Source organism: Delphinus delphis, chromosome 9, assembly GCF_949987515.2.
Source record: "Delphinus delphis chromosome 9, mDelDel1.2, whole genome shotgun sequence".
In the NCBI taxonomy this organism is placed as follows: domain Eukaryota; kingdom Metazoa; phylum Chordata; class Mammalia; order Artiodactyla; family Delphinidae; genus Delphinus; species Delphinus delphis.
The window spans coordinates 80,259,108-80,403,286 of NC_082691.1; the positions used below are offsets into that span (position 1 = coordinate 80,259,108).

General features: G+C 37.5%; 2 protein-coding genes and 2 non-coding genes across 6 annotated transcripts; 1 reads left to right on the top strand and 3 right to left on the bottom strand.

The window, feature by feature from the left end:
- Nucleotides 1-840: 840 nt before the first annotated feature.
- WASL (WASP like actin nucleation promoting factor) lies at nucleotides 841-72,319 on the bottom strand. Of its 3 annotated transcripts, XM_060020816.1 has the most exons (13): nucleotides 71,924-72,319; nucleotides 40,703-40,837; nucleotides 37,984-38,070; nucleotides 36,761-36,857; nucleotides 33,325-33,348; nucleotides 25,829-25,997; nucleotides 24,751-24,793; nucleotides 23,566-23,719; nucleotides 21,697-21,714; nucleotides 18,000-18,520; nucleotides 10,569-10,677; nucleotides 7,934-8,022; nucleotides 841-1,545 (listed from the first exon to the last, which is right to left on the bottom strand). In XM_060020816.1, the coding sequence occupies exons 1-12, from the start codon at nucleotides 72,038-72,040 to the stop codon at nucleotides 7,961-7,963; spliced, it is 1,536 nt and encodes a 511-aa protein (XP_059876799.1). In that variant the 5' UTR covers nucleotides 72,041-72,319; the 3' UTR covers nucleotides 841-1,545; nucleotides 7,934-7,960. The 3 variants fall into 3 exon arrangements, with proteins under 3 accessions (XP_059876799.1, XP_059876798.1, XP_059876800.1); XM_060020815.1 differs by lacking the exon at nucleotides 841-1,545 and having other exon boundaries at nucleotides 5,378-8,022; nucleotides 71,924-72,313; XM_060020817.1 differs by lacking the exons at nucleotides 841-1,545; nucleotides 21,697-21,714 and having other exon boundaries at nucleotides 5,378-8,022; nucleotides 71,924-72,309.
- On the bottom strand, nucleotides 26,935-27,065 carry LOC132431454 (small nucleolar RNA SNORA18). Its single transcript, XR_009520756.1, has one exon. It is a non-coding gene; the product is annotated as a small nucleolar RNA SNORA18 (small nucleolar RNA).
- Nucleotides 72,320-85,542: 13,223 nt separating the features above from the next.
- On the top strand, nucleotides 85,543-142,860 carry LOC132430532 (hyaluronidase-like). The gene is made up of 4 exons (XM_060019792.1): nucleotides 85,543-85,605; nucleotides 132,609-132,644; nucleotides 138,168-138,257; nucleotides 142,359-142,860. Exons 1-4 carry the CDS (start codon nucleotides 85,543-85,545, stop codon nucleotides 142,539-142,541), a joined length of 372 nt encoding a protein of 123 aa, XP_059875775.1. The 3' UTR covers nucleotides 142,542-142,860.
- On the bottom strand, nucleotides 128,406-128,616 carry LOC132431400 (small nucleolar RNA U3). Its single transcript, XR_009520710.1, has one exon. It is a non-coding gene; the product is annotated as a small nucleolar RNA U3 (small nucleolar RNA).
- Nucleotides 142,861-144,179: the final 1,319 nt, after the last annotated feature.

Genomic DNA, 144,179 nt, shown 5'->3' on the forward strand with positions numbered 1-144,179 from the left:
AACTGTGCACTAATTCCTCCTACTTATACCTGGTCAAGTTAGTAATTTCCACAGGCCAGGATAGTTCCATAAATATATTTTCTATACATCAAAATACATAAATGTTCCTGTTCATATACCCTAACACAAAGAAAATTTCTTGAATAACGTCAAGTGTCTCCCCAGTGACCTGCTAGAGGAACCCACACAAGTGTTTCTCCAACATCTAGTGTCGTTTTTTCCAGCCCTTCTTTCTTCTTCACCGTGTGCCTTTTTGCCATTCTTTCATGATCGGTCATGAGCACACCTTCTATTCCTGATTGTGTGAAGGTAACTGAGTAAACTACAAAAACCTGCTAGGGAGCTGGCAGGCGGGGTTGAGAGGGGAGCCTGATTTCTCAATGGGTCTTAGAATTACGTGGTCACATGAATTTCCTCTATTACCCTGATGTAGATATATTAATACATGGAATGAGAGATGTGTTTTATTCTGAAGCCTACTTCCAACTTACAGTAACAATAATCATTTAAAATAGTTTGGTTTAGGATAGGGCATTAGGATAACACTTGCGTTCAAGTGCATTCACCTAGTAGCTCTGAAAATACGATGTCTGGGAATTTGTGACAACTTGGGAACATGATCTAGGAGAACATTTCCTTATGTTTCTGTTTCTTCTTGCTTGATTCACCGGTTCCTATTAATATTTAAGAAACTTGTGTATTTGAAGGCTTTGGGGGCAAGATTCTCCAAAAATGTTAACAGTTTTTACAACGCCCATCCCCATCCTCAGTTTTGTGGAAAATCTTATCAACATAAAGACACAGCAATGGTTTTCATGTGTTGAAAGATACTCCAAAGTTTTATTATAATGTCGGACAGTTCATATGCGGGGTCATTACTGCAATTATAATTTACCATATATCATGAACTGAGACCAAGATATGAAAACAGTGCTACATCTAAGTGTTAACCAGCCATGCAGTGGAAAGAATACCACCACATTTTTTTCCTACAAGTATCCTATCTTTTCCAACAACCATCAAATCCCACTTGAGGAGTAGCTTTACAGAATTACAACTGAACTCAAATGCATAATGTTTCCCCCTATCCATCTTCTCCCACGCAGGCTATTGGAATAGCCAACGTAATGATGATTGGTTTCAGATTTAGCTAGCTGGGAAATGAAGAAACATATAAGAAAAATATAAAGTGGTCCCTCAGTACACACAGAGGATGAACCCCATGGATACCAAAATCCAAGGCTGCTCGAGTCCCTTATATAAAGTGGCAGTCCAGTGGTTAGGACTCTGTGGTCTCTCTGCCAAGGGCCTGGGTTCAATTGCTGGTTGGGGAACTAAAATCCCACAAGCTGCACGTTGAGGCAAAAAATTTAAAATAAAAGTAAATAAATAAAATAATAAAAGTAAAGTAAAATAAAATAAAATAAAATGGAGTAGTACAGGGAATAGAGTTGGCCCTTCGTCTTTAGAGGATGCGACACCTGCGGGAACAGAGAGCTGACTGTAGTGTTCCCCGTCAAACCAGTTTTTCTGTTGTTCTGCGTTCTGGAAAACAAAGTGATGAAAATGGAAAGTAAAAAGGATGCTGAAAGGGCTCGGGTTGTGTGTAGAATTTCTCTTTGCTCGTGGTCTAACTGGCATAAACCTCATCAGGCTGTCCCAGACATGTTGGCTGTAAAACCGTGGGGCACTGGTACAGATCTAAAGCATTCATCGGGCTCAGAATCTACTTGAACTTTCTAAACATCTTGAGGCAACAGGTCCTTATAAACATGTTCCATAGGGGCCAGAGGCATTCATGCATGAACAAAGCAAGACCACTTACAGGAGACAATCCATTTACAGGTGGCTTGGAAAGTGGTTGCAATTCTAGAACTACGCTTATTAAGTTAGACTCTAATAATAATTTTTTAAAGTTGGTTTTATTTTTTTAAAGATTTTTCTGATATGGACCATTTTTAAAGTCCTTATTGAATTTGTTACAATACTGCTTCTGGTTTTATGTTTTTGTTTTTCTGGCCATGAGGCATGTGGGATCTTAGCTCCCCGACCAGGGATAGAACCTGCACCCCCCTGCCTTGGAAGGCGAAGCCTTAACCACTGGACCGCCAGGGAAGTCTTGACTCTCATAATCACTTAACTATTAATGTTAACTACATCACAACCTTCAGCAAATATCCATAGCAAAGTTCACAGGAGTCTTAAAAAGAAAAAAAAATTTTTTAATTTCCATTTGAATGGGCTAGTATGGATTGAGCTTTAGCTGAATATACAACTAAGATGCTGGCCTTACTACGTTTACATCCTTGTGCAATAAACAAAACCCAGATATGCTGAATATTTCATCAGCTTCTCCCAAACTAGTTATCATCCTTCAGAATGGAGATGTGAATATACTTAATTTTACTTGCCGAGTGTTTTCCCAATCCCATTCTGAAAACAAAAATCTGGCAGCAGACACAAATCCCTTCTGTTCTCTGCCTCCTTGGAGTCCCACTCTAGTTAAATAAAAAGAAAGAAAGAAAGAGAAGAAAAAGAAAAGGTTGCTTCTTTTTAGGCCCAGAAACTGATTTAAGAACCAGAATTGTCTTACAGACAACTACAGAATTGAGATATTATGAACAGCTTTGATGATTTGTTTCCCTACAGTTAACTGCACATAATGTCTTTTCCTTTCACTTGTTTCTTTCAACACCACAAATACTAAATATGTTTTATTTTCCTGCCTCTTTTACAATAAGGGTGAAGTACATGCAACCAAATTAGAATCTCCCCTGTCTCACTAATAAGAAAACCAGGAAATTGGATTTAAAGTGTTCAGTTTGTCCTTGTACTCCTTGGAAGAACTCCTGGTCTTTAAATTGACAGTACAGCTGTTGATTGGAAATTATACAGAAAGATTAATACATCCTCAAAGTAATTTTCTGTGAGGCCGTTGACTAAGGTTTTACAAAATACGTATGTTTATATAAAGGCATTGCCCATTTTACATCTATAAGAAACGAATGAAAATAATTTGGATGTAGAATAGAAAGCTCAATTTCATTTCGACCCAGTACTAAATGACAGGAGTGTCCTGTGACGACTGAATGCCTTGACAATGTAGGGTGGCCGCCATCACTGAGCCAGACTACTACCACATGCCTTAGAGTCAGAGGCTGGCTCCTCAAAGTAAGCCAGCTTTCCGGGGCAGATGACAACAGGATGTGCTGGAGGCTTCTATCAACACCCAGCTGACATGGGTGACATTTGTAGCCATAAATCTTTCAGAAACAAAGTAAATCTGCAATTTATCCACAACTTAAGGAAAACAGAGAAAACAAGGATAAAACAGTATTATGGTAATAAATGGAAAAGAGCAACTGACCTAGTAGCCAGATCTGGCTTCTAGTACCTAGCTTTCTAATGGGCTTCAGGCAAGGCCCTCAACGACCCTGGATACCCTCTCACCCAGGAAAGGAGAATAGGCTTGATATAACTCGATTGTCTCCAACTGTCTTTCAATTGTGAAGTTAAATATTTTAGATTTCAGGAGGAAGGGAAGCTGACTGAACTGTTATATTTTACAATACCCATCACATAGTTAATTTTAATAAACAGTTGTTTAAATAAGGTGATATTGATGCTTAAAAATTCTTAGACTTTTGGGCTTCCCTGGTGGCGCAGTGGTTGAGAGTCTGCCTGCCGATGCAGGGGACACGGGTTCGTGCCCCGGTCCAGGAGGATCCCACATGCCGCGGAGCTACTAGGCCTGTGAGCCATGGCCGCTGAGACTGTGCGTCTGGAGCCTGTGCTCCGCAACGGGAGAGGCCACAACAGTGAGAGGCCCGCGTACTGCAAAAACAAAAATCTTAGACTTTAGGCCTTGATGAAAATCCTCACACATCTAGCAATAACTAAGATAAAACTGAATTTAGGTCAGGACACGCCAACCAATTCAAGGTAGAAAATGCCAACATGACACTTGGAACTTCAAGTTCCACAACGCAATTTGATACTGCTAAAGCTGTACTTCTTCTTAAATAAAAAAAATTTTTAAATCCTTAAATTTTTTTGGTTGTTAGAAAATTAAGGGGCTACTTCGATTTACTAGAAATTCCCCAACACACAAACATCTAAGCCAGAAACCACCCATAAGCGACTGTTACATTTTACTCAAAATAATTGTTATTCATATCTTGACTTGTCAATCGTGATGGTGGTACACATGACCAGTTTAGATATACACGGGACTTGTGTAAAAAGTAATACTATATGTGTATCAATAGTTAGTATGGCCATTGGTATATATTAAAAAATGTTTTTTTAAGCTATGGTTGATTTATCTAGATTTTGTTCTAAAGCCAAAATTTGCAATGGGTTCCCTCATGGCAAGGGAGGATACCATGTATCACATACGGAAGTAAAGGCAGTCTTCGTATTAACTGCAAAGTAAGTTCCCCATCATATTCATAACAGCCAAGTTATTACACCTTTTTCCAGTGGCTTCACTAAAAGCAAAGTTAAAAAAACAATCTATGAATAAAAGAACAAGTGATTACAAAGAGTATGCTGTGTTTTGGAGGTATGATGTGACAATGTCAGTAAGATAGGTGTGCAAAATAAAATGTCTCAACTTTTCCATAAATAATTTTCTATTGTACAATAAACAGGCCTTATCTCTATAGTTGTCCTTTAAGAACTCCCTTTCTAAAGCAGAGTAAGTTGTTTCAGGAATTTCTTCACTGATTAGATTAATATAATGCGACAAGAGCAATTCTGAGGCACTTCCCTCTTTAAAAAAATTTTTAAGAAACAAAATTTGTAATAGGACATATCATTATGGAAATGTTTAAATTTGACTAACACTCTTAGAAGGCATTTTTGTAGCATCCTACACGCTGGATTCCGTAACTCAGTTTAATCTTTAGACACCCACTTGTGCCAGGGCCAGGAGAACAGAAAATTCTATTTATCAAAAACTGAATTTCCTATTTAAAAGGAAGCACCATGTTTGATACCATTTATTAAAAGCTATTTAAGTCCCACATGAACTTTACATTTGGTTTCTACTGCAACTACCAGTAAACTCCACTATTACTCTGATTTAGGAAACTGCAACATTTTCGGTGTGCGAGAGTTCTGGTTTGACCTTGCAATGTGAATGCTCTGTGTACCACAGCAGTGGCTCCCAGGGGAACAGCTGAGCAGCCGTCACGTTTCCCAGAACAGGGTGTAACATTCTTTTGCTCACCATGTTTATTTAACGGCATGCTCCAACTCTCAGGGCATGCAGTCAGCTAAAACTTTCAACCCTATTGTTCACTGCTATGAACCCGTTACTATACAGTTTAAGATTTTTTTACCCATTTTAATCTCTTGACAATAAACAAATAAGAAACACACTATTTTATACTATTTGGGTCAAATTAATTTTATTATGCTCCATGATGAATTGCCACCAGTGCAACATCCTATTCACTATACATTTCAAAAAAATATTTCACATACTAAACAAAATTTCAGTTGATAAATGGAAGTGAATGATTGAGAGTCTTTATGAATCTCATACATACAGCATGTGGCTAGCTGAAACTATCACGCAGCATTCAGATATAAAAAGCCTCATGCTAGTTTGTTAAAGGCGAACGCTGTCAGACAATCATTTAGCTGGAGCACACGTGGGAGGCCCTCAGGCTGTGCACAGGTGTAGTGCTGTCCACAACGCAAGGCAGTGGGGGACTGAAACATGCAACCTTTACGTCTAAAGCGGATTTAGTCTTCGTGGCTGGACGGAGCTCCACAGCTGCTGTGTTTAAACCAATAGCGCCTCAGACTTTGTGCAACAACAAACAACAACAACAAAGTCTTTTACTTTTCCTTTAAGAAGAAAGAATAAACTCGATTATCACTGGCAAATTTTATACCCACCTGACGTATTTCAAATTGCGTTTCCAATTCAAAGAATTGATATCCTCTGCTCAGAGCAGCTCCTGATAAATCTTTATCATAACAAAGTCAGCGGGGAAACCCTGAATTCCTTGCCCCAAAGTTAACAGAGATCTTAGATTGGCATTACTTTAAAGATATTTCTAAGATATTTTAAAAATTCTGTATAATGTCTAAAATAAAAGAAAGGAACACGTTTATTATTACTTAAAATAATTACAATGTTCTATTTACCATTTGCACAAATTTCTAATTTTACTGGTTAGTAGTTGTCCAGCCTCATCCACACCAGACCCACAGAGCTCAAGCCACAATAAAAATGAGAGTAAGCAGAAAAAGGTTTCCAGCAGCAGAGGGCACTGTTTTTGCAAGAAACAAAAAGTCTAGAATCTTTCCCACGTTCTTAAATCATTCCTGCAAGGTAGGTAACATTCTTTGAATAACTTAACTGTTTTACTGCACCACTTACTGCTTTCAGCAACAAAACCTTTTAAATTATTTCTCATGATAACTAGACGCATGATCACTAGAGATTATGTGATAACTGGTTAAAATTCAAGCCACATCTTGCAGGTCCAGCCTGTCAAGATCATGCCAACACCAGATTTTGGTCGGTACAATTATAGACAGCTTAATTTTTAGTTGGATATTGTGACTATAGTAATGAAATACATTTGCAACTACACTCTGAGTATGACTCAATGTGAGAAAAATAGGTGTCTGTATGTAAATCAGATAATTTTTCTACCTAAAATTTAAAGTAGGTAGGTATGATAATTAATGCTATAAATATGAAACAACCACCTTTAGGCAGACTAGTGTATTGTAGAGAGGCATCGTATCATTTAGCATACATAACAAATGTGCAGGTTGTAAAGTTTTATTTGTTTTTTTTTTTTAAACCTGTCATTCAGTTTTGTATTTCAAGAAATTTGACATTGGGACCACCAATCTTTTAAGAAAAATGTAACCCTTCACCTGACATTTGACAAAAATCTTGAGAAATTATCAAACTTTAAAAAAACAGCATAATAGTTTCATCATTACAGTGTATACCTTTGCCAAATAGGTAAGATTTTTATGTCTGGTATTTCTGAATACCTCAATCTATACAGACTGCAAAATAAAAATACTTAATTCCACACCACTTTTATGATGTTCTGATTTTTACAGTATATTTAACCAAATATTGAAGTAACCACAATGTATAGCCTCCTTCAGTTCATGTAGAACGAAATTATCTCTAAGATCCCCAAACCTCAACAACTTTTGTTTCAGAATAGTACCAAAAATATTTTTTAAATTTTTGCCTAAAAGAGCCTGCCACATTTGCTATAGCACAAAAATAACCTCAGTCAAGCATAGGTATGCAAGGGCTCCTTATGATTCCAGCCTCCAAATACCACATCTGTACAGTAACAGGCAATATTGCTGTAAGAGGTGTGTTACCATTTTCCCAATTAGCATCTCTGTAGTGATTTTACATAGCGCATATTGCTAAAATTTGAGAAACTGCATCAGTGTAGTGATGTCTAGAGAACTGTGCAATGTATCAGCTTCAACATTCATGTGGCATGTGTTCGAAATGAAGGGGCTAAATAAACTAAAGTTTGCATCACTTAAAAAAGAATGTAGTGCTATACTAGATTTTAATAAGAAAATTTAGGTACAGAAAAAGTAGGGTATGAAAATAGTGTTTTCCTTCTGGCATTATAACTAAATTACATTAAGGTTTTTGTCAGTCTCACATATAATATTTAAACTCCCTTGTTGATGGAATGAGAAATATTCACAAATTAAGTGAGCATCCTGGTGTAAACGTGCACACAGTAACAGGGAGTAGCTTTGCAGAGGATTATGACAAACCCTTACAGATTAAATGAGGTATTGCACAGATTAATAAAAAAAAGCAAAAAAGGCAACAAAAATATACAGCAAATTGGTAGAACATTTACATGATAATTTTACAGAATCCATAGACAGAAAGTAGTGTTTAGTATTTCACCTTAAAAATATATATATAATATATAGATCAGTCTTCCCATTCATCATCATCCTCAAAATCTTCTTCATCATCTTCATCCTCATCTTCATCTAGAAGAGAATCATTAATACAAACAATTAAAACGTATGTATAAATCAAATGACATTTCATAATTCTTAGGGGACTTCTCTAATTATTCAGTTTCTAAAACACAAACCTGGAGGAATCTAGTTACTAAAATGGTTTAAAATGAATCAGTAAAATACATCTAAAGAGTATTGGATAGTAAGCTCAAGATTAGAACATGACTAAGAAGACTTGGGTTCTAGTCCCTAAGTATCTATGTAACCAGTTTCAACCTGCGTTTCTTTATATGTAAAATCACATTTGAGTTGATCTCTCTGAATTTTAGGCTCACATATCGCAAACCCAACAAAGGCCCCTTCAATGACTGTCTTTAAAGAAAAGTTGTAAAAAATATAACCAGCACATTGTTTGGCTACCAATTTTAATTATAATTCCAGTGACAGGTGGGAACCGCATCAGCACTAAGCCATAAAGGAAACGGAGTAGGCAGTCCCAGTACCTAATCTCCTCTTCTACCCCCTATTCTCCCTTGAACCCACTGACACCGCTCCTTCCGGGTCACCAAGGACCTACCGTCGCTAAAGCTAAAGCTCAATTCTCTGTTCTCATTTTCCTGACCCATCACACCCACCTGACCCAGATGATCACTCCATCCTCCTTCAAACACTTCTTCACCTGACTTCTAAGATACCACACTCTCCAGTGCTCCAAACTCATTAAACTTTCTCTTCTCCATTTATACCCACTTTGATGATCTCATCCAGTTCCATAACTTTAAATACCATGTATATCTTAATGACATGCAAATTTATATTAACCGTTCACATCTCTCCCCTGAATTCCAGACTCATAACCAAATGTCTACTCAATATCTACTTTTAATTTTTTAATAAGTATCTCAAATTTAATTTGTACAGAATCAAATTCCTAATCCTTCCTTTCCAACTTGCTACTCCTAAATCTTTCCCACTCTGTTAAAGAAAATTTCACTCTTTCAGCTGCTCAGTTCAAAAACCTCAGAGTTATCCATCACTCCTTTTTTTCCAAACCTCACTTCCAATCCATCAGCAAACCCAATGACCTCCATATTCAAAGTATAACTGGTATCCAACCACTTCTCAGGTGCTCCCAACCTGATTCAAACCTGCATCATCTCTAGCTTGGATCACTGCCACTCCTCTGCTAAGGACCTTCCAGTGGCTTCCCATCACATTCATGGCTTCCAAAGCCTTACTCCTGACCCGCTGCCACCTCTCAAACTACATTCCTTCTTCTTTCTCCTGCTCTCTTATTCCAGCCCTACTGACCTTGATTGGCACTGTTCCTCAACCTCAGGAACTTTGTACTGGCTGTACACACTTTCCTGTTTTCTACATGGTTTACTCCCTGAACTCCGTCTGGTCTTTCCTCACATGACATCTTAGGTAGGCCTCATTATCCTATTTCAAAATGAACTTCCCTCTCACGGCCTGTTAGTCCTTATATCTCCCTTTTCTGCTTAATTTCTGTCCTTAGTACGTATCACCATTTAATATACATATTTTCTAATTTGTTTTATTTATTGTCTCTCTCTTTCTCACTAGAATGCATGGTCCATGAAGGCAGGAATTTTTGTTGTTTTGTTATTTTATTATTATTCCACAATAAATATTTGTGGACTGAATTAACCTATCCTATCTTTGTAACACGGTACGGAAATAAAAATGCCTATTTAAGAAAAACAAATGTTGCTAAAAGATCTTAGATACCCACATCCTTAAGGAGAAAGAAAGAGAAGGAAAATAACATTTACTGAACACCTACTATGTGCTAGGCAATCTGCTGGTTAGCTGCATATTAGTTTACTTACTGTTCATATCAATCATCTGATTTATGAATTCTCTACATGTAACAAACTGGAGAATTGAGGTCCACCACAGGGAGTAAGTAATAGATTTAATAAGAACAAAGATCTGCTTCTAGTACATCATGCTCTCCAGTAAACCTCAACCATCACATCAGCAAAACCCATATTCTTTCTCTCTTTTAAAAGTGATATTCATTTACGTGGTGGTGTGTATATGTTTAATAACCTCAAATGAGTACTAGTTTATTCAAATAAACCTTTTAGGAAAAAAAAAAGAGGAAACAAAAAACTTTAGGATTCTTTACTAAACCCTAGAAACAGTATAAATTATCTCATTTCTCAGCCCCAACTCTTGCAAATCAGGGAAACCTAAATTTCTTATGTCACAAGAATGTCACAGGAATGAGATTCAGAACTCTCCAGCCTTGTTTACAAGTTGTTTGCCAGGCATTCTATTAGTATTTCTGGTTCAGGAAACAAAATTGTCATTTTGCTAAAGTTGTTCTTCCAATTTATGATTATGACAGTGGTATCTTGACATCCATTAAGCTTCAAATAGACTAGTCACAGTTGCAACAACTTAAAATATATCCTAGAACCTACATCAATAAGTTATTCAATAGCAGGGGAAAATCTAGCAAAGACTGTGTCACAGAATAAAAAGAGAAGCAGAACTTCAAATATTCAAATTTATTAAATATATATATACACATGCAAATATACCTGAAGAATGAATGGCTTTGCTCCTTTTCTGCATCACTTCCATTAATGCACCTACAATTCCTGAAGTGGGTGCAGGTGTCGGTGGTGTAGACTCTGGGCCGTCAGATACCTTGGAAAGGAAAATCAGCAAAATTTAGTAACACATCCTTAGCAACAAATCTCTGTCTCCAGAAAATCTTTCTCTCTTAGAATCACTTTATTATTTTAAAACAAAACAAAACAAAAAAAGCAAACAATCAAGCCTAGAATAGGATTAACAAAATTAAGAAGAAAAAAAACTGCTGCCTTAAAATAATTCTCCAAGATACATTTCCCCTCCTTAATGTATAAGCCATTAATACACTTCCAAATTTAATACAACAGTCAAACTTTTTCCTAAATAATACTTGCCCTTACAGCTGGGTTACTTCTGTTCATTCTAGTACACAAAGCCTTGGCTGATGAGAAACTTTAAAACGATTATCAAAGGACATCACTTTACAAAACTAAGGTAGTATTTAGATGCCTAAAGTTATTAGAGAAGAACATTTTAGGATATCTAAGAGCAATTAAAGAGACTTATGGTTTCCTAGAAAAACTCAGCTTTACTAATAGGCTTTATAACTTTAAATATTATACTTAATATAAAGTTATAATGTAAATATGTACAATATATAATATACTAGAATTCAAAATGAACCTTCCTTCTCATATCATGTAGGAGGAGGAGATCAGATGCGTAGCTTTCAAAATGTACCTCACAAGGCAACTAACTATCCCTAACTAAAGTACTTTACCTAATATAAACTACATTTGGGGGGAAAAAAATCAGTATCAAAGGGTCTCATTAAAATCTAATTTCTATATAAAATAATCCCTGATTCCAACACTCATTAAAAAAGAAACTACAGGAAGTTTGTAGAGATTTAGGAAAAAAAAATACAATTTAGAAACTATTGCTGTATGTGCACTCTGACTTAAATGAGCAGTCGTTTATACAAAACAGTCATTTTGTTAACTTTGTCCCTGGGATGATACTGGTATAATTAAAAATGAAATAGCACAGCTATACTAAATAATTACACACACACACACACACACACACACACACACACAGTTGACCCTTGAACAACACGAGTTTGAACTGCATGGGTCCACTTATATGCAGATTATTTTCAACAAATATATTGGAAAACTTTTTAAAGATTTGCTACATTTGAAAAAACTTACAGATGAATCACACTGCCTAGAAGTATGGAAAAAATTAAGAAAAAGTTAGATATGTCATGATTGCATAAAACATATATACACATCTATTTTATCATTTACTACCATAAAATATACACGAATCTATTATAAAAAGATAGAATTTATTAAAGCTTATACACAGACTGTACACGGCACCATTCCCTGTTGAGAGAAATGTAAACAAACATAAAGATGCAGTTTTAAATCATAACTGCATAGGATTAACTGTAGTGCACATTGTACTACTGTAATAATTTTGTCCCCACCTCCTATTGCTATTTCAGTATGCTCAAGTGTTGTAAGTATATGCTTAAAACTCCCTGTGATGTTATCAGTGTGAGCAGTTTGTCCCTCCAATAAATTGCGTATCACAGTAAAAAGTGATCTCTCGCAGTTCTCATGTATTTTTCATTGTATTTAGTGCAATACTGCAAACCTTGACCAAAACCACGGGACCCATACTAAGCACCACTAGTAATGCTAGAAGTGCTCCCAAGAAGCGGAGAAAAGTCATGACATTACAAGAAAAAGCTGAATTGTGTGATATGTATTGTAGACTGAGGTCTGCAGCTGCAGCTGCCCACTGTTTCAAGACAAATGAATCTGGCATTAAGGACCATAATAAAAAAAAGAACAAGAAATTCATGAAACCATCGCTGCAGCTACATCATCAGGTGCAAAAACCTTGCACTTTTTGTGAAATAACTTTATATCTCATATTGAAATGCAGCTTCCATGTGCATGCAGGATTGCTATAAGAAAGGCATACCTATAGACTCTAATGATTTGAGAAAAAGTGAAGTCATTACATGACAACTTAAATGAAAAGGAAGGTGAACGATCTAAAGCTGGAAAATTTAATGCCAGCAAAGGACGGTTTGATAATTTTAGAAAGAGGTTTGGCTTTAAAAGAAAAGCAGCTTCTGCCGACCAAGAGGCAGCAGAGGAGTTCCCAGATGCCATTAAGAAAATAATAGAGGAGAAAGGATATCTGCTTGAATAGGTTTTAAATGTAGACGAAAGTGTCCTAGAAGTGCCCTGGAAGAAAAATGCCACAAAGGACACTTATAAGTAAGGAAGAGAAGCAAGCACCACGATTGAGGAGGGATAGGTTAACTCTGCTGTTCTGTGCAAATGCAGTCAGGTTTACGATCAGGACTGCTCTTATCTATAAATTTGCTAACCCTTGTTGAAGGGAAAAGATAAACACCAGCTGCCAGTCTTTTTGGTTAGATGACAAAAAGGCCTGGACAAGGAGAACACTTTTTCTGAATTGGTTTCATCAATGCTTTGTCCCTGAAGTTAGGAGGTCCCTTGCCAGTAAGGGACCACCTTATAAAGTTCTTTTGATATTGGAGAGTGCCCAGGCCACCCAGAACCCCATGACTTCAACACCACAGTGGTCTACTTGCCCCCAACACAACATCTCTAATTCAGCCTCTAGATCAGGGGGTCATAAAGACCTTTAAGGCTCATTACACATGGTACTCTATGTGACGAACTGTCAACTATAGAAGAGAACTCCGGGAGAGAGAACATCATGAAAGTCTGGAAGGATTACGTCATTGAAGATGCCATTGTTCTTACAGAAAATGTGGTGAAAGCCATCAAGCCCAAAACAATAAATTCCTGCTGGAGAAACTGTGTCCAGATGTTCTATATGACTTCATAGGATTTACAACAGAGCCAAGCAAGGAAATCATGAAAGAGATCATTGATATGGCAAAAAAGGTGGCGGGAGGTGGTGGCAGTGGTGGTGAAGAGTTTCAAGATATGGATCTTGGAGAAATAAAAGAGCTAACAGATACCACACCAGAAAAATTAACAGAAGATGACTTGATGAAGATGAGTGTTTCCAAACCAGTGCCAGATGATGATGAAGAAAATGTAGAAGAAGCAGTGCCAGGAAAACAAATGGACATGAGACAATCTGGAAGAAAGAAGGGTTCTCGGATTATTCAAGACTGCATTTGACTTCCTTTACAACACGGACCCTTCTATGATATGGGTACTAAAACTAAAACAAGGAATTATTGGGTTGGCCAAAAAGTTCCTTTGGTTTTCAAGTAAAAATAAAAGACACATTTTTCATTTTCACCAAGCACTTTAGTGAACAATGTAGTCACCCTTTTGTTCCACTATCTTCTGCCACTTTTCAGGCAACATCATAATTCCATCTTCTAAAAACTTTTTTTTTTTTTTGGCGGTACGCGGGCCTCTCACCGCTGTGGCCTCTCGTCGCTGTGGCCTCTCCCGTTGCAGAGCACAGGCTCCGGACGCGCAGGCTCAGCGGCCATGGCTCACGGGCCCAGCCGCTCCGCGGCATGTGGGAGCTTCCCGGACTGGGACACGAACCTGTGTCCCCTGCATCAGCAGGCGGACTCTCAACCACTGAGCCACCAGGGAAGCCCTTCTAAAAACTTTTTATCTTTTTGAGCAAAGAACTGTCCCAGGTGCCTTTTATAGTCTTCCAGGGAATTGAAATTTTTTTCATTAAAAAAATTCTGTGAAGACGGAAATAAATGGAAATCCGAAGGTGCAATGTCTGGTGCATATGCAGGATGAATCAGAACTTCCCAGCCAAGCTGTAACAGTTTTTGCCTGGTCATCACAAAACATGCAGTCTTGCATTATCCTGATGGAAGATGATGCGTTTTCTGTTGACTTAATTCCCGATGTTTTCATCAAGGGCTGATTTCAGTTGTTCTAACTGGGAGCAGTACTTGCTGGAATTAATTGTTTGGCTTTCCGGAAGGAGCTCATAATAGAGGACTCCCTTCCAATCCCACCATATACACAACATCACCTTCTCTGGATGAAGACCGGCCTTTGGTGTGGTTGGTGGTCGTCCATTTCGCTTGCCCTACAATCTCCTCCGTTCCACATTATTGTACAGTATCCACTTTTCATTGCCAATCACAATTTGTTTGAAAAACGGAATGTTTTCGTTATGTTTCAGTAGAGAATTGCATGTGGAAATATGGTCAAGAAGGTTTTTTTTCGCTTAACTTATGTTGAACCCAAACATCAAAGCGATGAACATAAATCAAGCTGGTGCAAATGATTTTCACCGCTTGATTTGGATATTTTGAGTATGTCGGCTATCTCCCGCGTGGTATAACACTGATTGTTCCCAATTAATGTCTTGACTTGATCGCTATCAACTTCAATTGGTCTCCCTGACCGTGGAGCATCATCCAGCGTGAAATCTCCGGCACGAAACTTCGCAAACCACTTTTGACACGTTCAACCAGTCACAGCCCCTTCTCCATACGCTATACAAGTCTTTTTTTACGTTTTGCCTGTGTTTTTACCTTTCTTGAAATAATAAAGCATAATATGCTGAAAATGTTTTTCTTCCGTTTTCAATATTAAAACGGCTACACAAAAATTCACCAATTTTTGTAAGTTTTTTTTTTTTAATGCACGCTGATATGACAGCTGTCACAATACAATCTAATAAAATTGTTTCGAATGAAGTTAAAGACAACCTAAGCGCTACTAGAGCCATCTTACGGGAAAAACCGAACAAACTCTTTGGCCAACCCAGTATGATATAGTTCTATAAAATTAGTGTGCCTGCCTCTCCTGCCTCCCCTCACCCCTCCCTCCACATCTTCCATTGAGGCCACTCCTGAGACAGCAAGAAAGACCAACACCTCCTTTTCCTCCTCCTGCTCTTCAGCCTGCTCAACGTGACGACAACAAGGATGAAGCCCTTTACGATGACCTACTTCCACTTAATGAATAGTAATCATCATGCTGTACAGTTAATAAATTTATCTGTTGTGTATGTGTGTCTCTGTGTGAAAATCTAATAACTATATGGCAAGAAGTGTATGAAATATTTTTGTGTCATCATCATCACCTAAGTATTCATCATGTAGAACACTGTGTGTAAGAGTTGAAGTGGATAGCCGCTCCTTACATAGGCGTAAGGTGAGGGATATTTAATATAAAATTAACACTGTGTTAGTTTTCTTACTGTTCTACAACTTTGCTTTTGGAGAACTACCTTACCATACAGTATGCCCCCCCTCTCGTAACTGGAGAAACTGCGTATCTGCCTACCTTCACAGGCAAGTGGTTTTTGAAAAAACATATAACAATGTTCCCAATACAGTATTATGAATATGACTGTACTAACATATGCCATAAAAATTTTATAACGATTCATTCACTAGTATATAGGCTGGCTACTGTGAAGCAACCATATCGAATATGCTAGGCTACCATAAAGCAATCATATGGCTGTCTCTCCGTTAACGCTGCATGAATTATTATACATGTAAATAAATATAAATTTCTCACATTCTTTTCATTTTTGATGTCTACTGTTAGTATTACATATAACATCTACAGTGTTTGTATTATATTAATAAGACAATATTGACCAAATTGATGTAGGTACTAACAGATAGATTATTCATCTTGTAAACAGATGATGTAAACTTACAGCATCAATAAATACAGTTCAGTACTGTAAATGTATTTTCTCTTCCTTATGATTTTCTTTATAACATTTCCCTTCTCTAGCTTACTTTGTTGTAAGAATACAGTATATAATACATATACAAAATATGTGTTAAATTAACTGTTTATGTTATTGGTAAGGCTTCCAGTCAACAGTAGGCCATTAGTAATTAAGTTCTAGGGAGTCAAAAGTTATACACAGATTTGACTGCTCAGGGGGCTGGCACCCCTAACTCCCATTGCTGTCCAAGGGTCAACTTATGTATTTGAAATTCTGAAGTATATGACCCCATTAAAATCTGCTATTCACCTGGGCTGTGGTCATTTTGACAATAATTCCCCCCCCCCAACAACTATTCAAAGTTCTTCAACTGCTCCTGAGAAACCTGTAGTCTGAACTAAATGGGGAGAGGGAGCAGAGGTGATTGTTCACAGGCTGATCTAAGTATCATCCTGAATACATATTAAGAAAAGATGTAGACACATTTTAAAGAAGTTTCTTAAATCTGTGCTAGGTTGATGTTTAAATGCTTTCCTTCGATTAGCTGTGTTCCCTAGCCATCATTCTCTTCCTAGCTAAAGCTTCTGAGATTTAGTAAGTTATCATAATTCTCTACACACTGCAAAATAATTTTCAATTAAAATCTCCTTTCAGCTCCATTTACTTCATAGAAAAATCTACCATCCGTAACCTGCCTGAAGCCCTGCAGAGCAAATGTTCCTCCTGGAACTGAGAGACCACACATAAAGGCCCAGAGGAAGCATGTGAATGTTAGCCAGGTTAGGCTCTAGGTCAGGGGTCAGGAAACTACGGCCATGGACCAAATCTAGCCTGTCCCCTGTTTTTGTATAACTTTTTTAAAGCTAAGAATGATTTTTTACATTTTTAAATGGTTGAAAGAAAACAAAACAAGAATATCTGTGATATGTGCAAATTACATGAAATTCAAATTTCAGTGTCCATAAATAAAGCTTTATAGAACACAATCATGCCCACTGACTTATGTGCTGTCTATGGCTGCTGCTTTTGTGGTATAATAGCAGAGTTGAGCAGCTGTAACAGATACCACATGGCCTGCAAGCCTAAAATGTTTATTATCTGGTCCTTTAAAGAAAAAGTTTGCCAACCTCTGCTCTGGAAGATGAAACGATGACCTCAACCAATTCAGAGAATCCAAAATTATCTGTCACTATAGAAATTCTAATTAGAACTCTTTGAATTTTCTGTGGAGTCTCATTCTCTACTAATCTAAATTTCAGACACATAAACTTTAAAATATGGTTTAGTTTTCATAAAGTTAATGGTTTGACTTTGCCAAAATGATTACAATTGGTTTCAACAGGGCTATTTTTACTTCTGTATAGTTTAATAAAGATTTTTCTTTAAATTAAAATTTATTTAAAAGTGTAGAACGACAGATTGCAAACATAGTGCAATATTCTTTATATGAAGTTCTAGAATAGGCAAACTAAACCTATGGTGATAGAAATCAGGTCAGTGATCCTTTCTGAGAAGGGAGAGGCATGAGGGAACTTTCTGGGGTGATATTTTGATACAGAAGTATGGACCACACAGGTAAAGGTATAAACTTACGCATTTTAGGGTATGTAAGGGTTGGAAAAACACACACCAAGAGAAAAAGTAAAAAAATTTTTTTCAAAGATGTCTTATAATTGCTTTAAAATTCCATTAAGACAGGCAGTCTAAACCGAAAGGAACAGATTACTTACAGATTTCAGCTGAATACCCTGCCGTATCTGGTCTAAAAGCGCATCCCTTCCAGAGCAGGACACCGGTCGACTGTTCTGTTCCACTTTTTTTAGCTGAGCACCCTCTCTGATTTGATCTAAAAGAGCTGCTTTGCTTCCTGCAGAAGTTGGAACCTGATGGTCACCATCGGAAGGGAGGCCGGGGGGAGGTGGCGGCCCCGGCGGCGGGGGAGGTGGAGGCGGCGGGGGCGGTGCCGCCGGCCCCGCCACCGACATTGGCGGAGGAGGTGGCGGCGGCCCGGAAGGCGCTGAGGAGGGAAGGGCCGGAGGAGGGGGAGGGTACATCCTGTTTGGCGGTGGCGGAGGCACCCCGACACCTGGCCTGGACGGAGGCGGCGGTGGCGGCGCAGCCGAGGGAGCTCTTGAAGGGGGCGGGGGAGGAGCCCCTCTTCCCCGGGCAGGAGGGGGAGGAGGGCCCGAACTGTGCGGAGGCGGCGGGGGAGGAGGCGGCCCTCCCCGGGACGGTGGTGGAGGTGGTGGTGCTGCAATGAAAACAGAAAAAAAGAAAACCATGCTTTCCCCCCCCAAAACATGATACTGAAAAAGCGGCTCATTTCAACATGTATTAAAAAAAACCAATATGAGGGGGAAAAAAGAGGCCTCATCTTTGTATGTTACTTTACAAAGATACCTGGGCACAGATGATACCTTACAACTCTGTTTGGGACTACTCGGCCTGAAGATCGCCTTCGTGGTCTATCTTGAAAAAATACTAGCTAAAATAGTAGAATTTAGTTTTTAGGAATCAGCACCACTTATCAAGGTAAGGGAATAAACACATTTTTATGTAATAATAATAAAACTATAACAATGATATCAAACATTTTGGGCAATAAGCGACATTTTACATTTTCATAAAAATGGATACCTTCTCTCTTTAAAGAATCAAGTATATTTAGTTGTTTTATAAAATTAATTTACATTCAGAATTAAATAGCTAATGTAGTATAATCTATTAGAATTTATTCAAGTTAATCTGAGCTAAACTCAAAACTTTTTGACAATGTAAATCTTTGTCACCTAACTTACATTTGTAATTTATATTGTCCTACATTTTTACATGTATAGAACATATAATAACATATAATACAAGTTATGTAATAAATATATATTATAGTGATATATAATACAATATATCATGTATATATTGTATCTGTTGTACTACATTAATAAAAGATGGTCAGCAATTCCAGTGATGGCATTAAGGGAGGCTGGTTGCTCAGCTGAAATGTTCAACTACTTATCCATTAACAAATTAACTGAGAATTTCTAAACACTGTAAAATTAAAGTTATTAATAAAATATTAACATTATCCTGGTAGTAATGACATATACATTCTTATTTTACTTAAGGGAAAATGTAAGCTAAAATAGAGAAACAAATTCAAAGTACAAAATTTATTACATTTCTAGAGACATGATTTTACCAACAGCATACACAAACTTACATAATAATGAACTTCATTACTTCTCCATTTATTTAAAGAGTGACTAGAAAAAATAACTATTTTTAGGAATAAAGAAATCCTAAAACCCATAACAGCTATTTGTATTTACTGGTACCAACTAATATATTATTGATGGATATTTCGACAATCTATATAATAAAAATACCTACCTTAATTTCAAATAATAATAGGCTCAGATGCTCAATAATGCAATGATACCAGAGAAGAAAAGGCCCCCCTCAGTTCAAAGGAAATCAAACATTATCTTCTGATTTTATTTGGGACTATCATGGAAATACACTCTAAAATATGCTATCAAATATAGTCATAAACATTAGATGAAATATACGGAAAGGCCAAAGCTCACAAGGGTACTGTCTCCTGGCATAGAAACTTTTAAAACTGGAAATAATATATAGCTGCAAACAGGACAGTCATCCTACTTGGATACAGGCCATCACTGAGGGAAGTTCCTATGATTTACACTCAAGGCATACTGGAGATCTGGGTGTTGCAGCTAAGGTTCACCCAATTTTCTCACCAGATCCAAGGCAAGGAGGTTTAAACTTGCTAAAACCAAATTCTTTTCCTAACATAATTTGTAATAACAGGGTAAAACCAAGAGGATATGGCATATGTATATTATGTATACTCCCTGAATAAGATAGTACATCAAATCCTTCAAGCAGATACAAAGATTTCATTTTAATCAGCTGAGGTTTACATTTCAAAAATCAATGTTGTCTGAACTAGCATTTTTATGATTTAGTTGTTTGTTAATCAAGAGGAAAAGGACCCACTCTATTCTACTACAAAAGGTATTAGTCCATCATTTCCTGTGGTTTCACCAAGGTCTCTGGAACCATAATCTTTTCTATGTACAATGATGTATCTCTTCAATAGATAGATTTAAAGTTCTTTTGAACTGGGAATAAGCACATTTATTGGAATAATTTGGGACTCAGCTAATACCCATTCAAAGAGACAGTAAATTATTGTTCAGGCAAAGGGAGAGCCTTAATTGATAGTGAATAAATTATCAACTGCACCAAGTTTGGGTACAGCACAAGTTCAGCATTTCTATTATCTGAAAAGTGAGCAGTAACATCTCTGTATTTTCATGAGGAAAACATCTATTACCAACTTTCTATTTTTAAAATCTGTATTATGCCTACATAAAAAAAGGAAAGTATGCAGAAGATATGCCATATCATACCAAGGTAAAAAGGTGAAAGAATTAAAACAGGAGGAGAGGAGAGATAGCACGTTAGGTTCACATGCACAAAAATGTCTGCTGAGCAGATCACACACCACTGTGAGAAAGTCTGGCGGCCTACAGATTTTCAAAACTGAGTCACACGAACACCAGAATCAGAATGACAATGATAGTTCTTAGATATTTAATAAATACATAAAGTAAAAAGCATGAGACAAACGTTACAACAAATAAAACTGCTCTTACTATCAAAGCTTAGTTAGAAAAGAAGAAAGACTGAGGCTTATGGAAAAAACCCCGTCTTGATGCTGCACTATAAAGAAAAGTTGATATACTTAACTTTCAGATATTATTTCAGATCAAATTAATATTAAGAGTAATTGGTAGATAACTCTAGATATTTAAGGGAATTATAAGCAGAAATTGTAAAATAATATAAATATAACTAATATTTAAAAGAAATGTAGTTTTATAGAATTCAGGAAACTACTCTCATGAAGATGAAGTAAACCAGGCAAGTATTATTCAAGACAAATTTAAACTTATGGGAATACTAACAACTCTCTGAGTAGTCATTTATAACTGCATGTTTGCTTATGTTTAGTCCTCCCCACTGCCCCAAATTAATGTAAAAATGTAAGTATATTTTATGTAGGTTATTGAAATAATACCAATTGTGAAAAGCAATCACTAAAAATAAGTATATTAATAATAAAAACAGTGGTGCAGTTAAGAGGTAATCCACAGAATTTCAAAAAAATTATCTAAATTACAGATGAAATATGAGCTCTGACTCATATAGAAATAAACTTCCTTTTTTACTTTAGCATCTATGTAACATTAGTTACATAGCCCCAAACATTAGTTTGAATAGAAGGCAGAAAACCTTACTGGATGTTAGATTTGGAGGCAGGATAAATGAGTTGTAGCTTCTTTGAAAATAAACACATGCATAATTTAGTACACTGGGCCAAATAACATCCCCCATACATACCACTCCACTGTGGTGGACCTAAGAACAGATTATTAGAAATTAATGGACTTCAAACAATTGCAAAGACACACACACAAAAAGATACAGTGGAAATCACAAGGTCTCCTACTTTTTACAAATTTGATTACATGATTTTACAAAATAAATTTCAAGAGATTTAAGTTTTACAAAATATATTTTTATGATAACTTCATAAACTTCTCTGTCTCTAATTTTTTTTCATACTTCTGAACACACTATATGTTTTGCCTAGAAAACATTTCCTTGATAAAAATCATTAATCTGTCTTTTTATTCTTCCTCTAAAAAAATGTACCTTCTATAAAATCAATCTTGGTTGTCTAAAAGGTTTCAAACTGGGAGATAGATTCTTGAGTATATGAATCTTGAGTATAAGTTCCCAAAGCATGTTTTATGTAATGCCTGTGAATTTTTTTTGTTTTAGGTAATTTAATTGAGGAACGACCTTGCCTAATTTGATGTTTTAAAAGCAATTAGAATAAAAAGCAGTAATAATAAGTTTAAAAAACAAACTCAATTAAGTTAATACAGACAACTCTCAGTTACAGATATTCAGGTGAGAGGGCAGCAGTATGGACTAACAAATGTCAAGAGTATTTATAAACTTATAAATTCAGAGAACTCAGAGAGACCCTGAAAATATTTTGGTATAAGGTGAAGGTGAGTGGTAACAGTGGAGAAAAAGAGAGTCAAGGAACAAACTAGAGGTCCACAAGACCTTCCATCATCTGTATACTAACTGTAACTACAACTCATTCTGGCCGCATTAAAAAACAATAATGTTGCTGTGCCCCAGATGTTTTTATTAAAAATCCACAGAATTTGGAAATGTAATCTCTTCATGAAATAAGATAAATTAGCATCATACTAGTTTCAGTGGGACTAGCATTGTGTTTCCACAACAGTAATTATGACTGTATACTTGTTTATATACCTGTTGTCACACCAGACTAAGATTTCTGGGGGCAGAAACCGTACCTTTATATCGAAATATCCTGAGTAGAGACCAGTGCTGACATAACAATGTTTACTGAATATATGAATGAGTGAATGAATGAACATCAGCAGTGAAAAAGATACAGGTAAGTCAAATACCTAATTGAAAATGAGTTAAATTCTTCAGAAGAATGCTATGATTAACTGGAGCTTTTGTTTTGCTACACTATCTATCATGAGTATGCAAAGACTAGGAAGAAGAAAAGTAACCCCAAATGAATAAGGTGGCAAAGAGATAACAGTTATATTAGAAAACTCAGAATTAACTGTATTTGCATTTTACTGTGATAATTATTAAGATATGACCAAAAAACAAGGTGATTTAAATAAAATATCAGCTCTTAAAAGGTTGCAAGTTGTTTGTGCTCTCAGGTACCGAATGACAAATTTTATACTTTAGCCAAGAAAAAAAATGTATTTCAAAATAAATAGATTTTTCATTATTTATATTCTGAAAATGCTTATTATACATTACAGAATTCATGATTATATTTAAATTACTACTTCTGAATTGTAATAAAAACAACATTGATAGTGGTCTCTAAGATTCAGTAAGTGAAATATTATGCAACTATTATTTTTTATTCTAAAACAAATAGCCAGAAGATTTTGTATGAATTTTCATTAATTTAATATAAGACTTTTTAATAATAAGGAAAGCCTTGACAAGTTTTTCAATTATACTGAAATAATGTAAAACACAGTACACTGGGCCAAACTAGTTCTCCATAAATTTGAACATTCTGCTTAAGGAAGGTTCACGTGAATGTATGTAGCTGTCGTCCATGAAACTGGCCTCAAAAGAGTCAAAAGAAAAAATAGATCAGAATGCCTGAATAGAAATAAAAGTTACCTTGCCTTCGTAGTTCATTTTTAACAGCTTCAACACCTCCTGTTTTTTCAATGAAGTCATATATAACTTTTGATGTTTCTCTGTCTTTAAGTTGTGCCTCTGAGATTCCACACAGATCAAAAAGATTCTTCAATTCTGGATCCAAATTATTCAGCTACAACAGACAAAATAACTGCTAACTATAAAACCTATGTCAAATTTTTTACAATAGCAAGTTGAAATATTATTCTCATATCTATGCCCTTTATGAAATTATTTTCTTTTATGTTTATAAATTTTTAATATAGTTAGATTATTTATATGCTAACTAAACTGTCTTACAAAAAATAGAAAAGATAAGAACAAAGAATAGGTTTTATATTTTATCTCATCTCTTTGTTCCCTACCTTTAAAAAGAAGGCATCTCATTTAAAGTTTTACTAATCCTTCCATGACTCAGACACCTCTAATGCTCACCTACTATTCCACCTTGTCCTAAATAAGATTTAGGTATAATCACAAATACCACAAAAAAAGTAAATCATTTGAAAATTTGAGGTCAAGGACCTCTTTATGACCCAAGCACCCTGTACAGTGCCCAACACAAAGAGGCACTCAAAAAAACTGTGGTGTTAACATTGTAGTTCTAACAAAAATAACCAAAATAATTTTTGACCCCAATCACAAATAATATTTCTTTTCAAATAATTTTTCCAAACCCTGATTATCTGCCAAATGTTAAATACGTAACTTAGGTAACCAAGTTTCAACTATTTTGCTCACAATGCTATAAATTAATGAATGATGAAAGTGCCAAAAAGAATAATAGAATAAAAAGACCTAGATAATTTTAACAATTGGATATTCAGAATTTTATTATAGTACTTTCCAGTAATTTGGCATATATTCCCCTCGAATGATCACTTTGCAGAAATAATTTTCTTCTCTTGGCTTTCAAAACATAGAGTTTTTACATTATAGTAGATAAAGCCAAGGAGTTAAAAAAAACTTTCTCTTTAGAGACTTAGCCATCAATGATAGAACAGTCTATGATTTAAAACCTCAGTGGAATATGAACATAAATACAAGCACATTCCAATAAACACTAGAGTTAACAAAAATGAATAAGAATAAAAGTCTAAAGATAGGCCATGACATTCCCACATATTTAGAATAATAATGCTTATGGCTTGAAAAGACACTTACATCAAAGCCAGTATTCGGATCCCAACCAACATGTCCAATGTGCCTAAAGCAGTAGATAGAAAAATATAGAAAAATAAAATGCATAAATGGCATTAAAAACCTAATATATATGAAATCCAATCCACTCAGTGAATTTTTGGCCTGAACTAACAGTTCTCATAGACATAACCATATTCAGGGAAAAACTGTACAAGTAGTCAAGAAACCAGGATTCTAGCCCAGGCTCTGCTACTAATTGGGCCGTAACATTTTTACACAATCTTTCTGAGTATCCATTTCCTTAACTGACAAACTAGCATAAGAACACAAGCATTATATGTATGAGAGGACAGGAGTTTTGTAATGAAGTAATGAAATAATGGATAAGAGAATGCTTGAAATATGTCAAATAAATACCACAGGTATGATGCCTACTATAGACTGAGTATGTCTTCCGAAAATTCCTATCTTGAGACCTAATCCCCAATGTGATAGTTCTTGGAGATGAGGATTTGGGGAGGTCATGAGAGTGGATTCCCCAAGAATGGGATTGGTGCCCTTAAGAAAGAGGTCCTGGAGAGCTCTCTCGCCCTCTTCCAACATGTGAGGACACAGTGAGAAGATGGCTGTCTATGAACCAAGAAGTGGGACCTCACAAGACACCGAATCTTGCCTGCCTCTTCCTTTCTCACAGCCTCCAGAACTGTGAGAAATAAATTTCTGTTGTTTATAAGCTACCCAGTCTATTGTATTCTGTTAGCAGCCCAAACAGATTAGGACAATGCCTTTAGGCAATTTCCAAATAGCATTTATAGGGAAAAGTGAGATTTCCTTTTCATGTCCAACAATTAGTTGAAAAAACAACTCTAATTTTTCTTTTCTCATGGGTGGAAAAGTAAATAAACTAAGATTAATAAAATGTCTATTGAGCAATAGCCTTTAAAAAACTCCAACAAAATTTATAGCTGAAAAGGTATGCAAGTGATAAATATAAGGGTTCTCCCAAAAAGCAAACCAAACTTTCTAACAATTTAAAAAATCAAGAGCAGAAATGAGTAAATCAAAAGTAAAGATAAGAATAATAAAAGAACTGTCCTACTGGAAATTGCTTGGTGTTCCAATATCTGCCTTAGTTAATCTCTTCTTTTTAGCTTTTCCTTTTTTCTTTTCTTTGGTATGGGAGATGTTGTTGACTTGTGGACCATAAAATCTATTTGTTGTAATTTCTGGATTTTTTATGTCAACTGTTGCCATGGGTAGATTAGGACCTGCAAATAAAGTCAAAATAATATAAAAGGGATATAATTTAAGATAACAATTATTACAATCATAATTTATAATTTAAATATTTTTTTCCTGCGGTAGGACCACTTCATTACTATAAATTATTTAAATTTTAAACCTGCATGTTAATTTTTTATAATTTCAAAAATTCCTATATTTCCAAAGTCTATAATAAATTCTTTTTTTTTTTTAAAGTGTCTGTCTTTAATTCCATATAACTTTCTTACAGATTATACCATCAGTTACCCGAAGTGAAAAAGCAGAAGAGAAAGCAAAGCAAGATGCATATGCCCAAAACAGAGCAAGGGCAAAGGAATTTCATAAGGTGAGCAGCCACCGCCCCCCCCAATTTTTTACGTCTAAGGCACATCAGAACTATAACTGATAAATGTTATTATTCCCTCCACAGAAAACATTAGAGACACCTCGAGCCAAAAATATATGCTGACTTTCCGTACAAAGTGTAAAGGGTTTTTTTTTTTATTATGTGTAACACAAAGTTATTTAAGTCAATAAATTTTTAAGGAATTTCACACGTTCTGATTCTTTCCACTGCCAATCACCTTAGTTCCTCCAAACTCATCATCTTCAAGATAAAACAGCCCTTTCAAAAAGAAGTTATCATGTGAGTCAGCCCACAATTCTTTTAGTTAGGCTTCTTTGATCTCCAATGAAATATGGACACACTTCAAAATTCCCCACCTGTAATCTTTGGGATCCAATTTCCTCAAGCAATTTACTTTAGGACCATGTTTAGGGTCAGGAGATGGATCTGCCTGGTTCTGAATTTGACACCCTCTAAAAACGTATTAGGTTCAAATCATAGTCACTCCTAAGCCATCACAACCTAGTACAGATCATTGGGATATGCCAATACCTAAGATAAAAAGTTTGTTAGGTTTTTCACAGTTTACTTGGCAGCTCTGTCTTGTAGTTCTTTCCCACAGATCTAACAGGTAGTTCTATGAGTAAAGGAAACCACGCAGTTAATCTATGAGGCGTTTCCAACGATGTAGGTTTACAGAAAAAGCCCCATCGGGATAGACCTCAACTATAATAAATTCTTAAACAAATTAGCATAGATACATTATTTCAAAGCAAACTCTTTTTATAACATTAAATCTCATGAATATAAATTTTCAACAAGAATTTAAATTTAATTGATCTGATCCATCAAATTTTGACTGTAACAGCCTCACATCCAACACATTACTCATTGGTAAAGTGGCATATATTACATAGGAAGAGTAAAAGAAGCATCGACTTTGTTTTAAATCTAGTAAAGAAGTCTAGTCTTACTTCTTTATTTCAACTTTATTAGTCTATGATGAACAAAAATTTATACAAATATTACTACCATTTTTTTCCAAAACTGTCATACTTAAGTCTAGTAGTATTCTCCCATTATACATACACTTTGGCTAGCAGAAGTACAGAGCTCAAAAATTTAAAATAGAAAAATTCTCAAAACATTCCATCTTCCACAAGGATCAACAGTAAAAAGATCTCAAGCATCTTCAGGTATTATTAATAGCATCATCAGGAATGACACTAAACGTAGCACACAAAAATTTGTTTTGTAATTCACAAAAGTATTTTGGTCTTAAAAGTATGAGAGTCTGAATGAAATATATTCATCTTAAAAATTCCTTAAAAAATTTAACCAAAGGGCAACACATGTTCCTTAGAGATCCCATTTTAACATATGATTCTCTGATATAACTTCCTATTAGACCAAATTCCTCTGAGATGATATTATTGATGACTTTTAAAATACTGTATAAAATATAATCACTACTGTGCAGAGAAACAGTCAACATAGCAGGCCTGAGACTGCTATCTTTAGAAAGGCCTGCTTTGCAAGGTTGGCCCTTAGCTGGCATCTAGGATCTAGGATTTCAAGAGGGTTCCCATTATCCCCTGATAAGATGGGCTCATTGTGTCTCAACTATTTGTGCTAACAATGTGGTTTATGCTGAATACTTGCTTCCCTTCTGGGAGTCTAGAATCTTGGTATGTCCTAGACAGAAGATGCCCACGTGACTAGCCCCCAATAAACCCTAGGCACTGAGCTTCTTTAGACAACAGTTCATGTGTGTTGCAACAATTCATTGCTGGAGACATTAAGCATATCCCCTGTGACCAATGAGAGAATACTCTTGGAAGCTTGTGTGTAGTTTCCCCCAGACTTAACCCCATGTGTCTTTCTCTTTTGTTAATTTTTGTTTTATATCCTTTCACTGTAATAAATCTTTGCCATGAGTACCTCTATGTGCTCAGTCCTGTGAGCCCTAATGAATCACCAACTGGAGGAGTGGTCTGTGGAATCCCCAACGCAAGCATAGAATGGCAGACAGAAATCCCAAGACATTACAGGCTAATGTATATCGAGTGATCACTAAATGCTAACTTGACTATAATTCTTCAATTATGCTGAAAACCTCAAATGCATCCTATTCATAAAAGTTGTCTGCAATAAAATATTTACCTATATGGGAAATTATATATAACTAATTTTCTCTCTCTCAACTCTACTATTAAAGACGAAACAGAGTTAAAATAAAATTATAAATGCCATCTGCCACTTTATCAGACAAACAATTTTGAAAGAGGTGCAAAATTCATCTATTTTCCCTTAATATTCAAAGTCTAATTACATAAGTATAATATGTAAATGTCTAAAGTTCTATTTATAATTTCACACAAAATTCCATGGGAAGTTGCTCATATTGGCAAGAAATAAAAATTCTTCTTGGAAAAAATGGAAGCTAGTGAACAATACGGATAAAACCTTTAAAAGCTGATTCAGTGTCAAGGAATAATCTGAAAATAATTGGATCAAAAGTTAAAGGTTAGTTAAACAATATAGAAGGCTTATTAAATAGTAGATAAAGAACTGGATTTTCAAATTGGTTCAGATTCAAGATTTCAGAAATCACTGTAGTTTCACAAAATAAGGGACTTATTAAAAATATCCAGAATTTGAGCGTTAGAGGGTTGAATTGGGGTGATACTAACATTTTCATAGACTTAATCTAGTAATATGTTTTCACTTCTCATTCTTCCCTTTCTGCTTTCTCTCCTCTTATAGTTTATCATTACCAATCATCATCAGCAACACCGTCCAAATTAAGATGTTGCAAATTATTACTCTCCTATCTTTACACTTAATAACATTTAAGAACTTCCTTGAGACAGATTTAGGTTAAGTCAGAGTTAGGCACTCTCTTTATACATGTCATCCTTCCTGAAATAGGTGTCCAAATAGTAATAATGAAGGAACAACCAGATTCACCATTAAAAAATAACAAAAAATTTGGGAATTCCCTGGCGGTGCAGTGGGTAGGACTCTACGCTTCCACTGCAGGGGGCCGGGGTTCGGTCCCTGGTCAGGGAACTAAGATCCCTCGAGCCATGTGGCATGCCAAAAAAATGAAAACAAAAATTTAAAAATTATAATTAGTTTTTAGGAAAAAAACAAAAATAAAAACATTTTGATGCTACTTTAGTTTACGTAAAAGTAACCAATTATACTATGGATGTCCTAAATGCTATAGAGTTGGTAAGGTTAATAGTTTAAATTATCCAAACCAGTAAATTCTTTTCTGGGAAACAATAAAGTTAAGGTTCTTATAAGCCTGATTTATAACTCACTAGAGAAAATAACTCAGCCATCTCTGAAGAAAGCTCAAGGATGAAGAAGACAGGAATAAAATATAAGTGATCTGCAGAACGAATACCAAAGTTTCCCCTCCTCTCTCTACCCCAAAATCAGGTGTGGATATATTGTATGCATCCACCAAGCAGTTCATAAAGCTGTGGCATTAGCTCCTTAGTGTCCTTACACATGAACTTCATCAGTACTGGTTAAAACATTATTTAATTAACTCTACATAGAAAGTCCAGATTACAGAGATGTACAGAAAATTGATATTAGCTGGGAAATTAAAGAGCTTTTCTAAATCTTTCATTTTATAGATAAAAACTAAGGACAAGAAGAGTCAGGTGACCTGTCTAAAGTCACACAATTAGTGACAAAGGGAAAGGTGGACTCTACTATCTTGGTTCCTACTCCACTACTCTTTCTATTAACTATTATAACTTTTTTCACAAAAGTTAAATGACAAGGTGATTGATAATGCTAACTTTACAAATGTTATATTTTATTTCTTTACCAATTTATCAGTTCTCTTAGTTTGCAGTCCAACAGTTCATCATTCAAGAAATACTTACGAATAACTTTCAATATTTAGAAAAAAGGCTTTTTACACATTTAAGAGATTAGGTATTTGGATATTCCTGTTGACAAGCGTCATTTTACAGTTTGAAGATGTTAGGAAATAAATTTAAAATAATGTTCTAAAGCCCAATTAAATATTTGTTTCAAAAGTGACAGACCAAAAAAGTGATAAGTTGTATAAGGCACAGAGGTATTTTTAAATAAACTTTATGAAAGATATGGTAATGGAAATACTCAAATCATATCTAGTAAAGTTTAATTATTCCATTTCTGAAATTACACTCATCCTAAGAACATGTACGAAGTAAACAGATAATAAAGGGGACTGTTTCCCTTCTTTTTCAAAAAGCAGTCAAAAGACAAATTACCTTCTTCTGATTAAGGACAACTGTCAGAGAAAAGATTTTTTAATATTCTCACTGAACAGCATTTCTAGTTAATTTTAAAACTAAAAGAACAAACTAAAGTCTTCCCCTTAATTACATAAAAAGCAGAGAGCTCTCACCAAGGTAAAATAGTTGAGAAATAGGGGGCCTAGAGGCCTCTAATGTCAAGCAGTCATGAAGCTGAGAACAAATCATTGGAAAGCATCTAAGCTAAAAGGTGAGACTGACCAATAAAGAAAAAAAAGAAAAATATATGGATTAGGAGTTAATGAGGAAGACACTGAATTGTATTTCAGGAATATATGTTACTTCTACATAAAGTGTCTTTTTAATAGTTAACAATGTGAAAAAGGTTTGCTAAACTGATCTTCTAAATGAGGATCTGGGACAAAGCTCCTGTATGGACACTGCTAGGCAGTTAAGGTGTCCACTGCCACCTAGTGGCAGTGCAGCAAATGCAAAAAAGTAATATGCCACCTGCAAAATAGTGGTCTCCACACCATGAGGAGAGCAAGGGAACCCACTGCACAGCAGGAGAAAATATTAAAACTTCTATTAATAATTATGTTATGTATATTTAAAAAATATATAAGTATGCAAATATTGTCAAGACATGCTGTATAATTTCGCATTTTAACAATGCCATTTTTTTAAACTCTCCTTTCATTTAATGAAAAAAAGTTTGGCACCACTGTATCAAAGGGTTAAAACTTTAGATCTAAAGATTTAAAACCAAGAACAAACTCAGAGAAAGAAACTGCATTTAATTACGAGTATCTCTCTTACTATGGGTAATAAAATTGTAAGACACCATTGTCACATAAAGAATAGCCAAATTCTATTATGGATTAGGTGCCTTTTCAAAAATATATTTTATATGTATTGAAAAGATTAAATTTTAAAAAAACCATGAAGTATTTACATCCTTAACTTTAATTATATTATTTGTACAACATCTACACTTTAAAATCACACTCAGGTTACTTTCCCCAAAGATGGTACCACTAGGAAGCCTTCTGCACTGGTATTTAATATATGCTCACAGAATGCCGAATAGTTTAATAAATTAAAAAAGACATTAAAATATTGAGCACAGAACAAGGGGGAAAAATTCTAACGCCACATTAAAGGTTCACGGATGAAGGACTTCTGGCTCAGCTGCTTCTGCTTCCTTTGTTTCTGTGACATACTAGCTGCATACCTCAAGGCATGTTACTTACTCTCTTCAGGTCTCAGTTTCTCCTTCAAAATCATCTTGACACAGCACAGTGGTTAAGGGGGCAGGCTCTTGAGTTAGAACACTTGAGACTGAATCTTGCTCCACTTTCCTAGTTTTGTGACCCTGAGCAAGTTACCTATTTGTGCCTGTTTACTCATCTGAAGTAGGGATGATAGCAGCTACTTCATATGGTTTCTGGACAGTGCCTGGCAGGTAGTAAGTGATCACTAAATAGTAGCTGCTATTATTATCACTGTCATTGCCTTCATCGTGATAACTATACTGATTAAGCACCATGCTAAACACTTTGATTACTTCATTTATCTCCAAGCAGCCCTATAATGTATTAAAAATTTCCATTTAAAAGAGAAAGTCAAAGTATACAACACTTGGCACATGGTAAGCACTACTGAAGGTACAGTCAGAGTTTTTTAAAATTATACTAAAGTAAACCAAAATTTAATACAGCAGTATTTGGTTCATGTTTTTGTATCAGGAAAACAAATTTAAGGACAAAATCAGAAGGCAATATATTGGTTTAAAAGAAAAAATACCCAACAACCACTAACAGTTGTCATATATTAAGGACTCTGTACTATATTAAGTGTTTCCCTGAATAATCACTCTAAATTCTGATGAGAGAATTTGAGATGCCTTTAAAAAGCAGCAGCTATATTCCCCATTATAACGAAGGCTCCTGGAGCAATGTTCTTTACTATCATAGGGTCAGGGGTCCCACTTCAATCTGATGAAATCCACGGATCCTCTCTCCCCAGAGAAAAGAACATATATACTTACAATATTTGGCACAAAGTTTCAGCGAGGGTTTATGGGGCCCAGGATGAGATTCTATGCCCTAGAGATCTGGGACCTTCGTATTCTGCTTTTATTCTTTGGTATAAATACATATATTTTAAATGAATCCATATTACTTCAAGTATTCGTTAGCAAATTAAGGAGAATTATGTACAGCTACTATGTGTTCTAAACGCACCAGCACAGTAAGCATAGCTACTATTTGTTTAAACACACCAGAATAGTTAAGTGTTCATTCTTGAAAGGGGCTAGTTTTATATTCCCAGTGTGAAATAATCTTTTGAAATAAGAAAAAAAAAGACTAACATGAAAATAGGAAATGAAGAAATATGCTAGATAAAACTTACCACTTTTAAGGAAGACATTAAGACCAGGTTGTACAATTTCTAAACTTAAACAACTGTGAATAAGGAATTAAGATATAAGTAATAGTGATATTCACCCTATACAGTCTTCCCTCATCCTAGAAAAAAGCCAAAGAATAGTACATTTCTAAGTCCCATCTGTTATTTATTTTAAAATAAGAACACAATAAACTACAGTATTTAATCGTAGATATTAAATACTAGGTATTAATATATGATACATGTTTCCACAAGGATTAAATTAAATCTAAAATCTTTCTGATCAATAATTATCAAAGAGCTTACCGTTTGGAGGGTCTCGTCTTTTCTCTGTTAGGAAATAAAGGAATATTATTAGACATATGCAATACAAAAATCAACATAAAAAAATCAACTCATCTAAACTGTTTTATTCCTACGTCCATATATAAGTGGTTAACAAGTTTCTCTGAGGAACTGACATTGGAGCAGACATTTGAATAAAGCAAGAAAGGGAACAACATATTGAAAGGCCCTCAGGAGGGAAGAACATGAAGGAACACCATAATACTGGACTGCAGTGAGCCAAAGGAAGAGTGGAAGGAGAGGTCAGAAGGAGAACCAGGGAACTGGAGCGTGTAGGGTCCCACAGGGCATGGGTTAAGGAATATAGTGTTCTATACATGATAGGAAGCTCTTACAGGTTTTTGAATAGGGGAAGTGACATGATCCAATCTATGTTTTTAAAAGTTTTGCCTGGTTACTATGTGGGAGAGAGCTACTAGGGGGCATACAGTGACAGCAGGGAGTCCGTCATAGTCCCGATGACAGACAACGGTAGCTTGGATTAGGGTGGTAGCAACAGAGGTGGTGAGACAGATCCAGGACTTGTTTTTGAAGATAGAGAAAATGGGACTCATTGATAGGGCTTATGAAGAACCACTGTGAGCCAGACTGACAAGGTGGAGCCAACGCCTTTTACTGGGATGGGGACGGCTAGGAGAGGAGGAGGAGCAGGTCGAACTGGGGCTTGGGGAACACGGGTCAGGTGTTCTGCTCACACATACTAGGTCTGAAGGCTATTCTGACACCCAGCTGGAGCACACAAGTCTGAAAGTCAGGGGCGAGGTCAACAGGAGAGAGAAAACTTTGGGAGTCAGCAGTATATAGACAGTGTTCAAAGCTATGGGACTGAACGAAAGCATAAAGATAATGAAAATACCTAGAGATGCCTGAGCTATGGGGGAGACCAAAATAATACTTAGAAGCTATAGCCAATTAAGTAGGAGTAATACCAGGAGAACTTCTATTAACCCTTTGCATTCATACTCTTACATATCAGGTTTGACACAATTTTGGTTTCAAGAAAGCTCAAAACTGGTTGAAGAATTTTCAACAAATATAATTTCCACAGATTTTTCTAATACAAAAATTTCCAAAATTATAAGACAAATAGCCATAATAATAATATAATAAAATATTTCGTTTATAAACAGCCACAATCCTAAAATTAATTGGATTTAATTGAGGGACAAGTTGAAAATCCTGGCAATGGGAAATATAAATGTATTACTCCATCTGGTGGTCTGATGAAGTAATTTTCTGAAACATTTGATGTAAGCACATCCTATCTAATGTCAATGAATGTCAAATCCCCAATTTCCAAGGTGATGTTACCTCTGCATCCACAAAGGAAATACTTCTTAAATTGGCAGTGCCACAAATATGCTGAGATAATGTAAAGTTCAGAGTGTAAGTCCTAAAAAGCAATTACTTAGAAACATGACACTATCGTGGCTTGAGAGCCATTCTTATGAAAAAAAGAGAAGGTTTGGTTGAACTAAGAATGGGAGTTGATGGTGTGATGTATTTGCTAGAAACATTAGCAGAACAGTGTTTAATCATATTAGGGGACGTTTTTAGTATCACAGTACTAGTCATACTACTGTTGGATTACTGTGTTCAAATCTGGACATCATATTTGAGCTGGACCATTTTCTCAAATCTGCATCATTTGAAGAAGACATAAAAATGTACAGGGCATTCAGAGCACAGTATATAGTGCTCTGAATACAGTATGATGAGTCTGTAAGTTATACAGTATGATGAGTCTATAAATCATATCATGTGAGGAATAAGAAACTGGAACTGGTTAAGCTAAAGAAGTGTAGGCCTAAGGAGGGCATGGTAGATGGCTTCCAACATTAAATGGCTAATGGAAGGAAAAGAAAACACTAATTCTTTGTTGCTCCAAAAGTTGGACCCCATGCATCTAAGTTAAAGAGAGGCAAGGCTGAAGGCTGACTTAGCATGAAGGGGCTACCCCACAATCAATCAGCTGTCTCCCATATGCTGTGATCTTCTGCTTCTGAAAACACGATGCCTAAAAGCTTAGGAACTGTATAAAACAGAATTCCCATACCAGTTAAAAGACACCTTCAAGTGACCTATCTATTTCAAAAGTCAATTATTCGATATTTTAAGAAGTATTTTTTACTTTTTTTTTAATTGAAAATTTAGTCACACAGTTTGACTAAAAGAAGTCCCAGGGAGTCCCTGGCCTGGCACCACAACATGTCATTGAAATAAGAACTGAACCGTGAATTATTCCACAGAATTAAATTCTTCCACAGCATGGAATCAAGTGGTAAACACCCTTGGCCCCAAAAAGAAGTAACAAAAAACAATAGGCTCCTAATCATTCTCCTATTCACTCATGACAAGGGGGATATATAAGATGGCAGTAAGTAAGGCAACAACTTAGTTCATTTCATTTTCATTTTTACATTACCTTCCTCTCGGAAACCCATTAAAATAACAATAAACATATATAAAATGTAACACACGTGTTTACATTTCTGTTTTCAGGATCCAGTGCCTTCCTTTTTCATGACTTATTCCCTCCTATTGGTAAAGCACATCCTTGAATACAGTGATTTTCAGACTGGGGTAACATGTATACTTGGATGTACAAACTTTTCAAAGAATATATGGGCATGGTTAGTTTTAAGGGGATTTATTTGCTGATCTCAACTCCCATATGTTATTTCTCCTAAAAGTGACCTGCTTAAGAAGATGATTTTGGAGAGGTTCACCTTTCCTAATCACCCTTCTCCCACGTTACAACAGAAAGGCCTGGTATGTGACAGCTGTCAAATAGTTCCACATCAATGAATTTAAAGCTTTACACTATCCTGCGTCGTTCTCTAATTGTCTTATATGTATTAAAGTCTCATGCATTAAACTAAGTTCCTTATAATTTTACAATATACAACATTAGGGACAAAATAGAGACAAGGCAATGTTTACAGATCTTGTTTGCAACTTTGCTTATTTGCTTCTAGGCTTGCCTGAAGTATTTGTTCACAAACTATAAAATATTTTTGTAAATGTAAGTTACAAATAATGTCATAAAAATGCAAAGTTAAGAGTCAGTATATGTAAAATGTTATCAACAGAAAAGGTTATTGGAATGAGTTCTTTAATAAACCTGAAAAAAATCAGCTCTCAATGAAAACAGTATTTCTTGTAAGGTAAGGATTAGCAACCTGTTTTTTGTAAAGGGCCAGATATGCGTCACATAGTCTTTGTCATAACTAGACAACTGTGTTGTGGAAAAAAAGCAGCCAAAGACAGTATGTAAACCAACAAGCATAGCTGTTTTTCAATAAAACTTTATTTACAAAAACAGATGGCAGGCCAGATCTGCCCCATGAGCCATAGCCAGCTCCTGTTTAAAGGAATTTTTGTTTAAAAAGTTTACCAGATTTCCTTTGTCGACGGCCCAACAAGTCTGTAACTGCTTTTCGAAATTTTTTTGCTTCTTCTTCATTGGCAAAATTAAGGGCAACTTGACAGGTCTGAAATATTTTCATCAAAAAAGGTAAACAACAAAAACCACAAATCTAGCTTTACTTAACAAAAAAATTAATAACCAATAGAAGTACACTCTGGAGAAGAAAAGTTTCACTTTATTAGCAGACAAGAACTTACTTTATGACTTAAAAGTTATAACTTATAACTTAAGAAGGCAAAAAGCATAGAGAAGGTAGAGTAAAAGAGTACTATTAGAGAGGTTACCTATCACAGTAGACACTCAAATGTTAAACTGAATACTTCATCTTCAATTAAAAAAACAAAATAGTAAATAGAATTTGATCCTTCAAAAGAGCTCTATGAACATTTGGATTTGAAAAGGCAAACGCTGGAAACATTGATCAAATGCAGATCAACTCTATGTTTTTCAGATATTATTTAAATTATAACCTTAATTCATGTAAATTATTAGAAGTGTGGAAACACCCTGAATTATTATGGCATTTAGTCCACACTTTTATATATGTACATATATTTATATACAATCCAGAAAAATGTGAAAAATAACAAATAAGGAAGAAAACACTTTTTGAAAAGATGGACATATCATCTAATCCAACCTTTTATTGTAGAAAATTTAGGAAATACAAATATGAAAACAAAAAAAATTAAAGTCACCCATAATCCAGTCACTCAGACAAGTCCTGTGAGTATATGGTATAAAAATCCTTCTACTTATTATATTTTAGTACTCTTCTAGATCATATTCTTTCACAAAATAATTTGAACAGCAGTATAATCTTCAATTTTTAAAAGTTACCATGGATTAGTGGTTTCACTTTTATAGATAAGAAAACTAAAACTCAAGAGAGGTTAAACTATTTGTCCAAAGTCACACAGAGGTAAAACTATCTGACTAAAGAAAGAGAAGACGAAAAAACAAACCTCTTTTCTACATACCAAATTACATTTACAGTACTCTTTGAAACCTTTTTTTTCCCTTAAAATCTTAGCCATTGCTTCCTACTAAGCCATAATATGGAGGCTTTTAAAAGTAAAATAATTCTTTATATTTTATACAATGTTTACACAAAAAGCTCAAAAATACTTTCCATAGACAAATGTAACAGTAATTACATTAAACAGGGCAATAAAGAAAATATGACTTACATCTCCAGCAAAGGTATGAAAATATCCTCTAGGACTATTATATACAAAGTTATTGTATAGCTCTTGTTCCCACAATAGTTTCCCATCCTAGAAAAAAGTAAAAGTTAAAGTAAGAACTACCAATAAGTAAGCCTCTTGGAAAAAACACACACACACACACACACACACACACACACACACACACAAAACAAAGCCGATGGGCCTTCCCTGGTGGCACAGTGGTTAAGAATCCACCTGCCAATGCAGGGAACGTGGGTTCAGTCCCTGGTCTGGGAAGATCCCACATGCCGTGGAACAACTAAGCCCATGCACCACAACTACTGAGCCTGCGCTCTAGAGCCCGCGAGCGACAACTACTGAGCCCACGCACCACAACTACTGAAGGCCATGAGCTCTAACGCCCGCGTGCTGCAACTACTGAACCTGCATGCTGCAACTACTGAAGCCCGCATGCCTAGAGCCGGTGCTCCGCAACAAGAGAAGCTAGGGCAATGAGAAGCCCACACGCCACAACGAAGAGTAGCCCCCACTCGCTGCAACTAGAGAAAGCCCGCGTGCAGCGACGAAGACCCAATGCAGCCAATTAAAAAAAAAAAAAAGCAGATGACTCATATTAAAGAAACTTTATATTAATACTAGCTTTTACATACACACAGACCACATATATATATAATACATAAGTAACATATCACATAATTTAGTAAGTAGTAACAGTAAATACTGGATAATGTTTCTTTCATAAAAACTACATACCAAGTGAGTTGAATTCAGTATGCTAAGATATAATCTCATTAGCCAAGCATTTCCAAATATAGTTACTTGGTCAAATACATAACCAAACACTTACTAGATCATCAACGTCAGATAGAAGGGGTAGGATACTTTTATATATGCACTGATTATCAATGCATAGTTCCATCAGCAGTACCTAGACTGTATGCTATCAAATATTACAGAAGGATTTCATTCTTTTCCTCAATTCTGTAGATGCTGGGAGGGTCAAATAAGTCTTCTCTGTACTGCTCATTAACAATCTTTGAATTCCTAAGTTTTGCAGAGTGGTCTAATTAAACATTGGTATAAACAGTATCAATCACGTGCAGAAGGAGACTGAGGATTAAAGTGCACCGAGGTTAAACTATGGTTAAGAGATCCATGGTGATTGTCATATTGATAGCTGTAGTACAAGAAATATAATTAACCTTAATACCAAAGGTGGCTAATTCCAAGTATTTAGCAATGGCTATCTATAATTGGAGATGAATGGTTAGACAAATATAAATCATTGCCCTATTCTGGTTTTGTTGTTGTTGTTGTTATTTTTTTTGCGGTACGCGGGCCTCTCACTGTTGCGGCCTCTCCCGCTGCGGAGCACAGGCTCCGGACGCGCAGGCTCAGCAGCCATGGCTCACGGGCCCAGCCGCTCCGCGGCATGTGGGATCTTCGCGGACTGGGGCACGAACCCGCGTCCCCTGCATCGGCAGGCGGACTCTCAACCACTGCGCCACCAGGGAAGCCCCCATTGCCCTATTCTGAAATGCAAGGTTCTACATAGACCACAATTTTAAAATATTTTAAAATGTTGTACACACATTATGACCATTGTAATAGAATCCCTTTCTTCTCAGTGGAGTTATATGTACGTTTGATTTCTAAACAGTGCTTCTCCTTGGTGGTGAGAAATAAATATATCAAAGGACTTAGGAGTGTCTTTCAAACTATGCATGTGTTCCCCATCCCCCAGAATCACTGCCATAGTAAGTAAGCTACTGTTAGTAACAGGAGTATGCCACATCTCTCAGCTGTCTTGGGGTATGGAGAAGGGGATGTTACAAATTTCTAATGTACAAAGTGCAGTAACTTAAATATCATTTAATCTCAGGGGAATACTCTGCAACAGATCCAGATGGTTATCCTATTTTACAAATAAGTAAGCCGGAGCCCAGGGAAGTAAACCAGTTTGAATACAATCTGTCTAACCGTAAGTATCGTCCAGGAGTTCAAACTCAGTTTTATTTTTCTGTAACTACAATCCCATTACACTTATAGCCACATATGAATATTAAGCAAGGAGGCTTACCCACGGAAAAGATTTTAAAAGATAAATGGAGACTTCATCTCAGCCAAAAAATTATTTTTAGTGACTATCAGAGATGAATTCCTGACAAAGGGCATCCAATCTAAGACAAGGTGGATTTATGTTTAAGAGTGAGGGATACAAAGCTGTGAAAATCGGAACATACCTATGTTGACAAACAACATAAAATGGGTAGCAAATACTTTATTATAGATATTGTATAATGCTTTAAACCCAGGCCGAAGTAAGTAAGTACACACCAGGCTAAATATACTTTTGTAGCTCTCTGAAAGAACTATATACACTAGTCTGTAATGGACAGGATGGGATAAAAAGAGTATCATTAGAAAAAGAGAGAATGTGGGAAAAGCTCAAGACCCAAAGGAATAAAAACAGACAAACCAACAAAACCTTTAGTGTGCAGACAGATAAAATGGGGAACTATTCATGTCCTGGTTTAGAATGTATTCCCAATTTGGTCACAGTGCCCATGGTTCAGTATCTAAAACCAAGCTTCACTCTTCTAGTGTTAACTGAAGTAGAATATAAATATTACATACAGGATAAACAAATCTATACTATTATAAATTACAATTGAGGTAGAAAACCCTACAGTTTAAGTGGAAGCAAAATAAAACTCACCTTGATATCAAATATTCTTAAAAAATAAGATCTCTGTGGATTGTCCTTAACAAGACAAGCAACACCACTGCACTTCTTTGACCACATACAGTTCCGATCTGCTGCATATAACTGTACCACTGCTGAAGACATAGTCTGCAAAATATAAAATTTATAGCCATTAGGTTCAAAATAACACTAGGATAACCATAGCTTCTGCTAACACCTTGACTGCAATCTCGTGAGAGACCCTGAACCAGGACCCCCTGCCAACCTGCTCCTAAATTCTGGACCTGAAGAAATAAACATTTATTGTTATTTTAAACTACTTTTTGAAGTAATTTCTTATGTAGTAATAACTAATATAATAACTATACTAAAAATAATTATTGAAAGCTAACATTCATTTAGGCTTAAAATGTGTAAGGAATGTGCTAATAAGCACTTTAAAATATTGGGTTGGCCAAAAAGTGCCTTCGGTTTTTAAGTAAAAATAAAAGACACATTTTTCATTTTCACCAAGATCTTTATTGAACAATATATTCATCTTTTTATTCCATCTTCCCAAAACTTATCACCTTTTTGAGCAGAGAACTGTTCCAGGTGCCTTTTACAGTCTTCCAGGGAAGTGAAATTTTTTCCATTAAAAGAATTTTGTAAAGACCAAAATAAATGGAAATCTGAATATGCAGTGTCTGGTGAATACGGTGGATGAATCAGAACTTCCCAGCCAAGCTGTAACAGTTTTTGCCTGGTCATCAAAGAAACATGAGGTCTTGTGTTATGCTGATGAAAGATTATGTATTTTCTGTTGACTAATTCTGGATGCTTTTCGTCTAGTGCTGCTTTCAGTTGGTCTAATTGAGAGCAGTACTTATTGGAATTAATCATTTGGTTTTCCGGAAGGAGCTCATAATAGAGAACTCCCTTCCAATCCCACCATATACACAACATCACCTTCTTCGGATGAAGACTGGCCTTTGGTGTGGTTGGTGGTGGTTTACTTCGCTTGCCCCACGATCTCTTCTGCTCCACATTATTGTACAGTATCCACTTTTCATTGCTCGTCACAATTTGTTTTAAAAATGGAACGTTTTCATTACGTTTAAATAGAGAAGTGCATGTGGAAATATGGCCAAGGTTTTTTTCCGCTTAACTTACGTGGAACCCAAACATTAAAGCGATGAACATAAACCAAGCTGGTGCAAATGATTTTCAGCGCTTGATTTGGATATTTTGAGTATGTCGTCTATCTCCCGCATGGTATAACACTGATTATTCTCAGTTAATGTCTCGATTTGATCACTATCAACTTCAACTCGTCTACCTGACCATGGAGCATCATCCTGTGTGAAATCTCCAGCACGAAACTTCGCAAACCACTTTCGACACGTTTGATCAGTCACAGCACCTTCTCCATATGCTGCACAAATTTTTTTTGCGTTTCGGTTGTGTTTTTACCTTTCTTGAAATAATAAAGCATGATATGCTGAAAATGTTGCTTTTTTTCTTCCATCTTCAATATTAAAATGGCTACACAAAAATTCACCAATTTTGATAAGTCTTTTTTTAAATGCACACTGATATGACAGCTGTCACATACAATCTAACAAAATTGTTTGCAATGAAGTTAAAGACAATTAAGTGCTACTAGAGCCATCTTATGGAAAAAACCAAATGAACCTTTTGGCCAACCCAACATAACTCAATTGTTATTACTATTATAACCTCACTTTATGCTTGAGAAACCCAAGATTAAAGAGGATAAATAATTTGCCCAATATCACACAGCTGAGCTGAAATTCTAATCCAGGCAATTTGTGACTTTAGATCCTGTATTCTTACTCCCTGTACTATATACTGTTTTCCAATAAAATGAACATTTGATCAACAAAGTAGTAGTATCAATAAAGTCTGACATCCATAAAGCAGTTAACCCCTTAAGTAAAGATACTAAGTCAAACCTGAAAGCAAGATTTATGTTTACTAATTACAGTGCTGGAAACTTTGAACATATTATCATATGAAGATAAATTCTAACATCTCCTTTTTAAAAAATAATTAATTGATTAATTAATTTTTGGCTGTGTTGCGTCTTCGTTGCTGCACGCAGGCTTTCTCTAGTTGCAGTGAGCGGGGGCTACTCTTCGCTGTGGTGTGCTGGCTTCTCATTGCGGTGGCTTCTCTTGTTGCAGAGCACGGGCTCTGGGCGCGTGGGCTTCAGTAGTTGTGGCTCGTGGGCTCTAGAGCGCAGGCTCAGTAGTTGTGTCTCACGGGCTCTAGAGCGCAGGCTCTAGAGCGCAGGCTCAGTAGTTGTGGCGCATGGGCTTAGCTGCTCCACGGCATGTGGGATCTTTCCAGACCAGGGCTCGAACCTGTGTCCCCTGCATTGGCAGGTAGATTCTCTTAACCACTACGCTACCAGGGAAGCCCAAACATCTTTTTTAAAGATGATAAAACTGAGGGGAAAAAAAGATTTAAAGTGAACTGCACCTGGCCATACAGCTTGAAAGCTATACTGAAGATATGGAAAGTGATTTGAGTGACGACTGTCCCAATTATCCCAAGGATATACCTAACTAGCACTCTTTTAGATGCACAGTAAAGAAGCTAATTCATTACATACAATGGACACCTTAGAACGTGCATTAGGGTTTTCCAGTACACCACGCTGCCACCTCCCTCATGACTATATCATGAACCAGTGGAAACTTTCATTTAACTCTAATTTAAGTTTCCTGTATATTATAATCTAGAATGTTAACTATTCAATCCCAGTTTCTGTAAGAGTTATTAATACACCCATTACTGGTACAGCACTTACAAATCTTCTAAAAATGATAATTTCTTCTGATCCAGCAATCTCACTCCTAAATTAGAAATTAAGGAAATAATTTAAAATAAAACCAAAAATTGTATTTTTAATATAAATATAAAAACCAAAATAGTTATATGAATATATATTAATTATGGTTTTTTAAATAACCAGAAATAGGAGACAATTAAGTAACTTGGTACATCAGTTCAATGAATACTGGGCACTGTAATAAAAAACAGACTACATTAAGATTTGGAGATGACACTGTTTTGGGTTACTTAACTATGCCTAGGGAATGCCCTCCTTTGACAAGAGAATTCCAAAGACCTATTCTACACAGGAGTCTTTTCTAATAACAATAAAGTCAGAAATGTAAGATCAGTGTACTGCTGGAGATCAGAATTTCAGAAGAACTTTCTTTCCCAGATAACAGTGATCGATGCTGTTTTTAACTTTTGCAGACCAAACTCATCTTTGAATTTCATAGACGGTCATGAACAGGACACAAAGCAGCAGGAAAAGTTCCACAAGAGCCATTTTAAAAATTATGAAGATAGCTTAGAAACTAGGACATTGGGTTTTTAAAAAGTAGATTGAAGAATGTGGGTGTGCCTTTGGCCTGCTCAGAACATACCAGTGTGCTGCAAGTGCACAGTCTCAGCATGATACCTCCACAGGCCCCCTGACCCTAAACCCCTAGCACTGAAACCATCAGAAAAATGGATTTTGCATACATTATACAAAGATGTTAAAGACCAAGCTGAAAAATTTAAAAATCAGATGAGAAAATTTGTTTTCCAAGGAAAATTCATATAAATTACAGCCCTTTTTAGTATGGTGCTGTCAAACTGCAGTCATTTCTAAACAGAAAAGCAATTAGTAAACTAGATACCAAGATAAAGTTCTAAGAACCTTACTTTACGTTTTAACTAGAAAATAAGAAGTTACAGCTTGCAAAAGAAAAAAATATGCTATTAAATAGAGTATGAAATTCCATTATGGAAATCTCCTTGTCAAAAGAACCAAATATAAAACCAAATGTAAAACACTGTCTGGATGTATATGTGAACTTAATAACAACAACAACAAAACCCCCCAAATCCCATTTAAACATTTACATAAATTTAAAACAAAATCTAAAACATCTGCTTTTAAGAAATAAAGACCCTGGAAACAATGTTATAATTTTCCACACAAACATGTTTGGCATTATAAACAATTCATAAACTTTTTTTTTTTTTTTTTTTTTTTTTGCGGTACGCGGGCCTCTCACTGCTGTGGCCTCTCCCGTCGCGGAGCACAGGCTCCGGACGCGCAGGCTCAGCAACCATGGCTCACGGGCCCAGCCGCTCCGCGGCACGTGGGATCCTCCCGGACCGGGGCACGAGCCCGCGTCCCCTGCATCGGCAGGCGGACTCCCAACCACTGCGCCACCAGGGAAGCCCCAATTCATAAACTTTTAATACTAAAGAACTCAACTAACCAGCAATTTTCAGTAATGGGATTTTCAAAATTTTGCTACAATGTTATTGTCAGTCTAAGTGTGCCTATTTCATTCCTTCTTATCTTAACCTGTCAAAAGTCTGAAAATTATATACTATAATACCTTATAAAAGCCTTTTCTGACTAATTCAGAATAATTATAGTAAATGCAAGAATAGCATAACATTTAATATACAAATGCCAGAAATAATAACAACAGTGACTATCCCTAGAACTCTAGATTGACAGTCGCTTAATTAAGTTTTTAAAAACATTCCTTCCATTCCTTTAAAGTAATTATAGCTAATCAACTCTATTACTTTTTGTCTTTCATAATCAAGAAGGTAGTCTTGAAAAACAACCTAAGGACAAGTGCTTAGGAAAGGAAACCTATTTCTTATTAGCTCAATAATGTTAGGGTTAAAATTTGTTAATTAAAAGGGGAAAAAAGTACTCTATCAATTTTTGTAGAAACAGAACCTGCCCTATCTCACACATTCCTGATATTTCAGTAGTGAGTTACTGCAATAAATAGCACATCCGTCCTCAGAACTTTCACTGTCAAGGGCAGAAATAAAATGGAGGATGAATTCTGGGATGTGAATCCCTCCCACTCTCCTTCAGCATGGCATGTCCACCTCTCTGGGGCTGACTGCACCAGTCAAGAAGTATTTGGCTGATTCTCTAGGTGGAAACGACTGCTTTTTCTTCGTGTTTCTAGAGTACCTTTTTGTGTATCTTGTATAAAATCTTGTCATGTGACAGATCTTATTCTAAAATAGAATTTTCTATATTGATTTACTATCCGTTAAGTAGACTGTAACTCCCTTAAGCACCTAAAATAGTTTTGTAAGCCTATATTTCTACGTCACCTATACTTTGCCCCAAGTAAGCAGACACGTGTTAAATTAAATTAAAAACTGCATACTATGATTTTGATAATGATACTATGATAATGAAAAAGAGATTGACCTTTGTTTTAGGATACACACTCTGAAGTATATGGGGCATCATATCAGCAACTTATTCTCAAGTGATTCAGAAAATAATAATATGCACGTATATACACACAAAGAGTAAAATGTTATAAATGGTAAAATGGTAACCCATGGTAAAATGTTATAAATGTTTGACAAATATATTCGAAGGATATACAGGAATTCTTTGTACTGCATTTGCAACTTTTCTGTAAGTTATGAAATTATTTTGAAATAGAAAATTTTTAAAAGCACAAATGATTCAAAACAATGCAAGACTCTTAACCCCCTTCCACAGTCATGACAGGCTTGCGAAGGTGGTTCTCTTCTCAGAGTCAATGCTACCTCTACACATGTTAGCCACTGCCATTCTGACCCAAAACTAAGAAAACTGCCACTTCTTCCAAGTCCCTCTATACTAATACTAACTTTGTTAAAAGGAGTTTCATCTTGAATAAGACTCAAATCATATTATCAGAACAACCATACTATATAACAGGTCAGAATAAGAATTTTAGGTCAAGAAAATAGATTTTTATTTTAGAATCAGCTAATGACAGGGAAAAGACTGAAAAACACCAGGAGTTACAGATCCTTGCTTGACAACCGTCTACAACAAGTACTATGACTTAATACTGAATAATTGTCTACAATGATTACTGTTTTAATAATCAAAAAACATACAATGGTGTTAAAGAAAAATTTTTTAATATATTTTCAATGAATATGAAAAATAAACTGAGTATGGAAAAGGAAATCATATGATTGAATAAATAAAAGTCTTTTCTGCAATCACAATGGCCTAGATTAATAGTCAAAAGATTTCAGCTTTTGGGCTTTCCTGGTGGCGCAGTGGTTGAGAGTCCGCCTGCCGATGCAGGGGACACAGGTTCGTGCCCCAGTCCGGGAAGATCCCACATGCCGCGGAGCGGCTGGGTCCGTGAGCCATGGCCACTGAGCCTGCGCTCCGCAACGGGAGAGGCCACAACAGTGAGAGGCCCGCATACCGCAAAAAAAAAAAAAGATTTCAGCTTTTTTTACGTGCGTGTGTGGCCCCAAGTTCCTAAAAACGAATCTGGGAAAATCCATCCTAAGTTTTCTTAATACATAAAAACTAAGCTTTAAATATGTTCCTAGATACTCTGATGACACATTCACATGAAATGTCCCATTATTATCCTGAACATGAAATTTTAATATGAAACATAAAAGAAATTTTAAAAGTAAAGAAAGATAAGGAGTTTGGTTATTCCTCAATTAAAAAAAATTTAACTGTAAAAAATTTGAATTCTTATAATTACTTAATTATACAGTGATCTCAAAGAGCAATTTCCTAAATAATTAAATTATAACACCACCTAAGTTACATGGCAACCTAAAAACCCAATACAGAAACCACCCATTTAAAAAACAGAACCAAGATTCATAAGTGGTAAGTACCAGTAAAAATTATCCAGAAAAAGAAAACAAATAATTCACTTTGGAAAGAAGAGATTTTTATTACCTGGTAATTTCCACAATGAGAAATAACCAGAAAAAGAAAGAAAAAAAAACAATAGAGAAGGTAGAGATTGAAAAAGAATACATCAAAGACAAAAGGCTCCACAAGGAGTAGTAATTTTAAAAAAGCAAAGCTGGAGGACTGAAAGAGGAGGAGCACAAAAGCAGTAAGTAAAAAGCAGGATCCCAACAGTGAGGAAAAATGGAGCCATATAAAAGCAGCTACTGCCTTAGGACCAAGCACAAGTAGTCTTTTAGGTCTTATTAGCTATTTAAGAAAACTGGTGCTGGATGTATTCATTCATCAAATGTTTACTGAGCACCTACTATGAACACAGGACTGATCAATGGGGGTGGGGAGGAATAAAAGTGGGGTCAAACACAAAAGTGAATTAGATAGACACGGTCCTCGTGAAACATGAGTTCTAATGGGCAGACAGACATTAATAACTATTACAAATGCTATAAAGGAAAAATCCAGTATGCAAGGAGTGTGTACAGTCTACCGAGCATGGAAAGGCTTCCCTAAAGTGACACTATACCTGAAGGATGAAAAGGGATGAGTCAGGTGAGCAAAGAGTTGGGGGGAAGTGGAGAGGAAACAGCATTCTAGGTAGACACATCAACAAAGACCCTACCACGGGAAAGTGCTAGGGGAGTTTTAGAAGCTGTTTGGGGTGGGAGATAAGAAAGAAAAGAGTGGTATGGAATGAAGTTACAGCCAATATTAAAGCAACATCAAACAGTTCAACTCCAGTTGAGAGAGATAAACAGAGATACACAGTTTGGAGATGTGGTACAGCGGGTTAATCGTTCCTATATTGGCCCTTGATTCCTCTCAGAATCCAGGTTCTTTTATAAACTCTCCTCCCCGCCTGACCCTGGGTATGTCTATATGACTTGCTTTAACCAGTAAGATTTCAGCAAAGTAGAGCTTGAAAAGTACTTGCACATTGTGCCTTGCCTTCTTAGAACTGCTGCCCTGGGGTAAAAGACCACACGGAGAACATGGGCCCAATCATGTCACCTGCACTTGCTGAGCCCAGTTCCCATCAGGCCTGCCAGGTGAACGCCACTGCATGAGTGAGCCCAGATGACAGGAGTAGACTAAACACCCAGCCAGTCCACAGAATCGTGCAAAATAAATTGATATTGCTTTAAGTCACAAAAATTTTAGACGCTTTGTTTGTGGCAATACATAACAGATGTTGGGGATTGTTTTAAGATACTAAAAAGCACAGTAACCTATAATAGGTAACTGTAGCTCCTGCCTCCATTCCATTTACATTGGACCTGTGTTTAAAATTACAAGTAAAATCATAAAAATTCTAGAGCTCACTCTCATTACCAGTACACTCTCTTTTTTGAAACCATTTAAAAAATCACTTTATAAATGAAAGCCTTACTAAAAGATATACGCTGTGCAACAGACGAAGCTCACTCAGTAAACTCACAGCCACACATCATCTCACACGGTGCCTGTGATTTAAATTCATACATCTAGAACACTGTAAATTATATGGCACAGATCTTCAGCATTACCTGCAAATGCTGGTATTTACAGATGTTAAAACTACAAATGGCAAGGCTTACTGTATTCTTAATTTTCTACTTCAAGGATAATTATATACAGATTAAGGCTCTGAGAGGGATACTGATCTCATTACAGACTGGGTCACATTTGCAAGCAGGTGAGGACACTGTTAAAAGTGTGAGCACACAGGTATGGCTTGCTCTCTTCTGCTTCTCCCTTCGCTGCAGCTTAAGTGGACCTACTTAAAAGGGGTTTTTCTCTTGTTGCCTCTTCCCTTTGTCTGCTTCTCTCTTGCAAGGTCAGTTGGCTTATGGTAAAACCTGAAGTTTAGGATTGGGTTTTCAGGGAATGAAGGTGGGAAGGGTTCCCTAGGATGCTCACCTCAGCTAACCAAAGTTTAACGTTACCAGCTGAGACCCAAGCTCTCTGATGACAAACAATCCCCTCATTTTATAGATGAGGTCACTTTATTTGCCAAAGGTCATATATTGGTCAGCTCTGGATGCATTTTCCAATTAGCTGCTCATTTTCTATTCACTGTACACCATACTCATTGATTCATCTAGTTCCTATATTGTCATATTTTTGCCCTATCCCATCTAAATGATTCTCTAAGAAAAATATACCCTTAATATAATTTTATTTCTCTACTGATCCCATTTGGTTTAAGATTCTTACCTTATTTTGGGGGAGGGAAGGGAGAGGCTGGCGGTGGTGAAGGTGGTGGGAAATAGAAGATTGCTAGTGCCTGAGAGAAAAGGATCTTTGTGAAAAGAAAAACTTCAAACAGATATACATTCTATGTTCTGAGGACACAGGTAGATTTATCATGAAGTCAGTTAAGTTTAAGTTATAGGCAGATTTACTATGAAGTCAATTAAGTTTAAGTCAGGTTAAGTTAAGTTTCCTTTACTTGGAAAAGTCCCTTATAAGGCTTGGCTTATTCTCCTTTGAGGACACATGAAGTAGCAGCAACCCCTCTCATTCCCAGGGGATCCTCTCCAGCTATCCCTGGTGGTGATCTTGGTATTTCCACCAATGATGCCTTATCCCAACATTTGCCCAGCCCCAGAAATAACCTGTCCCTCTTGGACCACATGATCCACGCAGACCCAACCTTTAACTCTAAGCAGAAGGATCTGAATAAGTGCTGTCCAGCTCCCTGCTGGGGGTGGAATACTATGACCAAACTTCATGGACATTTCTGGGGGTGGTGGCAGCGGTCCAGCCAACTGAGATCAAAGAGGTGGAGTTTTCCCAAGGCAAGAAGCACCCTCTAAGCAAAGTGAAGGAAATTAGAGATGTGCCATTACCTGTAACTGCTTTCAAAAAATTTCTTTCAGCTTTACAACTATCAATAAATAATAAGAAACAATAAATTTTGATCAAATGTACTAAGCAGGAATCTTTTTCTGCAAAGTGCCAGACAGTTAATATTTTAGGCTTTGTGAGCCATTTGGTGGTCTCTTTCCACTCTACACTGTAGTGTGCAAACCCAGCCACAGATAATTTGGAGATGCTTGTGTTCCAATAAAATTTTATTTACAAACTCAAGCAGGCTGGATTTGGTATAGAGGCCATAGTTTGCCAAGCCTTGGACAAGAGGAAAGATTCTCTCTATAGAAAATATAAGACTGTTGTCATGTAAAGAGGCGCTGATAAATATGTGGCCAAAAACAGTAGATAAAAACTATTAAGGAGGTGTATCAGTCAGTAGTAGCAGAAATAAGTTATAATACTAAGGAGCTACTTTTCTGAATTTTGTAATGTTTATGGTATTTTTTATTTGTTGTGATCCTTGCTCATACTAAATAACCATTCATTTTTGTATTTAGTTTTTGGATTCTTTTTCTTAAAGACAGCCTCTCCAAATTGAGTAAGTTTCAGACCACAAAACCTGGATCAGCCTTACCTGGAGTGAGAAAATGATGCATCAATTAGAGCAACAAAATTCTGAATCTAAAGAAAATGAACTATCTAAGCTAATATATTCCTTTTGCCAAACCAAATTTAACATAGTTATTTTTTAACATACAATGACCTTTCCCCACTAAGAAAACAGGCTAAGCAACTTAAAAAAAACCCACTAAATAAAACAGGCTGGAAAGGCCAGTTATGTGTTTTGGGGGGGGAAGGAGGGAGGGGATGCTTTTATAGTCAAATCCTTCATATAACATTCTTAATAGATGACTAAATAGCATTTGCTTGAACGCCTGCTGTAATGAGGAGCTTACAACTTGAGGGAAAAAACTATCTCATCATGGAGCAGCTCAGTTAGAAAATTATTAATACGTAACCTAAACCTGTTTTCCTAGCAATTACCACTCATAGGTATTTTAATCTTTAATTATCCATTTAAACACCTGTTGAGCGTTTGCTATGTGATAGGCACAGCGCTAGGTACTGTAGCTACAGCAATATAAAAGTGGAGGTGTGTACTGTCCTCACTAATTACAGCGTACTGACTCCTGTGTAGCGGCAAGAACATTCACTTCCCTAGAGATGTGTCCCCACAACCCTATTTCTCAGGTCATCTCCTTTCCAGCTAAAATTTATTTTGATCATTCATCATCTGACCTGATTTATGGATTCCTTATCAGTCTGGTAAAATGAAGTAGATGATATTTAGATGTGGTCTCATCAATGCAGGATATTAGCTAAATGATGGGGAAATAATTTATTCCCAATCACAAAAAGGAATGCATGTACAGCCTCATTCTCATCTATCACACTGCATATTGGAGACACACGGGATTGTCTTTGTCTAACTCATTATCCTTTCTCATATCCTGATCTTCCATTTCAATTCCATGCTCCCAAAGGCAAAACACCCTGCATCTCACCCTCCTTTTACCTGGCTAACTCTATTCATCTTTCAAATCTCAGTTCGGGGGTCATCTATGGGATGCCTTAAGTGTTAACACTTAACCTACTATTATAGCCTACTACTTATGAGGATACGCAACATGAGCTTGCCTAACAAAATACTTTGGTCAGCTTCAGCCATGAAAAACTAGAGGGAGAAAGCAGTGCCTCTTTTCACTAGGCCTTAACAAAGAAGACTCTTCAAAAATGCCAATGGACTGGTTAGGTAATTAGGTCCTTTCAAACTATACAAATGAGTGGGTTAAGTATTTTTTAGTGGACTGGAAATACTAAAGAATAAAATGAAATACAGAATTAAAAGCCAACAAGAAGCAAACATGCTGAGAAACTTAAAGTTCATTTGGAAACAAAAAAAAGCCTGGAACAGGAAAAATTACAATCTCTGATGTAGCTAGTACAGGGGTTTCCCCATTAGCACTCACAGATACTAAGAACAACTCTCCTAGAAGGAAGCCTAATGGAATGTTTCCTTGACAGCAGAGTTGCCATAAATCCTCTGCAGTCTAGCCCATGCACTCAAAAAATATAGGCAAGCATTACTCAAACAATCTTGCCTATGTGGAACAGTAATAAATTTATAAAACACTGAGACAAAAGTTTTTAGTAATTAAGAGGGATGAGAAATATTACATAATCAAAGATAATATAACATACAGTATAAAAGAAGAGCTGTAACTGATTGGCAATAACCCTAAAAAGTATTACCATGGTCAAGATGAATAAATTCATAAGATGATTAGATAATTTGCATCCTACAGTAACAACAGACTTTGGGGCAAGGAAATACAACACAGTAAAATATATGGTACCCAAAATGTTCACATAGATGACCTACCTTATCATATAGGCGTTAAAATAAGTTCAGTTCGGTCTATTTAAACCAGGGTAAAGGAATAACTCATTTTAGAAACACTTCCATCAAAACTAGTAAAATAATTCAAATCTTACATTTATTAATTCAAACCTTCAGAACCTTAAAATTATCCAAAATTACTCAGGCAACTGGAATTTTCTAGATCATCAAGAAAAATACCCACTCAATTTATTAAATAAGCCACAATTCAGCTATACAATGGGATATTATACAGCTGCTTAAAAAAAAAATAAAGAGGCTCTTTAACTCATGATAAAGAAAGACCTTCAAGATACATTGTTATGTGAGAAAAAAGCAAGATATAAAATGAAGGGTATAGTACGCTAACATTTGTGTGCAATAGCAGAAGCAAGAATAAATAATTTGCATTGCCTAAATATGCATAAAACCATCTGGAAAAAGACACAGAAAGCTAGTAACAGTTGCCAGCTGTTTAGGGGTTTTCTGTGTGTGTATGGGTTTTGTCGGGCAAGGAGGGACTGGGCAAATAAATGTAGGATAGGATGAAAGAGAAACTTTTCACTTACTTTTCATACACTTAATTTTAAACCAAGTAAATATTTTAGCTTTTCAAAAAATTAAATATTGATTTGAAAAATACACACACAAAAGAAAAACAAAAGACCTATTCGTGTCATATCGTGGTATAAGTCTGAGAAAAATAAAAACATCATCTTTCTGATTTAGAAAATTATAACTGAGGAAGCATTTCTAGTAGCTTTTAAAAGCCTTCCCCTTAAAAAGAATTAGAAGTGAACACTGATGAAAATAACATACTACAGTGTCTAAAGCTATAAAGTAAGAGAAAAGCAAACTTTGGCTAGTACAGGGAGATAGCCTATGTCTGTAATGAAGGTCAAAGTCTATGATTTCTTTCACAAACTTTCCCTTTGAGTCTTTTGAACTCTTAAACATGACTAATCAAGTAAGCAAGTTTAAAATACAGTTGGCTCTATCGCCTATATTTGTTACTATATATGCAGCAATTCATAATTATCCAAGCTTTTAAAGACAATCACAGGAATGTGCTTATATATTATATATATAAGCACATTTAATTTGCTTGACTTTCATATGTACAATCAAGCTGGGGAAGAACATGCAAAGAGAAGGTTAATCTAAGAGTCAGTAACAGTTTAAATTCAATGTACAACCTAACTTAAGGACTTTAAGTACAACATCTGAGACTCTCCCATATATTATGCATAAGAATTAGATAGGCAAAAAGGGGGGTGGGGATTGCAGATAGGCAAGAACAGTTCTGAAGTTGTTTTTACGATTTACACTTTATAGGGCTTCCCTGGTGGTGCAGTGGTTAAGAACCCGCCTGCCAATGCAGGGGACACGGGTTCGAGCCCTGGTCTGGGAAGATCCCACATGCCATGGAGCAGCTAAGCCCATGAGCCACAACTACTGAGCCTGCACTCTAGAGCCCGTGAGCCACAACTACTGAAGCCTGCATGCCTAGAGCCTGTACTCCACAACAAGAGAAGCCACCACAATGAGAAGCCCACACACCGCAACGAAGAGTAGCCCCCACTCGCCACAACTAGAGAAAGCCTGTGCAGAAACGAAGACCCAACACAGCCAAAAATAAATAAATAAATAATATTTTAAAAAAAGATATGTACAAGCTTCCATGCACCTATTTAAAAAAAAAGATTTACACTTTATTACAATTTCAGAGACTTAAAACTGTAGTGTAAAACATTAATAATGATCTAGTCAGTAATTTGAAAAATAAATTTACTCAACAAAACAAGCTTTATATACTTCCTCAGAAAGCTCAATGTTGCTAGTTTCAAAAGGCAATTTTTATTCTAAATGCATGAGCCAACATTTCTAACTCTGGTTATTACTACTGAAATCGAATGACCATGCATATCTAGATGTTAGACTGCAACCCCTACAAAGGAGTAGGAAACTGACTGTATTTAAAAGGTATATCATATTAGTTTTTTTTTTTTTAAAGAACTTTACCATTTAATAGATCAAGAACTTGTGGGTAGCAGGGGCAGGGGAGTGGGGAAGATGTGAGGATTTTATATAATAAGAACAGCTCTACTACCAGCTTATAAAAACTAGTAACTGGAGTTCCAGCATTCCTCAGTTTTCAGCAAGTTGGTCAATGAAAATAAAGAGAACCAGGAAAAACCCCAAGCTTCCAAAAACACGAAAGATACTCTTACACCTTTACTATCTGCAAATCTAGGATCAAAGTTGTGACTAAAAAAGTACGCCAGTATAGTACAGAGTAAACATTTTTAATAATGGCACCTAAAGAAGGTTTAGGTCAGTGAGAGACCAAATAAATAATCATGTACTGTATCTTGGTAGGATTTTCACTAGCTTTTATATATATGATAAACTTACCTTGCAGGTCCTGCCTGTCCCCCACCCCCAATACTTCTAATTGTTAGAGAACTGCTGCCTCTTCCCAGGGACAAGCACAGGCGCTACAGCTCAGTCAGTTTAGATTCTCTCCCAGGAATTTAGAATTCCAAACTGAGTCATAAGACTGAGGAGTTCAGGGAAGAGATGAATGGAGTTGAGAGAAGTTCCACTGACTCTTGTTGTTCTCAGAGCTTCCCAGCCTCCTGCTGTTCCTGAAACTTTATTGTTCAATTCTGTTTTGGATTCCATGGGATCCTCTGGTAGCCAATATATTCCTTTTTCCTTAAGCCATAACATTTCATTTACACATCCAATGAAGCACTTATCACTGAATGACTTGTTATAGATTCCTATGTGAGGTATGCTTCACCAATAAACTGTTCATCCTCTAAAGACAAGGGCCATGTATGTCCCTCAGCCTTAGCACAGTACTTAAAATGCAGTGTGCACTCATTCACTGGATGAAATAAACTGAGAAAGGTGAAAAGTGAAAGGATTCTTTCTTAGAATCATATTAATTATTGCTACATTATCAAAATTATTTTAAATACTTTTTCAAAAAGGTAGAAATTGCTAATCTGTGCTATTTAAATTATTTTTAGATGACAACAGTTCTCTTCTTGGCACTTCACTGACCGAAAAAAACATCTACATGACATAGTGAAAAACTTCAGTCAATGCAACCACATTCCTAATATTTTAAATGCCACAAAACACAGGAATTTGCTTCCACCACAACCTCCACCCACAGAAAAGGGGAGTGAGCAAGGGTTTGGGGACAAAAAAAGCATACCAAAGTCAAAACATATTTTTAAAAATAAGAATGTACTTTCCCCACTAATTTTCAAAGCATGTCAAGGCCAGTAAGATGAGCACAGAAGCAGGAAATAATTTCCAGTACATTCACTTAAATAAACAAACAATGTTGTGGTTTTCAAGTGAACCTAAAAAATAGACAGTGCTCATCTTTTAGAGAATACTCAATCCCATCCATCTGGATCTGGTTCACATTTATAGAATACTTCAACAGTAGAACACACATTCTTCTCAAACTTACGTGGAATAATCACCAAGACAGACCACATTCTGGGCCATAAAACACAACAACAAGGAATTCATACATTGTTGTCTGTTCTCAGACAACAATGTAGGAAGCAATATAAGAAAGACAGCTGGAAATTTTCAAAACATTTGGGGATTAAATATACTTCTAAATAACACATGGATCAATGAAGTCTCAAAAGAAACTTTAAAACATTTTGAACTAAATGAAAATTAAAACATGGCTTACCAAATTCTGTGGGATGCAGCAAAAGCAATGCTTAGAGGGAAATTTATAGCACTGAATGCATGTATGAGAAAAGAAAAAAAGATCTAAAATCAATAACCTAAGCATCTACTTTGGGAAACTAGAAAATGAAGAGCAAATTAAATCCAAAGTAAACAAAAGAAAAGAAGAAAAATAAAATTTATAGCAGAAATCAATGCAATTGAAAACAGGAGGAAAGAAATCAAAAGACAAAAAAGAGATAAGACACAAATTAATAACATCAGGGCCCAGAAGTAGACCCATACAAACATATCCAACTGATCTTTGACAAAGGAGCAAAAACAATTCCGTGGAGAAAGGATAATCTTTCTGAAATACGGACATCCACTTACCAAAAAAAAAAAAAAATCTAGATACTGATCTTACACATTTCACAAAAATTAGTTCTAAGTTGATCACAGATTTAATTGTCAAGTGTGAATCTAAATAACTTCTAAAAGATAACATAGAAAATGTACATGACCTTGGGTTTCATGATGACTTTTTAGGAACAAGAGCAAAAGCACAACCTGTCAAAGAGAAAACTGATAAATTGGGCTTCATTAAAATTAAAACTTCTGGGGCTTCCCTGGTGGCGCAGTGGTTGAGAGTCCGCCTGCCGATGCAGGGGACGTGGGTTCGTGCCCCGGTCCGGGAAGATCCCACATGCCGCGGAGCGGCTGAGCCCGTGAGCCATGGCCGCTGAGCCTGCGCGTCCGGAGCCTGTTGCTCCGCACCGAGAGAGGCCACAACAGTGAGAGGCCCGCGTACCGCAAAAAAAAAAAAAAAAAAAAATTAAAACTTCTGCTCTGCAAAAGAAACTGATAAATGAATGAAAAGCCACAGACTAAATAAAAATATATACAAAATTCATATATGATAAAGGATGTATATCCAAAATAGGCAAAGAACTCTTAAAACTCAATAAGAATAAATTAACAATCCAACTAAAACTTGGGCAAAAAGACTGAACAGACACCTCACCAAAGAAGATACACAGATGGCAAATAAGCATACAAAAAGATACTCAACATCATATGGCATTAGGACTTGCTAATTAAAAGGATGAGCTATGACGATAAACCTATTAGAATAACTAAAATCCAAAATACTGCTAACACCAAATGCTGATGAGAATGTGTAACAACAGGAACTCTCATTTATCCCTGGTAGGAATACAAAATGCAACAGCCAGTTTGGAAGACAGTTTGTCAGTTTCTCACAAAGTTAAACACATGTTTCCCATATGAGGCAGCAATCATGCTCCTAGATATTTACCAAAATCAACTGTAAACTTACGTCCATGCACAAACCAGCAAATGAATGTTTATAGCAGCTTTATTTATAACTGCCAAACATTGAAGAAATTGCGATTTCTTTTAATAGGTGAATGGATAAATAAACTGTGGTATATCCACACTAAAATGAAATATTTTTCATCAATAAAAAGTAACAAGATATCAAGCCACATAAAGTCATGGAGGAATCTTAGATGCATATTGCTGAGTGAAAGAAACCAGTCTGTAAATACCACCTACTGCATGGTTCCAACTATGACATTCTGGAAAAGGCAAAACTATAAAGAAGGTAAAATATCAATGGACCCTAGGGTTTCAGCAGGAGAGAGGAGGGATAAATAGGTGGAGGAGAGGGTAGTTTTAGGGCAGTGAAACTATTCTGTGTGATACTGCAATGGTGGGTATATGACATGCATTTGTGAAAACCAAAACTTATATATCTGTACAGACTAAAACCTAGTGTAAACTATGGACTTTAGCTAGTAACAATGTATCAATATTGGTTCATCAATTTTTTTTTTTTTTTTTTTTGCGGTACGCGGGCCTCTCACTGTTGTGGCCTCTCCCGTTGCGGAGCACAGGCTCCGGACGCGCAGGCTCAGCGGCCATGGCTCACGGGCCTAGCCGCTCCGCGGCATGTGGGATCTTCCCAGACCGGGGCACAAACCCATGTCCCCTGCATCAGCAGGCGGACTCTCAACCACTGCGCCACCAGGGAAGCCTGTGGTTCATCAATTTTAACAAATGTATCATACTAATGCAAGGTATTCATAATAGGGGAAAGTGGGGGTGGGGAGAGGGAGACAGGGTAACGTAAACCCTCTACACTTTCCACACGATTTTTCTGTAAATCTAAACCAGCTGAAAAAATAAAGTCTATTAATAAAAAAAAATACAAGCTAACTATCTATATTAGAAATCAGACTTTCAAACATAAATTTGGACCACAGCCAAGAATAATCAGATAATTGAGGAAACGGGAGCAAAGAAGAGAGCAACTATATGAATATTAATTGAAAATTTTTTTCAATGATGAGAACTTAAAAAAAAATTAGTATCTTCAGATATATTTAATTAGTTATTATTGCAGAAGGAGGGGGGAGGCTGCTCTTAAAATACAGCAACTAGCAAATGCAGAATACTTTGATGGAAAATAAAAAATAACACCTTACCATTAAAAATTCAAAGATAAGTGTCACAATATCTGGTATCCAATAAAAAAGCTACCAAGTATGTGAAAAAGCTCTTACCATGCTAGAGCAAAGATAGAACATGTTAAGTAGAAACACAGAATATACTTTTTTAAATCCAAATTAAACCCCAGAGATGAAAACTATAACATCTGAGATGAAAAAACTAACATCTAAATGGTATTAATGGCAGATTAGACATTGTAGACAAAAAAGATTAGTGACTTTAAAGACATAGCATTAGCTACTATCTAAAAGAAACAGCGAGAGAATAAGATGGAAAGAAAAAAAAAGAGCTGTACAGTAGTGAAGTCTAGGACAAATTCAAGCAGTCTATATGTGTCTAGCTTTTTTGAAGTCAAGGGTTTTTTTTTGGGGGGGTGGATATTTGGGGGGAAAAAAGACTGAAAATTTTCCAAACTTGATATAAACTTACTATAAACTCACATATCCAAGAAGTTTAAGAAATCCCAACATAAGAAACAATAAGAAAACTAGAGCAAAGCACATCATAATCAGAGTCCTTAAAACCAGTAATAAAGAGAAAAATCTTAGAAGTAATCAGAGAAAAAAGACATGTTGTATACAGAAGATTAAAGAAAAGGACAACAGCAAATTTCCTGTCAGCAGTAACTGCAAACCAAAAGATACTGGAGCAACATCTTTACAGAAAGAAGAAAAACAAAAAAACTATCAATCTAGAATTATATATATATCCAGAAAAAATATCTTTCAAGATTCAGGGCAAGATATAGACTTTTTCAGAGATACAAAGCTGAAAGAATTTACCAGCAGCAGACCTGTACTACAAGAGATGTTTGGGGGGGGGGGGGGGGAGAAAGAAAAGAAAGAAAAGGAAGGAAGGAAGGAAGGGAGGGAGGGAGAGGAAAAAATACTCTGAAGAAAACTGATAGCAGAGAGAAGTCTGGATCTAGACAAAGGAATTAAAGGCAACAGAAATGATAACAAGTGGATAAATATAAGAATTTTTTTTCCTTACCATCAAATCTCCTTAAAAGATACTTGAATCATTATGGCAAAATAACAATGTATCAAGGAATTTAAAGGTAAAATGTATGGCAACAATATAGGATAATGGCTTGAAGGGAAGAAATGGAACTGTGCTATTGTAAAGTTCTTATACTAAATGTGAAGTGATATAACAGCCTTTGAAAGTAGACTGTAATAAGTTATATACTGTAAGCTCTAAAGCAACTACAGAAACAAAATAAAGAGTTACAACCAATAAACCAGAAAAGGAGGTTAAAAGAAAATTTAAAAATACTAATCCAATCTAAAGAAAGCCAGAAAGAGGAGGAGGAAAGGAACAAAGAAAATGTGAGACAAAGAGAAAACAAGTAGCAAGATGGTAGATTTAAACCCAATCATATCAATAATCATCTAATTAAATGTAAATGGTCTAAACACCCAAAGTAAATACTACCAGACTGGGCTTAAAAAGCAAGACCTAACTATGTGCCGCCTATATGAAACCCATTTTAAGTATAAAGACTCAAAGAGATTAAAAATAAAAGAATGCAAAAAACATTATAACACCAATCAAAAGAAAGCTTCAGTAGCTTTATTAATAACAAAGTTGCTTTCAGAGCAAAGTATATCAGGGACAAAGGGGGTCATTTCATGAGGGTCAACTCTTCAACAGGACATAACTGTTGTAAATGTTTATGTACATGATAAACAGGTTCAAAACAAGTGAAGGGAAACTGATAGAACTGCAAAGTGAAACAAATTCGTAATAACAGTGGAAGAATTCAATGCCTTTCTCTCAAAAAATTGATAGAGCAAGTAGACAGAAAATCAGTAAGGAGAGAGACGACTTAAACTACACTACGGACCATCTTGATATAATTAACATTTTCTGAACACTCCACACAACAGTGGAGTACACATTATTTTCAAAGGCATGTGCAATGCCAATTTAGACCATATTCTTATCAATAAAAAGGATCCATGTATTTTCTAACATAATAGAATTAAGTTAGAAATCAGTAACAGAAAGACATCTGGAAAATCCCTAAATCTTTGGACACTAAATTGCATACTTCTAGAAAACCTGTGGGTCAAAGAAATGAGAAGGAAAATTAGAAAGTAATTTAAATTAAATAAAAAATAAAATACAACATGTCCAATATGTGGGATGCCAGTAAAGCAGTATTTACAAGAAAATGTATAGCACTAAATCTCTACATTAGAAAAAGAAAAAGGTCTCAAATCAATTACCTAAGTAGTTACCACCTTAAAAAAGAAAAGCAATTTAAACCCAATGTAAGCAAAAGGAAATAATAAATATCAGAACAGAAATCAATAAAATAGAAAACAAGAAAAACAACAGAAATCAGTTAAACTTAAATCTGTTAAGAAAATCAATAAAAATAACAAACCTCTAGCCAGACTGATTAGGACAAAAAAAAACCTTATATAATGCCCGCTATTTATTTCCAAATAATACAGGAAAGGCAAAAGTGGGTAGCGATATACAGCAAACAAGACTGGCCATGAGTTGATACCTACTAAAGCTCAGTGACAGGTCCACGTAGATTCATTATCCTATTTTACTTCGTATATGTTTAAAAGTTTCCATAATAAAAATGTTAAAAAAAAAAAAAAAGCATGAGGTCAATCTATATGTACATAATATAATCTGCCCAGAATATGACCCCTTTCAGGTAAAATGCAGAGATATGTATTCATATACATACTTACAAACAAAAAGGAAGGGAAAGAGACACATCAAAACCTTAAGAGCTTTCTATGGAGCCTAATTGTATTAGGGGATGAGAAGTGTAAAGGGCTGTTTTACCTTTTAACTCCATATAGTGCAGACTGCATGTATGTGTGTGTGTGTGCGCGTGGTGTGTGTGTGTCTAAACAATGAGTATAAATGGGTATCGCTTTTGTACCTAAAAAAAAAAAAAAAAAATTTAATGGCTAGTACGGATGATATGAAAACTATATAACTACAGAAGGAAATAAGACAAGTGGCAAATAAAACAGACTTGCTTGCCAATGGAAATCCCCACTATGTCAATTTTTCTTAAATTAATCTACAAATCCAATGCTATTTTGAAGCAAATATGCTTTTGGTGGGAGATGGGGTGGGAGGTAGTCTTGAAAAAATACTAAGCATAGGCACATAAAAATAGCTAGAAAATACTGAAAAGGAGAGTAATGAGGGACTTTAATCAAACTATGTCATAATTATAAAGCTACACTAATTAAAAATTCAGTATACTGGCAAAGAAATAAACAAAAAATAAGAGAATGTAGAAATGATCTAAGTACATCTGGTAAGACAGCGTTTCAAATAGATGGGAGAAAATCAATTGCTCAATAAATGACATCGTTTGTAAAAAGGTAGCACTGGCTTTCTACTACCCTTGTTTTCCAAAATCACTCCAGAAAGATCAAAGATAACACGTACAAAATAAGACCATAGAAGTACTAGGAAAATGTGAGTAAATATTTTTGCAGTTCTCAACTAGGACAGTATTAAATAAGAACTTGATATACTAGAAAGATTATCATATTTAACTACACAAAATTTAAAACTTATGCAATGACCAAAAATACTCGTCGAAAAATAAAATGATGACTGCCAAAAAACACTGTAAAATTACTATCCCTAAAGAGTTCTTTAAGTCACTAAGAAAAAACAACCCAATAGAAAAATGGTCTAAAGACAAGAATAGGCATTTCACAGAAGAAATATAAATGACCAACAGACATGAAAAAATATTTAACTTCACTAAAAACTACAAATCAAACAATGAGATTTTTTTGACCAGTGAAACTGTCAGAAGCAAAAAAAGATTTTTAAATTCTAGTGTTGATGTGACTATACAGAGTTTGGTAACACCTGTTTTGTAAGATAATTCAGCAGTATCTATTACTATTTTTTAATACTCATGCTCTCTGACTTCACTGCTTTGAATTTACTCTATAGAAATACTTGGAAAGGATACAAAGAAACAGGTATTTGAATGTTCATTACAGCACTGGTTCTAAAAATACACTGTTTATAAAAATACCCATTGTTATGGGTTGAATTGTGTCTCCCTAAAAAATACATTTAAGTCCTAACCCCTGTATCTGTGAATGTGACCATATATCGAAAAAGATTCTTTGCAGATGTAACCAAGTTAAGATGAGGTCATTAGGGTTGACACTAGTCCAATGACTGGTGTCTTTATACAAAAAGAAGACAGAGAAACAGACAAGTAGAAAACATCCTGTGATGATTACATAGGTAGAGACTGGAGTGATGAATCTATAAGCTGAAGAATATCAAGGATGGTCAGCAGATGCCAGAAGCTAGAAGATGCATGAGACAGATTCTCTTTCAGTGCCGCCAAAAGGAACCAACCCTACCAACACCTTGATTTTGGACTTCCAGCCTCTAGAAATGAGAGAGATTAAATTTGTTTTTTAAGCCACACAGTTTGTGGTACCTTGTTAAACTAGCCCTAGGAAACTATTAGAGGTTAATAAGCTATAAGCAATACATAAAATATAGGATGTAGTAATGAAAAGGATGCACCAGATATAAATGAACATGGAAATGTTTGAAAGATATACAATATAAGCGAAAAAGTTAAGTTGCAGAATACCACTTCTCTGGTAATTTAAAGAGAACATCTTTCTCCCCCTTCAACTCCTCACTGAAACCCATCCTTTTCAAATGTTGGTCAAGTCAAATATGGACTAGACTGCCTCCCTCTGTAATCTTCACGTGCACTGACACCTTCACGGATCTAACTCCACTCCTAAGGCCTCGACAACCAACACTGTAAAAAGGATTCCAACAGCTCTAATCCTACAATTTAGCCATTTCCACAAGGAGGTTCTGTTGTCATCTTGAATTCACAAAGCCAACCAAGTACTGACATTTTTTTCTTCACAATGTTTCTAGAATAGAGCCTTGGAATGGCAACTAGATTTCATCAACTGTGAACATGGACTGATTGGTAGTGGCTGTGTGTAGGACAAAGTAGGAAAAAATGCTGTTAGTGATAAGTGGTGTCTGCCATGAGAGCAAAGGCCAAGGATTTACTATCCTTCATAATCCTTTTTCCGTACCAGATGCTGCTACAATTCAGGTTCCTTAGCCAGGCCAGGTCTGGTCTGCTAAGATAATGAATAAGAAATTGTTTAGTAAACTTTAAAGTGTTAATTATTCTTATTACGAATAATAATTTCCAGTTTTCCCCATTCCTAGATCCTTCCTATCTTGACATTTTTTGAATCAAAATCTTTGTGACTTCTCCCTACTTAGGGACTAAAGTTCAATCCCTAGGTTTGACGTTCAAGGTCTTCTAAAATCTGGCCTCAATTTATCTTTCGAACTTATCATTCACTATCTCCTCAAGCAAATACCATTCTCAGTTCTAGCCAAGTCAGTCTATTCAGTGTTGCAGAACACTCCATGAAAATTTTCTACTCCTAAGTTGCTCACACATTTTCCTACACTTGAACTGGGCTACTTCCTTATTCTGACATAAATTCTGTAGGCCATTTAAGGTTCTCATGCTCAAACCCCACAATGATGTATTAAAACCCACAGTGATACACCTATCTCTCCTATTATTCAAAACTTTATTATATGCTGGCTTGTAAAACTATCTTTACATGCATAATTTTTGTCTTCCCTGGCTTAGTGAACAACTGAGGGGTAAGGACTAAATCTTCCCTACCCTTTCCATGCAGTCCAAGATACCGGGAAGGTGTTATGTACTCAGCAAATCCTCAATTCTTGATCATGACTATATTTTATTAATAAGAATAGAGGAAATCATTTGATTAGCTTCATGCACTGCATACAAATCAATAAGCTCCTTTACTACTATGAATATTTCTTAGGTATTTAGGTATCCTCTGATATTTTTATGGCAACAAAAGTATTCACCTTACTGGAGGGAGAATTTCACTTAAAATTTTTTATTTTGGAACCAAAAAGAATGATAAACAACTTCACCTCTATTTTAATACTTAAAAACACTAGATAATTTGAGCTTCTCCAAGTTTAATATGAAAGTTTAACTTTAAAATCAAACTTTAAAATATTTCATTGTCCTAAAGTTACTGTGCATTTGTCTGATGATAATTTCGATCTCCATATTTTTAACAGCATTTTATATTCCCAGATGTCTTTCGCATTTCCTTTTGTTTCAATTTATCTGGTCTTTAATGAGTACTCCTTTTATAGAGACAGATTTCTATAGTAATCTTCAGGTCAAGTAAAAAATAAGTTAAAAAGCCAAATCATCATGGCAGAGGAACCAAGGACATAGAGAACAATTAAACTAACAGATAGTCATAGTAATTGAAATATGAAGTTACTACAAATCTTTCATTTGATTTTATTTTCTAAAGGGAGTTCTTCTAGATTCACCTCTTCAACATTACACCAGTTATTTGGTTTCTTTAAAAAAAAAGGGTAATAGGGACTTCCCTGGTGGTCCAGTGGTTAAGACGCCATGCTCCGTACAGGGGGCGCGGGTTCCATCCTGGTCAGGGAACTAGATTCCGCATGCCGCAAGTGAAAATCCCGCATGCTGCAACTAAGCCCCGGCGCAGCCAAATAAATAAATAATTTTTTTAAAATATGCTTTTCTAAATAAATAAGGGGTCATAAAGTCCTTTACAACACATTAACTCCAAAGGGAAACTGATGTTTTCTAATAATTCCACTCTCTTATATTAACACTATAGTGATGTAATCCTCTATTTCCTAGAATACTGATAGATACAATAAAGAAAAACAATACATTTTTGTTACACTACATTTATGAATATAGTTAAATATGCCAAATGTCTTCTAATTAGTAAACAATACTTTAAAAAATACTAGATTGTTCAGTTATACAGCAATAAGAATTTTATTTACAGTTAACAATATATATTAGATTACTCTGGAGAAGAGTGTATAAACTTGTTTTGCTTCCAGAACCTTTACAATGAAAGTGAACTCTATTAATAATGCTGAGTTCTTATCTGTTGGATCAAAGCTATGACTCTCAGACAGAATAATTTATAATGAAGCTGAACTCCATCTGCTCTTCTAAACCTCAACTTTTAATCATTCTAAAATAACCAAGTCAGTTCACTATAACTACTGAGTCTAACACTTAAAACTAAAAACTTAAAAAAAAAAAACTTATTTTTAACCTTAGATAATAAGCAATAAAAGGTAACACCAAACTATCATATCACTAATAAAGTTTCATGCAAGAAATGAGGTTCTAGACGGAACTGGTTAACAAAAGAGGAACTCTTTAAAATAACTCCATCTTAATTAAAAGGCATACTTATAATAAGCCAAAAATTCCTTGTAATTAGAATAAATAATTAATAATTCAAAGTTAGTGAGAGCTGATTATTCTATTACTAATGCTTTTTAATTCTGTTTACCCTGGTTTTTCTACGGTAAAATATCTATCAAATTATGATGCTAAGAAAAAGGTGAGTTAGAAATGGGAATCTGCAGTGAAATGACTGTAGATTATCTACCTTGCACTTAGATATATACTATCTTTGTCTCCACTGAGCAAAACACACATATTCCAAGGTTAACAGAAGCTCTGTTCTTTCCCTGCTAGAGTCCCTGGCAACTAGAACATTTAGAGTGGTAGAACATTAAAGGTGGAAAGACTGTGGTGTTACCTGTCCAACCACTCCTTTTCAGACCAGGAAAGTGAGGTTCAGGAAGGTAGATACCTGTTCACATTCACAATTAATTGGTGGCAGAGCATGGACTAAAACCCAGGAACTCCTAACTCTTATACCAGTATCCCTTTTTTCCTTTCCGGTCAGCAGCCAGAGGGGCTTAGGCTGCCCAGAAATTCCCCAAAGAGATTTGTTCCAGCTGCTGCTTAACTCTTAATTTACATACTCTATAATGTACTGACTTTAAGCCAAAATGTTAGAACTAATTTACCTAAATCAAAACAAATACAATATACAGTTCAAGATTTTACTTTAAAACCTCTCTGCCAGTAACAAGAAATCTAAACCAAGTAGTGAATAGTATTAATGACAACATTCTTTCACATGCTTCTCCAACTCCCAGAACACTTTGTAAGTGGCCGGCGTTCTAACAGCTTTACACACATTATTGCATTATTCTCTGAAATCCTTGACTAAGTCCATTTTACAAATCTAGACACTAAGGCTCATACTTGTTAAGAAATATGACTATACTATAGAGCTAAGAATAATAAAAAAAAGGATATATAAACCCAGATCTGCTGGATTCTTCTAAATCTCCTGTGCTTATAGTTCACCGCGTATGACACTCACTTTTGTACTCACCTTTTCCCTCTTCACTAGCCTAGGTTGCCTTCATGTCTTTGTCTATTCCAAATCCTGTGAATTTTTACCTTTTTTTTTCTCCTTAAATATCACTCAAGGTGAAATACATTCCCAGCACTAACTTCCCTCCGGGACCGCCTCAATTTAGGGCTTCATCAAGACAATCATCCCTCATAGGCACCTCTCTCTCTAAACCTATTTAAGAATTTAGCACAGAAACAAATGTTGGACAGCTACTGCTACCAACTACATTAGTTCAGCAGAAGAATTAAACCACTTTGTTCTCCTAATAAATGAAGACTGAAGTCCAGATACCATCTGTATTAGAAACTGAAGGTTTTAACAACCTGATCAAGCAATGAGAAATGCTGAATGAACTCCTAAGGAGTAAACAAGTTAGCTATTATAAGTATGCAATCAGTAAGTATTCAGTGATCTGTATGCTGGTTATTATAAAAATTATAGAAGACTATGTAGGCATAAGGTCTAATCTCCCAGAATTGTATATAGGGTGAGAAAACAAACAAAAAACTAAGGACTTTAAGCAAGTTTAAAACAAGTGCTGAGGAACTAAAGAAAATAAAAATTAAACTTAGTTAATAAAAATGCCTTCTTAAATATCACTAAATCCTGAAACAAACCAAATGAGTATGCAGGGAATGGTAATAGTTAACATTTCTAACCCCAATCCATCTGGACCAGAGGGATAGTATAAGGTTTTGTTTTCTCCCAATCCTTAATTTCTTACTTATTCAGGAATGTATATATTTAACTTTTCTTGGCAAGATGGATATACTCTTTACAGAAAATAAGTTAAATCACACACATGAAAGAAAGGCAACAGAACTAACTACAAAACTAGACCTAGTAATCTTGTTTCTAACCCTTCTTAATTGTTCTAAGAAAATACCACCAGCTAATAAATTGCAACAGAACTATTAACTTTATGTAAAATTACATAACATATATTTACATATAACTTTAAATGAACCTCAACTTTTTCAAAATCTATTTTTAAAAACTGTGGTAAAACTATAGCTTTACTGAAAATTCACCTCCTCCATGAAAACAATCAGCAACCTAGAGTTTCATTAACATCTAGGCATATTTACATCTAGTGACACATGCCTGTTTCTGCATACTTTTTCTGCTGGTGGTTTTATACCTGACTTTTCCCCAGTTCCCTTCCTTCATGCCCTTTACCTAAGGGGGATGAAATCCTACTGGAGTCTTTTGCTCCTTTATCCCACTAGCACTGCTTTAATTCACATCATCATCATATTTCATGCAGGTGATTGTAAACACGTATCTGATCTCCTTTGCCTCCAATCTAACAACCCTCAATCCACCTTCTATAATAGAGTGCCTCTACCTTTCTCCCCAAACTTTCTAAAAGTCAAATCTGATCTTGTGGTACCCCACTAACTAGTGCAATACTTCCTCAACTGCATCTCTTACACCTATGAAATACACATTGTTATCTGAAGGGGTTAGAGAAATGCTGTCCTGAAAGAGTTTATGGACCAAAGATTGAGGGAAAACCTATTAACATTTCCAAAGTGCTTCAGAATTACCCTATTAGAAAACAGTGGATTTTAGCAGTGGTTCTCAAACTGTGATATAAGTTGGAGACTTCTATTAAGCTTGCTAAAAATAGAAATGTCCAAGTTACACCTCAGACTCAATGAATTTGAATATTATCTAGGAATTTGGCCTAGCCATATGCATTTGTAATAATCTCCCCAATGATTCCAATGTATACCTAAACTTGAGACCCCTTCTTGCTCCATAACATACTATTAGGAGGTCCCCTGACTTCCCAAGCTGTTTCATACCTCTCATCAATCTGGGGGGTAGTTGGCCCTCCAAATCTCTGGACATGGAGGGCTGACTGCAAGGGACTTGAGCACCCGATGACGACTATACCTACTAATCTTCAATGTTCAGGTACTGACCATTCTAAAAAGCGTTTACTCATCCTCTCTTCTGATCTCCTAAACTTTTATAAAAATAATAGCATCTACACATATAGTCCTTCTAATCCACACAACCACCCCAAGAGATAGTATCCTTATTTTAGAAAAGAGAAAACCAATGCTAGGACAGGGGGCTTAAGAAACTTGTCCAAAGTGACCATATGAGTTTAAACCCTGATCTGCTGATTACAAAGCCAGGATACAGGATTTTCCATTGTGACATGCAGCCTCTTGCACATCACTCTGAAGTATTGACATACTCATCAGTTTACACATTTGTTTCTCTTTTTAGATACAGTAAGCTCCCTTAGTGCAGGCATCAACCCTGATTTTGACCTCAACATTTAGCTACTCAATACATATTTGCTGAGTGAAAGAAGGAATGAAACTCCTTGAGAGCTGGAACTACAACTACACCTGTTTCATTTCCTGAATTCTTAGATAGAGTTCTGAATACATCTTGCTAAACAAATTTGGTTTGACCTATAAATCTCATTGCTTCATTTTTTTTTTTTAATGAGACCATGTATTTCAGTATTGTACAAAAAACTGCATAGTCAGCAAAGGAAAAAAAAAAGGACTGTTCCAGAAAATTAACATATCATTCTTTACTCTGTAATTGGAGACTTCAAATATTAAAGTTAATCTCCACAACCATTTCACACCACAAGAGCAGGTAACTACAACAGTGTGGTTTTAAATGACAGAAATTCATTCTCTATCTATCGCTGTATTCTTCCACATCAGTCATTTTTTTGAAACCAGTAAACATTACAGGTAAGCACAGAGCAATTAGTCAGTATACTTGGGTATAAATGTAATGTCCTTCCTGCTTAAAGTTAATGCGTCTGGTAGGTTACACACGGTACAACTACTTGCTTTCTGATACAGATTACACAACAAAAGTGGTAAACCCACAAACTTTAAATAATGTCATTTTTAAAGTACTGAAGATTTTCCTAAGTTGAAAATATTCAAAAATTAGTGCTGCTTTAAGAGTCTTACACTTTAATTATATCAGTTTCCGATGAAAAATAGAAGTTACTATTCCTTTCATACCACTTTTAAATAAGTCAATAACAAGTAAGAAAAAAAACTCTTCTAAAACAACATGATGTAGTGGAAAGTACAACAGAGTAGGCATCAGGAGTCCTGGTTTTCTAGTTCTGGTTACATTACTAAATTGCTGGGTGACTTCGGGCTCACTGGCTCAGTTTTCTCATTGGTTTAAACAGTGTGTGTGGGGAGTAAAGGGCTTGACTGCCCTTACAGTTGTTTCCCCCAGTTCTCATTTTAAGCCACCCCCCCTCATTTTATTCTTCTAATCAGGTCTAACTTCTGAAATCTGAAACACATCTGAACTGAATGTAATGATTCAATCTCCTACTGGATGGCACAGGATACAAAGGGTAAACTCCTAGAAAATTAACAATTAATCTGGTAACTTCCCAGAACCTGTCTAATCCCAACTTCTCAAACAAGCAGGTGGAGTCTGGTTTGACACACTTAGCACTACTAAGAAAAGCTGTAAAAGGTACAGCCCTGTTGGCATTTCACTCGGTGCTTCCCGGGTTCCAGTGGCACATACTCCGCAGGTGTTAAGCAGTAAAGGGGGGAGAAAGGGACCCAAACAGCGTTCCAACAAACTCAACCACAGTTCAACCCAGCCAGCGCAGTAAGATGCAGCCTAACGAGGCCTACCCCGCAGAGCAGAACCTCCCCACCCGCAGAAGTGCCAGCGGCCCGTGTAATGAACGCTTCCGTCAACAGCACACATTCCCCTTCCCACAGCAAAGCTGCTCGCTCCCAACCGGCCATCGGGGCTTGGACCAGGCCGCACTGCACCAACCTAAGAACCATTCTCAGACCCCCAAAGGCCAAGAACTGCTGGAGACTGCGGTTCCTCTGCGCTTGGTGTGGGAGAGCAACATCTCCCACCAATGGAAAGAAAGAAAGAAAAGAAAACAACAAAAAAAAACCTCAAAATCAAAAAACAGTGGAGAGGAGAGAAAAACCAGGCCTGGGCGAGACCGCTGGAGAAATAAACCTCGTTTCTCTGCAATGGGGAGCAGTAGCATTTCCTGCCCTCATTCTGAACAGACGCACTCGACTTCATTCCTCAAAGGAATGAAGATCCTCAAAGGAGATTAAAAAACCACCTTATGGTCCGATTCATTCATATTTGGGCCTCGGTCCCCGACCGACCCACTCCTGAAACCTCTGGCATTGTGAAGGAAGGCGCCCCCAGATCGGCTGTAGGTGGAGAAGCGACGGCCAGTCCAGGGGCCCAGTTACTAAGATCAAGCATCTCGGGCAAGAAGAAAATCCCCGTGAGGCCTGACAGTAAAGTCTGAATCAGCAGCAAGGGCACGGACCCGGGTCCGACCGAGCAGGGCTCCAGGGCAGGCCTGCGGAGGTGACACTTCCCTGCGTGCTCCCCGGGCAGGTCCGGGAGGCGGCGTCCGGCCGCGCCGGCCCGCACCCAGGAAGCCGGGCCGGAGGGCCGACGCGGGGCCGGAGGGCCGACGCGGGGCCGGGGCCGACGGGAGGCCTGGCCGGCAGCACCACCGCCCACCCGCGCCGCTCCCGCCTCCTTCCCCACTCCCACTTCCCGGCCCTCCAGCCCGGGCCCGTGAGGTAAGGTCGGGGGCGGCGACGCGGGTCTCGGCCACTGACCACACATTTCTTGCCCAGGAAGGTGAAGAGGGACTCGTTCTCCTGCGGGGTGAGCAGCAGGGACCCCACGTTAGTGACCCTCCGCGGCGGCGGCGGCTGCTGCTGGCCGGAGCTCATGGTTTCGCCGGCGGGGTAGGGAGGCCAGGGCAGTCTCCTCCAGCGAGTGGGCGAGCGCTCGTCCCCTTTCTCGGTGACAGGGGCGGGAGGAGGGTAATCAGAGGCGCAGCATCTCGCAGCTCCGCCGGCGCGGGGAGGAGGCCACGGGAAGGAGGAGTCGACGGCGGGCCGCGCTGAGAAAGGGAAGCTCCCAGCTCCGGCCGGCCCAGGCTCTGGCCGGAGGCTCGTTGTCTTCGCACTCCGGCGACTGCGCTAAACTCCCAACTCCTCCTCCAACCCTCCTTCCGCGGCGGCGGCGGCGGCGGCGGCGGCAGCGGCGGCGGCCGCACAATTCAACATGGCAGCGGGGACGGGCGAGACCACAGGACGCAAGGCGCGGGGGAGCGCGCCGGAAACGCGCGTCTGCGGCCCCGGGAGGACCCCCCCCCACGACGCGGCTGGCTTCGCCGCGCCGGACCGAGGCCACACCCCCTTCCGGCCGAGGGGCGGCCGGATGCGGGGCTGCGGGTCAGGCGCGGGCTCTCGGGTTTGGGCTTCTTTCTCGGGTGTTTTCCGCTGGCAGAGCCCTGGAGGGAGGAGGCGTCTGGTCTCCGTGGCCGAGCTGCCCGTCTCTCTTATGCTGACGCACACCTTTGCGGAGCTTCAGTGCAGACCCAGGTCATCCTCCGCGGACGAGGTCGCATTTCTGGGGCGCGACAGCCGGACGTTCACGCCGCTTGTCAGAAAGGTCTGGAATCTGCAGACGGAAAATGGGAGAAGGGACGCGCTCCCCCGTGCTCCTCGCTGGTTCCGTCAGAGCCGCAGGTGCCTACGGTTTCTCAGAGTTTGTCCAGACTTCAGCAGTGGGAGTGGGAGTGAAGGACCAGGTCTCTCCCAGAATTCTGAAACAGAGATCTTGCTGATGGATGTTCCGAGAAAGCAGACGCACTTAGAAAAGATTTCTACCGCCCGCTGGTGTGTCTCGTAGGACAAATGTGTTTGTAACATTTCAGTTCAGCCTCTTCTCGAAGGGTCCTCCACACATTTCCCCCCCCGTTTTGTGAATTAAAAAATATTTCTTTTTTCCCCCCTCTCGTTTTTTTCTTTCTCTCAAACCCCAAAGACTTTGTGTTCTCTTTATCCAAAATGAATGTGCCCATTTTGGGGTGTCACCCAGGGAAATACATATTGTGATTTAATCCTTAGAACTTATAGATCTCAGGAGTTTTTTTGTTTTTGTTTTTGTATGTCTCAGAATACTGAAAGCCACCTAGGATAACCCCCTTTGTTCAGTAAATTAAATACCAGACAGCTTTATTAAAACCAAGTTTTGGAATATGTAAATGATAAATAATACCCACTGCTGTGAATTATAAATAAGCACCTCCACTTTAAACAAATTAGCATTTATTGCATAAACTTTACCATCATGTTTGCTTGCTATTCTGTTAAAACAAAAGAGTTACCTATATTAAACTTAGGACATCTGTCCTTTGCCAAATGAAATTTGGTAAAACTATTTGATTTTAATATTTCTGAAAGCTCCCAGTACAAATCTTGGATGTACTAAACAGATTGCTAAACCATTATCAATACACTTTAAAAATATAAAAAATTTGGGCTTCCCTGGTGGCGCAGTGGTTGAGAGTCTGCCTGCCGATGCAGGGGACAGGGGTTCGTGCCCCAGTCCGGGAAGATGCCATATGCCGCAGAACGGCTGGGCCCGTCAGCCATGGCCGCTGAGCCTGCGGGTAGGGAGCCTGTGCTCCGCAACGGGAGAGGCCACAACAGTGAGAGGCCCGCGTACCGCAAAACAAAAAAAAAAGTGAGGTTCCTATATATAAAAGCCACAGTGATAGTGGAAAGCATTACCAATTCTTGAGAAGTAGAGATTAGTTCCGTAATATTTTCAAACCTGTGAACCAGGATAGTAACAGAAGTATAGGCTTCAGATAGGCCTAAGTTGGAGTTCTTATTCTGTCATTCTAACCTTACGGACTTTGGCCAAGTTGCTATTCTGAGTTTGTTTCCTCATCCATAAAGTGAAAATAATTTCTGTTGAATAAAGGTGTAGCATAAACAGATAATTCAACATACTTCAAAGTTACAAAATTTACCAAGATAACGTGTAAAATACCTGATACAGAGTGGTTACTCAAATACTATTTGTCCTGTCATTGACCATCCTTGCCTGTGGTCTGCTCTGCCTTCCCTTAGCTAAGGGAGCAAGCGTTGAGCTGAAATGTGTACTTTTACCTTGGTCGTATCTAAGCATGCTACTTTGAAAATTGTCCTTCGTATTTGGGACTCTATATAGTTTTTCAGATAGATAGTGGTGAATTTGGGGCATAATTTCTTTGTTAGCAGAATTTCTAGTTAGGCTATATGTTATGTCACATAGGTTTATGTGTCCCAGTATGCTGAAATTACAAAACTTTTTGAAACTATCAATCTAGAGACAGAATCATATTAATTTCTCATAAAAACTGAAAGATAGCAATTTTTATGCCAGAATGCCAGCTTTTAAACGTTGCAGACTACCAAACTATTTTGAAGATAGGAGAGAGAGATGTGGAAAAGGACTGAAAAAAGAAGCTATAGGAGGATAGTTGAATGGACAGTAGCTATGAGTTGAAGAATCTGTCCCGTGCTGACAACTGTTGGGTTCCAATCCTTTCACAACCTGTTGTTAGTCTAGACTATTTATGTTTTAATTGATTTTTTTTCTTTCAGGAAATTTTCAACAACTTATCTATTTCTAAATGCAATTTTCTGAGTCTTTTGCCCTTGTTCTTTTTTCTTTAGAAATGAGGATGGGAAATTATAACGACCATAGGCTTTTGTCTCAAGCCCAAAACATGTCTTTAACTTTTCCTCAAAATTTTAAATATGGTTTTGTCCACAGAATTGCAATTTAAGTTCTTATTTTCTACCCCTTCATTGTCGTTTTTGCTTTTCTCTAGGCTTTTTCCAGCTTTTTGTTCTTAATTCTTAAATTGTGGGAAATGTAAGCGTGGACATTGCATTGGCAATAGGACTTCCTTACTCTCATGAACATGTGAACAAGCAATATTTGGATTTTCCTACCTTACCATGCATACAAGGATTCTATTTTTCCACGATCATCCTGAGACCAAGCAGTACCAGCTGTATTTGTTTGAAAGGTTTTAGCAAGTCCCCTTCTTCCTTTGATTCTTGAGAGCATATCCTTTATTTGGCAGAACACAAGACAACCTTCTCTCTGTTTTCTTTGGCAAGTTATTTTCTTATCTCAAATTCTTTTTACCCAGTTTGAGAGACTGGATTTGATCCAGGAAATAAGAAGGATTCTATTTCCCTTCAACTAAGTATCTTGAAGTTTGTAAGCTAGGTGAAGAAGACTGTAGGGATTCTATCTTCCTGTAGGTATAAAATGCATAAGCTGTCTTAAAATGTCTATGGATATCACTCAGAATAAGGCAATTCATGTTTAATTTTTCCTATTGACTTTCCTTGACTCACTTAGAATCTATTTTAGGTCTTTTATTTTCTTCTCTCTTTGCTATAATCCTTTAAGGTAAAGTCCTCATTTTAACAGAAAACATTAGGGTAGCTTATTTACGGAAAGGAAGGCATTTTTTTCAGATGCATTCCCTGCCGTTACTGTTATACTTTGCCAATTTCTCCTGTCCTAGTGCTCTGTTAATCCACTTTTCTCCTTTACAAATATCATTGTTTATGTACTGTTACAAGTCCTCTGAAGCACCCTGTTCCCCTTGCTAATGTTAATCATTTAAAAATGGAATGACACCCTTCCTTGTAGGGGAATGTAGATGTAGCTGCACACAGGGATCTGTGACATTCAACAGCCATTGTAGTCATAATTACCAATCCTGACTTGCTGCTTTCCCATGGCAGAGCTGAGTTGTAGAGACAGAACAACAGCAAACCTGGCTGCTGCAGGAGTGGTGAATGTCACTTCCCACACGCAACCTCCAAGTGCCATGGGTTTAGAATATGCGCCTTGTAAAATATCTCTGCACGTTTATGCGAATGTTGCATATAGAAATGTTTAAGAGAATTTGTCCTTGTCCTCCCAAGTTAAATGTTTTATTTTTCATCAACTAAAATCTTGAAAAGTAAGCTAGCAAATGATATTCCACTCCCTCTCCCTTTTAAATTCATTTTGAGTACAAGCCTCTCTGGGGCTTACTTTTTTAGAAATAGACAGCTTATTTACAACCCATTCTGATTTCTTATTGGTCTTAGTGGAAAACTGAATTCTTAATCGTGCTAGTGAATTACCAGTGATAGTTACTACCACTACATGGCCAGTACCACTAGTCTCCACATACCTAATACATAGCTTTATTCAAGAAATTATTTGAAATATGTATGTTATAGTTCCCAGGATGCTGCTAACTGTTTTTTTTTCTTTTCCACTGCTCTTTAACTTTAATGAATACTCAGTGGTCCTCAGTTGGATTATTCCAAATGAGAGAGGGCAGACATTGGCTTCTTTATTTTAGTGTGCTCAAGGTCAGTCTACCTTATGGATGAGTAGGCAGTTTGGATACTTATGATGTTTTGACGATGTCTTGAGTCTCCATGGATTACTTCACTGAAAGTATTGAGATGAAGGATATGGACTCTTCTACCATATAACTTTTTTGTTGTAATTTTGATCAAATTTGTTATTTCTATTTCAGTAATTTTTGCGTTCATTTTTATTACTCTTTTCTTCAGGTTTATTAGTAGTTCATTTTCCATTTCAGAGTTGAAATCTAGGCTTACATATTTTCTTTTTCTTTTAATTGAGATATAATTAACATATAACATTATATTAGTTTCAGTTGTACAACGTAATTCAATATTTGTACATATTGCAAAATACATATAAATTTTTAAAAATCAATTTTTAGCTTTATTAAAAATGATACATTCACATGATTTAAAAAATAAAATGATACTACAAAGCTTATAACAACAGCATAACCCAGAAGCTCCATGCTTCCTTCTCTACCCCCATTTACTCCCCCCCAGAGTCATCCTCCACTCTGAACTGTTTCTTTTGGTATTTACATTACAATATTTACATTCCTGTAGGGCTTTTACTTTGTTGGGTTTATTTTCCCCTCGATGATTTCTTCAAATTTTCTTTTGTTTAATTGTTTCATTTCTTCTGTATTCTTTAACAACTGTAAAATCCCTCCCCATACTCTTTTCCACATAATCAAATGTATCAGGAATCTATTAGATGTACTTATGTTGTTTTTGTTTGTTTGTTTTAATCAGAGACCTGTCTCCCAGGGCCCTCCGCTTAATCTAGACTGTTGCTCTCTTGACTGCATGGCTGTTGTCTGGGATTTCCTTTCACCTCTTTTGTGTTGGGTTCTCTGATTCTTGGATCCTATGTTAACTATCTTGTTTTTTTCCCTTGTTTGGATAGCATGTATTCATTAGTGACTTCCCTAGACAAATATATGTAAAAAGTAAAATTTTTGAGACCTTGCACATCAGATGTCTTATTCTAATCTCACAAGTGGCTGATAGTTTAACAGGGTCTAGAATTTCAGATTGAAAATCTCTATCCTTCAGAATTTGGATGTGTTATTCCATTGATTTCTAATTTTAACATTGCTGTTCAAATATGATGTTATTCTGATGCTGATCCTTTGTGTGTGGCTATTGTCTCTAGAAGTTTTTAGGATCTTCTATTTGCTCATGGAATTCTAAAATTTGATGATATACCAACAGTGGGATCTTTTAACATTTATTGTATTAAATGGGTATTTCAAATGCCCTTTCTATCTAAAAACTCATGTCCTTTAGTACTGGAAAGTTTTCTTGTGTCACTTTCTCATCATTTTCTCCACTCTTTTCTTCTCTTTTTGATGTTTTTTTCTTCTCTTTCTGAAATACCTCTTGGTCATATGTTAGGCCTCCTGATTCATTCTCTATGCAACTAGGAACTACACCCAGGTTTCACTCTGGAACTGCTGCAGTGAACAGTGATCTGTTGTCATGTCTGGAGAGACACTGTAAATCCAATGCTAAAGTTGAGAACTAGAAACTAGAATTCTTCTGGGTTTCTAGAAGCTGTATATTTCTGCTGCCACCCTTGTGCCACCTGCTTCTTTATGTGCTTTGAAGTCACATTTGCCCATGAGTTGTCTGTTTAGAGAAAAGTCACAAAGCTGTGCCCTAGCTGGAAGAGAGCCTGAGATTTCAGGTTCAACTTTAGGGATCTGCAGATTCATAAGGTCAGAAGCTCCCTGAACATAGGAGGAGTATTTATAGGTACTCAGCAACTAGTTAATTTAGTTGGGGAGAAGTTAGCAAGAGACAGTAGGAACTTTAGGACACTGGATGACTGGAGAGGAGGTCTTTTTAGACAAAGCAAGAATATAAAATATTAAACATAAATAGTACTTGCTTTCCAATTTTATGAAAGTGATAACGATAGCATTTTGTGTACTGCATTACATGCATATAACATACATACCTGAGAGAATTATAAAACTTTGTCTCTTCGAAGTAAGCAGTCCTTTTTATTCCATTTTTTGTCTTTAATATGAACTAGCAATTTTTTTTCCCTCCACATAAATTAGGTTATTTGCCCTTGGAAAGCTAGTAATGGTTGAATGGATTGGTACCATAAGATAATACATTTTGATGTCATTTATCTATGAATAGCTACCTAGCTAATCCATTAAAGAAAATCATAGTGTATCATTTTAATATAATATATTGTCATAGCCAGTGATATACAGATTTTCCATTTGGAAATTATCATTACTTTTTAAATGTCTGTCTCCATTGTTATTCTTAAGGCTGTCTGAGAGCTGGGAGCATGTCTTATTCATCTTGATATCTTCGTAATGTTGAACCTATACAATATTAAATGTATACTTATAAATCAAGTGATCACATCTGATCCAAGGCACAATATGTGAATATTTTTCATGAGGTACAAAGATAGCTATACATGGTCTGAAATCAGGTCAAGAAACTTAGAGTCTTGTCCAAACTCTGCCACAGAGTATTAAGCATGTGATATTCTGCGAGCCCTGGGAGAGAAAATGCAATCTGCAGAAATCAGCACACAACCTAAGGGGAGCAGGGAGAGGGGTCGTGGCTAACAGCAGTAGACAGGAATGGCCTCCACCTTGGATGACCAGCAAATTAATGCAAGTCCAGAGCATGAAGTGATTTTTTTTTTTTTTTTTCCTGAACAGGAGTAGATATCCAGGGTCCCAGTCTGAGAGGAGAAATACAGGGTATGTTTTTTTTTTTTTTTTTGCGGTACGTGGGCCTCTCACTGTTGTGGAGCACAGGCTCCGGACGCGCAGGCTCAGCGGCCATGGCTCACGGGCCCAGCCGCTCCACGGACCGGGGCACGAACCCATGTCCCCTGCATCGGCAGACGGACTCTCAACCACTGCGCCACCAGGGAAGCCCCAGGGTATGTTTTATGGGTTTCTGGGAGTAATAGTTTTTAGCTTGGTGCAATTGCCAGAACAGTAAATCAAGGTTGACTTGGTTTGGGAAAGCAACTCTGGAAGCAAATACTGGAGTAAGAACAAGAACCAGAACAAGATATAGTAGACTGGCCATCCCTAGGATCTTGGGGGAATAGACCAGTAGTTCTGAAAATGTGGTTCCCCTGACCAGTAGCATCACTTGGGAACGCGTCAGCAATGCAAAATCTCAGGCACCACGTTGAATCAGAAACTGAATTAGGAATGTTGGAGGTAGACCTCATCAGTTCATGTTTAAAAGAGCCTTCCGGGTGATTACGATGGCCAGGCCTCCATGAGGGCGTCCAGGGGATTCAAGATTCAAGTTACCTCCACCAACAAGCACCTTCCCTCTCCTCCCCCAACATATGACACTCAGTAGTGTATGTCAGGCTGTATCTGAATCCCATTGCTTTTTTGGGAGGGAGCTATAAAACCCCCTGGGATATATTCTTGTCAGTTTGAGGCCTAGATAATGTAGGCTCTGTAGGGACAATGTCTTCATTGTTCACATCTGGCAAAACAGCTGCTAGGGCAAACGGATTAGCTGTTCTAATCTGAGTTCTGATATTAACTAGCCATGTAATCTTAGTAAAGTGACTCAGCTTCTGTATGCTTCCATTTACTGCTTTGTGAAATAAAAGGAATGAATTACTGATTGCTAAGGTCCTTTTCAGCTTAAAATTATATAATCAATCCCATGGGAAAAGACATCCAGCTTTTTAAAAAGTAAAAAGTAAAAAAAAAGTAAAAAGGCAGTGCAAAAGAGAATATAAACAATATTTTTTTTATTATTACAAACAACCTTTTGGTGGTATAGAAATGAATATGTAAACCTTATTATAAGCCTACCTCTAAGAGGGGGTGATAAGAATTACAATCCCTTGAGCATAAATATCCTACTTTTAATTACCTCAGTAGAAAGGAATGGGTGATTTGTGACTGTGGTTTCATGGAATTATGGCTCTAATATGTATCATTTATATTCAAAACTAGATTGCATAATACTTGATCATTGTTAAATCAGTCATGCCTCTCAATTCCCCATGGCTGGAAGTTAATATTTTTGGGGTTTTTTTGTTTTTTTTTAAGTAGTTGAGGAAAAACATTGAACACTCAAATAATATAGCCAAAGTCAGTGGTCATGTTAGAATAAGTTCCTTATTCCTTGTTTGGGAATCAAGGGGCCTTAGCAATTATTTGTTCAAACTCCTCGTTCACCCGTGTCTAAAAATGGAAAAGGCAGAGAAGTATAAGAGAATATGTGGATGTATATGGTTTGTTATTTAGCAACAGCTGTCGATTAAATGTGTCTAAAAATTTCACTGAGAGGCAGCATGATATAATGAAAATAATGCGGTCCTTATAGTCTGACAGACCTAGGGTGAAGACCAGCTCTACAGTGGTCAGATTACTTCACTGTAGCTCAGTTTTCTCATCTGTAAAATAGAGATAATACCTACCTCATGGTTGTAGGGAATAAAATTGAAATAATGTATATAACAGCACCTGCTACAAAACCTGGCACTTAATGGTTGCTCACTGAATGGTAGCTATTGCTACTAAATAGAACTAAAGTTAATGGATCTCCCACACACAAAAAAAGATTTTCCAGAATCCTTTTTTCTACTCAGCCATAAACTTGTAACCTGAACACCCTATAGAGTGTAGAACAAGTTTTAAAACTTATTTCCCTTCTGTTTTCTCAGTTCTTAAGTTTCCAATACCAAACAAAATATTTTGTCATCTCATCAATAATTACAACTTTGCATATTATTTAAGGATCGAATCCCTAAATCTTAGTATTGGAGTACCCATTTTATCTTATTGCTTAAATTATTCCTGTGTTTCTCCAGAATCTATTTGTCCTCGAGATTTTTTTTAAAAAAATCATCATTAGTACTTGTATTAGAGCAGGTTCCCTAGAAACAAAGCCTGAGACAGGGGTTCAGGCACACATGCTTTATTGAAAGAACGTTCTTCAGGAAACACTTACAAGGGAATGAAGGAAGCTGCATAGGGAAGGGGAAATCACTGCACAGTTGACATGTCTGATGAAGTCTAGCCTTAGCCTGATCCAAGACAATGAAACACTGGATCATAAATGAAATTTCACTTCACAGAAATGTCACCTTGAGGCAAGAGGTTCAGCCTTTTGTGTGTCACTTATTACACACTCAGCCATTGGCTTTGGGAAGAGGGAGCTTTGGGATTTGGGTGCTGACTCCCGTTAGCCAAAAGCAATGCCAAATCTCTGGAGAAGGGAGCAACTGTGAGCTGTTAGCAGGCAACACTTCCAGCAGCTGGGAGCTGGGTGCATGAACTGGTCAAGGGAAACTGTCAACAGTGTAGTTCCTTTAAGTGGAAGGTTTCTAAATCCATGATTTTCCATTGCACTCACAGGATGCCAAATGATAATTTCTATATCTGTACGAGTTGATATCTGGCTCACACTCTGTTAGACAAGTCGTGTGCCCTGGCACCCAGAGGAGACATCTTTTCCTAATTCCTACAAAAGCATTGAATAGACTAGTGACAGCTCTAAAGCATAAGCTGCAAGTGAAGGGCCTCAATAACTAGTCCTGAGCAGGGCAAGGAAAGCAATACTGACATGTTTAAAGTGAAATAGGACTTGGATATAAGTTATCTTTTCATCAAAGTCCAATAATTGTTTTTCTCTGCTTGGTCAGCACTCTCACTGAGTGAACCCAGCTGGAAATCAGCTGATTTGGAAGCTGGGAATTGTATCTTGTAAGGGTGACCCCCCCTACAATACAGAACCGAGCAGAGACAGGGTGAGAAATTGGTTCGATAGCAATTTCTCAAGGACAAGTACAGTTATTTGCTAAAATAACCTTAGAAGGTTGTATTTGGCCGTCTAAGTTCCCAGTCCCTGTATCTCCTTTGGGCATAGCAGCATATATATATATATGTTTTCAAATCATTTCCTTTTGGCTGTACTTTTCCCATTCAGTTTCCGCTCATTGCTAGCTTTCAGATCACTTACTGATCACTGGTATCCATATGTCATCTTTACTCGTCTATATTTTCCTGTAATAGATACCTATTCTTTTTCAAAAGCTGATGTTCATGATCCTGAGTAGTGGTAGCCACATTTATATTTTGTGACCTTGCCCTTAGAAGGTCACATCTAAGGTTTAAGGCCCTTCTGGCCATAGAAGATTGGACCAGGGCTAAATAATCTCTGGGCCAACAAATTTGTTTCCTGAGATCTGGGGATCATGTATTCTAGATGTTAGTATACGCTGATTGCATAAACTAAGGACATATAAATTCAAGGAATGTGGGGTGGCCATTTTCTGCTGTGTTCATGAAAGAAGAACAAAGCAATTTACAGAGAGAAATTGGAATGAAGCGGACTTAAAGAAAGAAGCAAAGATGTGAGATCATGGGATCTCTAGAGAGGGAGATAAAAGGAAGAGAAGTCTCCATCCCTGCTAGCTTTCCATTTCCTAGTTGAGGGCCAGTATCAGTTCTTGTTCCTGGATTCTCCATCGTCCTATGTAAGTTCCTCTTTTTTGGTTTATTCCAGAGCTCTCTGAAAGTGCACCTCAGGTGGTACTGGAACCCAGTTGCACCTCAGCTGGAACTTGAACCCACAGTCTTCCAACTGAAAACCACAACTCATCTCAGGACTTAATGAAGCTCAGGTTCTTTATGTCTCGGCACAGAAGGAATTCAGTAAGAGGCAAAGTGATAGGTAAGAAGTAGATTTATTAAAATAGGACGCTTGTGAAGGATTCAAGCGGGCAGGCAAGTTCTTGGGGCAGGCTCTGCCCCAAGAACTAAGTGGGCTACATTTTTATAATCAAAAGAAAAGTGGGGAAGGGTAGAAGACCACCTTCCTCAAAAGATGTTGCAAGAAAATGGGGCATGAGAGGATGGTCATATCCCGGGTCTCAGCTGAGTCCCTGGGACAGGCTGCCAAATGAGGGTCCTTGGCTTCGTGCAGGAAAGAATTCAAGAACGAGCCAGAATAAAGTGAAAGCAGGTTTACTTAGATACTCATTCCATAGGCAGAATGGGGTCCGTCTCAGAAAGTGAGACAGCCCTGGGAGATACACACTCCATAGATAAGAGTGTGGACCATCCCAGAGGTGAGAGAGCCCCCAGGCTGCAGGAGTGGTTAGTTTTTATGGGCTGGGTAATTTCATAGGCTAAGGAGTAGGAAGATAATTCCAACTCTTTTGGGGGTGTGGGTGGGGATTTCCAGGAACTGGGCTATGTTTTGGCCTTTGATGGTTGGCCTCAGAACTGACATAACACCTGTGGGTGTGTCATTTAGCATGCTAGTGTATTATAAAGAGTGTATAATGAGGCTCAAGGTCTACTGAAAGTCTAATCTTCCACCGTCTTGGGCTTAGTTGGTTCCAACCAGTTTATGTCTTAATCCTCAATGGCTATGTCATTCTTTTAATGGTTGTGCCCTGCCCCCTTCTCTCCTGTCTCATTTCTATTACCTGCACCTAAAAGATCCTTGACCAAGATAACATTTTAAACTAATTTGAACAAGTTGTTTAAAAATTAAGTTTCATATTTTCTTTCTCCCATTTCCATTTTCCTCCTTTAAGATTTGTAGGAAGATAAAGACAGTGGAATACTGGCACTTCTTTTTTACCTGGATACTCTTCATACTGAAATTCCTGTATGTTTACGTTATATTCAATTAGACTAGGACTCTGAATTGATGAAAGAGGGAAGTTCTAATAAGCATCCAGACTGACTTGGTACGATGACTCAGCTCCTACGTAATGATGGTGTCTATGTGCATGCACATTATAGTGTTCTGACACACGTAAGGAGCATGTGTCATTCTTTCACAATTTGCTGTTTTCATGCAGGCTCATACACATCCCAATCTTATCTTCCTCAGGCTCTCCAAGCACCATTGGATTTAATCTAGATCTGTAGCTCCGACTGATAAGCTCCTTAAAGGCATGGTGCACAAATTCGAACTCATTGATCTTGGTTGCAAATCTTTCTTCTTAAGGTGTTTTCTTGTCTTAGTGAATAACACAGCTGTGTACTCTTTTCCAGTCAGAAACCTCAAAACCGTCCTGTCCTCCTATCCCTCACACTGTCCCCGTCCTCTCTCCAGTCGCTGTAGCCTGTCAGTTTTACCTCCTGTTCACTCTCTATCATCACCTCTTTTTCGTCTCTTCTGCCTACGCCCCAAATCAGACCATCATTGACTGCCTTCTTGGTCTCCCTGTTTTAAGTCTCACTGCTGTGCCCCCAGTTCATCCTGTACATTTTTGCCAGCAAGCAAGTGAGAAGCCGATCATGTTCACCTCCCTAAAAATTTCTTCAGAGATTCCTCATTACTTAACAGGGTAAGATTTAAGCTCCTCACTCAGATATATAAGGCCCTTCAATATCTATCCCTCCCAACTTATTCAGCCTCATGCTCTGGTAACTCTTCCCCCTGCGCCCAACCTCTTACACTTCACACTCCGTCAGTGCTTAGAGTTGCTTCAACAGGCCACATTTCTCACACCTTATTCCCTCTGCTTGGAGTGTCCTCTCCTTTTTCCCTAAGGTTGTCTGTGTGGCAAGCCCTCCTTCAACAACCAGGTCAAGTATTTACCACTTTTGTGAAGGCTTTTCTGAATTTCCCAGGTAAGGTGCCCTTTTCTCCTTGGTTCCCACATCGAAACTTCCACGCAATTCCGCTACAGCTTAAAATGAATTAAACTGATGTGTATTTACTTGTTTCCTCATTTGACTCTAAGGTGATGGATCCTGTATTTTTATGTGCATACGACCCCATATATGTGTATTTTTCAGTTACATGATCCCCCACTGCCTAGCACAGATTCTCAATAAATATTTGTTGACTAAGAATTAGAGAAACATGAAAGGGAAGGGAGGAAAGAAAGGAAGGGAGGGAAAAACTAAAGGAGGACTGTTCAGAGTTCTAAGAAACTGCTTCATATCCTTGTAGTTCTCAATATCCTTTTCTTCTAAATAATCCTGGCTCTCCCAATGCAAAATTTTTGAATCATGGCCGAGACTTCTGTTCTCACCCATCAGGATATAAATGCTGAAGCTACCCTCTGCAGCCAGGTGAGACTTCAAAATTCTCCGATTTTCATTGGGAGATCTTTTGCCAGGTACCAGGTTCCTCTCTAATCTTACTTGCTTTTCTTTGACACTCTTGATACATAACACTCTCATAAGCAAAGAAAACAAAAATTTATTTTGAAGGTGACAATGACTCTGAATAATAGAAATACATTCAATAGTAGTACTGGTTTGCCCAGGAATTATATATTATATTTAAATAATCTGTCTAAATATATTTCTACTGCAAAAATGCAACATTAAAGACATAGAAGCTAATCACTGTGGACATTTTATTCACCATTCAAAGTATATGTTAGTCAAAAAACTTGTCAGTTTCTCATGGAAAACTGAACATACATTTTTCTGGAAGCTCTTGCCTTGTATTTCTTTTGAATTAACAAAGCTACAAGTGATAACTAAAGAAAATGAATTGTCACACTGATATTGCCTGTATAGAACAATCTTCTTGTTTTCTAAGCAAGTTGGGCAGGAGTAGGAAAGAGGGACCATGTCAGTATAAGTAAATAGAGAAATTGACAGTATACAGTTGTTGGGGAAACAGTATGTTAGGGGTTTTTGCAAGTCAAGGGTTTAAACTGTAATCATTGGGTGGAGAAATCACTGCTCTTAAGACACTATTGGGGCTTCCCTGGTGGCGCAGTGGTTGAGAGTCCGCCTGCCGATGCAGGGGGCATGGGTTTGTGCCCCCGGTCCGGGAAGATCCCACATGCCGCGGAGCAGCTGGGCCCGTGAGCCATGGCCGCTGAGCCTGCGCGTCCGGAGCCTGTGCACCTCAACGGGAGAGGCCACAACAGTGAGAGGCCCGCGTACCGCCAAAAAAAAAAAAAAAAAAGACACTATTGGGTATCTGTTAATTCTATGGGAAATATGATAAGAAAGGGACTTATGGTCTCTTACTCTAATATTTTGCCTTTAATTCCCTTCTTAGTTTCCATAAATTTCTGAGAAGTAGTATATGCTAATGAAGTAGTTTTTCCTGCAAATATTTATGCAAGTAAAAGAAAAAATAACTTACATGTTTAAATTACCAGAAACGAAGACTTAAAGGAATAACTGCTTTTGTAGTCCATCTTTCTAGAGTCATCATTTCTTCAACTAATTCACTACAAAAACAGTTCAGGTCTTTATCCTAGTCTTCATATTTATTTAAACTAAGGCTATGATTAAAACTATTTTCATACCTAAAAATAGAAAGCAATATACTCTTCTTGCTTCCTTAGTATAGCAAAACATTGTCCCAAGGAGCTTTAGTCTATCGATATGTTCTATCACTCTCTTCTGTTAGGTCAGGTTTCATTTTTTATCGCTTTACTCTTCCTAAAGCTATTTTAATTTCCTTCTGAAGATAAGCTTTCCAAGGCCAAGTCCTGATGTTTCTCTCATTTGCCTGTTGCTGTTGTTCCATTATAATACTTATTCTTTCTCCAACAAATAGATTGTTAGGTTTCCCACTCTCCAACTTCTATTCCTATAGTTCCTAACTGAAGAGGCCTACTAAATTTGGATTTCTAATAGCTTATTTTCTCTTCTGAGGGACATTATGTTGATATCTTACCTATTATGACAAGGTTCCTAATTGTAGTTGCTACAGAACTCTTTGAATTACAAAAAGCCTTTTCTTTTGGTCATCAATAATAGTTGCCTTTGTTTTCTTGAGTTTGAAAACGTCTGAGTCTGTCCTCAAGTAGAAATGTAGAACACCAGTCCTTCAAAACCACCTCAGACAGCATAAACCATAATTTTTTGCTATTCAGCTACTCTCAAAACCCAGTGAGAAATGTGGGATTTTGAAAAGTTTTCAATGGAAATGCTCTCCATCAAAACCCCTAGGTAACTTAACTTTTATTTTTGCATTAAATTCAATCCCTGGGAGGCCGCATGGTTGTACTGCATTAACTTAAGCCACTTATAGAATCAAGTGCACTAAGTTATAGTGTAAAACTCTTGATTTTAATAGATTATTGTAAGAAAAAGTATTATGAATTCACTTTTATATTGATGATAAAACTATTGTTCAGGATATTTTTATTAAGTAATATAAGTTAATAGTCTCTCTATAAGAGTGCTAAGTGAGAAGTTTCTTTCGGAATTTAGTTACAGAGAATAAGCTGTCCAGAAGCACTGGTACAATTTCTCTTTTCCGATGATAGTTGTAAAATAATGTATTTGTTTCCACACACCCCCTCCCAACCCCACCTGCCCCACCTCAGGCTGCTCAAATACTCAGAGCAAAATTTGATGCTATCATATCAACTATGTCAATGCTTTCAAAATTTCAGACATTTGCATGATACCTTCATGACGTTTGCCATATCCTCATACCTCCAGAAGAATTTATATTCTAATTTTAATCAAAGCAGTTTTTTACTTTAACAATTGTATTTTAAAAGAAAACTTGGGTTTGATATGCTAGCTATATTTTTAATCCACATCAAAATATTATTAAACTGTCAAAATAAATGCTTTGTATAATGCTTAAAATCATCTCACATACTATCAGTAGTACATATATCATGCACTGGAAAACATTGAACTGTGTTAACTTAGGATTAGTTTATTTTGCTCTCCTATACCTGGTTCTGATTTTCTCTTAAATAATTTTATTGTGTATGCTTTTTGTTGCCTCAAAATATCTTTGATAAAAGGGACTCTTGACTGCAGGTGTCAGAATCTAAGTGCAACTAGCATATGTAAAGAAAAGAAGAAGGAGAAGAAGGAAAAAGGAGAGGGAGAGAGAGAACTGGGTCTGTTAACTGACAAGTTCAAGATAGACCTCTTAAGGCTTAGCTGGATCTGTCATTCATTGATGTCAGTATGTCTCAGCCCTTCATTCTCTACCTTTCAGCTTTGTTCTATGTGGCCATGATTCTTGGTCAGACTCTCAGTGTACTGGCTCCCTGCAGCTCCAGGACTTATCACCTACCAGTTTAGCAATAATTCCAGGGGAAAACACACAAGCAAATTCCTCTTTTCGCACAACGAGAGCAAAAGTCTTAGGTCTGATTCTCATTACTCTGACAAACATCATGTTACTTAACTAATCACTGTAGCACGGAGTTTTGCAGTGTCTGACTAATAAATTTGCGTCATGCACCTGGGGAAGATGGGTCAGTTCCACCCACAGCAGATATAAGAATACTAGGGTAGATAGTTTCTAAAGTAAAAAAGGGTATGGTTACCAGCTGTAATAGACTTAATATTTATGTCTCCTCTCCCCCAAATTCATATGTTGAAATCCTAATCCCCCAACATGATGGTATCAGGAGGTGGTGCTTTGGGGAGGTAGTTTGGTCATGAGGCTGAAACCTTCAAGAGTGGGATTTTAGCAACTATATATTAGGGTTGCTGGGCCTCGGCACTGTTGATATTTTGGACTGGCTAATTCTTCGCTTTGGAGGGTTTTTAAACTAAAAGTTAAGTTGAAATATCAGAATCAAGGATAACTGTTTACTTTTTTGTTGTTTTTGTTGTGTTTTTTTATTTTTAAAAATTTTTATTGGAGTATAGTTGGTTTACAATGTTGTTTAGCTTCTGCTGCACAGCAGAGTGAGTCAGTTATACATATACATGTATCCACTCGTTTTTAGATTCTTTTCCCATATAGGTCATTACAGAGTATTGAGTAGAATTCCCTGTGCTATACAGTAGGTCCTTATTGTTATGTATTTTAGTGGTCCCCAACGTTTTTGGCACCAGGGACCACTTTCGTGGAAGACAGTTTTTTCAGGGAAGCGTTGGGGGGTTCAGGTGGTAATGCGAGCGATGGGGAGCTGCACATGAAGCTTCGCTCCCTCACCCGCTGCTCACCTTCTGCTGTGGCCCGGTTCCTAACAGGCCGCGGACCAGGGCTTGGGGACCCCTGATCTATTTTATATATAGTCGTGTGTATATGCCAATCCCAACCTCCCAGTCTTCCCTCCCCCTCCCCCAAGGACAACTGTTTAAATAAGTGCAGCCATGTTTATATAATAAATGCTGCTTAATGCAGCATATGTGCAGCATTAAGATGTTTAACAACATCTCTGGCCTCTATCCGCTAGATGCCAGTAGCATCCTCCATTGTAACAGCCAAAAATATTCCCAGACGTTGCCAAATCCCCCTGGGAGGAAAAGTTTCCCCAGTTGAGAACCACTGCAATATATGTAGATATAGATGTACAAATGTAATGACATTTACAGTTAGAAATGAGCCTCATTGCTGATCCAGGTTTGTGATTAATGGTAAAATGCTATTGATGGTATTATAACTACTCCATGACCAACATTTCCTTCCTTATTACATCTACATAAAGACTATCCTTAGTTATATGGTCACTGATAAGATTTATTGAATTTATTGCTTGTGCTTCTGTATCTCTACCTCATGGATTCATAATTATTTTGCATGACAAAGGAGAGAAAACAACTTTACTGTACATCAGGGGAATCTGTCAGTTGCTGCTCTCACACATAATTCTATAGCCATTATTTATGTTTGAAATTGTATTTGATTTCAATCCATATCAATTGTTGTTCTTCTCTTCAGCTCATCATGTGCATATGTTTGTAATTCTATAATTTTCCTCCATATATATTCTTATAGTTGAGCTATGCTATAGCATTTCACCTTCCTGCTAGTATATTGGTTGCAGTTTAGAACATTTTGGTTGTTATAATATTTTGGCATTTTTGTTATGGGTAGTTTGTACATGACTCTAATTACTTGGATTTGGAGAGAGGTCACTAAGACTGGAAGCTGAGTGGTTAGTGGATAGAATCCATGGATAACTGCAATATCCGGTCACAATTCAAGTAAAGTGGACACCAAAATTTACAGTGGGTGGAAAGAGCATCATCAGACATGTGATACTCTGACGTCTAGATGTACTTGTCATCTGTGAGGGTGGTGCACAAATAATAGCATTTCCAACCATTAAAATGATGTTTCTAGAACAAAATTTCAAACCCAAAGACTGAAGTTTAAAAAAATAAATGGCCCCTAATCTAAGTGGTGGGAATGAGCAACTAGGCAAAAAACTGGAATTGAAACTGAGAATTCTGGACAGCACAGAGGTCCCATTAGTTGAACTATGTGGTATAGAAATTGTGACTTATGGAATAGTAAGGGAAACCAATGGTAAGTGAGGTATCTTTGGAACAGAATTATAGAAAACTGGCTTAAAACTAAGCTTTGCCTGATGAAAGCTTCTTGGGCACTTTCTGCCTTAAGTCAAAGTGGAAGTGCCATGGGGTGAGCAGATCAAAGAACCCAGAGGGCTATCTGCCAACTGATGAGCAATGGAAGCTGATAGCCGATGTTCCAGTTAAAAAACTGGATTTGATGGCAGGCTATACAACACCTCTGAAAAAAGATTCATAGTACCAACTATTGATGACACAACATGATGTCTCCTAAGATTCATTGGTTGTCATGATTTGATTTTCTTTTTTCTATGTCACTGGAACCTGTATTGCCTCAGTAGAATATTTTTATAATGGTTTAAGTCTATTCTTGTCTGTGGAAGCTACTGGCAGTCTTTAATCTTTTTCCTGGTTCTTGCTCAGACTTATTACTTGCTTCTTTAGATTTGGCAGTCAATTCAGAAGTTTTTGCTGTTAATACAATGGTCCATGTTCTTCTTGTATGAGTTCCTGTTTGTGCACTTGTATGGGAAAGAATTGCACAAGCTGTAGTTTATCAGGCTTGAGCCTTAGTTTTACATTTTTTTAAACAAATTTATTTAATTTATTATTTGTTTATTTTTGGCTGCATTGGGTCTTCGTTGCTATGTGTGGGCTTTCTTTAGTTGCGGCGAGCGGGGACTACTCTTCATTGTGGTGTGTGGGCTTCTCGTTGCAGTGGCTTCTCTTGTTGCAGAGCACGGGCTCTAGGTGCGCAGGCTTCAGTAGTTGTGGCTCACGGGCCCTAGAGCACAGGCTCAGTAGTTGTGGCACACAGGCTTAGTTGCTCCGCGGCATGTGGCATCTTCCCAGACCAGGGCTCGAACCCGTGTTCCCTGCATTGGCAGGCAGATTCTTAACCACTGCACCACCAGGGAAGTCCCTAGTTTCACACTTTTAAAAAATTAGACATTTACTATTTCAGTTATTTAATAATTATAATTATGAATAATATATGAAGGAATAATGTAAAGTTTGCTCTGTTATTCTTTTTAATTTCTTTCCCTCTTTTCTATGGAAAATAAGATAAGTGTAAAGTATCACTACCTGAGATTACATTATTGGTTTTTAAATTTTATATTAAATTGTACTAGCTCAATTTTATACTAGTTTGGAAAAGGATAACTACAGTGTATTTATATGCTCATCACATAAAATGTTTTTACTTAGCATGCATTTCTCACATGGTATTAGCTTTCTCAGTTTTACCTTAGTGTATGTATGTGTGTGTGTGTGTTCTCTTTACATCAACCAATGAATGCATTGTTTGAGTCAAATCTTTACTATTTGCTTTACTTAAATCCCTTAAGCTTATGATTCAGATCTCACAAGATACCACAGAAATCTCAACCTAGATGGGAATTTCGAGCTGTTCAAATTGAGCTTTCTTCTTCTTTAGCAATGTTCATTCTTTGTTTTAATCTCTCCCCTCAGGTTCTGTGCTTTTTTAATGAACAAATGTAAGTAGTCAGTCAATCAGTGAATCCATATTCACCCATCCGTTCATAAAATATTTGCTTCACACTATGTCCTGCATGGCAGTTGGCTAGGCAGTGAATGGACATTACCTCACAAGCCAGATTCTTGCCTCTACGCTTTGCTCACCAGTGAGGTATGCTCCCCTGCCCTGCCCTTAAGTTAGTGAGCAAATCCTGTCAAGTCTGCCTCTTTTTCAACTGCTAAATCTGTCCTTTGCTGCTCCTACCTGTCTCTGTTACCACATTCCTAGATCAAGTGTCTATCTTTTGTCACTGGGATACCTACGACTGATGAATCTCTCTTCCTCTGATTCTTACTCAACTCTGCAGTCATAGGATCTTTCTGAAATGCAAACCAGCTACTCATAACCCCTTGGAAACCTTCCATTCTCCTACAGTGAAGTCAATATCATTAACATTCTTCAAGGCTTTTCCTGATCTGACTCAAGTATATCTCACCTGCCTCATCTCTTGATACTTCCTCCCTGAAACTCTTCTTGTCCTTCTATCCTTTATATCCTTGTCTTCTTGTTTTTATGTCTCTTCTTGTCTTTATGAGACAAGGGAATTGTCTTTTCCACTCTTTATACCTGGAAACTAGCTTAGTACTTGTTACATTATAAGTGTTAAATAAGTACTTGTTGAATGAATGAATGATTGAACAAGTGAACAACTCATCAAGTATCTCAAATATTAAAAAACAACCTTCTAAGTCTTAAAAAATGCCATTAGAGTCTATGTTCTATACTCCATACTAGGATTATAAATAGAAAATAACTAATGACTTTGTTGTTAGTTCTCAACCATGTCTGGAATAAGACAAAAAAAAAAAATACATGCAGGAATAGAGTCACTTTGCTTTGTGTCATGTATAAAATGCTGAGTGCAGCCAATTTTCGACAGGGACTTAGATTTAGGTTTCTTAATTTCAATCTCTGGATTCCCTTTTCTTTTTTTTCCCCATTAAATGACACACAAAAAGAGTGCCCCCCCCAGACACACACACCTTTTTGTCATCATTCTCCGTATGAATCCTTAAAGTAGCAAACATTCCTAGACAACTGGTGTAATGGAAAGCCCACTGAACCAGAAGTGGAAGACCTGCAGCAATTTGGAAAAATAGGGGAGACTACATTTATCTCAAGGGCAGGCTTAAACTGGTTGGGCCACTTTATTCATCTGGGAAATTAGAGGAATTGGATCAGAAGAGACTATTCCCGGAGAACATCAAATACTTACTATTCTATATTCCATTTTAAATAGGAATTAATTTACAAATTTTCAATTTATATAAAAGTTTCAGGAAAATACTACATAAAGTAAGGTATATTTCTATAGGTCTCTGCATTTGAATTACCTTAACTTACATGTAAATCCTTATGTGACAGGGATCTCAACTTCAAAGTGGACTGGGTCCACCGCCAGGATTTAGTCTTGACTAAGCATCTCTTGAAAACTGCTTGCACAAGCCTCAGAAGATCCTGCTTTTCATGGGTTGCTTGTCAGGAGGACTTTGGTTTGGAGTTATGGGAAGTCTGAGGAAGTTTAGTGCATGGGAGCCTGGGCTCTAGAAACAAATGCTATGGAGGGCACCATGTCTCTTTCCCGATCTCCTATTAAATGAGAGCCTTTGGGGAAGAAGTGATTTGGGTGGAAGCTGAAGGAGCTGTTTTTATGGCAGAAGGTGAGATTTGGGAGAGGGACATTTTCTACATTTTGGAGCAAGACATTGCTGCACTGGCACAGTAAATTGTGACTGGAATGTGGTGCCACTTCTGATCCTTCAACTGCAGATTTGGGATGCACTGGGAGACACGGCTTTTGACAATGATGGTGCATCCCTTCAAGTGGCTTCTTAACTGAAGTAGGTATGGGGATTGGCTGTGAACACAGGCAAGACATCCCTGGACACTGAAAAAATATGCTGATGAAGTGGAATATTGCAACAGACTATTGTCCTGTGAAGTGTAAAGAACAACAAGCTCACCAAATCTGAGTAATTGCTATCAATAAAAACAACTCTTTTGTATCCCTAGGATGATGACACCAGGGGAAACTTGGATTAAATTTACAAAAGGGTCATATAGATACAGTCTAAGCCATAATTACCATTGTGCTATTTTTTAAATTTTGTTTTTTTATTTTATATTTTTTACTGAAGTATAGTTGCTGTGCAATATTATATAAGTTATGGATGTACACTATAGTGATTCACAGGTTTTAAAAGTTATATTCCATTTATAGATATTACACAATATTGGCTAATTCCCTGTGTTGTACAATATATCCTTGTAACTTATTTTATACATAATAGTTTGTACCTCCTACTCTCCTACCCCATATTGTCCCTCTCCTTTTCCCTCTCCCAGCTGGTAACCACTAGCTTGTTCTCTATATCTGTGAGTCTGATTCTTTTGGTTATATTCACTAGTTTGTTGTATTTCTTAGATTCCGCATATAAATGATATCACACAGTATTTGTCTTTCTCTGACTTATTTCATTTAGCGTAATGTCCTTCAAGTCCAACCTTGTTGCTCCAAATGGCAAAATTTCATTCTTTTTTATGGCTGTGTGTATATATATATATACATATATGTGTGTGTGTGTGTGTGTGTACATATATACACAACACAGTTTCTTTATCCATTCATCTGTTAATAAACATTTAGGTTGCTTCCATATCGTGGCTGCTATGAACATTGGGGTACATGAATCTTTTTGAATTAGTGTGTTTGCTTTTTTTTAGATATATAACCGGGAATGAAACTGCTGGCTCATATGGTAGTTCTATTTTTAGTTTTTGAGAAACCTCTGAGCTGTTTTCCACAGTGGCTATACCAATTGACATTGCCATCAACTGTGTAAGAGGGTTCCCTTTTCTCCATATTCTCACCAACATTTGTTATTTGTGTTCTTTTTGATGACAGTCCTTCTGCCAGGTGTGAGGTGATATCTCATTGTGGTTTTGTTTTGCATTTCCTTGTTGATTAGCGATGTTGAGCATCTTTTCATGTAAATGTTGGCCATCTGCATTTCCTCTTTGGAAAAATGTCTATTCAGTTCTTCCACCCATTTTTAATTGGGCTGTTTATTTTCATGTTGAGATGTATGAGCTGTTTATATATGTTGGATGTTAATCCCTTATGGTCATATCATTTGCAAATATTTTCTCCCATTTAGTAGGTTGTCTTTTTGTTTAGTCCATGGTTTCCTTTGCTGTTCAAAAGCTTTTAAGTTTAATTAGGTCTCATTTGTTTATTTTTGCTTTTATTTCCTTTACTTTAGGAGAGGGATCCCAAAAAATATTGCTTCGATTTATGTCAGTGTTCTGCCTATGTTTTCCTCTAGGAGTTTTATAGTATCTGGTCTTACATCTAGGTCTTTAATCCATTTTGAGTTTATTTTTGGATATGGTGTTAGGGAGTGTTCTAATTTCATCCTTTTACATGTAGCTGTCCAGTTTTCCCAGCACCACTTACTGAAGAGACTGTCTTTTCTCCATTGTATATTCTTGCTCCTTTGTCATAGATTAATTGACCTTAAGTGCATGGGTTTATTTCTGGGCTTTCTATCCTGTTCCATTGATCTGTTCCACATATCCTGTTCCATATGTGTCGGCTTTTTTTGTTTGTTTGTTTTTTGCTTTTATTTATGGAAGAAATTCTCCCATCATGATCTATACTTGCTCTGTGCAGAATTGTAGCCACTGGCCATATTGGTCTGTTGAGTACTTGAATTGTGGCTGATCTGAATTGAAATGTGCTGTAAATATAAAATACTGATTTCTGAGACTTAGTATTAAAAAAAGAATGTAAAATATCTCAATAATTTTTATATTGATTGTATGTGGAAGTAATATTTTGGATATAGTGGGTTAAATAAAACATATTACCAAAATTAACTTCATCTGTTTCTTTTTACGTTTTTAAATGTGGCTCTAGAAAATTAAAAACTACATAAGTGGCTTGCATTGTATTTCCATTGGACAAGGCTAACCGATAATTAACATTTGGCCAGTCAATCGTATGCCATTTATTTTACTTTTTAAGTTATGCATACAAAAATTTTTAGGTTGATAAAATTATAAACTCCTTAAGGATAAGTTCTCTGTTTCTATTTTTCATTTTTCCAGGTACTTATATCACTGATAGTATGTGATAGGTTTTACTGCATGCATGTTCATTTGAATTGATTTAAAAAGACTATTCGTTTATTTCTATAAAACTGTGACGTACTTTTAGATTGTGTCCTAGGTAAGTGTATTTTGGTTATAAACAGAACTTGGTATTGTTACAAAAAGTATTCAGTTCAGAAAAGGTATTAATAAATAACAATTACTTTAATTCCATCATGAGCTCATTTATCCATTTTCTTTATAGTTTTTAAAATGAAAGTTAAGAAAGGCATTAGGGCAATTTTCTTCATTAACGTGTTTATTTCTATAAGCCTTTTGATAACTTAGTCTAATTGGGAGAAACTTTAGCTGAATTTCTAAAATTCCAAATTAGTATTTTTATTTTTAACTACTTGTTTTGAAATAATTTTCCTACAGAAGACATAAGAAGAGCACAAGAAACTCCTGTGTACCCTTCAATCAGATTCATCAATTATTTACATTTTGCCACATTTGTTTTATTACTCTGTATTTTATCCTTTATCTGTCTATCCATATTATTAATTTTTTCATGAACCATTTGAGAGAGAGACACAGACATACTTTTTTACCCCAAAATACTTAAGTTAGTATTTACTGAGAACAAGGATACTCTTATAAAATCATAGTACAATGATCAAACTTATGAAATTTAACATTAATTTAATGCAATTATCTATTAATCGATACATATTTAAATTTTGGCAATTCTCTTTGTGTTATACCTCCATCCCCACCCCCTATTTCCCCACCCCCCCACCCCTGCCAATCCAGGGTCCAATTCAAGAGCATGCATTGCATTTAATTGCCATGTCTTTTCCAGTTGCTTTTAATCTAGAGCAAGTTCCCCAGCCTTTTGTTTGTTTGTTTTGGTATGGTCTTTCATGACAGTGATATTTTTAAGAGTCTGGGACAGTTGTTTTGTATGGTGTTCTTTGACAGGAGTTTCCTAGCGATTAGAAGGCAGATTATGAATCTTTTGACACAAGTATAACAAAGGTGATCTTCTCAGGAACCACATCAGGAGAACATGATGTCAGTTTCCCATTTTGATGATGTCAGCTCTATAAAGGTGGTGTCCACTAGGTTTCTCCACTGTTAAGTTACAATTGCAATTCCCAAATTTTAATTTTTATGAATTTGTACTTCATAAATAATTAGGAGGGAGATACTTTAACTAGCTAAATGTCCTATTCCTCTTAAAACTTTCACCCTTATTTTTATCCTATATTGATGATTCTTACCTGAATTAACTATACTTTATATTCTTCAACCACCAATATATTGCAACAGATTAAATACAAAAATAGATATGAGAATCCAGATGAATTCTATCCAGCAGACAATAAGAGATTTGCAAAAATGTGCAACAATGCCACTCTTCTACTAGTTTATTTTTGTTTTGGAAAATAAAGCTATTTCCATAAAAATATGCTACTCATATTAATGTATTATTGGGTTTATGATTCCACATTTCAACTAAACTTCACTGTTATTTTTAAATGAATGAATTTTTAAGAAATTTCTCAGCAACAATTTCTAATATAGTAAGCATCGATAGGAAGAACTCACAAAAACCAAAGCTCTCTGAGATCCTCAATAAGTTTGAGGGTGTAAAGGGGCCTTGAGAACAAAAAGTTTGAGAACTATTGTCCAGAACCAAGTGAAATGCTGACATCACTGCTATAATCTGGAAATTTCTTAGGAAAGTAACAATGAGGGGAAATTGTAACTGAGGTTCTCAAATGAAGTCTATCTTTTGGACAGTAGTATCTTCAGTATAAGCCTGAAATTCTCCACAGAAAAGTCTTATCTTTTAGAAGTATAGCTGATTCACTTTGTTATAAAGCAGAAACTAACACACCATTGTAAAGCAATTATACTCCAATAAAGATGTTAAAAAAAAGTATGTAATGAGAGGTGGAATAATGTGATGTCTGACATTTGCTTTAAAATAATACAATGGCAATAATGATGGTGTGGTGGTGGTAGGGGTATAGATGAAATGAGATTGTGCTTTAACTGTTGAAGCTGTGTGGTTGGTACATATAGGTTCATTATAAAATTCTATTTTGAGTATGTTTGAAGATTTTCAAATTTATTTTAAATGTTTCATCTCTAGATAAACTTTTTAATGTTATGGATTTAGGAGAGAATCAAGCTTGATTGCCTGAAATGTCATAATAATTTAAAACATGTTAATTATACTTTCTTGGATTTATGTAAATATCTTTCTTCTAAAAAGTTCAAACTGATTGACCTTGACTGTTTTTTACAACATGAATACTCATATATTTCTTTGACCTTTTGAACGTCTTAGGGAAGTTTGCAAAATAAAAACAAATACATTGAGTACACATCAAAAACTCATAAAATGACAAGTAATATTATTGTATTTTTGAAATTAGCTGTCGTGAAGTATATATTACCATAAAATCAGATAGACCTGAGTTTGATTCCTGGCTCTGCTACTTCATAATATTTATAATAACAATAACAGAAATAATGTACTAACAAGGCCAACATTAATTGAGCTTAATATGTGATAGGTTTTGTGCTAAATGTTTTTTTTTTTTTAATATATTTATTTATTTATTTTTGGCTGTGTTGGGTCTTCGTTTCTGTGCGAGGGCTTTCTCTAGTTGGGGTGAGCAGGGGCCACTCTTCATCGCAGTGCGCGGGGCTCTCACTGTCACGGCCTCTCTTATTGCGGAGCACAGGCTCCAGACGCACAGGCTCAGTAGCTGTGGTGCACGGGCTTAGTTGCTCCGCGGCCTGTGGAATTTTCCGAGACCAGGGCTCAAACCCGTGTCCCCTGCATTGGCAGGCAGATTCTCAACGACTGTGCCACCAGGGAAGCCCTGTGCTAAATCTTTACATTAGTGTATTCACTGAATCCTTACCACAGAACCAGAAGTTACTCTGCTTAGGAAATGACCTGCCAAATGATCACATTTCATAAGGGATTGAGCAGAAATTCAAAGCTGGGGCACTGGATCAGCTGGATCAGCATCCTTGCTTTATCCACTGCACTACATTGCCCTATTTATCACCTAACTGCCTTGGACAAATTATTTCTTCTCTCTCAGCCTTAGTTTTCTCTTTCATAAAATAGGGATACAAATAGTAGCTACCTCACAGGCACAGGGATTACATCAGACAATGTATGTAAAACACTTGACACAAGTGGCTAGCATGTAGGAAAATAAGAAATGCCAAAAAAACAATGATATATTTTTATTTTTACCCAGAAATCATCTGGATAGTAGAAGTCGCTCTCCAGTTTGGTAACCACTAGCCACATGTGGCTACTGAGCCCTTGAAATGTGGCTGGTCAGAATTGAGTTGGGCTGTAAGTGTAAAATACACACCAGACTTCAAAGATTTAGTATGAAAAAGAAAATATCTCAATAATACATTGATTGTATATTAAAATAATATTACTATGGATATGTTGAGTTAAAAATATTATTGAAGTGAATTCCAGCTGTTATTTTATTTTATTATTTTTTTAACATCTTAATTGGAGTATAATTGCTTTACAATGGTGTGTTAGTTTCTGCTGTATAACAAAGTGAATCAGCTATATGTATACATATATCCCCATATCCCCTCCCTCTTGCGTCTCCCTCCCACCCTCCTTATCCCACCCCTCTAGGTGGTCACAAAGCACCGAGCTGATCTCCCTGTGCTACATGGCTGCTTCCCACTAGCTATCTATTTTACATTTGGTAGTGTATATATGTCCGTGCCACTCTCTTACTTCGTCCCAGCTTACCCTTCCCCCTCCCCGTGTCCTCAAGTCCATTCTCTACGTCTGCATCTTTATTCCTGTCCTGCCCCTAAGTTCTTCAGAATGTTTTTTTTTTTAGATTCCATATATATGTGTTAGCATACGGTATTTGTTTTTCTCTTTCTGACTTACTTCACTCTGTATGACAGAGTCTAGGTCCCACCTGTTATTTTAAAACATTCTGTAAGGTGACTATTGGAGCATTTAAAATTACATAGTGGCTCTCATTGTGTTTGTATGGACGGTGCTAGTCTAGAATTTGGGTTACTTCACAAGTGCTGACTTGCTTATGGAGCTTTTTTTAACCCTTGCACCAAAGCGTGAAATACTGCTACCTTTCTGTAGTTGAAATCATTTACAATATGGTCAATGCTCATAATGTAAAAGAAAGGAGAAAGCATTAGTCTCTGCAATCCTAGTATTTTGAGTGGCATGGGGATGACCTCATGGGCAGAAGCCAATATTTTTCAATCATCTTCCCAGCTGCTAAGTGAGGAATTCCACTGTGTATTATTCTTCCCCAACAGCATAACTCTGTCATCACTTCCATCTTTCAAATTATACAGTTTCAAAGGAAAAGTGGTAAAAATGGTGAGGATTCTTGTGCTGGAAAAATAAAAATATATCATTGTGTTTAATAGTTTTGTGATCTTCCTGTTGCTGTTTTCAACTCAAATACTAATATTGGATATGTATTAACATAAAAATAGTTTTGAACTTTGACCTGTTAGTTTAGTTTTATTTCAAAGTGCATTCCAAAAGAAAACTAATCCTGTAGAATTAGGATGACCATACATCCTGGTTTGCCAGGCATAATCCCAGTTTACACCTACTGTCCTGACATAATTATTAACAGCTCTCTCTTGCATTCAAGAGCAGTTGCTCAGTTTGAGCAATAAGTTCATGGTCATCCTTCATGAAATCCTCACTGATGAAAAGATTCCTTCGTCAGATAAGTTTAGGAAATGAATCACACTCCATCCTTCTCTTAGAAGTTTACAACACATACCAGCATTTGAGAAGTTATACAATAAAGAAACTTGTTTAACTTCATTTAACTCAATGTTTCCTAAATTTACTTAATTGTGGAATTCGTTTTTTCCTGTAATACATATTAACATCCCACAGAACACACTTAAAACTGGTTTAACCATACTTAGAATTTTTCAAGGCCAGATTTTTAACTAATAGTGGCAATTATTTTTTATCATTATGAAAATAAATATAAAATATTTATACCTTTATACCTCTTATACCTCTATAAAATATATAATATACCTCTGCCTTTTTCTAGAGTGTAGCAATGACATGAACAGATACCTGTTTAAGGAAATGTTCCTCTTTTATTCATGATCAGGAAATCTGAGTTTCAGCTCTGAAATTCCGATTCAATTCAATAAATTTTCACTTTATGCCTTTTATACATCAAGTCCTGGCCTAGTACTGATAATTCAAAGATGAATCAGGCATGATCATTAGCCTCAAGTTGCACATAATTATATGGATTGATTTGCCTCCTCTATCAGGGACTTTTCCTCAAGTTTTGGTTGATTGGTTGTTTTTTCTAATTGTATTTCTAGTTCTTGTCACATTTCCAAAATTCTGTAAATGTTAGTGGAGTTTAGTGGTAGAGTGCACATTATCCTGTTAAGTACTGTAACACAGGTATAAACAAAGTGTTAGTAAAACACAGAGAGGGTAACTGCTCAACACCACCCCACCAAGGTCATTGAAAAGTACTTCACTGAGGAGGTGCTATGTGATTAGAGAACGTTAAAATGCTCACAGACACAGAAGGAGTAGCAGTATTTCCAGGCAAAGAGAATTGTTTGTACAAAGAAGCAATGCCAGAAAAGTTTGTTTCATGCTGCTGTGGGTAGGTTAGGTGTTGACAGGGGACAAATGTAAGTTTGGAAAGATAATTGTGAACCAAATATAAAGGTTCTTTAAATACCACTTAAGGATCTTGAAGAAATCTTGAGAAGTACCTATGCTTCTCACTACTATGACTTTATGACCTGGATGAGTACACATCTGTATTCAGACAACTCATTAAGATCCTGAAGAGGAACTTCCGTAGGCGTGTTAAAACTCTACCAAAACAATACAGTATGCTGAATCACCATCGTGCATAATAGCATTTAGTCATTCCCTTTCAATCAAATAATAGTCATAAACTGTGTTCATAAGCTAATCTTATTATTTTAGCAAGAACTTCCTGCAGAAGGAACCTGGCTGCTGCTGCTGCAGCAGAGTATACTTGTAAAAGGGGGCTTAATTCTGTGGTTTGAATGTGATTTCCTTTAGTTTCCCATCTGTCTAATAATATTATCCTGGTATATTAAAGTATCTCTAGTTTTGATTTTTTTTCAAATTCTTTCATTTCAGTCTATTTACCAAAATAAGACGGCAAGGAAAAACTAAACATATTGTGTATTTACACAATAAAAAAATAAGTTGTCAGATGAATGAGTTCAACATGTTGGAAATTTAGCACAGACTTTTCATATACTCCATAACAGCAATATCATGGTAGGTTTTAGAAACTATTGGGATGTTTGTAATCAAGAATCTTCATTTTTCACCAGTTGAGAAGCTGCTTAATTCCACTAGAAAGTATGACATAAACTCCACACTGACCTCACTTAATGACTAGCCGAATAAAAACAGGAGTGTAGAGGTTTCACAGCTGCTGACAGAGAGTCCTTGGAAAGAATTACGTTGGAATATTCTCACTGTTGCTAAGGAAAGGAATTAAAAGGTTCAGAAATAAGAAACGAGGAAGAAAACAAGCCTGTAAACATTCAAAACTGATTACTAGGGAATTGATTTGTGGTTAAAAATCCACAGTATTTCAGCGACTTATTTAGGAATGTTTATTCCAAAGGACTTTCATTGCGTATATTTTGCTACAAATAAATTTGCTTACCTTAACTCTATAAAGAGCTTTACAAACCACAACTGCTTGGATTTGAATTTGCCAGTTTTCACAACAGCTCCCAACTCCACTGAAAACCAGGAACCTTCCAGGATGTGGGAGGGGCCCTGGCAGTCACAGGGTCCAATTATGTGGTTGTCCCTTTTGTTATGGTTCACATTTTAGAAGAAGGCAGATAATGAGCTGTAGCTTCCACCATTAGCAACTGGGAGCCTGATAATTGTGTAGGGACCCCTTTACATTGAGTGTCAAAAAGGGAGATGTGGTGTTTTTCTAATCTAAACCAGTTGGATGATTTACTTTCATTCTCTCATTTGCTTTAATACTTGTGGCATAAACAATCATTGAAAAATTAAGTATATTGATTTCTTTGAACAAACAAAGGAATCTCTCACTTGGATTAGAGAATCACAGTGCCTGTTAAGGGGGCTAGTGGGCAGTGCATGAATTGAGATTCGGAGGACCTACACTCCATTTTCTACTTATTTATAGTTTGATTAGTCTCATCCTAAGGTAGGTTAATTTCCTCAGTTTCAGTTTCATCATCTTTAAAACGGAAGTGATGATACCTATAGCAGAATGATGTAGGGATCAAGAGAGATGGTGTGTTGCCAAAGTATTTCATTAAAACAGTAATTTACTATACTGCCTCATTTGCCATCCCTGCCATAAACACATTTTTGCTTCTTAAAGTTCCTTGATCTCAGGGCTAGATTAAGGCATGGGCCACATGGACAGCCCCAGCCAGGTGCCAACTTATAAAAGTGCTGCACAGCCCTGAATTACATTGAAAATATGTTGCCAGATAATGCAGGCTTTGACCTGCCATCCTTGGCAAAATGCAAATTTTGGTCCCACTTCTGCCAAAAGAGGCAAGCCCTTGAGCAGAAATAAAAATACAAAACAAAACTCTTCTTGCTAGAATTAGCTAGCTATACTGAGTTTTCTCGCAAACTAGCAGTAACAGTCAAGATGCCAAGGTCCAGGATACAGGTCACAATGTTGCTTAATGGGGACATGATTGATCTTTTTATTTAGATTTTTAATCTATGGATAAGCATCCCACTAAGTGGTCACATTTTTTTCAGAACATTGACTATGCTTTGACCAGTAGACGTCAATCAGTAAAGGAATTTGTTTCTATGAAGAATTTTTTGTTGATATAATTTTCCACACTCCCTAAGTAAATCTTCAACAAGTAGTTTTTGTATATTGGTTGAAATAGGTGCCAGGCCGTTTGCCTGCCAATGATGTTTAGATTTTCTTGCATTCACGGTGCTTTTTCCATATATTTCCATCTACAAATAGTTTGTATTTACTCTACTTTGTTCACTACTCATCTTTTGAGTCCATTAAAAAAAATCAATTGCTCTATGATACCTTCCTGTCCCCCTTAGTTTCCTACAGGGAATTATATTGATAATATTTTCTTGATTCTAAAATAGCAGCGTTTTTTGAAAATCGAAGCAAAACAAATAGAACGTTAAAGACATGCATCAGGTTTAAGACATGTTCCAATAGAGAAACACTAAAGTGATCAAGCAAGTTTTAAAATCTGGCAAGTGGGGTAGTTCCTTTCTTCTAGGAACATTTCTAGCACAGTACTTTCTCTGTTTTAGTACTTCTATATCCATGTATCTGACTGTAAGGAATATGAATTTCCCCATGAGATTTGGGTGAAACAAAAATCATATTAACTTATTTTGAAAAATCAAAATAAGCCTTGCTCTGAACTCTCTTGTCAACATGTTTAATACCAATTACTAGAGAGCTCCTCCTTGAGGTTGTTCATGATTCCCAGGGGAGATTATATAGTTTATCCTATGTCATCATGGAGGAAAGGATTCTGTTTTTTTTAATACTTATTTATTTATTTCGATGCACTGAGTGTTGCGGCACGAGGGATCTTCGTTGCAGCATGCGGGATCTTAGTTGCGGCATGCAAACTCTTAGTTGCGGCATGCAGAATCTAGTTCCCTGACCAGGGATCGAACCCAGGCCTCCTGCATTGGGAGCGTGGAGTCTTAGCCACTGGACCACCAGGGAATTGTTCCCAGGAAAGAAATCTTGACTTGAGTTCATTCTAGTTGCTTTAGTTGTCATGCCCGTTGCTCAAGCCCACATGACCTATTTTAAGGTAGGCTACTCTCTTGCTTGTGTAGTACCCTTCCTCCATTGTTGTCTCAACCCCGGAAGCCTTCTCCAAGGCTCAAAAGACCACAGCAATAGAGACTGAGCCACCAGCTTCCTACATACATTCCCTATCAGGGGTCCTTCCACCTAATGAAATTCTGAGTGGGTAAGATCCAAGCCCCTACCCACCTCAGGAAATCACCTCCAGGTCTCAGTCACACCCCTTCTTCAATTCCAAATAATAACCTCTATCCACTCCCCTTCTCTGATAATCCAGTATAATCTTGCTGAGTAGGCCTGAATCCAGAACAGTTTAACTTTCTTTCTGAAGAGTTCCATTTGTGTTTACTGAGCGGGGATGGGGCAATTGCAATATAACGGGAGAAGAGATCTCACCTTTTCAGGTGCAAGGTAGAAGAGGAGATAATTTATTTTACCACAGTAAATTGACTGCAGGGAAAACTAAAACTAACCTTAAACAACAATCAAGATTGACCAGTTGGTCTGGTGTGTATGTCCACCCCCTCCCAGTGGTCAGTGGTCTTCTTGAGGGTGGGAGCGATGTTTTCTTCATGGATGGATCCTCAGCACTCAATATAGTGCTTATGTGCTTATAGTGCTTATTATATGTTATCAATCAATAGATACTGGATCAATGAATTGAGTGTATTATAGATCATTATTCTCATCTCTTAGAGTAATGCTGGTTTTAGAACTTTTAGGTGCATTAAAGTGTAAAACCAGTTGAATAGCACTCAAAAAAAATCCCTGCTCTCCAACCATAAATTTCAATGAATTTTCGTTTAGAGATGTAAGGAATATTGGTTGCCAAACGTGTAAATTGGAATTTTAAAATTCTGGGATCTAAAATAGATTTCAGCTCTGCTTTTTACCCCTGAGAAGTCATTTTAACTCTTTGTGACACTGTGTCTATTCACATAATGTGAAGTTAGTAAAGTGTTCCAAATTTAGATGGAAAGTACACACTGTTCATTGAGGGCAGAGCAATATCTTTGAAAGTGAAATATTTGCTGTGTACACAGATGCTTGTACTTTGCTTTTGCTACATATTTAGCAGCGGGTTTATATCACTGATAAATATCAAGAACATTTCATGGGAGAACAAGGAAGTACCTTGGTTACTATGCAGTCACCAGAGTACACTTCAAAGCCTGTGTGATTTCACTACCTCTGTGCATAAAATTCCCTCATTTAAAATGTCATTTTAAGCCAACTTTCAACCTCACAGCTAAAGCCCCATGCTGCTGCTTTTCATTCCTTCACTACCTAATAAATGTTCACCACCAGACCACTACCACATATCAGTCACTCTGATAGAAACTACTTATAGGATTTGTTATAGCACAAATTAGAGAAAACAGCTGAAACTCGAGAGACCAAAATGACCCACGAAGGTTTATTTATTCAGTACGTATTTATCAGGATACCTTAGGCAAGGAGCTATAGGAGGCTCTGATGAAAACTATGATTTATCAGTAACTACTGTCCTCAAGAATATTGCTATCTCCAGAGGTGGGAACAACACAAACACACAAATAACTGTAATTCAGGACATAAAGTGATGAATACTGTAAAGAGGAACAGAGTTCAAAAGAGGTAGTGACAACTTTCAGTTAGAGGAATTGGGCATTTCCCCTTAGAAGCTTTCCCCTTAGAAGCGTCATTGAACTGTGCCTTAGAAAATGGGCTACATACCATTTGGACAAAGGATGACTAGGAGGGAAAGGATTCCAAATGCAAGGAGTGCCTTGAGCAAAGACACACTCATGCCTCAACATGCTCCCCCAAAGAAAAGCAAACATTCTCTTTTTATCATATTTCCTACTTGGGTATATCAAGTATATGTATTTCTTTGGAATAATGAAATATTATCATGTAACATCCTATATATTTACTATTTCATATACATTCAAAACTGGACCAACAGAAAATATGTTAAGAATAAAATAGTACTTTCAGAGTTTTCTTTGATTGCTTTTCACATTTTTCTTGTCAAAGTAAGTTCTTCATTCAGAGCAGCTATTGTATTAGTGTTCTCCAGAGAAGCAGGACCAATAGGATGTGTGCGTGTGTGTGTGTGTGTGTGTGTATGAATGTGCATGTGTACATATACATATATGTGTATATACACATACGGTCAGCTCTCCATATCTGCAGATAAGGAGGGTCAACTCTATTCATTTTACTACATCATTTTATATACGTGACTTGAGTATCTATGGATTTTGGTGTCCATGGGGGCTTGTGGAACCAATCCTCCATAGATACCAAGGGATGACTGTTCATGTATGTATACACACACACACACACACACATATACATATACCTTTCATATTTGTTGGGGAGAGAGATTTATTTTCAAGAATTGGCTCATACGTGTGTAGGGCTGGCAAATCTGATATTTGCAGGGCTGGCCGGTAGGCTGGATATTTTTGGCAGGAGTTGGTGTTGTAGCCTTGAGTCTGAAGTCCGTCCTTTTTTTTCAGAGAACTTTAGTTTTTTCTCTTAAGGTCTTCAACTTATTGGATGAAGCCTATCCACATTATGAAGGGTAATCTGCTTTACTCAAAGTCCACTGATTTAAATGACAATGTAAAAAAAATATTTTCACAGCAACATCTAGGCTGATATTTTATGAAACACCTGGGTACTCTATAGCCTGGTCAAGTTGACACATGAAAATAATAATCATAGTTACCACGAATCATGAAAACATGGCGCTAATGAAAAGAGGGAAACAGTATCTCTGTGTAGTTCATCATAGTTTTGTAAACATTTTTGCAAATGTTAAAAACCCTGTGAGGAAAGAAGGGAGCATATTGCTAGCAACAGTTTCTAAATGACAAATCTGAGGCAGAGGGAAATTCAGAATCTTGAAGGTTACGGAGCTAGAAGTAGCACAGTTGGTGTCAGAATTGGAACTGATGTCTTCTGACGCGTTATCTAATGGTCTTTCCATTGCACCATCTACTAGTGATCCAGTACCAATTCCTATAGCATTGATTATCTGTAACAGTCTCTTGACAGTTAAATGTACCTTTACTGATATATGTTCTACTCGCCAACTAAATTCTAAGACGTGCCTTATTATAGAAAACCCCGCTATGTCCTATATATAATTGAATATCAACAAGTGTTTTATAAGAGTGAATTCTGCTACAAATCCTATTTACACTAGGTAACGATTTGTTTATATAGCTTCTGGTGACAGACTCCTTGAATTAGTTTTCAAGGCTTGTGGATGATGCTGTGTTTCAGTGCCTTTTATATGGCTGGCAAGTGTGAAAGGCCTAAATTCTCTGTATTAAGAAATGCTTATGAGTTGTGTGAACATGGGCAAGTTGCTCAACTTCTCAAAGGTCTAATTTCTTTATCTGTAAAATAGAAGATGATACTAGAACCTCAAGAATGTTTTATGTGAATAGAAAGTGTATAATAAGTATGAATATCTCCATAACACTCAAGGTACAAGAGATGTCATGGTTCCTTATTTTCTAAATAAAGCCATCTCCAAATCAGCAACTTATCAAGGTCAACTTACGAAGTCCGATGTAAGTGATTAACTGAGCTTACAAAATCCCTGGGGCTTACATATTCCTAGGAACATGGGGAAGGGCCTGGCTCTTGGTCAATAGGGATGGCTCTTTTTCCCCGTGGTTCCATCTAGTTGCTATATACTGGGACACAACCTTCACAGACACGGATGGTAGCTCAGTCTTCTAAATGCTCAACAATAGTTGGGCACTACTTCTATGCCATATACTGGAGATGGCCTCCTTGGGTGGGCTGACCAATATATACTCGAGATGTTCCTCTCTGCTGACTCCTTAGCCACCAATGACTTACTCGAGGTGCTCAAGCTGCAGCACTTAGGGCCAATTCTCACAGGCATTCAAACATCCATTCTCATACAAGGACTTGTTATCTCCAGAGTGCTGAGTCCAGGCACTTGAAGAAATTACAATCCTCCCCATGATTCAATCGGGGAACAACCTCCAGGGTTGGACCAGTTTCCTGAAGCCTCCATTTTCATCCCCTTTGGGATAGTTCAATTTAATCCCTATATTGGCTGAGGGCTTTGAAATGAGTCCTATTGCTCTCACTCTGAGGGTAAAGGGAATCTAGATTTCAAAGGCGTAGGGCACTAGCATTATTCTTTGGTGTAAAGACAATAGAAAAAAAATCAAAATATTAATTAATTTATCAGAAAATCACACTGATGCCTAGGCAAATCACTTAGCATAGAATAGTTGTTCAACATGTGTTGCTTTTTACCACTGTTATTTGGAAGACTATAAGTGCGTGCTGTTTATGTTGCATTGAATCTTCTGTATCTCCAGAAGCAAATTGTATCGGGGAAGGATCCTGGCTTTTGGAGTCACACAGCTCGGGTGTTGGTTCTTGGCTCTACTGCTTATTATCTCTGTGCACTTAGGTGACTTATTACCTCACCCAGCCTCAGTCTTTCTTCTGTAAAATCAATTGTGTAGGTTAAATGCACATAACCCATATAGCCTTAGGCTTCACCTGACGGGACATATAAGTATTTCACATTTATAATAATATCCCGAATCTCAAGGCTTTGAGTCCACAGCTGCTCGACTAGTAGAAAAATCAGTTTTTTGGTGGCAGCCCTTCCCATTCATTTAATTCTGTCTGGGAGGCCCCGTGGGTGAGGTTTGCCTGCAGTCACTTTGTTCTCACGTCCTCTGCTCTTAGCCCCAGGCTGCTGCCCTCCTGCCTCTCTCCATCTCTGGACAGTAGAAAAACTCGTTTCAAGTCTCATGATCAGAGATATTTCAAGTTAGGCCCCTAGAACCAGATCTGCAGGTAGGTCCCAGCCATAGCACACTCACGCTTGGTGAGGAACAATGTCAGGGAAGGTCATGTGCAGCCTCCTGCTGCCACATCCATGGCTCCCTTTGACATTCAGGCAAGGTACCAGCTTAGACCTGCTCTTCCATATCTTCTCACAGTTTCTAAGGTCCCCTTCTCCAGGCCAGCCTCTTTCAAGGAATCCCAGTCCCCTAGACTGGTTTGTGGATGCCTGAACACAATATGTGGACCAGGTTTAAGTTCTCACCTACAGATATCCTGGGCCCATGCAAAATAAGATGTGTGTCTGGGCATCTGTGTTAGTCCTGAGGAGCATTCTGTGATGGTCACAAAGCCCCTGGGACATTTTGTAACAAGAAGTTGTGCTATTAGGCACAAATAGAGGACTTCATGCTTCAGCCTTGAGCGGGTCCAAAATATTACTTAAAGCAGCTAGCATCTGCCACATAGTAAGCTCTCAGTAAATAAAAGTCCCCTTCTGTCTTCTTTGCTTAAGAACAATTTGATGTATTTGCTAGATAGTTGACTTTAAGCATATTTTATCTTTATGCCAAGCGGACTGTTTTTACAGTGATAAAATTTGAGACCCAATGTCCTTTGAGTCATATTGTTAAATAGAGCATCTCAGGACTTGAGAGCTTACTATCAACGTAGTCTCCATGGTTGTAAGCATGACTGGCTTAATCAGAAATATGATTAGTGGAATGTGTAATAGTTACCAGGGAGAGTCATGGTACTGCACCATGGTGGGAGCCATTTCACCTTGGACCGCAACAAACAAGGAATCCTTACCAAAAATGGAGCAGAATAAAACTGGCTCCTTGAGTCCTGTGGGACAGAGACATATAGGGTAAGACGCTAGCGTTAAGAGTATTGGGCCAAGCAAATAATTAAATATCTTCCCCACAACTTACAAGTAAAGCAGGAAGGCAACTGTTTGCAAGCTATACTGCAGGGAAACGAAGCCTCTATAAAGCTTATATTTAAGTGAACTTTGATCGTTTGCCAATGTAAAGAATAGCACTATTTATTAACCGTTATAAGGCACTAAAGAAAAGAAGCCACAATTTAAACACAGAACAATGTGGGGTTAGACATTCTGGGAAAACAGAAAACGGTTAGTAGAGTTGGGACAATACAGGAAGAATTGTCCAGATCTGACCAAACCTGAAACTATTCCTTTTGTCATGAAAGGGGCAGGGAAGAGGATATGGGAATTGATTAAAAAAACAAAAACAAACAAAAAAACACTTATGTGATGTTTATAAATATATTATGAGCCTTTAAAAAAAAAACATTTATTTATTTATTTTGGCTGCGCTGGGTCTTAGTTGCAGCATGTGGGATCTTTGTTGTGGCATGTGGGGATCTTTTTTTTAATTTTAGTTGTGGCGTGTGAGATCTAATTCCCTGACCAGGGATCGAACCTGGGCCCCCTGCATTGGGAGCGCAGAGTCTCAGCCACTGGACCACCAGGGAAGTCCCTATGAGCCTTTTATATAGTAACTTCCTTTATCTTTAAAACAAGCATATGAAGTACTGTTGGCTCCATATTATAGGTAAAGTAACTGAGGCATAACTTTCCTAAAAACACAGAGCTAGAAACACCAGAGCCAGGATTAAAAATCAGGTACTCTTTATTAAACATGGTTATCATATAACCTAACAATTCCATTTCTAGGATCTAGTCATTTCATTCCAAGAGAAATTAAAACATATGTTCACATAAAAATGTGTACACTAACGTTCAAAGCAGTATTATTCATAATAGCCAAAAGGTGGAAAAATCCAAATGCCATTTGGAGGACGAATGAATAAACAAAATGTGGTACATACATACAACGGAATATTATTCAGCTACAAAAAGGAATGAAGTGCTGATATATACTACAACATGGAGGAAGCTTGAAAACATTATGCTAAGTGAAAGAAGCCAATAACGAAGAAGCCAATTCCATTCACAGGAAAGGTCCAAAATAGGCAAATCTGTAGAGAGAAAGTAGATTAGTGGTTGCTTAGGGTGAGAGGGATGGGAAATGGGGGTGGGGAGGGGAGGGTAAAGCTAATGGGTAACAAGATCTCAAAAGAGAAAAAAATCTGGTTCAAAATCTGGACTTTCAGCTCCTAGACTAAGGCATCTTTCTTGACCCCCGAAGCCTGCTGACTACAACTTCTTGCTCTATATACTTGAAGACTATAAAATACATTCGGCTTTGATATGCACAGGGGGGAAAAGTCAGGTGAAAACAGTCCCTTAAGGGAGCCTGGCTTAATGAGTTTCAATGATAAACTGATGGGTAACATGTTGAGGTTTCAACATCTGTTCGCTGACTATTCTGGTACCTTCCCTTACTGTAGATCAGGTCTACCATTGTCCTGTTGCTGCTGAACATATCAGAAAAAGCTGGGATTAAAGTGTTACCGTGGGGTATTCCAGAGCAGGTTCATTACATTGTTGCTCTCTTTAAGTTCAGCTTTCAAAAATGGCTAAATAGAACCCCAAATTTAATTTCTCAAGGAAGCTATGAAAAATTAATAAACAGAAGCCTCAGTTAAATAGAGTTGGGAGACCAGAAAGAGGAGCTCTCATACCCTGTAGAAATGACAGAGCCCATTGGACAGAAAAAGACCCCTCTTCTTTCCTGGCAAGGATTCAGGCAATGAAAAGCCATGGACTCTGTTTACTAGAGTCCTCCTAACTTCCTTTTCCCCTGTATAAAAGCTTGCTCCTTCCCTTGCCATGCAGGAACTTGCACATGGCTTGACATGGTTGCAGACCCTGAAGTGCAGTTCTTTACTGATCCCAAACAAACCTATCTTGGCTGGAGAACTATGGCAGAAATATTTGTTTCAGGTTAACAAAGCAATCTTCAAGCTGTGCGAAAATGTCAGCTAAATAAATGGGGCACAGATACTTGAAAGCTGAAAAGCTGAAAACCTTTGTGTTCATGCCTTTTTCAAAAAGAATCTCACCATTAAATTCTGATACTGACCAATAAACAGATATGAGGAAGGGCCCCCTGCTCACACTTTACTAATAAGTACTAAGTGAGTTGGAGGCCTATGCTCAGTGCCTTGGCCTAGCACGTGTAAACTTTCTAAAATTACCAAGACTCTCGGCTCTTTGATGATAATAGTCTTGGGTTGGTTGTAAACCACCCTCTCATCACTACCACAGGCCATTTTCACTGACCTGGGTTTCCCCAGATCCCGGTGAACAGCCATCAATCAGAAATGATAAGGTGAAAAGTCATACACCCTCTATTTGTCCCTGTTTTCTAAGGAGAGAATTTCATTCCTCAGGTATAAGTTCCAAAGCTCTCAAAAGGCTTTTGTTTGGAAAACTGATTATATCTACAGCAATTGTAATAATATTTAAAAGCGCCCACAACTACTCATTTCTTAATAAGCAAATCTCCAATTTCTCCTGTCATTCTTACCCACCAGGTGGTGCTACTTCCTTACATTTCCTAAAGACCTCAACTTCTGAAGTAACTTTTTATAGTAGGTTCAAGTTCCCTGTGTTAATACTGACTCACAAACTTCTGTTGTTCGAGACTCATAATATAATAAGGAATTTTGTAAATGGAAACCAGTCAGTTGTAGTTGAAAAGCCAGTTGCAACACAATCAGATGTTTAACGTTGAAGTCACTCTTGTGTATTTAAACCAGAAGTAAGGCCAAGGTTATGGGCAAGCTGTGGTGATAGAAACCATGCATTCAGTAGACTCCACCTTTCTACTTGTGTGGTGCCTTATTCCTAACAGGTATAAGAGTAGATGAGTTCTCGTGCCATAAACACTGCTTCATTAAAAAACACACACAAAATATTACCTACAATGATCTTAGAACAGTAATTTAGCATTTAATAAAGCTTTGTAAAGATCTTGCAATATTTTTCCTTGATCACAATATTTAAAGCAGTCTCTAAAACAAGGATAATAATATTTATCCTGAAAACAAGGGTAATAATATTTATCCTGAATTTAAAGGCAACCTTGGAAATGAAAGAACTTAAGTAAGGAGGAGGCAGGTGGCTGGATACATGAATTATGTTCATGGGGCCGTGGCAGGGGCAGATCAAACCCATTTGCTCTCCTGCCATTTCCTGGTCACCTTGCAATTAGATGGGTTCAAAGGACTAGTTCTGACTAGTGAAATACTAGTGGATATAAGTGTATTATTTGAAACGCCTTTGGGAGTGCCTCGTTTCCCTCTTTCCCTAACTGAACACCAGAGGAAGCTGCGTGCTCAGGCTGGTGCACCTACAACATGGCGGCATCTCCACTGGCCTGGGTCTCTCAATGACCGTGTGGAGCAGAAAGTCTGCCAACTCATATGAGCGGTGTAATGTGGACAAAAATATAAACTTATGTGTTAAGCTACTCAGATTTTGGAGTTGATTGTAACCCTTGAGCACATGCCCAGAATAATGCCAGCTTTCTCTCTGCAAGGATGTTCTGCTCTCTTATGTCATTCCTAACCAATACATGACTTGATTCTGTTTCAAATTATTTACTTTTGGGGCCCTTGTTAGGGTGTAGACTTTAAGTCAGTCTATAGTCATCTGTATTACATATTGTGTTGGAATCCTCTACTTTCATTTTCTTCTCTTTGCAAGGATTAACCACAAAAATTTCAAGAAAAGGCATTTTAGCAGGAGCTTGGTAGATAGAATTGTTTGAAATCCCAATAATGTCATCTTATAATTTGTGTTACATAACCTTTATGAGCATCGATTATTTCTTTTCTAAAATAGAATTAATAAGCGTACCAATCTTAGAAGTTTGATGTGAGGATTGGTAATTTTTAACATAAATAATATAATTTTCTTTTTTGCTTTTCTGAACTCATGACTTTTACCTTGGTGTTAAGAAAGCTTCCATCTGTGCAGGATGAATCTAAAATTTGTTTATATGATGAATGCAAATAGAATAAATTAAAATTCTTCTTCTGACTTATACATTTGGATTGTGCAGTAAGACTTCAGCCTTATAAGCTTAGAGGACTCAGCTTAGCAGTTAACCAGTGATGGAGAGATGTTTCCCCTTCTACCTATGGTGGCCAGCCAGGCCCTCTCTGGGGTAAAACACACTCCTTTCAAACTAAGGGTAATTATGGGAAGAAGAGGACAGTAGGAGAATGAAGAGAGTGGATGTCTCTGCATTTTTCCTTCTCTGGGTTTTGGCTCTGACCTAGACCCAGGCATTCTTTAAGTGCAAGGAACACAGAGAATGGAGAGGTACTCTTTCACCCTTCTACTCACCATTTGAGATTCTGGGAGGAAGCAAACATGCGGGCTGCCATGTCCCAAGTTGCAGCACAGGCACATAAGAATGAACTATGTTCACGTGGAGGAAGGCCTGGGTATTTAGGCTTCCTGCGTTGCCTTTGATCCTGCGTGCGGTAGACTGACCCCAAGAGATTGAGCATTGGGCTGGAGAGCTTTCAGCAACATCCTGGTGGATAAAGAATATTGCACTAGAAACCAGAAGAGGCAAAGGATATTACATTCAAGGCCCCTGACACTTCCCTGTTGCCACGCAGTTGTACAAGTTGTACCCCTGCATGAGAGGGCACCATCCTTAGGGAGAGAGGCAGAAGAATGGAGAAGACCCTATGAGACTTTTATTCTATAGAAAAAAACATTATACTTGTTTTTTTTTAATGTTGAGCCTTCTTTTAATTAATTAATTTATTTATTTTTGGCTGTGTTGGGTCTTCGTTTCTGTGCAAGGGCTTTCTCTAGTTGCGGCAAGCGGGAGCCACTCTTCATCGCGGTGCGCGGGCCTCTCACTGTCGTGGCCTCTCTTGTTGCGGAGCACAGGCTCCAGACGCGCAGGCTCAGCGGCCACGGCTCACGGGCCTAGTTGCTCCGTGGCATGTGGGATCTTCCTAGACCAGGGCTCGAACCTGTGTCCCCTGCATTAGCAGGCAGATTCTCAACCACTGCGCCACCAGGGAAGCCCAGAAACATTATACTTTTAAAGATGTTGGATTGGATTAAATTTAAATGGAATTGGACAGTTAATTTTTTTCCTATTCAAATGTAGGGAATTCAAGTTGAAAACCAAAGTAGTTGTAGACAAAATAAAGCAATTACATTTTATGTAATTTATTTACGATAAGAAGTACATTCATAAATAAACATATATATGTATATGTAAAATGTATACATTACATAGTATGATGTAAAATTCTGACCCTGCTATATATATTAAATTCTGAATACAGTGCTCATAATAAGTGCTTAATAAATGTTAAATTAATGTTAAAATTTCCAGAATGCATGGAATCTCTTCTTGGATATTTAAGAAGCACATAAAATTTAGTATGTTAAATAAAGAATTCTTGACTGCCCACAATTCCGATTTATTTCTTCTCTGCCTTTTCCATTTCAGTAAATGGCCTCACCATCCAGCCAGTTTCCTCAGTCTTTGAGTTTTCCCTTTTCTTTCAACTCCACATCTAATCCAGCATATCTTTTTTTCTTTTTAATGTCAGCACTTGGTCTTTGCTTTTTTTAATTAATTAATTGATTGTTTATTTTTAAACATCTTTTTTGGAGTTTAATTGCTTTACAATGGTGTGTTAGTTTCTGATGTATAACAAAGTGAATCAGCTATATGTATATATATATCCCCATATCCCCTCCCTCTTGTGTCTCCCTCCCACCCTCTCTATCCCACCCCTCTAGGTGGTCGCAAACCACCGGAGCTGATCTCCCTGTGCTATGCAGCTACTTTCCACTAGCTATTTATTTTACATTTGCTAGTGTATATATGTCAATGCCACTCTCTCACTTTGTCCCAGCCTTCCCTTCCCCCTCCCTGTGTCCTCAAGTCCATTCTTTATTCCTTTCCTGCCCCTAGGTTTATCAGAACCACTTTTTTTCTCTTTTAGATTCCATATGTACCAGTATGAAATCTTGCTGGCTTTCTTAAATATGTGTTGAATCTTCCTTTCTCCCCATGTTCATTATCTAAACTTAATCAAAACCAACTGGATTTCTGCATTTAACTTCCTAATAGTCCCCCATCCATTCTGTATCTCTCCCAGAAGCGAATGTAATCTTTTACAGACGTAAGAGGAATCTGGTCAATCCCTTGCTTACAAAGACTTTGATGACTTTCCATTGCTCTTGGAGTAAAATCGAACCTCATCACCTTCATCAGCTAAGCCCTGCGTGGTCGCTCTCTGCCTGCCTCTCTTTCTCCCTCACCACTCTCCCCCTTCCTCCCACAGATCAGACCACGCAGGACTCTGAAATTGTTCACTCATGTTCTTTGTGTCTGGAATTCTCTTCCTCGGGGTCTTTGCAGGACTAGCTCCTTCACAGCCCACAGCTCTCATCTCCAGTATCACTTTAGACTTTCCTGACTCTCCTGCTCATTCTTTATCAAATGTTTATCTCCATTATAACATTTATCACAATCTATAACTATTTTCATTTGCAAACTCTGCTTACCTGTTTGTCGTCAGTAGATTAGGAGCTCTGTGGGGGCAGGAATCTATTCACTGTTGTATCTTCATCATCCAGTACCCTTAGCTATACATAGAGGAGTTCAATACTTATTTGCTGAAGGGAGGAAGAGGGAAGGAAAAAAGGAAGAGAAGGAAGAAGGAAGGAAGGAAGGAAAGATGTGGGTAACAAATGAAGACTCCCAAGTCCAAATCATTAATAAAATTCATTATAATGACTGTAACATATCCTAACCTATTTTCTGCTATATAAGTCTTAATAAAATTAGCATTATTTGTTTTTTACAATCATTGCATATTCTGAACTAATGTCACAGGAAATTTTATTTATTTATTTTTTATATTTTTTGCGGTACGCGGGCCTCTCACTGTTGTGGCCTCTCCCGTTGCAGAGCACAGGCTCCGAACGCGCAGGCTCAGCGGCCATGGCTCACGGGCCCAGCCGCTCCGCGGCATGTGGGATCTTCCCAGACTGGGGCCGAACCCGTGTCCCCTGCATCGGCAGGCGGACTCTCAACCACTGCGCCACCAGGGAAGCCCAGGAAGTTTTATTAATCTTGGTTATTAAATTGTTTTACCAAATTTGAAACATAATTCACCATGTGGTAGTGCTAGTCATCAAATATTTCCAGGTTCTTGCCTTCAGGTAGATGGTGGGAGTGTACTTTCTGGTCCCTTTTTTGGTTGGGAGGGGCCACGTGGCTAGTTCTAGCTAATGAGTAATTAGTTGTGATGGAAGTGGTGTGTTTCATTCGCAGACTGGAGCACGTAATTACTGATACAAGGTCTTTCAAAGATTTCAAAGATTTCTTGTGCCAACAGGTTCACCAGAGAAAGTAGTAGTCTTTATGTTGCTTTTTATTATTATTTGTTCTTTAGATGCTTATAGACACTTAAGCATTTTCCCCATTTATTAAATTTTGATGAATGTATGTAACATTTGCTTTGTTTTGTAAAGCTATTACTTCAACGTGTCTTAGAAATCTATTTTTATCAGCTGTTCATCATTCATTTATTCATTCAACAAACATCCACTAAGTATCAGGCCCTCTTCTGTGCTCTTGGGATAGATCAGTGTACAAAACAGACCACGACGTTCACCCTTTCAAAGCTTGCGTTGTAGAGTTGTAGAGATAGACAATAAGTATAATATTTAAGTAAATTATATAATATGTTGTAAGGTAATAAACGTCATGGGAAAGAGAAAATGTGAGTGAGATTCAGAAGTCTGAGATTTAGAGGAGGTGGTCAGGGTAGGGCCACTGGGAGAGTGAAGCACAAGCAAAGTCTTGAGGAAGGTGTGGAACTGAGCCAAGCAGATATGTGAGGGAAGAGCCCTCCAAGCTGCAGTGGATTAGCTAGGGCAATGATTCTCAGTGTTTTGGTCTCAGGTCTCCTTTACACTCTTCAAATTTGTTGAGCTTTTGTTTTATAGTTGACATTTTAGATCCCATGAAAGGGTCCTGGGCTTACAGGGATCCCTGGGGCATCCTTTGAGAACTACTGAGCTGGAGCAAAGTCTCTTAGGGAGGCACACGACTGGTCTGTTGTAGGAACTCCAAGGGTGCCTGTGTGACCAGAGAGTGATCCAGGGGAGAGTCAGGAGAGGAAGTCAGAGAGGTAGGTAACTGTGTCCCAATCACGCAGGGCCGTCCAGGATCATGTAAAACCTTAAGTTTTACTCTGAGGCACATGGGGCATCACTGAAGAGCTTTGAGCACAGAAGGGGTATGATCTGACTTAAGGTTTTAAGAGGACACTGTGCTTGCCATGCTGCAACTAGACTGGAGGACACAGGAGTGTAAGTTGGGAGACTGGTAAGAGGCTATTACAATCATTCAGGGGAGGCAACCACTTTATCAGTTAACTCTAAATACATCAGTAGGCTCATTACAAACTCCTTTTGTATTGTTACAGTGATGCCACTTCCCTCTGACTGAGTCACATTCAATGTATTCTCTTCTCTTCCCCTCATGGCCTTATGTAAAGATGTTATTTCTTAATTGCACATTTCCTGTAATTTTCTTGTTAAAAGGCAGTACCGAAAAAAAAATCACTTACTTTCATAGCTCCTTTTTAATATTTTCAATTCTTACTCTTTTATCAGCAGACTAATTTTTCTAGGTCTTTTCAAACATATACTACTTTGAAAGGCAATTATGAATTCTTTTGTTAACATTTTTGTTAGTCATTTTTTTTCCCAAACCCATGGTTTTTTTTTTGAGCAAAAATCACCATAGCGAAACCTTTGACATATTACAAATATGGCACCCTGAAGTACAGAACCACATCTATTCAGAGTATTGCCTGGCCATGTAAGTTTGCCTTTAATAGTCCATTCCAGCATTCAGTGAGGCCGGTGACTTCTGGAAGGTACAACCTTCTATAGTCATTCTCTGGGCTTCCTCTGGTTTTTGCAGAGATCAGACTGGTGAATTAAACACCAGTGACGTGATGGTGACCACCACCTCTGCATCCCAGGATTTTAACGGTGACATTAATTTCCACTCTCTCACTTAGAATGTAATAATTGGTTTTCATTTACTACCTCGACTTGGGTGCAATTTCAGGGCTTCCTTACACTGACGGGTCTTACCCACAGGACTGGAAACAAAATGAGGTTATTGCAACTACTAAATATATCATCCCCAAATATACATGTGGGTACTGGAGACGTGATCACTGTGAGCCACATTTGAGTCAAGACGCCCCTGACCCCTTTAGATCCCACTTTAATGGGGTGACCATTTTGACCCTTTGGGTTTCTATGAGCCAATCAATGTCAATGTTTTATTACTGGTCCAGGTTTCCTCATTTTCTCCTCAAGTAAATGATAGACTATTAAAAAAAAAAAAAGAAAACTGTAGTATGTTTAAGCTTATTTATTCTATCTCTAAAATTTGTATCACAGAGAAAATGTCACCTTCTCTTATGTCAAGATGGCTTATAATCCATGTCTCAATCTAATAGATCAACCCTATTTTTAAATTCTTTGACTGTTTTAAAGCAGTGGTGTACTCAAATTTGGTCGTGCCAGTAGCCATGGCAACCACAGACCTCAAAGGCTACCTTTGTGGAAAGTCACTATTAGGACTTGGCAGCCCTCCACCGTGGACCCTCGGCTCACACCCACTGAGGTGGGAAAGAGGCATCAAACGTGGCCTCCAGTGGTGAGAAGATTGGAGGCACTGGCTGAGTTCTCGCAGGTGTGGAGACCCACAGAAGCCTAACACGGAACAGATTATTGTTTATTTTCTGGTCAATGAAAAGACCCAAACCTAAGTTATATAAAAGGAGAGGATAATGGAAATGGAAAATTTCTAAGAATAAAAAGAAGAAAATTAGTGAAACAATTTGAAACACTTTTCCTAGCTCAAGAAAATGCATTTGATAATTTCCTGAATGTCTCTAAAAGTATGGTTATACATTTTGCTATAATGAAATTTTAAGTCACTTTTAATGAAATTCGATTCACAAACAGCACAATTCACCCACCTTTAGTGTGAAGCTTGGTGAGCTGTAACACATATAAAGGATAATCACCACCCCAACTGAGATAGAAAACCTTTCTATAACTTCAAAAATTAACTCCTTCCAAAAAAGAGTGGATCTATGTATATGGATAACTGATTCACTTTGCTGTACAGCAGAAACTAACACAACATTATAAATCAACTACACTCCAATAGGGATTAATTTAAAAAAACAATTAACTCCTGCTCCTTTAGAGTCAATCCCTCACCCCCAGGCTCTGGCAGCTACTGATCTCTGTATTTACAGTTTTGCGTTTTTAGAACGTTTTATAAATGACCTGGCTTTTTCCACATACCAAAACACTTCTGAAATTAACCCTGTTATTCATCAGTAGTTCACTCCATTTTATTGCTCAGCCCTTATTTCTTTAGATCAATATGTCCCAATTTATATATCTCTTTATAAATTGATGGATAGTTGGGTTGTTTCCAGTATGTAGCTATAATGAATGAAGCTGTTATAAACATTCATGTTCAAATCTCTGTGTGGGTATGTTTTACATTTCTGTTGCGTAAATACCTAAGACTATTGAAAGACACTGCACCATTGCACCCCATCAACAACGTAGAAGAGATCCAGCTCTGCACACTCAAGCATTTAATGTTGCCAATTTTTCTTGTTGTTGTTGCTTAATTTTAGCTCTCCTAGTAGCTGTGTATTAGTATCTCATGGTGATTTTAATGTGAGTTTTTCTGATGAAAACTGATGGAAAGAAAGCGCCTTTCTATGTGTTTGCTCTCCAAATCATTTCTTTTTGGTAATGCATCTGTTCAAATATTTTAATGAGTATGTTTAAGTTCTTTATGTATTATTGATACAGTCTCCCATCAGATATGTGTTTACAAACATTTTCTTTCTGGTCTCTGGTTTGTCTTTTTATTTTCTTTTCAGTGTCTTTCAAAGAGCAGGGAGTTAAATTCAATTACCCAGTTTTTAGGGGTTCTGCTTTTTATATATGTTCTATAAAATCTTTGCCTAACCTAAGATCTCAAAAATTTTCTCCTATGTTTTCTTTAATTTTTGAATTTTATTTTTTAATACAGAAGATTCTTATTAGTCATCCATTTTATACACATCAGTGTATACATGTCATTCCCAATCACCCAATTCATAACACCACCATCCCACCCCCCAACTGCTTTCCCCCCTTGGTGTATACGTTTGTTCTCTACATCTGTGTCACAACTTCTGCCCTGCAAACTCGTTCATCTGTACCATTTCTAGGTTCCACATACATGTGTTAATATACGATGTTTGTTTTTCTCTATCTGACTTACTTCACTCTGTATGACAGTCTCTAGATCCATCCACGTCTCAACAAATGACCCAATTTTGTTCCTTTTTATGGCTGAGTAATATTCCATTCTATATATGTACTACCTCTTCTTTATCCATTCATCTGTTGATGGGCATTTAGGTTGCTTCCATGACCTGGCTATTGTAAATAGTGCTGCTATGAACATTGGTGTGCATGTGTCTTTTTGAATTATGGTTTTCTCTGGGTATATGCCCAGTAGTGGGATTGCTGGATCATATGGTAATTCTATTTTTACTTTTTTAAGGAACCTCCATACTGTTCTCCATAGTGGCTGTATCAATTTACATTCCCACCAGCAGTGCGAGAGGGTTCCCTTTTCTCCACACCCTCTCCAGCATTTGTTGTTTGTAGATTTTCTGATGATGCCCATTCTAACCAGTGTGAGGTAATACCTCATTGTAGTTTTGATTTGCATTTCTCTAATAGTTAGTGATGTTGAGCAGCTTTTCATGTGCTTCTTGGCCATCTGTATGTCTTCTTTGGAGAAATGTCTATTTAGGTCTTCTGCCCATTTTTGGATTGGGTTGTTTGTTTCTTTAATTTTGAGCTGCATGGGCTTCCCTGGTGGCGCAGTGGTTGAGAGTCCGCCTGCCGATGCAGGGAACGTGGGTTCGTGCCCCGGTCCGGGAAGATCCCACATGCCACGGAGCGGCTAGGCCCGTGAGCCATGGCCGCTGAGCCTGTGCGTCCGGAACCTGTGCTCCGCAACGGGAGAAGCCACAGCAGTGAGAGGCCCGCGTACCGCAAAAAAAAAAAAAAAAAAAAAAAATTGAGCTGCATGAGCTGTTTATATATTTTGGAAATTAATCCTTTGTCCATTGATTCGTTTGCAAATATTTTCTCCCATTCTGAGGGTTGTCTTTTTGTCTTGTTTATGGTTTCCTTTGCTGTGCAAAAACTTTTAAGTTTCATTAGTTCCCATTTGTTTATTTTTGTTTTTATTTCCATTACCCTAGGAGGTGGATCAAAAAAGATCTTGCTGTGATTTATGTCAAAGAGTGTTCTTCCTATGTTTTCCTCTAAGAGTTTTATAGTGTCTGGTCTTACATTTAGGTCTCTAATCCATTTTGAGTTTACTTTTGTGTATGGTGTTAGGGAATGTTCTAATTTCATTCTTTTACATGTAGCTGTCCAGTTTTCCCAGCACCACTTATTGAAGAGACTGTCTTTTCTCCATTGTATATCCTTGCCTCCTTTGTCATAGATTAGTTGACCATAGGTGCGTGGGTTTATCTCTGGGCTTTCTATCTTGTTCCATTGACCTATGTTTCTGTTTTTGTGCCAGTACCATATTGTCTTGATTACTATAGCTTTGTAGCAGAGTCTGAAGTCAGGGAGTCTGATTCCTCCAGCTTCGTTTTTTTCCCTCAAGACTGCTTTGGCTATTTGGGGTCTTTTGTGTCTTGAAAAAAATTTTAAGATTTTTTGTTCTAGTTCTGTAAAAAATGCCATTGGTAATTTGATAGGGATTGCATTGAATCTGTAGATGGCTTTGGGTAGTATAGTCATTTTCACCATATTGATTCTTCCAATCCAAGAACATGGTATATCTCTCCATCTGTTGGTATTATCTTTAATTTCCTTCATCAGTGTCTTATAGTTTTCTGCATACAGGTCTTTTGTCTCCCTAGGTAGTTTTATTCCTAGGTATTTTATTCTTTTTGTTGCAGTGGTAAGTGGGAGTGTTTCCTTAATTTCTCTTTCAGATTTTTCATCATTAATGTTTAGGAATGCAAGAGATTTCTGTGCATTAATTTTGTATCCTGCAACTTTGCCAGATTCATTGATTAGCTCTAGTAGTTTTCTGGTGGCATTTGTAGGATTCTCTATGTATAGTATTATGTCATCTGCAAACAGTGACAGTTTTACATTTCTTTTCCAATTTGTATTCCTTTTATTTCTTTTTCTTCTCTGATTGCCGTGGCTAGGACTTCCAAAACTATGTTGAATAATAGTGGTGAGAGTGGACATCCTTGTCTTGTTCCTGATCTTAGAGGAAATGCTTTCAGTTTTTCACCATTGAGAATGATGTTTGCTGTGGGTTTGTCATATATGGCCTTTATTATGTTGAGGTAGGTTCCCTCTAGGCCCACTTTCTGGAGAGTTTTTATCATAAATTGGTGTTGAATTTTGTCAAAAGCTTTTTCTGCATCTATTGAGATGATCATATGGTTTTTATTCTTCAATTTGTTAATATGGTTATTGATGTTAATCACATTGATTGATTTGCATATATTGAAGAATCCTTGCAACCGTGGGATAAATCCCACTTGATCATGGTGTATGATCCTTTTAATGTGTTGTTGGATTCTATTCGCTAGTATTTCTTCTTGCTTCTGCTGTCTGCCCTCTGGTTGATGAGGCTATCTAAGTGACTTAAGCAAGCTTCCTGATGGGAGGGACTGCTGGTGGGTAGAGCTGGGTGTTGCTCTGGTTGGCAGAGCTCAGTGACACTTTAATCCACTTGACTGCTGATGGGTGGGGCTGGGTTTCCTCCCTGTTGGTTGTTTGGTCTGAGGCAACCCAACACTCTAGCCTACCTGGGCTCTTTGGTGGGGCTAATGACAGACTCTGGGAGGGCTCATGCCAAGGAGTACTTCCCAGAACTTCTGCTGCCAGTGTCCTTGTCCCCACAGTGAGCCACAGCCACCCACTGCCTCTGCAGGAGACCCTCCAACACTAGCAGGTAAGTCTGGTTCAGTCTCCCTGGGGTCACTGCTCCTTCCCCTGGGTCCCAATGCACACACTACTTTGTGTGTGCCCTCCAAGAGTGAAGTCTCTGTTTCCCCCAGTCCTGTCGAAGTCCTGCAGTCAAATCCCACTAGCCTTCAAAGTATGATTCTCTAGGAATTCCTCCTCCTGTTGCCGGACCCCCAGGTTGGGAAGCCTGACGTGGGGCTCAGAACCTTCACTCCAGTGGGTGGACTTCTGTGGTATAAGTGTTCTCCAGTCTGTGAGTCACCCACCCAGCAGTTATTGGATTTGATTTTACTGTGATTGGGCCCCTCCTACTGTCTCATTGTGGCTTCTCCTTTGTCTTTGGATGTGGGGTATCTTTTTTGGTGAGGTCCAGTGTCTTCCTGTCGATGACTGTCCAGAAACTAGTTGTGATTCTGGTGCTCTCACAAGAGGGAGTGAGAGCACGTCCTTCTACTGTGCCATCTTGGTTCCTCTCCTCTGTTAGTCATTTTTTATTTATTCATTTTGACTCCATGTTTTTTTTTGCTCTTTTTATCAGACATATTTTTCTACAATGAATGTCTTACATTTTAAACTAGCTCTTTCTTTGACTTCAATTCCAACAAGAATTTTTTTCTGAATACATTTTTTTTGGTACATGAGTTCATTATAAAGTAAAAATAGAAGTTTCTTTCCCTTGGTACATAAAAAAATCAAATAAGTCTATATCATCTGTTATGATTCAATTAGAATGCAGTCACTCTGTTTCTCTGCATTTTAAAAATTCTTTCTACTCATCTATTTCAAATCTCAATGTTATTTTGAAAGATAATTTATTATGCAGCATTGGTTTCTATGTCTATTTCATCCTCTTGAAGAAGAAGCTTCACTAATCTTCCTTTACCCACCCCTCATTTCCTGTCCCTTGTTGGCTCATGAGGATGTGATCAATTTAGGCATATATTTATGTTATTTCTCATTCACTTCTGGTTTCCATACTGAGGCACTTGAAAAAATCTTACTGAACCAACTAAAACATTTTAAAACTTTTAAAAATTGAGGTGTAACTGACATACAACATTATATTCGTCTCAGGTGTATAACATAATGATTTGATATTGAATATATTGCCAGATGGTGTCCACCATAAGTCTAGTTAACTGTCTGTCATCATACATAGTTACAAAGATTTTTTTCTTGTGATGAGATCTTTTAAGATTTACCCTCTTAGAAACTTTCAAATATGCAACACAGTATTATTAACTGTGGTCACTATGCTGTACATTACATCCCCATGGGTTATTTATTTTATAACTGGAAGTTTGTACCTTCTGACTACCTTTACCCATTTATCCCACTTCCTCCCTCCCACCCCCCAATCTGACAACCAGCTATCTGCTCCCTCCTCCCTGTATCTATGGGCTTTGTTCTTTTTGGATTCCCCATACAAGTGAGCTCCTATTATATTTGTCTTTCTCTGTTTTTTTTTTTTTTTTGCGGTACGCAGGCCTCTCACTGTTGTGGCCTCTCCCATTGCGGAGCACAGGCTCCGGACGCGCAGGCTCAGCGGCCATGGCCCACGGGCCCAGCCGCTCCGCGGCATGTGGGATCCTCCTGGACCGGGGCACGAACCCGTGTCCCCTGCGTCGGCAGGCAGACTCTCAACCACTGCGCCACCAGGGAAGCCCCTTTCTCTGTTTTTACATAGCATAATCCCCACAAGATCCATCCATGTTTTTGCAAATGGCAAGATTTCACTTTTTATGTCTAAATAATATTTCATTATGTATACATATGTGTGTGTGTGTGTATCACATTTATCCATTAATGGACATATAGGTTGTTTCCGTATCTTGGCTATTGTAAATAATGCTTCTGTGAACATAGGAATGCATATATCTTTTCAAGTTAGGTGTTTTTGTTTTCCTTAGATAAATACCCAGAATTGGAATTGCTGTATCATGTGATAGTACTACTTTTAATTGTCGAGGAAACTCCATATGGTTTTCCACAGTGGCTACACCAATTTACATTCCCACCATTAGTGTACAAGGGTTACCTTTTCTCCACATCCCTCCTCACAAACACTTGTTATTTCTTGTCTTTTTCATAATAGTCATTCTAACAGGTGTCAGGTGATATTTCATTGTGATTTTGATTTGCATTTCCTAATGATTTGTGATATTGTCTTTTCACATATCTGTTGGCCTTCTCTATGTCTTCTTTGGAAAAATGTCTATTCAGATCTTCTGTCCATTTAAAATCAGATTGTTTGTTTTTTTATCATTGAGTTGTGTGAGTTCTTTACATATTTTGGATATTAACATTTGATCCAATATAAGATTTGCAAATATTTTCTCCCATTCAGTAGGTTGCCTTTAATTTTGTTGATGGTTTCCTCTGCTGTGCAGAAGCTTTAGTCTGAGGTAGTCCCACTTGTTTATTTTCACTTTTGTTGCCTTTACTTTTAGTGTCAAATCCAAAAATATCATTACCAAGGTGGATGTCAAGAAACTTACTACTTATGTTCTCTTCTAGGAGTTCTATGGTTTCAGGTCTTACATTCAAGTCTTTAATCCATTTTGAGTTAATTTTTGTGTATGGTGTAAAAGATAATGGTCCAACTTCATTCTTTTGCATGTGGCTGTTCGGTTTTCCCAACACCATTTATTGAAGAGACTGTCCTTTCCCCGTTGTATATTCTTGGCTCCTTTCTCATAAATTACTTGACAATATATGTATGGGTTTATTTCTGGGCTGTATTCTGTTCCATCAATCTATGAGTCCAAAACTATTGTTTCTTAAATTTAAGTGGAATTGAGTTGGTTCGGGGGTAGCACTGGTAGTTATTAATCCAGAAAAGAAATTTTGGTGTATTCTGTATAAATGGATCTTAACATGCTCTTAAATAGAGATGAGATGTTTCAGTGTGCTCATTAACTTGAGCCAAAAATTACATGAAGCCTTTCCTCTCATGAGGAGAAAGAGTAAAAAAGTACAAATTGGTTTATTGAAGATGACTAATAATTCTATAGTTGAATTTTCAAATTAAAAAAAAACCCTACCCTTATTTCTAAGCCGTTAAACTCTTATAAATAAAGAATAAAGTTAATAAATAAAATTATCATATTGACTGATGTCACCAATTTTATTGTTTGTTTTGATTTTATAATTTTTTTTGCAATTTCATATTCCTCCAGTTTGTAGGTTAATTAGAAAGTACTTTGAAACTTCTTTTTTTGTTGTTTGTTTTACTCAGGCAGTGTCCTCTTCCTCTTGCTCTCCCAAAGGAAGAGAAGAATGATCATCAGTGGCCAATGGCAGTTGCAGAACCAACACCAAGAACCAGCTTCACACTCAGGAGAGAACACTAAGCTTCTTCCTCAGAGTTTCAAGTGCTCTGCACATTCAGAGAAACTTCTCTCATAATGAACTACAGAAATGATCCCTGAAAACATAATCTTTGAAATTCCTATTTTCGGTGCAGGCAGTTCCTGACTTATGGTGGTTCCACGATTTTTCAACTTTACAATGATACAAAAGCAATATTCATCCAGTGGAAACTGTACTTCAAGTTTTGAATTTTGATCTTTTCCTGGGCTAGTGATTTTCCCTAAGATACTCTCTCGTGATGCTGGGCAGCGGCAGTGCTGCAGCTCCCAGTCAGCCACGCAATCACAAGGATAAACAACTCGTACACTTACAACTATTCTGTGCCCATACACCCATTCTGTTTTTTTCTTTTCCTTACAGTATTCAATAAATTACAGGTGACATTTCAACATTTTAGTACAAAACAGTCTTTGTGTTAGATGATTTTGCCCAACAGTAGGCTAATGTACGTGTTCTGAGTACATTTAAGGGAGGCTGCACTAAGCTGTGATGTACAGTAGGTTAGGTAGATTAATGTGGTTTCAACTTAATATTTTCAACTTATAATGGGCTTATTGAGATTTAATCCACCGTAAACTGAGAAAGATCTGTGTTATACTTCTCTTGAGTCTATATAGGGCAATTGCTACATATGTAGGGTGTACATATAATTTATTTTCTAAATTGGAACAAAACTGAGAAATAAAAGGTGCACTAGAACCTAGGACAATGGGTGTAATTGTGACTGTCCCCAGCACACCAAAATATCTCATCACCCTATAGACATGTATTGGAGAAGCACATTTCTTTCCACGGTTTTTGTGTCCTGAAGGGAAAGAAATTTCCAGAATAGTATGGTAGAAACACTTTTATCTTTTCTCTGCCTCTTCCCTTATCCCTCCCCAGAAGAGGAGGAGATTCATGAGTCTGGGAGAAAACTGAGCATGTAATCTCCAAGTACAACCACTGCCAAAGCAACCAATGTAATACTTGATACTTCCAAAAATAAAGATTTTCCCAGATGCTTGCTGCAGAAGGTTCTGATATTATATAAAATGATAAATGTTTGCTTGATAATTCTAATTTTCAATATCCATGTGGAGTTTTGAAAAATTAAATTAAAAAATATATCTCTCTTCACTACAACTCCCTCTACTGTAAATCTTTTCAAAGTCTTCAGGTAGAAACTTCTTTTTAAAGGAAAGCTTTCTTCTCATTTTTACGTATCATCAAAAGATGCCTTCTCTGTTTCTGAGAATCCTCTGTTTAATAAAATGTAAATTTAGCTTTTGCCTTTTTGCACTCATTAAGGGTGCAAATCAAGTTCAACCTACTTTATTTTGTGTATTCTTGAGCTACATTTATTAATAATCTAAAATTTAAAATCTAACCCAAATTGTGGAGCCCAAGTTGGGAAGTTTTTGTTTTTGTTTTTCATCTTTTAAAGACTTCCCTACAAAAGAGTGCCAATGAGTATATGTCACTTTTGAGCAGCCTATAGATCTTTCCATGGTATTGAATCTTTAATTTTAAAGACAGAAACAAAAGATACTAAAAGCAAAGCTAAACATTAACAAATGCCTATTTTCAACTGCTTGAAAAAATAGATGGCTTAATAAATAAAAAAGAAAGATGCAGGGCTTCCCTGGTGGCGCAGTGGTTGAGAGTCCGCCTGCCGATGCGGGGCGCACGGGTTCGTGCCCTGGTCCGGGAGGATCCCACGTGCCGCGGAGCGGCTGGGCCTGTGAGCCATGGCCTCTGAGCCTGCGCGTCCGGAGTCTGTGCTCCGCAGCGGGAGAGGCCACAACAGTGAGAGGCCCACGTACCACACACACACACACACACACAGACACACAGACACACACACACACACACACAAAAAGAAAGATGCAGTACTGTTCCAAATATATCTTTTAGATTATGAAATATCTACAGTCGTATACTACTGTATCAGCTAGCATTACCCGTATCTCTTAAATCCACTAGTATTTCAGGACTAAAAGACATCCAGCTCCTGATTATTTACTATGACTCTAAATACAGTGTCAGTTTGTTCTTTTACCTCTTCAGGAGTAAATTCAGTTGAGTATATGGGAGTCAAGAGGCCTGAACCATCCAGGCATCTTTTTTTGAGATGGAATATTTTCTTTACTCTAGCTGAAGGATCCCTAGGGAGAGACATCAAGAGGACACAGAGACTGCACTCGAGTCTGAGGAAGAATGCTGCCTTCACTAAGTGGATTCACTTATAAAACCCTTAACTGTCTTGAAACTGCTATACTGAAGGTCATTAGTCAGCATCTGATTGCTTCAGCAAGTTGTCTTTTCTTGGTTCTCATCTTGCACAGCTCATTACCTTCTTTAAATGCTTGTGGACTCTTATCCTTGGGTACACTGTCCTGACTTCCCTATTCTCTCGTGGCTTTTGTTTTTTCCTTCTGTTAGTGGATATTTTCTCTCCTTCAATTTTCAGGTGATTTCCAAAATCTTCTTGTCTCACCTTTTGCCTGTAGATATTTTCTTCCTTTGTGTCAACCGCCTCCTCAACAAAGAAGATTCCCACTTCTATACTTCTAGAAAAATTCCTAACTTCCTGCTAGACTTCTCCACCTCGAGCTATCTACACCTCGCAAAGCAGTGTGTGTTACCATTTGCGCAGGCCCTTTGTCTCTCTTCCTCTGTGGTCTTCTTCCTGCTCTTCCCTCCATCTGGAGCCCCTTTGCAAATTCAACCTGTTCAAATCCTGCTTAAGTTCAAGCCTCAAATACACTTCCAGCTCAAAGCTTATCAAGACTTCCTTTAACCACATTTGATATCTTCATGTTTTGAACTCAGGTGGCACTCTGGGTTGTCTAACTTACAGAAATGATTCAACTTCGTATAATTTGTTGGTTATTTATATACCCTTATGCTGTAATTCATAATTTACTCGTACTATACTATATACATGTTAAGAAAATGTAGCTTTCCCCCCCTATAGCCAGGCTGATTACCTTCACAAGCCACCACCCACCTGATGTGAATAAAGCACAGTAGTAAATGGCATATATGACATGACAATTTTTTCCTAAAGAAACATGTGATGAGTGTGGTTATTCACATATTTTTCCTGACTTTACCCACCATTGAGGATAAATGGTTCACATGTGTAATAATACACAAACTCCAGTGTCTGAGACCCCTCATGTGGCTATACAATACTTTACTCTGTCCCCTCCAATTTGTAACTTGAGGAGTCCTAGAGGAAGGGAGAAGAAAGATCCTGACTTAATCAGCACGTTGCATTCCTTCTGCTCCAGTGTCCTTTGCTCAGACTTTATGACCCCTTGTCACAGTTCACTCAAGGGGTTTGTCCCACCCCTTTTCTGTGTGCCTACCAATCTACTCCACTCCTTGAAAGAGCGATCTTATCTCTCCCCAGATATCTGAGAAGCTTGCTATTTTAATTCCACGGGGAAATTATAGGTCCCTGTGGCAGTAGGAATCACAGTGCTTTCTTCTATATCATTGTTCTCTTTTATCCAGAGCAGTCAAGCTCTTGAAGGGAGGAGACAAAGAGGGGTCAGAAGATGGTCAAGCCCAGTATCACACTGTACTTGTACCTGTTCCCTCCAATCTTTGGATTCTGGACCTCAATCTACCTACCCTTCAAGAATACTATACTCTTCTTGTACCCGCTCCAGCCGAATCTCTTTCAGGGAGCCTGAGTTCATCTGACAGATCTTACAAATTGGAAACCTATCTGCAGAGAAGATTCATATTTTCTCCCACAGTCCTAGACTCAGTGAAGATCAGAAAATACGTCTGGACTCCTGTTCCAGTGTCCTTGAGGTCATTAGACTGACGTGGCTCTAATGCCATGGCAATCTGTGTAAGTAAGCAAACCAAAGTCTAAGTCTGTATTTTATAAGCTTTATAGAAAATTTTTTACTCCTTTGTTATTAATTTTTTGTAGGGGAATTTAAATAATTTGAATTTGACCTGACATCATTTTATTACAAATTGGAAATATGGGTGAATTTGAACAGATGCTCTATGGAGTCAAATCTGCTTTAATCATTATTTCCTTTCTTTTTCTTTTTAGAAAACTACTATGGCTCTCTCTGAGAAAATCAAAACCGTAAGTAACCTGCAGGTAAAAAATAAATCTATTGATGCCATGTGGCTTCTACAGGGCTCCAACTTTCATGCAAACAAGACATGCCTTGAGAGAAAATTTCACCTATGTCTGGAATGCCCCACAGCACATTGTAAGAGGCTCTATGATGTTATTATAAACCTTTGTTGGTTTAAAGTTGTTGTAAACGGCAGTGTGATTTTTTACTGGATCCTAAGTTAATTAAGTGTTATCATAATGAACTTAGTGGTTGTTGATTTCATCATATGTAAAAAAACATATCTATCTGGGAGACGTCACAAAGTTTACTGTCATTGAGTGGAAAGAATGAAATCCCCAATTACATATGAATTTGGAGATATATATAGACATATATATCTGTATATATGTCTCTATACACACACCACACACACACACACACGTGTGTGTTTAGAACCATGTTAATTGGTTCACATTTTAGTTGAAGAACATGCATAACAAAAAGCTAAACCACATCTTTTTCACCTTTGACACTGTCCTGGGCAGAATTGAAAGTGAGGCCCACAGAACTCTGAATGCTATTGGCAAAATGATGTCCCCTTCCCAATACTTCTCACTACAGAATATCTAAGATACTAATGACAAGTAGGAGGCTGTAATTGGAACTGATGACTTACCTCCCTTTAGGACTCCATCAGAATGCATTTCATCATGCCTTTAACACATAAAGCCCAAACTCCCAGGTTATTTTTATCGCTTGTATTTTCCTCTATACCCTGTCATGGAGCCAAATTCACATCCCTCCCTGACCTGACAAACCTGTCCATTATATCCTCTGTAATTTAAAATCTGTCGTCAAGAAAATCCCCTAGATCATACATCTCTTTTTCTGAATGGTCACTTAACTTTCTTGATATAACAGAAAACTGGCAGTCTTCTGCTTCCCCTGCAGCATTCTTTTTAAGTTTATTCTTTAATTATGGTAAAGTAAACATACAATCAACTTACCATTTTAATGATTTTTCAAATGTACAGTTCAGTGATATTAAGTACATTCACATTGTTGTACAATCATCTCCACTGTCTACCTCCTGGACTTGTTTCCCTGAAGCCCTCTTGATTGATGGTTATTTTCTCTCTCACCTGTCACCTCCCATTGGACAGGGAAGGAGCAGGTGTTTCCTCATTACTGTTTGGGACCATTGCCCTTCCATTCGCTACTTATTGGACAACCCCAATTTACTGAAGCGTATGGCATCAGTTTAAACTGAACATCAGGCCAAACCTCTCAGAGCTGCATCATCCACAGATCCCTAGTTGCGATGACCAGATTTTAACACTTTGGTCACTCGTTATAGAGTTAAATTCAAAGTTCAATTTAAAAAAGTTAATATTTTTCTTTTTTCTTTGGCTTAAATCCTTTGGGAACATATCTGTCATGAGAGAAGGGAGGTATGTTTTGCTTCTTCTCCATTGTCTTTCTTCCAAATACTAGGCTGCTGCTGGCTCCTTCAGGGTGGAAGAGGGGATGGAGTGGCTTCAGGGAGAAGCAGGAAATGTTTACTTGAGAAGTATCAATCTATAATTGCATCTTTAAACCTGACTTTAGTCTTATGAGGGCTTTCATGGCAAAACAAGAGAAAAAGTTAAAAGACGATGAGAAACTGGGAAATACTTCATGCTATTTAATGGAACCACATAATATATTTCATAATATATTTCACAAACTCCTTATTGATCACATATGTATGTTGTTTCTAGCTTTTCTCTATTGCAAATATAGCTCCCATGAACACAATTTTGTCAATGTTTTCCCATTTAAATCGATTTTATTTTTTAAAGAATTTTTAAGTTCACAGCAAAACTGAGCAGAAAGAGTTTTCCTACCTCCCCCCACCCCGTCTCCACACATGCACAGCCGCCCCCGCTGTCAGTATCCCGCATCAGAACGGTACATTACAGTCGGTGAACGTAGAGCGATGCATCATCATCACCCAAAGTCTACAGTCTACATTAGGGTTAACTCTTGATGTTGTACATTTTACAACATCAGGGTTTTGAAAAATGACATGAATCCACGATTGTCGTATCATATAGAATAGTTTCACTGCCCTAGAAGTCCACGGATTTTTTTTTTTTTTTTTTTTCGGTACGCGGACCTCTCACTGGTGTGGCCTCTCCCGTTGTGGAGCAAGGCTCTGGACGCGCAGGCTCAGCGGCCATGGCTCACGGGCCTAGCCGCTCCGCGGCATGTGGGATCTTCCCGGACCAGGGCACGAACCCGTGTCCCCTGCATCGGCAGGCGGACTCTCAACCACTATGCCACCAGGGAAGCCCCACTGATTTTTTTTTTTTACTGTCTCCGTTGCCTTTTCCAGCAGGTTATATACTGAGAATACTTTTCAGATTGGTTTCTTTCACTTAGTAATATGCACTTCATGGCTTGATAGCACATTTCTTTTCAAGGCTGAATAATATGCCATTGTCTGAATGTACCACAGTTTATTCATCCATTCACCTGTTGAAGGGCCTCTTAGCGGCTTCCAACTTTTGGCAGTTATGATTAAAGCTGCATTCTTGTGCAGGTTTTTGTGTGGACATAAGTTTTTAAGTAATTTGGGTAAATACCAAGGAGCAAAATTTCTCTATCAAATTGTAAGAGTATATTTAGCATTGTAAAAAACTGGCAAACTGTCTTCCAAATTAGCTGTTGCATTTTGCATATCTTCTTTAGGGAGGTGTCTATTCAGATCTTTTCCCTTTTAAAATCAGGTTGTTGGGTTTTAAGAGTTTTTGGTAGATTTTGGATAATAATCTTTTATCAGATATGCTTTTTGCAAATATTCTCTCCCAGTCTTCAGCTTGTCTTTTCATTCTCTTGATATCATCTTTCACAGAGCAGAAGTCTTTAATTTTCCCAAAGTCCAGCTGTTCATTCAATAAGTTTAGGAGGAAAAGAAACATAGCACCATGACAAAAAGTTGGAGGATCTCAGAGGTCTCTAACCCACCTCTCACTCAGACATGGATCTTTTCTTACTTGCTTTAGCACTTTTTGATGGGGCTCTCCCCATTCCAGAAGGAAAACTGCCCTATGGGGACAGTATTAATCCCTGGAAAGTTCTTGAGTATGTTGAGTCTACTCTGCCTCTGGATAACTTCATACCACTACTAGTTCTAATTCTAACTTCTCGTGCAACACAGAATAAATCAAATCCTTATTTCAAAAGTCAGTTCTCCAGGTATTTGAAGACACCAGTCATGCCTACCAAAGTCTTCTCAATAAGTTATTCCTCAAGTAACAGATCTCTCAAATCATGTCACTTTCTCAAATCCTTTTGGGAAAAAGACTAGGTTATATTTATTCATTCAAAAAATATTTATTGAGTTGCTACAGTATGTCAGATAAAATATGTTATTAATAATATTGAGTAGAAAATAATAATAATCCATGCAGATAGTTTGTCTTGATAGAAAATGAGAGAATGAGATGAGCCATATTTTAATGAAAGTCTGTTTCATAACTTTCCCATTTTTTGGTACTTTTTGATTTTGGAAGTAAATTATGGGCTAAATAAATGAGCTCTACTTCAGAAGACTAAAACTCTAGTATTACCTGAATAATAGTATATTGAAGTGTTTTAATACTATCTTGTTGCTTTCCATTTTTCACATATCAACAAAGAGTATGGATCTTTCTCATTTATTGTCTAAATAACATTTATTATGTTATCATAATATCATTATGTTCTTCATATTATAATTACAAAATCACTTAAAACCAACTCTGCTGAATATTTTCTTTCCAGTGTCTCAATTTAACTGAGAGACTTGATTTTCATTTAATGAACAGAATACTAGTTAGTATAATGGAAAATGATTTTCTTTCTTGTTTCATTACTTCGACAAATTGTGAAACACAAGTACTAGTGTTAGTAGAGACTTCATACAATGCAGAGGAGCTTTGCTGTAGCATGGCCACTTTCTCATTCTGGCTTTTGAACACTTTGCCTTTCTACTGGATCTCTGATTCTCCACTCCTTGTAGGGAAGGAAAGAATGCAGATGGTCCGTCAATCATTCCCTCTGTCTTTCATCTCTCCTTATTTCCTGCTTCTTTACTCTTGGTCTATAATCATGAATGTAACCTCCTCTCTTTCTCATCTTGGTGAATTATAATCTATTTAGTCACCCAACTTGAGAGTCACTTGGCTGCCTCCCCTCTCTTTCCATTACCCAGTAGGTAACTAAAACTTATCCATCTTAATTTCCAAATAACTGTTCAGTCTGTCTCCTCTGCTTTACAAGGACTGACCTTGCCTTTGTTGAGGCCCTCATCTTTTCTCACTGAACAGTTTCCATCATCTCCTATTTGGGGTCCCTGACTGCCATCTTGACTTCCCCCTCCAATAAGATTTTTTGTGACAGCCAAAAATACCTATCAGAGTTGCAAATGGGGACTTCCCGGGTGGCACAGTGGTTAAGAATCTGCCTGCCAATGCAGGGGACATGGGTTCCATCCCTGATCTGGGAAGATCCCACATGCTGAGGAGCAACTAAGCCCGTGCGCCACAACTACTGAGCCTGTGCTGTAGAGCCCACGAGCCACAACTACTGAACCCATGCACCACAACTACTGAAGCCCACACACCTAGAGCCTGTGCTCCACAACAAGAGAAGCCACCACAATGAGAAGCTCACACACCACAATGAAGAGTAGCCTCTGCTCGCCACAACTAGAGAAAGCCTGGGTGCAGCAACGAAGACCCAACACAGCCAAAAATAAATAAATGAAATAAAATAAATAAACTTATTTTTAAAAAGTTGCAAATGTGTTGTCTTCCAGTACTAAAACTTTCTTGTAGCTAAACCCTAGGACTTTAAAATAGCGTAATAAAATAAAATAGCATAAAAGACACTTGTATTTGGATCCTACTTATATACAATGATTCAGATGCCTTTACTTCTCCCCAAGTTCCCTGTGCTTTTTACCGTAAGAGTTACTGGCACGTCTCTGGATGGATCATGCTTTTTCGTACATATGAGCCTCTGCCATTTTTCTTCCTTCTGGATATAAAACTCTGCTCTCTCTAGTCTATTTTATCAATTTATACTCATTTCCAAAGACCCTTCTAAAATTTCACCTCTTGAAGGAAGTCTTCCCAGACTTTTCCATGCAGCATTAAGCACTTCCTCTAATCTATATATATCTTGTTGGTGCTAATATGTAATTTAATTTGTTACGCTGTAGTTATATATGTCTGTCTCAATCATCACAGTAAAGCACTCCCTCAAGAACAGGAACTGGAATCTATTTCATTTTTATATTCCTAGTGTCTAGAATATTGCCTGGAGCATCATAAATATTTATCAGGTCAGTATCCCAGGCAGAATTACCCTTTCCAATTCTGCTCTATAGTCCTTTGTTTTAGACACAAAGATAACATTATCAATGTGCTCTTTACCACAGTTGATGGATTGAGAATTACTGAATTGTCAACGACTAAATATGGTTGGCGCAAACCGCTTGTGATCCTTCTCTTTTCTAGGAGGACTTAGTACATGCAGTTGGTGAGAGTGCAGCATTGGGGATGGCAGGAATAATATTGTGGGGAGGATATGAATGTTCTGATTCAAAGGTAAGCAGTGATTACTCCGTCAGCATCTTGGAGGTCTTCTAGATATTGATTTTTTTAATTTTTCAGGTTGGAGACAAACGGTTGCAGATTATCTACTCACTTGACTTTAATAAAGCGCAAAGAGGACAGGCACTCACATTGAGCACTTACTCTGTACCAGCCACTGTTGCTGGTAGTAGCGTAGAAAGGGCACAAGTTTTCCAATCAGACAACCCTAAGTGAGAATTCAAATTTTACATTCTAGGGGTGTAATCTTGGACAAGTTAATTAACCTCTCTGAGACTCCATTTCTCCATCTAAAAAAAAGGATTGAAATAAAACCAACTTTGCCAGAATTTTGGTAGATTAAATGATGTAATATATATGTGGCAAAGAAAGAATACTAAACTTTAAAAATAAATATTTTTTTCATCCACATGGAGGATGGATTCTCCAAAAGTGATTCTTTATTTTCTGATTATCTATGATAGAAATGCTCATGGGAGGAAAAATATATTTATATAAACTTTATTAACAATCTACTCTTGATAGAAATGCTCACGTGGAATAACTCTATTATTTTTCCACAGGTGACTTTGGACATGTTCAGTTGGTGGCCTGTCACACTACCTAAGTGAAAATTCTGAAACCACAGTTTTTCCTCACTTCTAGGTATTAACACATAGTTCAATTTTCAGGTATTAAAACATCCAGTCTCACGAAATATAAAAACAGCCACGTCTTTCTCGTTCGGCATTGCACGAGTCAGCGTGGTGGGGTTAGTAAGAGCAGGAGGGTTGAATTGCTTGGGTTCCAGTGTTCACTTTTTGCTACCTACTAGCCATTTGACCTTGAGCAAATCTCTACAATTTCTTTATCTGTAAAATGGGGCAAATAATAGTATCTATCTCATAGGGCTGTTATGAGAATGACATTATTCATACATGTAAAGCACTTAAAACAGTACCTGGCACATGGTAAGTGCCATATACGTGGTGGTTGTTATTCTCCAGGTTAAAACTTCTTGCTTCTCCTCCCCACACCCCAAGCCTGGGTTTCAGTTATAGGGAAGAGGAGCACCATCAATTTTGTTGCTCATTTGCTTCAAGGATGGGTAAGGAGACTAGGGTGGAGAGGAGACAGCTGGGCAAGGTAATTTTTATTTATTTGGTGACGTTTATAATTGTTGTTGTCTCTTGAAGACCTTTGCACATGGCTGCCACGTAGGGTCTGGCTCCTTCTTGCATGAGGGGCCCTTGAGATTTGGTTAGGGACACTCCCAACACCCACAAAACTTGCACCTCCAAGCTTTTGCTCCTGAGGCATTGGAAAGAGGGAGCTGGCATATGCTGAGATGGGGAAGGCTGTCAGAGCAGCAGGCTGGGAAGAGGATCAGGAGATCAGATTGGAGTAGGTTAAGGTTGAACTGTTTGTGAGACATCCAGGTGGAGATGTCAAACAGGCAGGTGGGTGTACAGTCAGTCAGGGATAAAGTCTGGGAAATACACATTTGGGAGTTCTGTTTAAGGCAGTGAGATGGGATGAGTTTATCCAGAGAGAGTATAGCTGGAGAAGAGAAGGGGTCCAAGAACTAAGCCTAGGGCACTCCAGGGTTAAGAGGTAGGGAAGCTGAGCAAGAGCTAGTAAAGGAGATTAAGAAGGAGCATTCAGTGAGATAAGGAAAAACCAGGAGAGTGTGACATCCTGGAAGATGAGTGAAGAAGGAATTTCAAGGAAGAGGGCTGGGACAGAACAGGGGATGCCCCAGTTGAACTTGATTGGGTTTACCTGTGTACTATGCTCTCTTTGATTACAGTCTCCCCGCAATCTTTTCTTTTCTCCCTCCTCCCTCCCCCTTCTTTCTTTCTTTCTTCCTTCCTTCCTTCCTTTCTTTTTCTTTCTTCCTTCCTTTCTTCCTTCCTTTCTTTCTTTCTTTCTTTCTTTCTTTCTTTCTTTCTTTCTTTCTTTCTTGCTTCCTTCCTTCCTTCCTTCCTTCCTTCTTTTCTTTTTTCTTTCTTTCTTTCTTTCTTTCTTCCTTCCTTCCTTCTTTTCTTTTTTCTTTCTTTCTTCCTTCCTTCCTTCCTTCTTTCTTCTCTTTCTTTCTTTCTTCCTTCCTTCCTTCCTTTCTCTTTCTTTCTTTCTTTTTCTTTCTTTCTTTCTTTCTTTCTTTCTTTCTTTCTTTCTTTCTTTCTTTCTTTCTTTCTTTCTTTCTTTCTTTCTTTCTTTCTCTCTCTCTTTCTTTCCCTTCCTTCCTTCCTCTTTCTTTCCCTTCCTTTCTCCCCCTTTCCTCCCCCCACTTTCTTTCTTTTTCTTCCTTTCTTTTTTATTCTATGGTTTCCTGGTTTTATTTTTTTCCATCTGTCCTAGAAACCTCCTCAGATACCTCAGATAAGGAGTCTTGCCCTGACTAAAAATGACATTTTTTCCTAAATATAGTATGAAGCTGGCCTAGACTGAATGTGCCTTGAACAAAAATATTACGCACAGGATTTTCAGAACTTGTAATTGCCCAAGTGATCCTTGTTCAACTGCCTGCCATTAGGTGCTTTATTCTGCCTTATGACTTTGCATTTGAACCCCTAAATCCTTATTAGATGGATTCACATTTCCGGGGCCTCTTCTCCCAGAGAAACTATCCCACTGTTTTACATTAATTGGAGTTTTTTATACAAAATAACTGACGCGCTAGTTGAAAACACACTTGATGTTTATTGAATCTACTAGGATTTTCCCATGGTCCTTCCTTTATGGATCAAGGCAGGCATTGATGAAGATTCTAGCCAGCTTATTCTGGGTTAGCTGATGATGTTGTTTCAATTAGGCTAGCCCATTCTAGCCGCACAGTGTGATCATGCATAGGTGGAAATGTGTCCTAGTGTTAAAGCCCAAAATTGTGGACACATCAATGGCACCCAACCGTAGACTTATGGGAAGACAACCTTACTTTCTATATGCTATACAAGTGACTTAGGTATTTGGTTGTAAATAATGATCTTTTATAGACTCTCCTACAACCCAACTGATGAATAAATAATGGATGATATATTTATACTATGAAACTGAATCACTGCTACTTTTTTTATTAAAAAGGGCTACATGTATGAACATGGGGGAAAAAATCTCAAGAATGTTGTTTGAAAAGCAAGTTGTATAAAATAAAATATCCCAAATAATATAAATTTATATAAACATTTAAAAACACACTGGGACTTCCCTGGTGGTGCAGTGGTTGGGAATCCACCTGCCAATGTAGGGGACACAGGTTCGATCCCTGGTCTGGGAGGATTGCACCTGCCGCGGAGCAACTGAGCAACTAAGCCTGTGCCCCACAACTACTGAGCCTGCGCTCTAGAGCCCGCGAGCCACGACTACTGGGCCCGCGTGCCACAACTACTGAAGCCTGCGTGCCTAGAGCCCGTGCTCTGCAGCAAGAGAGGCCACACACCGCAGTGAGCAGTGGCCTCTGCTCGTCACAGCATGGGGGAGCCCACGCGCGGTGGCGAAGACCCAACGCAGACAAAAATAAATAAATTAATTAATTAATTAAAGAAAAAAGAAAAGTATAAAAAATTAAAAACGCAAAATAATATTACATATTGTTCATAATTACATTTATATGTAGTAAAGTTATAAAAAGATGGATGCAAGGACTACGCCCCGCCCCCAACTTCAGGAGGACGGTTATCTCTGCAGAGGTAAGAAGAGGAGTGGGAGAACTTGGCAGGCTTAGAAAAATCTGACCTGATATTAACATAGATGAAGTATCAGTATCAAAATTGTTTCACAATTAAATTTAAATTTAAAAAAACCCACGTTAATGATTTTCTTTGTAAAGCGTTACTACAAATACCTCTTTAAGGATAGTCTCTAGTGGAAAAATGTGGAATCATCTTCCCCCGAAAATGGTTTGAAATTGGTTCGTTAGTGTATTCCTAATCAAAGGCATGGATCATCACTTATGGGACTTTATAAGGACTTAGTCTATCATTTAAATGATTAATCACTGAAACGCTCTTTCTTCCCAGCCTTACCAGATATAAAATTCAGGTATTAATAAATACCACCTGGATAATGGAATCACATTATGAAAGTGATCTGAATAGATCTCTGTTTTTCCTACAGGAGACCTGCTTGTCTGTGCAAAAATTCATTCAAGGGCCATTGGACCGTTATGCTGTTAATGTGACAACAGCAGCCAAACTCTGCAAAGTCTATGTCATAATAATGGAAGATGTGTTCGAAAAGCACCTGAATCCTCCTCCTATCTGCATATGCCTGAAAGTAGCAGTAAGAAATATGCCCTAAGTAAGAGCTTGAGAGTCATCATTTCTCCAGCCAATAAACTGAAGACGATAAAGGACATGAAGGATGGGCTTGTGTGTCACTGCTGTCATGGCTGGCATGGAGAGTCTTGCCAGCAACGTTCTTTGGATGTCTTGAGAGGGAAGAATAAGCCTCCTATGGCTAACTTTAAATTATCGGTTTCTCTGCATGACCTTCTCTGCGACTCTGTTGATTTTTTTTTTACCCCCTACGACTACGTCAATATTTCCTTGAAATACTGAAGGGTAGGAGATGCTGATTTTTTTTCTTTAACTTCAATCTACTTCTAAAATATCTGTTGGCTTTAAAGTAAAATAAATAAATAAATAAAGGTATTCATTGGCTCCATAGAGCCATTAGATAGAGCAATTATTTATTGGGTGCTTACTTCATGCGAGGCACTAAGGATAAGGATGTGAATGTACCGAAGTCTCTGTCCTTGGGGAGCTTAAATTATTGTGGGAAAATGAACTATAATAAATAAACAAATACGTTTATATCAAATGGTGCTAAGTGCAGTGGAGGCTAACAAAGCAGGGTAAAGGGATTAGGGAGTGTGGGAGAGCTCTGGAAATTACATCTAAGGTCGTGAAATGTGGCTGCCTAATGAGAGGACCTGAAGGCAGGAGGCGCAGATCACAGATGTGTCTGAGAAGAGCATTCTGGGATTAGGGAAGAGCAAATGCAAAAGTCGTTAAGTGGAAGCAGATTTGGAGGGTTTCAGGGCCTCAAGAAGGCCACTGTGGCTGATGCAGGATGAAGAGTGAGCCAGGTCATTAACTGACTCTATTTGAACTAAGAGTTTGAGTGAAGGTAACTTTAAAAAAAGAAGAGAAATTTCTGGAAGAAAATGGGTCAAGTAAGATGTTATCTACATTTTATTATTTTTTAAAAAAATAAATATACACTTAAATTGGACAGCAACAGGAGCATCTATTATGATTAGATGTTGCTACAATAGTTTTGAGACTCTGATTGCTAATAGCAAATTGAGAAATTGGTAATAAGGTCATGTGAGATATGGAACGTACAATAACATGGGAGCTACAGAAGGCAACCATTGTGTTATAGCTGTTTCTGTTCCAACAATTGGGAATTCCTACATGATACAAGTGACCCCAGGATACCAAGTCATGGGGCAAGAGGGAATCTATACTGAATGCTGTAGGGCTCAATTTTATCCAAAGTATCTCTAGGGCTCTTAGAAATTCATTTGGCAATCATCAGTATCAGAAGGTAAGCCCTATTAGACTCCCATAAATGGAATTTGTATAGGAAATTCTTTGATGTGATACCTGCTGGTTTATTAAAGTGTACTGTATCGAAGCAATCTCCTTTGAGTCTTGAATGCATGGCAAGTCATTTGAAAAATTCATATGATGACTTGATCTGACCTAGTTGTAATCCAGATCATTTTCTTTCATAAAGATTCAAAAGAAATTATACTATCTCAAATACCGTTTCCCTCCCTAGTTTAGGGAAGATGTTTTCCTGCCTGAAACTTTCCAAATATTAGACTTTTCTTGGTACTTTATCCAGCCATATAGAACGTTGATAGGTAGATCACACTCAGCTTCAAACTTCATTTGTTTGTCTATTTTCTCATTTTCAGGAGAAGTA

Coding starts and splice junctions, on each gene's coding strand:
- LOC132430532 (XM_060019792.1), top strand. CDS start 85,543: ATGGCCGAGACTTCTGTTCTCACCCATCAGGATATAAATGCTGAAGCT. Junction 132,645..138,167: donor TCTCTGAGAAAATCAAAACC/GTAAGTAACCTG, acceptor TCTCTTTTCTAG/GAGGACTTAGTACATGCAGT. Junction 138,258..142,358: donor ATGAATGTTCTGATTCAAAG/GTAAGCAGTGAT, acceptor TTTTTCCTACAG/GAGACCTGCTTGTCTGTGCA.
- WASL (XM_060020816.1), bottom strand. CDS start 72,040: ATGAGCTCCGGCCAGCAGCAGCCGCCGCCGCCGCGGAGGGTCACTAAC. Junction 38,071..40,702: donor TAAGAATATTTGATATCAAG/GTGAGTTTTATT, acceptor ACTTTTTTCTAG/GATGGGAAACTATTGTGGGA. Junction 10,678..17,999: donor AGGGTATTCAGCTGAAATCT/GTAAGTAATCTG, acceptor TTCCTTTCCAAG/GTATCTGACGGCCCAGAGTC.